Genomic DNA, 144179 nt, shown 5'->3' with positions numbered 1-144179 from the left:
TGCTAACAGGTAGTAACTACTCCCCTGGGTATAAAGCAGTGTATATGCTAACAGGTGGCACCTGCTCACCTGGGTATAAAGCAGTGTATATGCTAACAGGTGGTAACTACTCACCTGGGTATAAAGCAGTGTATATGCTAACAGGTGGTAACTACTCACCTGGGTATAAAGCATTGTATATGCTAACAGGTGGTACCTACTCACCTGGGTATAAAGCAGAAATAGGCAGGATTTGTTATATATGACTTTTACTGAATATCACAGGACCCTAATTTTACTTTTCAATGAACAGAGAATAACTTTACCTAAATGTTCGTATGAAATATCACTATAAAATATAAACCTATTAGTGAGATATTAGACGACTATGGCTAGCCTTAGTGCCAGGTGTTTATATTCTTCATAATGGACATGCCTTGGTACACCAATCATATATTTATATAGATGCTATAGCAAATATGAAGGATACAATATTTATGCATGCAATTATTTTGTTTGTGCTTAGTCTCACCTATTCCATTTGCTATATTGAGTTGATACAGGTATTGGAATTTCACGGTGAGTCCTTTAGTCACTATGCACCTTACAGACAAGAGCTTAACTACCAAGCTAGGAACATGAAGGACATCCTTTACTGGCACCACCATTTGTGTTGGAATACATAAGCAGGTCTGTTAGGAATCATACAACAGGAGTTCAGTAATTCTTAGTACCCTAACCTTGATATCGCCAATAATAACCTGCTTTCCCACAAACCTTTATACACTTACCAGTACTGGGATGTCAGCAGAACTTTAGTATGGATAGTAAGAACTTAACTAACACTATGGCCCTCATTCAGAGCAGCTCGTTAGCGGCAGTACGCTCGTTCCGAGTGATGTTCGCACATCTGCGCATGCGTACGGTTTTTAGTACGCTTGCGCGAACCAGTCAGTGCGGCCGAAAATCGTTTGTACGCTATATAGCGAGTGCCTGCTATTTTGAGTGACAGAATGAGGCGTATGTGGGTGGTAACAGGGGAAGGTGCTTGAAAACGGGGGAGTGGAATTCGAACGCAGGCGTGCTTAAAGGTCAAAACGGGCGTTTTAAGGGTGTGCATAATTAATCCAGCAGCGTCATTGACCACGTCACTTGGTTTTCTTAAACTCAGAACTGCTCGCAAAATAGCGGTTGAAAAAACCAACCACAAGAATAGCGAGCAGTTCATATGCTGTACGATGTACTCGATTAATCTAATAAATAGCGGACATGACGTATGGTGCGAGCGGCCAGGGGGCGTTTTTATCAAATAAACGAGCGTATGTTTTGCTCGCTCGTTCAGACTTAGAGGTGTGAACAGACTGCAATGTGCGAACGGATCATTTGAATAGCCACCGCTTGTTTTTGAACGAACGACCGCAAATAGCGAACGGCTCTGAATGAGGGCCAATGTATGCTATTAGATCGTAAGGTTTAAAAATACTCCTACAATTACTGCAAATATAATACACTGAAGTGCCAAAAGTCGTGTGATAGATGTCTAGTATCATGTAGGCCTCCCTTTAGCTCGGTGAAGTGCAGCAACTCAATGTGGCATCGATTCCAAAAGTGAATGGAAGACTTCTGGAGAGATGTTGACCCATGCCATCTGGATAGCTTCAAACAGCTCCCTGATATTTCTAGATGCAGGATCTTAGGTGCGAATAGACCTTTCCATCATGTCCCATAAATGCTCGATTGGGTTCATGTCAGGTGAACGTGGTGGCCATGCCATTTATTGGAACTCTCCAGAATGCTCCTTGAACCAACTGGGGCCCAAGCCTCCATGGCCTTCAAACTGTTGGGGTCCATGGTAGTCAAACTATTGATATAAAAGTCTAAAGGTCAGTGTAATAAATAACCTGATAATATTGACATAGTGTTTACAGTAGCAAAATACAACTGTATGCACATAAATATATTCCACAGACTAAAAACCTTACGGTTTCACATGTCCCATTATTCATGTTGGTTTAAACATATAAGATATATTCACATTTGTTTCTCATCAATATGATCCACGTATTTTGATTCATCATTAATTAATGCATCTCACATATAAACACATGTTGTACACTTTCACTTTTCATTACTCTTTACATCCATTCTGGATATGTCTTCACTTTTGTTTCACCTATTTCTAGGTGTGGAGCTTATAAGTTCTCCCCCAGTGATTCTAACGGGAGAGGGATCCAGTTTCATCTGATCCCCTCATTGTAGATCACTGTTATCACATTCCCCAGGTGTTTTCCACATTCCCTCTTTCTATATTCTACACAGCACCATGTTTTAAACATCATTGTTTTTTTGTTTGTGTAATCTGGCCTCCTGACCACAGTGGCACTGGACCTGACAGTCCAGCATGCTGCCTGGGGCGCTCGGCCGGACGCATGACGTCACCACGTTGGTGACGTCATCACGCGGCAATTGCCCTGTACCATGGACACGTGCTGATGACATCACTCCTCATACACTCGATGGTCAGCACACAGAGGTAGCACCAATCACCTATGACACTCTGTTATATAGGTATGTTGGTATGTTATTTTGTTTGTGTTCTTGATAAAAGTCTGCATTGACTGAAACGTCGGACAAGAAGTGACACAGTTGTCAGAGTGATTCTTTTCTTTCTACAAGACCCGTGAGTGCCATCATTTACATTTGACTATATATATATATATATATATATATATATATATATATATATAGTCTTAAATGCGGACGGCACACCTGGTGCAGACAGAGACTCCGAGGCAGCGTTATAGTACAGTCAACGTTTCAAAGCTTTAATATAGCTTTTTCATCAGGACTACAGAAAAGACAACAAAATCTTGCCTTATATCTACACCATTACCCAGTGGCAGCACACTGAGCCCGGTGCGAGACCACTCCCCCACCAGGCGGGGCTGTACATACACGTTATCATCCAGGCGGTCACATGCTCCGCCCTGACCGATGACGCCACTGACGCTTGCCTGGCTCAAACCTGCCTGTGTGGAACCTGCCTGGTTCGACACAGAGGCAGGGATCGGATAAAAGCCCTTACCAGGATTGAAGCATTTTGGATCTTCACTTTGGACACAGTTTCCCCAAGGGGTTTTTAATGAACGGATTTCTTGGAATGCTCTATTGTGATGACTGTTCTAATATATGAGTTATCTTTAATATATGAGTTCTCTTTAATATGGAATTTGATGCTTGATATTTTTGGGTTATTATATTATTATACATTATACTTTTTTATACATTGGCTTTGATATAATATGTCATTTAATTTTTTTCTGTTTTTCTCATCTATTTATTGTCTTTCTGACTTGTAATCATGCTTTCTCACTTTTTCCACACAGGCAGGTTTGAGCTCAGCAAGCGTCTCAGGTTACTATGACAACCGCCGGAGATTGCTGTCACCTGCGTCATCATGATGCGCGGCACACTCCCTCCGGTCTCGTGCACCCGGTTTCACCGCCTGATCTGCATTCACTTCAGTGGTGGGGCTATAAGGTAAGGTGATCTTTTCTTTACTTTTCTTTAGTATTCCTGACGACGGGGCTTGATTGCCCAGAAACGTTGAATAAAACCAACACTTCATTTTGAAAGTCCTGCAGTGCCATGCTGTGATTTGTCCCAGGGGCATCTCAGTGTCTGTATATACCAAAATATTTGCAAGGGCACGCAGGCTATTTATTCATGTATGAGTGAGTGCCGGACCTACAGTACCTATATATATAGATATATATATATATATATATATATAAAGGAGAAGGTGCGGCACTCAAGACACAATAATGGAGTCACAGACTGGAACTTAGGTCAACCTAAGTTCCAGTCTGTGACTCCATTATTGTGTCTTGAGTGCCGCACCTTCTCCTTTATATGCTATATTTGTGAGGGCACCGACCGCAGCTGCTATACACCTCTTTGGGAGTGCCGATCCAGTGGTAAATATATATATATATATACGATGGTGTCGGCTGCGTTCTTTCCCTAAAGAAAATGCCCACTGTGATCCTATTTATAAAAACCTGATAGTGAATCGCTATATTGCAAGAAAAAAAAATTATATATTGTTATAAATGTAAACATTTAAATTGATCACATATACTGTTGTCTACTTATATACAAGTTGTCTGATATAAGCGATTGTCATGAAGACATTTCAAACCACAGCAGTAAAAAAAAAAAATCAAATATAATTTGTGTCTAATAAGTTACTTATCATTCCATATAAAAGGTTGCTTATTTAAATTATTCAGTTCACCAAACACTTAATTTGAGCTATATTTATGTAAGACAATCTACATGTTGTTGGTTCATTATAAAAGCAGTACATAATAAGAATTAAGTAATGGCTAATGAATAGCTCAGGATCATTATTACAGACCACGAAAATGCTGACATTTTATTACTCATAAATATTTATTCTTCATTTATAGAAACAAAACACTAAATTGTCTTTTATTGTATAAAGTCAATGATATGCAAATGAAAGCACCAATGAATTGTGTGTCAGCATGTGTCAAGAAATGTTAGGAAGATTTTGCAAAAGATTATGTCAAATACAAATTTTGCTTTAATTAATTAAAATGAAAATGCCACATAGGAATTTATTTTATTCATGAACTATTTGTGAAAAAATATACCTTATTTCTTTACGCTATAAAGCAAAATAATGTGGCAGTATACTAAAAAAAAAGTAAATAGTTGCATAAAACTTGATATTGGACTCAAAATGTAACAGAATGGGGCAAACTCTGAAATAAGCAGCCAAAGTTTTGCTACATATAAAATTATGTAAAACTGCTTTGTAGAATTAAAAAATTATTTTTAAATTTAAGTAAAATTGCAAATTAAATTTACAGGAATTAAAAAGGAACAAAAACATACTTAAAATTAAATAGTTCAAGTTCAATTGAAACTAATTGTTTATACATGGACTGAGGAGGCAGAAGTTTTAGTGTAATTGTAAATGTGAGTAAATCAAGACTGCGGTATCCAATCAGCCCCAAACATTATTCGGGCACTAATGGATCTGGCAGGGATATCTAATTTGCCCCGAAAGCTGGCCCGACGCCAGCACTTACCATGAATTTTTTTTGGGGGGAACTGATGGTCGGTGAACAAATATGATCCCGGGATAAAAAAAAAATCGTCGAAATCTCCCTCAAATTACTAAAGAAGAAATAACTAAATGTTTAGAGAAAATAATACTACCTAAACTGACTCAAAAACAGATAGATGATTTAAACTCCCCGTGGTCTTTACAAAAAGTAATAGAGGTTATTAAAATTTAAATAAAATGCCAGGACCAGATGGATCTATCAATATTTTTGATAAAGATTTTCAAAATCAAATTGCTCCATAATTATTACAAGTATATGAGTCAGGTACGATTAATGGTAGATTCCCGTCTGAGATGATAGAAGCACCCACGTATAGTGACAATCCTTAAAGAAGGTAAAGACTCAACATCCCCTCAAAATTATAGGCCTATTGCCCTATTAAATATTGATATTAAAATCTATGCAAAAATGATTGTATATCGATTGAAGCCGATTCTTTCTGACCTTATTGGAAAAGATCAAGTAGGATTTGTAAGTTAGGCAAGGTCCAGATAATATTCAGAGGGCAATTAATATAATAGAAAACGCTTCTTATAAAGAAGAAATATTGTTAACAATATCATTAGATGCAAAAAAAGCCTTCAATAGGCTACATTGGGAATACATGAAAGCTGTGCTTGAAAAATATGGGTTCATAGGTGGTTTTTTTGTGGCAATGTTAGTGCTTTACTCAAATCTAGAAGCCCATGTTTATTGTAATGAAATTGTTTCTTCTAAATTTCAGATCAGTAACGGAACTAGACAAGGATGCACTTTATCCCTAATTATTTTTGTGTGTTATATATTGAACCTTTGGCACAAAGCATTTGTAAAAACCTGTTGATAAAAGTGAATATAATAAATACATTGCAACATAAAATTCCTTTATTTGCAGACGATGTCCTTTTATTCCTTACGGATCCCCAAGATTCTCTTCCTGTAGTTTTAGATCTATTGGATAACTATGCAAAAGTTTCATATTACAAGTTAAATAAAAGCAAAATGGAAGTTCTTCCTATAAATATTAAATCAATAGATTATCACTTAAATTCAAATATAGATTCAATTGGAAAAGCAATTCCTTAAAATACTTAAGCTGTATACATACACAACGATTTTGTTACCAACGAATTTCTGAACGATTTTCTGAACGATTTTCTGTTAGATTATCTGTCAGATTTTTGAAAGTGTAATGAACAATTTTTTGAACTACAAACGATTTTTGTAACTTCCCTTAATGAAAATTGTTCAGTTGGTCATTCAGAATGAACTACAAACTACAAATGGGAATGCGCATGAACGATGATCGTTCATCGTTATAACTCAGAAACTGAACGATTTTTTCAACGATTGAAAGATAGCGACGTCGTTATAGTTAAATCGTTAAAAAAATCGTTACGTGTGTATGCACCTTTTAGGATATTTCTTGTTGCTAAATAAGAACATTTTTTGGATTAGAATTATGGCCCACTTTTACAATAACTAAACCAAAGGGTGAAAGATTGGATGAGTTATGAAATTACATGGCTTGGAAGAATAGCTCCTGTCAAAATGTTCCGGTCTATACCAAGGTTTCTCCCTAAATATTGGTTATGTAGATTCAATGCGGTTCTAAACAGATATATTTGGAAAAATAAAAGACCTGGACTAGCAAGGAGATAACTAGTACTTCCAAAAAAGCTAGAAGGTCTCGAATTCCCCAATCTTGAATTATATCAAATAGCAACTTTAATAAACCAAATGTTACTAATTGGATAACAGAAGATAAGGTAAAATCTGGGAGGGATTGGTGGGTGATATGCCAATGAGATATTTGTTGTGGATGCCACCTGGAAGTAGAAACCTCCCTAAATTTACACCAAGAGCTATAAAAGCTACTTTTAAAGCTTGGGATATATTAATAGGGTATCAAGGTCAATATCTGGGTCCTATAATGTAACTTCCAATTCAGGAACTTAGAAAATACATTCCAGACTTGAACTTGGATATATGGGTTGCAAAAGTAATCTGTGTGTTGAAAGATCTATATTTGGATAATGTGATAATGTCTTTTGCACAGATCCAAACAAAGTCTGCATTACCAACAGTCAAATTTTATAAATTTCTTCAGATTAGACATTGGCTACAATACTGCCCTTCCCACCCAAATGTAGTCAGATATCTTCCAAATCATTTTAAAAGACGAATATCTTCCCAGATTAATAAAAAAGGGATTTGTTATTGGTATTCTATCTTGTAAAAAATAAATTTGACTGATAAATCTGATCCCCAACTTAAATGGGAACAACAGTTGAAATTCTCATTGGACAGGGAGGAATGGTTTCAGTTATTTCAATCAATATTCAAAATGTCAAAATCTATATTGCATATAGAAAATTCTATAAAGATATTTTATTTATGTACTTAAACCCAGATAAATTACATAAAATCTGTCCAGATCAGGAGAATACTTGCTGGAGATGTATGGAAGAGGTTGGACCTCTATAGGTAGAGATAGAAAAATTGATTTACAGATTGACTCTCCCATAATCATACATTCCGAAATATGAATATTCAGAAATAAAGATTTTTTTTTTTAGCATGCCTGAGATAGTGAAACTTTCTTTAAGGCATAAAATTATTAAAAATAAAGTATAAAATTACATGCAGGCTGTGTGTATAATGTATATATAAAACATAAGTGCATTCTGTGCCTGATTCAGAGCCGGACGCTATTTGCGCTCGCTCGTTCAGAAAAAGGGGCCAGCTATTTAAATTGAGCGCTCGCTCTTTGCGGTCTGTTGACGCCTCTATGTCTGAGCGAGCGAACGAAACATGCGCTCGCTATTTTGTAAAAACGCCCCCTGACCGCTCGCATCCTACGTCATCTCCGCTATTTATTTGATTAATCGAGTACATCGAAAGGCATCTGAACTGCTCGCAGTGCTTGTGGTAGGTTTATCCTACCGCAATCATGCGAACAGTTCAGGCTAAGAGACAACCAAGTGACGTGGTCGATGACACTGCTTTGTTAATTATGCACACCCTTAAAACACCCGTTTTGACCGTTTGGCATGCCTGCGTTCGGATCACCACTCCCCGTTTCAAGCACCTTCCCCTGTTACCACCCACAAACGCCTCATCCTGTCACTCAAATTAGCAGGCACTCGCTACTTTGCGAGCGCTCAATTTCCAACCGCAATGACTGGTTGGCGCATGTGTATTACGACCCATATGCATGCGCAGATGTGCGAACATCGCTCTGAGCGAACGAGCGGCCGCTTACGAGCGGCTCTGAATCAGGCCCTCTGTGTTTAGATTTGGGTCCCATTCCCAAGATATTTCATAATCAGGGGCGTATCTATAATGGGTGCAGGGTGTGCGGTGCACACGGGCCCCCAGGTCCAGGGGGCCGCACTGCACACCCTGCACCCATATTACTTAAAACTTACCTCTCCGAGGTCCCGAGCCGGGTGTCAGAGCTGTACAAAAAGCCAGAAAAATGGCCGCCGCACCCATTTTTCCAGCGTTTTGGGCATGCACAGTAGAATCCGAGCACTAAGATAATCATAGCACAATTTTGGAAACAGGATCAAATACCACATGTATCTTTGGTAATAAATAAGATAAATTATAGTTATAAGATGGAAACAATAAATATAAATGAGAACTGCAGTATATTAAGAAAGTGGTATAAATGGAGAATATATGAAGACCAACTAACAAATCTTAGTTGAGGAGTTAAAAAGGGGAGGGAAGAGGATGGGTAAAATAAATACAAAAGAATGAGAAGTCTAAATACCGGAGGATATAGAAATAAGGTTTAACCCAACTCTTAATTTACTCTTAAGTCAGAAAAGAGTGAACGCAGCTCGTGATTACACAATACTCTGGAGTTTGGAAGAAAAAAATCGGCCAAAAAAGGGGATTATCTGTGAAAAATCCCCATTTTTCACCTCTGAAAATATACCAGGCTAATTGGATACCCCCCTATGTTTTTATAAAACACAATTTTTAGAGAAAAAGGGACACTTCCTGACTTTATTTTTAATGCTCTTTAATCTGTATTTATCAAACATTTTAAATGTTGTCAAGTAATTGGTGTGTATGACAAAACAAAAATGTTTTTCTAAAAGTCCCTTGTGTTACAAGATGCTCACTACTCTTGGCAAAGAACAACTGCAGAGAAGTTAAACAGAAAATATTGCATGTGATTAAAAAAATTTTTGAGAAATCAATACAATAGCCCCTATAAAATGTATTCACTGCTGATCTCTGTCAAAAGCAGTGATCTGCTGTTAATGTATATCCCAACAGTCCTAATATTTGTAGGAATGTCCATATCCCCATTCACAGACCCCAAATAGTTTAAACAGATCTGGGCATGATTTGGATGTGGTCTTGGTGGATTTTGGCAAGGTCTTATATGTGTACCTTTTTTTTTATTGGATGGTATGGCTAATGCACAGTGACCGTACAACGATTTAATAGAGGAATTGATGTTAGCCTGGGTGTTGAGAGTTTGAGAATTTTATGCAGGAAGTATGGCAATGAAATACTGAAAGCACTGAATGAAGTTTTTAAAGAACTTTTCTCTGTGCTGCAGATGTAACATGGTTAATTATCCTCTTACCTGTAACAACTTTGCCAGTTAGGATTTTTTGATACACTGATTTAGATTCCTTTTACTTAACCCTCTCAGTGTTAACAACAGCTGCTGTCTGGTTGCTAGGAAGCTATACTGGAGTTACAGTAGATGTTGCTGTGTCTAATTTATCACTATGTAGTTTTTTGTGAAAGCGCACTCTCTCAAAACTTCTTCCTATTAATACTCCGTTATGTTATGAAGTTTACCTGAGCTGTCACATTGAAATGTATCCCACAATCATATCCTGCCTGTTGCTGCTTGTACAAAGTACATATTTTACAATAAGTTATGTGGTACAAATGTGCACTACAGAACACAATAATCCAGTGAAATCTATAAAGAGTATGTAAATAATTAAACACTGTATTTCAACGGGAGTATCGAAAGAAAAAAACAGATAATTGGAGCTCAGAGCTTAAACTAGTGATACTTAGTCTGAATAATGACAATTACAAGGTGTGGAAATTTAAGTTTGATATGCTGCTATCTATAGATGACTAGTGGAAAACTACAGACAGACCAGATGGTAATAACCAGTAATGGAATAAGAAAAATAGACAGCCATGAGCAACCATCAGTTTATTATTTAAAAATTACCATCTAATTCATCTACTATATAAAAGCGAAAATTTGCCCTTCTGTCTTTCTATACAAATCCACAGTTTGCAAGCCAAGATCGTGAAATTTTACATACGAGTGTATTAAAACATGGCTGAGGCAACTAAAAAAATATGAAATTGAAATTAATTACTGTTAATTTTTAATTAATTAAAAACACAATTTTTGCTGGATGCTCATTGTGGGGCCTTGCACTCAGTACTGCTGTCTGCTGCCTCCAGTGGTGATATTTAAGAACTTTCTTATCTATACTATTTATACTATTTCTGTCCTTCTATCCTGCTGTCTTTCTATACAAATCCACAGTTTACAAGCCAAGATCGTGAAATTTTACATACGAGTATATTAAAACACGGCCGAGGCAACAAAATTTTTTTTAAATTGAAATTAATTACTGTTCATTTTTAATTAAAAAACACAATTTTTGCTGTATGCTCATTGTGGGGTCTCATGGCATATAGATAGGGCCTCGGTGTGAGCGTTTTGTGTTGTCATGTTTTGTCATGATCTTAATGTTTATTATCGAAGAGAGCTTTAACAGGCTTTCCCAGCATTCTCAGTTGTCTGACTATATCAAATTACGCAACAACATTGACTTCTTTCTTCGAACTGTGTCAAAATGATGACTTTGCAAGGACCCTGCTGTACTGTGAGCTGCCAAAATATTACACATGGAATGCTTCTCGAAAAGTTTTTATGTACAGAAAAAAGGGAGTCGCTGTAGATGGTCATCCTGGTGACAACAGAAGCTCTTGGCCATGTTTACACTGTACATCTGACACATTTTGAAAGCTTCTATCTCTGAAGTTTGCTGTATACAGTTACAGGTCCTACTTCCTACGAAGACCTTAGGACTGATGATGGGGCAGTTTGTCACACTTTTCGTGAGGCCTACCTAAGGACAGGTTTGTTGGAGGATGATGTGTAAACAAACATTCTTAAAATCCCGGGCATCACCAGGTACTCCAGCTAGTATAATATATAAGTCTACCACAAAAGGAATGTGGGATGCATTACAGCAATGGCATAAAAGATCTAATTTAAACAGTAGCTGTTTCTACTATACCAAATGAGACTCAGCAAAGGAAAACATATACTAGAACATATAAATGTAATGTAACAAACTTCCATGCAGTCTACTTTATGCAGTGTAATGGGTAATACCCTGTAAACAAACCCTCAAGTGGAATTTACACTAGACAAGCAGAAGGTAAAACCCACACTGATGCATTCAAATTTCAGAACTTTAAAGCAACAGAAAGTCTTTACCATTGCTGGTGCATAGATTTAGGAGCAACAATTCACATGACAAGTGATAAAACTTGTTCACATAATTTGACCTGCATCATAGCGAGATAATCTATCTTGCAGATGGATTTGACCCCAATAGCCAACAGCATTTTTAGATGCTAAACTTTTGGTTGTCTTGTAAAGTCTGCTTGTATATATGTGGATTGACCATCCACACATGCGCAGTAGTTGTGCCAGGGTTCAGACCCAGAAGTAAAGTGATTGAATTAGTGATCAATTAATTTTTGACACATTGTAGAACTGAAGTCCATTTTTCTGCATTTGATTATTGGTACATTACAATAATACATAATTTTTGTATTGCTATGAAATGCAGTGATACTCTCCTCAAACCCAACTAAACATGGCCTATAAAGCAGTGCATTTGCAATTGGGAATGGGAACACTCTTCTAACACGACCATGAAACAACCCCTTTTTGCGATAACTTTAGGTCACCTCCCAGTCTCCACCCTGAAATGGCCAGAGATCGCAAACCCCTTCTCAAGTGTTAACAATGCCATACGCAATTGCGAACGGATAGGACAGATGGGTTCGCGTGTGTGCAGCAAGGGTTTCCCAGACTTTTCACTCATGTGAAATAATAGCGCAATGTACAATCAGAAACAGAGTGGAGTTCGGAAACAAAAAAGGAAAAAAAAAGGAGTACACTTAGGTGAGGCACTCTATTCACCATGAAATGGTTCATTTCTTATTTTAATATTTAAAGTAATAAAATGTAATTTTGAGTATCAATGGTAACTGGAAACATGTTGGTAAAGCAGTATGTTTACAATTATACTGCCTATACCATTAAAATGCTTTAAACTGCATTTTAACTTTGTCGATATACTGCCACCGGCATATTACCGCCAATCTTATACTTGTCGACATTATTGTATCCCCAGAAATATAGTTGATGCTGACAATTACATTAATTATACAGAACAAGTAAAATGGTTCTATATAGCTGCCCATGTACACAGACCATTTGAGCGATACCCCATACTTAGAATTGCATATACCATAAAGAACATAGGGGGTGATTCAGCAGAGGACGCATGAGCTATCGCAACTGCTAACATGTAAGCAGCTGCGATAGCTGTAATATGGGAATGCAGCAGGAGGCGTCACGCTTTCTGCGTGCATTACTTATTCGAGCTGTGTCCAAGGATGCAGCATCGGATAATCTGCAATCACATTGGCCGCCTGAGAGACCCACAAGGTCATGCAAGCCGGCCACCTCAGATACAACAAAGGGCTAGGAAATCTCCGGAAGTCAACAGAGATCCTGGTCTCTTCCCCCCCAACGACGGCGACATGCCTCCATTTTAAGAAACAGAGGCTGTAGCTGCCCTCTCCCTGCCCACAAACAGCAGCAGAGTGTCAATCACTAATATTCTGCCGCTGCTCTGTGCGTGATCACGCAGAACCCGTACTGTACAAGCACAGTACAGGTCTGGCACCTGCTCAGATTACCAACCATCGGGAATCTGCATTCAGGAGTGCATGGCTGAATCAGGGCTATAGTCATCCGAATCAGACCCACTGTGAAATTATAAGATACAGCTATATGATTAGAATGCTTCTAGATACCATGAATTAAAATAATTATATAGAGCAAGTGAACTGTTACTGTTATTTTTATGCCTTGACCACACATATAAACTAGATATTGGGACTTATCCACTGTCTTAGCAAGTTTCATTATGTGATGTCATCCAAATCCTTCCAGTGGAAGGTCCAAAACAGGCTCGGTGGGTCAAGTTCTGTCCGGCACACTTCGCCATGAGGTCCGACCAGGACCCCAACCACTCCATTAGGCATCCCAGACCAATTGCCACCCCTCTGTGAAGTTTTCATCCAAATCCATCCAGTGGAAGGCTCAGAACAGGTTCCCCGGGTCAAAGTTCTGCCCTGCGTACACCAACGGGAGGTTCGACTGGGACCTCAACCCCCGTAAAACCTGACCAAGATCCAACTGGACCACCTCACATTGCTTTCATTTCAATCATTGCAGGGGTTTCCGAATTCATAATCGCACAGACAAACAAACAGACCAATGAATTTTATATATAAGAGTAACAATGGTTTATATAGCGACACCATATTCTTTTGCATTTTACAATTAGTAACAAAATCAAAATAAAACAATGCTGGGTATCAACAGACAGACAGACAGACAATGAGTTAAGAGGGCTCTGCTTGCAAACTTACAATCTACAGGCTAATAACAGGCATTGAATACATGAGGTTAAGTGCTACGTATTGCATTTTGGTGCAGCCAGAACACAAGGTTAACAAGTGATTGTTGGCTATATGATTCAGTCACACAACAATGTTGTTCTAGGGACAGCAAGTTTCATGAGTGTAGAAAGAGAACATATGTAAGATTTGTTTGAACAGTGTATAGGGGTGGTAATTGAGTAGTGTACTGTAGCTTATGGATGGTTAAAGAATTTGATAAACTTGACTGAAGAGGTACATCTTTAAGGAACACTTGAAGATTTGGAAGCTAGAGCATGGTCTTGTTATGTGAGGGAGTGAATTCCACAGAGTGAGTGCAGCTTGAAAACAGTCCTATAACTGGAAATGGGAGCAAGTAATGAATATGGATGAGAGACATAGATCTTGCACAGAGTGTGGGAGACACTTTGGAACAGAGGTATTAATTATCAGGTTTTAGACCCGATAATTATAATTTCCTATTGCTGCTATTTGTGGCAATAATAAATTGTGTTCCATCCGCATATATTAAGAAATACATCCATCCCTGCGATGTGTAAAGTAAAAGCACCTACAGAATGCTAAGACCTCGACACACAAGAAAAGATCCGCCAATCAGTAGGAGGGTCAGGTTATCATTATACTCAGCACTATTTTCTTCAGACAACCAGCAATCACTTATGTGCACTCGCATGCTGAGATGATACAGTTGCTGCCAGCAGCCCCACCTGACAACCCAACTGACCTACAGGGAACGCTCTCAGTCTACCCTAGCATCCACGTTCGGCAGACAGACCTAGCTCATAGGGAAGACAAAGAGAGGAACATGCAGACAGTCTGCACTAGCTCCCATATGCATCAGACCGACTTGGCCTACACCACAGACACAACATAAAGAGGTGACACTAACCTGGACCACACTTGTCACACTTGTCACCTGAAAACACACAGACAGACCACCCACGTGGCTGCACTACACTGTATCACTACCAGGATATTATATCGCTCCCACACTAGCCTAACTTCACACGGGCCTATCGACTAAATCTATTACTGCCCAAAGGCCCAGTGCCTGAATCTAATTATGTCAACAGGCTTAATTTCCAAATCTATTGGTGCCTATGGGCCTAGTGCCCATATATAATTGTGCCAACGGGCCTCGTGGCCAAATGTATTTGTGCTCACAGGCCCAAATCTAATTATGTCCTGACTTACATGCAGCCACGGCCTAGCTCCAATTACCCTGGTGGTTGAAGTTATACTTGGGGCATGGGCCTAACACCCAGAATTAAAGGGGCAAATCCCTGGTAGTAGGTGATAATAATAATAAGATACCCCACTGAGGCCTTACCTGGTAAGTTGACCTTGGCAGACACTGAATGGGACCCGGATAAGCTATTTTGGGGGGGTGTCTCCTCAGGGGTCAGTATCATTCCACAACTGTGTCTTGGCAGCTTGTCAGGTGCAGTCTTTACCTGGGCAGACCTCAACTACCCCTGTCTTCTCACCAATGTCTCTTCTTTGGCCTTCTGCCGCTGACTCATCCTGGACAGCAGCACCTTTTCTTTATTGCAGGAAGTCTTCTCAGCTTGAGCCTGGCATCTCTTTTCTTTTAGCAACCAATCTGCGAGCCATGATTGGCTCACAGCCTGTAGCAAGTTTGAAATGCTGCAGTGCTTCCTTTGCCAGCGCTGGAATCTAATGCTTAGTGCCGGCCGCCAAAGTATCTCTTGTGGTTCACATCTATACACCACCATGCTACCTATTGGCATGTGCAGGAGACAGCACAAGGGGTGCTGAAACAGGACTCCCCCGTCTGCAACTCTCCCCACTCTCCTCAGGGACATAGAATACTCTCTTGGGTAGCCTGGGTGATGAGTAGTGTATATTCCAGATGAGGTAGTCCATGACCCAGCAGAGGAAGGTACCTTTGAGACACAACCTGTGCCAGGTTCTGCGCACGCCTATGATGCTACTGAATATCTCCTATCTAGGTACACACATAGATAGCTTAATTGGTGAATAGATTCTCTCTTTCTGACATTCACATTAATTCCAGTTATTTGCCCTTGGCAAATTAATTTGTGAATCGTCCATCTCGGCAAAAATCAATTCTTTTCTGTACATGCTACTAGCACCATAAGGTGTAGAAATACAAAGATGATTAATTGTGATGTGAACTGGTGTATTTTTCTAAATAAAGTGCTGCAAAATACAATTTCTTTCTGAAGTCATTCTTCTTTCATATAAACAAGCCTGTGTTACTACCAGAGTTTTTTCCTGAACTTCCACAGCTACAGTAACTGCAAAATCATAAATTTTCCAGTCTAGATATTGACTTCATAGTCATGACTGCAAATGAGTAATGAGCAAAACATAAGCGATTTATCAATTTCACATTAATCAAAATGAAAGTGCTGCTTGTGTTACTGACAGAATAGGAGTGCATAGTCAAGTTACAGAGTTCTGCTCAGTCAGTAAATGAAGCAGTTCCAGTAACTGGACATGTATTTGTTTGCACATTGCATTATACTGCAAAAAAGACACCTGAAAAACTGGATAGATAAAATGTTGTTAAAGATGTGTGCATTGAGAATTTATTTTCAAATTTTAATTTACAGAGAGGCGCTGTCTGCTTTATATATATTGCTATTTATTTAAAGAAAGAGTTGTGTGTTGTGTCAATATTAGTGATGGATGGACCACAAAGGTTCTAAGGCGCTCAAATTTAGGCAACAAATTTGTGACCTGAGGACCTGTCTCATTAGGGATCACTATTGCGATCACAGCTCCTTAATCGCACGCAGGTCTGCTGCGAAAATATGCTAATGATTGCTATCACAATGCCGTCGCACTGCCAGCATAGAGACGCCCACTGCCTCCCACTACCGCTATCTCACATCCACAATACCTTGCACACCTCCATAAACATTGATAACATAGAGTACCATCGGCCCTCATGCAGAATTACAGAAGCCCTGACCCTACTTAGAAATTGCTAGTCCATACTTGCCTACTCCCGGGATGGTCGGGAGCCTCCCGAAAGTTGGGAGGCAGTTGCAATGCCTGACCTTCCCAACACTGGATGGAAAGAGGTGGCTCCTTCCACCACTTGCACTCCCTCTGCAAGTGCTGGAAGGAGCACCCACAGTCCAGTTGCTGATATTCAAATTGAAGATGTCACTGTTGAAGTACAACAGGATGAGGATATTGGTGTAGCTGGCGCTGAGGAGGAAGTTGACAAGGAAGTTGCTGATAGTGTGGTTTGTTTAAATCAGTGTCACGGCTACAGACTCTTGAGACTCCTGAGGAGAAACAGGCTTAACAGGTGGTACAAACTGGGCGGGTTTAAGGAATGACCTTCTCATGAAATAGCAGCAGTACACAATGTTAAAAGTAAACAAGATTTATTCAAAGACAAGACTGTGCTGAAAAGTTCTAGATACTTAAGCATAAAGTCTCAATAAAGCAAGGTTCAGATTATCACGACAAGCAGGTGTCAGGAAAGCCATGCTATAGTTCATATAGCACAAAGTTCATATCATACCAACTAACAGGTGCGGAGTTGAACTGCCGAAGATCCGGTATGGGGCTGAGCCCCAAGACGTGACAAAGATCCGGTATGAAGATCCGGTGCGGGGTTGAGCCCCGAGATATAACTGAGATCTGATATGGAGTGGTGCGGGGTTGAGCCCCGGGACGTGACTAAAATCCGGTATGGAGTTGAGCCCCAAGGTGCAAAGGAGATCCGGTATGAGGAGGTGCTGGGGTTGAGCCCCAAAACGTGATGGAGGTCCGGTGTGGGAAGGTGCAGGGTTGAGCCCTGAAGTGCAGTGAAGATCCGGTATGTGGTTGAGCCCCAAGACATGACAGAGGTCCGGTGTGAAGAGGTGCAGGGTTGAGCCCTGAGATGAGGCAGAGGTCCGGAGTGAAGAAACTTTTATGATGCAGTTGACAACTGTTAGTTGATGGTAAACATGTAAACATGAAGTGACCATGAAACGGCAGCAAAGCTAGGCTAGAAGTACAGCGGAGACTACCAGGAGAGTTAGGTTTAGTATTGCAGCAGAGAGTTCAGTAGCAGCGCTGGGATCTGTAGTGCCGTCAAGCATCTGTAGCAGAACCGGGCAAAGAGAGTCCACAGCATATATCAAGTACAGCGAGGATCTGGCAGGAGTCCAAGGAATAACCTGAAGGTAACGTTGCACAGGCAACAATGCTCAGTTAGTAACAGACTTTTATACCAGATGCATGAAATCCATTGGAAGTGTTAACGCATGTGACCCAGACAGAACCAGGTATAGAAAACCAAGTAATCACAGACCCCAGCAAGCAGACGATGCCCAAGGAACAGAGGATCACTTTAACTCTCTGTATACTCCATGCGATACACGCCAGCAGCCCGGAAGGATACTCCAGCGACCACAACGGAACCTTGGCAAATATGAATGCAAACATTTAAATAGCACTGCTGATATTAGCAACTGCGGTGCATGCGTGTAAGCAGAATAGCGATCCATAGTGAATCAGGCCCTATATACCAAATATATGCTAAATGTGATTTTGTGATAAACATACAAAGTTTTCTAATGAAGGCTTTTTATAATAAGATTTTCAATAGATTATTTGAATTCTGTATGAAATACCGGCTGGCGCATGGCCAGCAGTTCGATTCCCGGCAGCGGCAGCCCGACAGATGCAGAGATCCCGGCAGCGGCAGCCCGACAGCGCTGTAAATCCCGATCAACCCTAGGTAAATACAAACTAACCTAACCTAACCCCCCTAACCCTAACCCTCCTTAGGGGTGTCTAACCCTAACCTCCCCCCCTGTGCCTAACCCTAATGATTATTTTTTTTCCGAAAAACCTGTTTTTTATTGTTAATAATAATTATTGAGTGTAACTTACACCCAATATAAATAGGAGAATGAAAACTGTTTTGTTTGTAATTTTTTCTGTTTGGTTCTGATTAAAGATTTTTGAGATATTTGAATTTCTGTATTTTTGTAACTACTAACCCTGCCTTCCCCTACAATAATATTACATTGTACAAAATAAAATAGAATCTGTAGGCTTGTGAAATTACTAAGCAAAGCAAATGTTTTAGGGGCATTTCTTTTGGTTGGATCTTTTACACCCAGTATAACTCCAAATACTAATGACGACATCTGCAGATGTAAGAACAGTGGGTTGGAAAGGCTTCCACATGCAGTCACATGGATTTTATAATAAAGGCAGATTTTCGCATGACCATAATGTAGTAAGCAGACAGTGGCAGCTATACAAAAAAACAGCAGCGGACATGCCTGACTCAGAATCAGCACCTATTTATTTTATACAAGGAAAATACTGGCTGCTTTTGCATGTAGCAAACAAATAACGGGTAGCTTTAATTTAACACTGAACTTTAGAATTAAGTTGGGACACGCCCCTCCCAACTGTAAATCTTTCTGCCTAGAACACGCCCCTCCCATCTGTAAATCTCTCTGCGCAGGACACGCCCCACCCAAATGTAAATCTCTCTGCCTAGGACACGCCCCTCCCAACTGTAAATCTCTCTGCGCAGGACACGCCCCTCCCAAATGTAAATCTCTCTGCCTAGGACACGCCCCTCCCAACTGGAAATCTCTCTGCCTAGGACACGCCCCTCCCAACTGGAAATCTCTCTGCCTAGGAAACGCCCCTCCCAACTGGAAATCGCTCTGCCTAGGACAGGCCCCTTCCAACTGATATGCTGGCCATACACTAGTATGAGCAGCATAAGATGCGATTCATCATACGATTTCCCTTGAACTCCCCAGCAGCTCCCTAGCAGTCCCGGCCGCATGATTTGGTGCTTTTTGACACACTATGGGCCTGATTCAGACCCGCTCACAAGCGCTATGCACTCGGAAGTGGGTCGATGGCCATGCAGTGTGCACGCGCGAGCCCCGGGGCTCGCAGCTAAATGGGACGGCTGTCGATGTTGATCGACAGCTCGCCCCGTTTTGTAGGCAGGGAGGGGGGGGTGGCTGGAATGCCTGCCGTTTCACCAGTGATGACAGTAGTGAGCTTCCTGCTCTATTAGAGCTGGAAGCTCACTGGGGCTTGCGGCAGACGAGACCCTACCACAAGGGTCTCGTTTCAAGCCTGATGGTCGCGACCATCGCGACCCTCACCAGGCCGCTCGCAAAAGCTGTGAGTGGTCACCCACAGTTTAGCGAGCGGCCAGGAGGCCGGTTTTGAAAAAAAAAGCGGACGCCCTGATTCAGAGCGAGCGCTCGCTTTTTGCGAGCGGCTCTGAATCAGGGCCTATGTACATACGATCTCAAGTACCATCCCCTATACAACAGGTCGTGATACGATCGATCGTGTGCCTCACTAAAAACATGAGATCATAAAAGATTTAAATAGAGGAAAAGGTCATTCAAATGACGCCCCTTGGACAGTCGGACACACGATGCACTGCAGGCACAAATACATGGCACAATCTGCATACGATTACGACGGATATTATGGGCTGCACGTCTGATCATAAGATACGATACAGGAGTGGCAAGAGCGCGCATCGGATCGTATTCCTACCTAAATACTACACGATTTAGACACAATGCGTCGTACGAGGCGTCTAAAATAGTGCAATTAGCTCGAAATCACTCTAGAGTATGGCCAGCATAAATCTCTCTGCGCAGGATACGCCCCTCCCAACTGTAAATCTCTCTGCACAGGACGTGCCCCTCCCAACTGTAAATCTCTCTGCCTAGGACACACCCCTCCCAACTGTAAATTTCTCTGCGCAGGATATGTCCTTCCCATCTGTAAATCTCTCTGCACAGGACACACCCCTCCCATCTGTAAATCTCTCTGCACAGGACACGCCCCTCCCAACTGTAAATCTCTCTGCACAGGACACATCCCGACCTAACTGTAAATCTCTCTGCACAGGACACGCCCCTCTCAACTGTAAATCTCTCTGCCTAGGACACACCCCTCCCAACTGTAAATCTCTCTGCCTAGGACACACCCCTCCCATCTGTAAATCTCTCTGCACAGGACATGCCCCTCCCAACTGTAAATCTCTCTGCACAGGACACATCCCGACCTAACTGTAAATCTCTCTGCACAGGACATGCCCCTCTCAACTCTAAATCTCTCTGCCTACGACACACCCCTCCCAACTGTAAATCTCTCTGCCTAGGATATACCCCTTCCAACTGCAAATCTCTCTGCCTAGGACAAACCCCTCCCAACTGTAAATCTCTCTGCGCAGGATACGTCCTTCCAGACTGTAAATCTCTCTGCACAGAACATGCCCCTCCCAACTGTAAATCTGTCTGCATAGGACACGTCCCGACCTAACTGCAAATCTCTCTGCACAGGACACGCCCCTCCCAACTGTAAATCTCTCTGCCTAGGACACACCCCTCCCATCTGTAAATCTCTCTGCAGAGGACATGCCCCTCCCAACTGTAAGTCTCTCTGCACAGGACACGCCCCTCCCAACAGTAAATCTCTCTGCACAGGACATTCCCCTCCCAAATTTAAATCTCTCTGCGCAGGACACATCCCGACCTAACTGTAAATCTCTCTGCGCAGGACATGCCCCTCCCAATTGTAAATCTCTCTGTGCAGGACACTCCCCTCCCAACTGTAAATCTCTGTGCAGGACATGCCTATCCCAACTGTAAATCTCTCTGCACAGGACACTCCCCTCCGAACTGTAAATCTCTCTGCGTAGGACACTCCCCTCCCAACTGTAAATCTCTCTGCGCAGGACACTCCCCTCCCAACTGTAAATCTCTGCGCAGGACATGCCTCTCCCAACTGTAAATCTCTCTGCGCAGGACATGCCTCTCCCAATTGTAAATCTCTCTGCACAGGACACTCCCCTCCCAACAGTAAATCTCTGCGCAGGACATGCCTCTCCCAACTGTAAATCTCTCTGCCTAGGACACTTCCCTCCCAACTGTAAATCTCTCTGCGCAGGACACTCCCCTCCCAACTGTAAATCTCTGCACAGGACACGCCCCTCCCAACTGTAAATCTCTGCACAGGACACGCCCCTCCCAACTGTAAATCTCTCTGCGCAGGACACGCCCCTCCCAACTGTAAATCTCTCTGCGCAGGACACTCCCCTCCCAACTGTAAATCTCTCTGCACAGGACACTCCCCTCCCAACTGTAAATCTCTCTGCACATGACACGCCCCTCCCAACTGTAGATCTCTCTGCGCAGAACACGCCGCTCCCAACTGTAAATCTCTCTGCGCAGGACATTCCCCTCTCAAATTTAAATCTCTCTGCGCAGGACACATCCCAACCTATCTGTAAATCTCTCTGCACAGGTCATGCCCCTCCCAACTGTAAATCTCTCTGCACATTACACACCTGTAGTGCAAGATGGTTTTGCCATAGTTCTTTGCTCCTTGTTTTTGCTTGCTCCTAACTCTGCATCAGGCCCTGTATGTTCACTTAGTTATGGTTGACAATGAAAGTTAGGCATTATATAACTCTGTGCCATGCAGGTTTTTTAAAGCTGTGAGCAAACTCACTATAAAAATTAAACACTAGGAGCTGATTCAGAGTCACACGCCATGCCGATATTTGCACAAATGGTCTATTTTTTCAATCTTGATTCAAATCACATTCACATCTCTACCCCTCCCAATTGTAAATCTCTCTGTGCAGGACACGCCCCTCCCAACTGTAAATCTTTCAGCCTAGAACACGGCCCTCCCAACTGTAAATCTCTATGCGCAGGACACGCCCCTCAAAATTATAAATCTTCCTGTCTAGGACACGCCCCTCCCAACTGTAAATCTCTATGTGCAGGACACGCCCCTCCCAACTGTAAATCTCTGCGCAGGACACGCCCCTCCCAACTGTAAATCTCTCTGTGCAGGACACTCCCCTCCCAACTGTAAATCTCTGTGCAGGACATGCCTATCCCAACTGTAAATCTCTCTGCACAGGACACTCCCCTCCGAACTGTAAATCTCTCTGCGCAGGACATGCCCCGACCTAACTGTAAATCTCTCTGCGTAGGACACTCTCCTCCCAACTGTAAATCTCTCTGCGCAGGACACTCCCCTCCCAACTGTAAATCTCTCTGCACAGGACATGCCCCTCCCAACTGTAAATCTCTCTGCACAGGACACATCCCGACCTAACTGTAAATCTCTCTGCACAGGACATGCCCCTCTCAACTCTAAATCTCTCTGCCTACGACACACTCCTCCCAACTGTAAATCTCTCTGCCTAGGATATACCCCTTCCAACTGCAAATCTCTCTGCCTAGGACAAACCCCTCCCAACTGTAAATCTCTCTGCGCAGGATACGTCCTTCCAGACTGTAAATCTCTCTGCACAGAACATGCCCCTCCCAACTGTAAATCTTTCTGCATAGGACACGTCCTGACCTAACTGCAAATCTCTCTGCACAGGACACGCCCCTCCCAACTGTAAATCTCTCTGCCTAGGACACACCCCTCCTATCTGTAAATCTCTCTGCAGAGGACATGCCCCTCCCAACTGTAAATCTCTCTGCACAGGACACGCCCCTCCCAACTATAAATCTCTCTGCACAGGACATTCCCCTCCCAAATTTAAATCTCTATGCGCAGGACACATCCCGACCTAACTGTAAATCTCTCTGCGCAGGACATGCCCCTCCCAATTGTAAATCTCTCTGTGCAGGACACGCCCCTCCCAACTGTAAATCTTTCAGCCTAGAACACGGCCCTCCCAACTGTAAATCTCTATGCGCAGGACACGCCCCTCAAAATTATAAATCTTCCTGTCTAGGACACGCCCCTCCCAACTGTAAATCTCTATGTGCAGGACACACCCCTCCCAACTGTAAATCTCTGCGCAGGACACTCCCCTCCCAACTGTAAATCTCTGTGCAGGACATGCCTATCCCAACTGTAAATCTCTCTGCACAGGACACTCCCCTCCGAACTGTAAATCTCTCTGCGCAGGACATGCCCCGACCTAACTGTAAATCTCTCTGCGTAGGACACTCCCCTCCCAACTGTAAATCTCTCTGCGCAGGACACTCCCCTCCCAACTGTAAATCTCTGCGCAGGACATGCCTCTCCCAACTGTAAATCTCTCTGCGCAGGACATGCCTCTCCCAACTGTAAATCTCTCTGCACAGGACACTCCCCTCCCAACTGTAAATCTCTGCGCAGGACATGCCTCTCCCAACTGTAAATCTCTCTGCCTAGGACACTTCCCTCCCAACTGTAAATCTCTCTGCGCAGGACACTCCCCTCCCAACTGTAAATCTCTGCACAGGACACGCCCCTCCCAACTGTAAATCTCTGCACAGGACACGCCCCTCCCAACTGTAAATCTCTGCGCAGGACACGCCCCTCCCAACTGTAAATCTCTCTGCGCAGGACACTCCCCTCCCAACTGTAAATCTCTCTGCACAGGACACTCCCCTCCCAACTGTAAATCTCTCTGCACATGACACGCCCCTCCCAACTGTAGATCTCTCTGCGCAGAACACGCCGCTCCCAACTGTAAATCTCTCTGCGCAGGACATTCCCCTCTCAAATTTAAATCTCTCTGCGCAGGACACATCCCAACCTATCTGTAAATCTCTCTGCACAGGTCATGCCCCTCCCAACTGTAAATCTCTCTGCACATTACACACCTGTAGTGCAAGATGGTTTTGCCATAGTTCTTTGCTCCTTGTTTTTGCTTGCTCCTAACTCTGCATCAGGCCCTGTATGTTCACTTAGTTATGGTTGACAATGAAAGTTAGGCATTATATAACTCTGTGCCATGCAGGTTTTTTAAAGCTGTGAGCAAACTCACTATAAAAATTAAACACTAGGAGCTGATTCAGAGTCACACGCCATGCCGATATTTGCACAAATGGTCTATTTTTTCAATCTTGATTCAAATCACATTCACATCTCTACCCCTCCCAATTGTAAATCTCTCTGTGCAGGACACGCCCCTCCCAACTGTAAATCTTTCAGCCTAGAACACGGCCCTCCCAACTGTAAATCTCTATGCGCAGGACACGCCCCTCAAAATTATAAATCTTCCTGTCTAGGACACGCCCCTCCCAACTGTAAATCTCTATGTGCAGGACACGCCCCTCCCAACTGTAAATCTCTGCGCAGGACATGCCCCGACCTAACTGTAAATCTCTCTGCGTAGGACACTCCCCTCCCAACTGTAAATCTCTATGTGCAGGACACGCCCCTCCCAACTGTAAATCTCTGCGCAGGACATGCCCCGACCTAACTGTAAATCTCTCTGCGTAGGACACTCCCCTCCCAACTGTAAATCTCTCTGCGCAGGACACTCCCCTCCCAACTGTAAATCTCTGCGCAGGACATGCCTCTCCCAACTGTAAATCTCTCTGCACAGGACACTCCCCTCCCAACTGTAAATCTCTCTGCGCAGGACACTCCCCTCCCAACTGTAAATCTCTGCGCAGGACATGCCTCTCCCAACTGTAAATCTCTCTGCCTAGGACACTTCCCTCCCAACTGTAAATCTCTCTGCGCAGGACACTCCCCTCCCAACTGTAAATCTCTGCACAGGACACGCCCCTCCCAACTGTAAATCTCTGCACAGGACACGCCCCTCCCAACTGTAAATCTCTCTGCGCAGGACACTCCCCTCCCAACTGTAAATCTCTGCGCAGGACATGCCTCTCCCAACTGTAAATCTCTCTGCACAGGACACTCCCCTCCCAACTGTAAATCTCTCTGCACATGACAGCATGCCCTTGTCTCCCCCATTCTTATAAAAATACACCCTTGATCCTGACACTGTAATTACTGCCCCATCTCTCTCCTCCCGTTTGCCTCCATGCTCCCTGAGCGGATTGTCTAAAACCGCCTCACTGCCCTTCTTTCCTCCCATTCCCTGCTTGATCCATTTCAATCTTTCTTCCATCCTTTCCTCTCAATGGAAACTGGCCTCACTAAAGTCAGCAATGACCTTCTTGCTGCCAATGTGGACCACTCTCTGACCGCTCCTCCTTTGTATTCTCTCATGATTCACTCCCCCCGCTTCCTCTACCAGTAAGTGGCCCCCAATGTTCTGTTCTTTAACCTCTTCTATTCTCCCTTTTTATGTCCTCTTAAGGTGAGCTCATCACCTCTTTTGGACTCCAATATCTACTTTATGCTTATGACACTCAGATCTATGTCTTCTTCCCTGACCTCTCTCCTCACTCTTATCTCCAGCTGTCTCTCTATTTCCTCCTGGATGTCCCAGCACTTTCTTAAATCTAACATGTCCAGGACTAAGCTGATAGTCTTCCTACCCTCGGGAATAGCCTCACCTCCCTCAATTTCATTATCTCTTGACAGCATCACCATCTCTTCTAGCCTGCAAGTGCATGGTCTTGGAGTTATCCTTGGCTCTTCCCTCTCCTTCAAACCACACATTTAGTACCTTTTACAGTTATACTGTTTCTACCCCAGAAATATCTTCTGGATCAGACCCTTTCTCATTCTGGAGGCAACTAATCCTTCATCCACTCACTGGTCAACTCTAGACTGAACTACTGTAACCTCCAATTATCTGGTCTCCCACCTCTCTCCACTCAAATATGTCCTCAATGCTGCTGCCCGTCTAATTTTCCTCTTCAAACATGCTGCATATTCCTCCCCTCTCCAAGAGGCCCTACACTGGCTTTTAGAAAGCCCTCACCCAATCCTCTCCTATTTAAATCTCTGACCTCATATTCCTTCACATTCCTAACCACCCAATCCTCTCCTATTTAAATCTCTGACCTCATATTCCTTCACATTCCTAACCACCCACTCCACTCCACAAACAAATACTGCCTCTTCTCCTAAGTGATTAAATCCTCCCACCTCCAAGATTTTGTCCATGCTGGTCCCCATCACTAGAACACTTACCCTATCAGACTCTCCACCAGTCATATTTTACCTATGGGCTGCAGGAGTGCAGCCCCCCATATAATCCTCCACTTCCAGTGAACCAGTTGCAGTCCTTCACTACACTGGCAGGAACTTACTATTGGAAGCGCTACCTGTCAATCACACATAGGACAGGCAGTCCCAGGGGAAAGTGTCAGTCCAGGCCGTGATTGATAGAGAGCGTGCTTTCAGTGGGAAGTCACTCTCCTGCCTTCTCGTCAGCCTTACGCAGCTCCTAGGGGATGCAGCTGATACAGTCCCTAGAAGCCAGGCTTGTGCGCATGCACCGGTCACTCAGCCTACCATTTATTGCAAATGCGCAATGGGTCTGGCAGGCAGTGAGACATGGGCACTGCAGTTTGCAGTGTACAGAGTACAGTCTGGGACTGGAAAGCACACGGCAGGCAGTCCCTCTCCTGAAGGAAGGTAAGAGCTGCCACTGCTCTCCACCTCTCACCAAAGCTTCAAATGGGCTCTCAAGACCCACTTCTTTATTAAAGGCTTCCAACTCTCATCTTAACCCACTGCCTCATGCTCCCCACTCGCTGTCTCTCCCCTTTGTGTCAGCCCTTTCTGTCTGCTCCTCCTTATTAGATTGTAAGCTCTCACAAGCAAGACCCTCTTTCCTCATATCGTCATCTTCTCTCCACTGCCAAAAATGACACCAATATTTGGTTTGGCTGGTGCAGCTGTTTTGGGTATTATAATGGGAGGAATTCAATTGTTTTTGCACACCCAATCATGCGTTATCCCCCATCTAATTTGACAGGGTGATATTCAATATATTTTTTATTGTGTATGTCAAACACAAATAGACCGGGTTTAGCCGCATAAAGCAGTTAAACCCATCTTAAGTCCTGGTTAGTCTGCTCGAACAGCAATTTGGGTGCCCAAAACCAGGATTTTGTGACGATTTCTGCTCACCACTTCAGAGGCAGTGAGCAGAAATCATGCTGAAACACCTGTCACAGGAAAAATGGAGTAGTTGTGGTGCGCAATACTGCTGCTGCAAACAATTGAAATCCTCCCAATGACTGCTACGGTAAGCCTCCTTATTTTTCTTTTATTGTTTTGTCACTGTGTTTATGTACTTTGAAAGGCGCTGCGAACCTCTAGTGTGCCATATAAATAAAGGTCAATAAATGGTCTCAGAAAAGTATTCCATTTCTGGGCCGTGACTTGGAGGTGGCAATTCAATGTCTTATGGGTCTGTTTTATATCAATGTCGTGGGCATGTCGCATAACTGGATGCAAACTCATATGCTTAATAGCTTATATTAGAGGCCATACACTGGATAGTGTATGCAGTACAGTATTAACTATAAATGGCCTGTAGAAGTGTTCCCAAAACTCAGTCCTCAGATACCCCTAACAGTGCATGTTTTCCATATCTCCTAGTTTGTACCTAAATGTATTCATTATGGCTGTGATACTGAGGAGATCTGTAAAACATGTTAGAGTTCTTGGAGACAGTAAGGAATAGTTTAAAAATGTAACTTTCTGTATCAAACATATTTATCTTATATAAATAAAATAAGTACAGAATAAGTGAACTCAATTTCAATCATCATGAGCTCTTATCCTGTTTGAATTTAAAAGTGGACACAATCAAATCAGTGGAAGTATAATTTTTATTACCAGTGACTGGGTAATTTTTTTAAACATTTATGCTTCATTATATGTGGATTGCAATCATTTTTGTATCCATTTTATGTCTAATATTATGCTTCATTTTTCCTTTTTAATAAATGTATGATTTATGATTTTACTAAGCGCACCCTTAAGTGATTGAAATTGAGTTCACTTATTCTGTACTGTTTACATTAATAGTTGGTTAGAGTTCTTTTGTGGGTGGCTGCTTTAGGTTTATCTGTTTATTCTATTGAGCCTAGATTTTCTTTGTTTCAACTAAATAAAATAAGTGGCCAGGAAAAGGTTAAACATCCCATAATAAATATATGTATACAGTATAACCAGTTGTAGACTAAGTTTTCTAAGCACACATTCTCCCACCTCATGTTAAGACAACTGTCTCCTCTTACTGGCAGCTGCTCTCTGGCCTCTCTGGCCCAATGCGCTGATTGAGCACTTGGTTCCACATACACCGCAAACTGCACACAGCTCAATTCCATCTCTTATATTGTGTGTTGTGAATGCAGCTCTAGTAAAAGTATTATATACTACTACTATTGTGGTCCTGATTTGAAACGCTGGCTGGGCTGAAGGGCAGAGGAGATACGGATGGTTTTGGGCAACTGGAACCGTACCCCTCACGCTAAAGCACAATTGACAGAGTATAATGCAGAACAAAATGTAGTTAGCAAGTGGAAAGGGACCTTATATTAATCAAAGCATACCTCCCAACTGTCCTGATTTTGTCTGGACAGTCCTCACAACCCACTCAGGGCTGTCATCAGAAATTGTGGGGCCCAGTACAGACAAAATAGGCAAAGAGAGGCGACTCTCTCCCTGGACCTGCCACTGCTTTAGGGCTCGGACTGTGGGCCTGATTCAGCATGGATCACAATTGAAACCGCATACGCAGATCGGCCGATGGAGTGACAGGACGTTAGCATTTGGGGGTGGTGGCAGGTGAGTGGTCGGAGAAATGCAGGCATGCCTGTCTGTTTGAACGCCGTTGTATGGGCAAGCATAAATTAGCCGCTGCAACGGCATACGCAGCTTAAGTACTAACTGCATTTGACGAGACTTGACATTTCTGAGACAGGTCAGAGCTGCTGTAATACTGCATGAGGCTCCGATGTTACTGATGTAAATGCAGGACTGCGAGGTAGTACGAATGTGAGAAAGCGGTAGTGGGCGTCTCCATGCTGGCTAAGTGGTTGCAAAGATTAGCGTATTTTCACAGCAGCTTTGCGTGCGTAATCGCAGCTGCGATCGCAATATCGATCCATACTGAATCAGGTCCTATGTGCACTCATTTATTTTACATACATTTTTTTCATATGAACTATTGATTTTTTCTTCTAATAATGTTCTAATGAAAGATGTGTCTTAAGTGGTAACATATTCACACACACACACTAAACCACAAGAATACGCAAGATGTTATTAATTACAGAAACACATTTTGCCACAATTTATGTGATGCGGTCTGTCCACCATGCACAAGCTGCCATGGCAAATTACTTCAGCTGTCAGTTTTATAACTTTTAATTAATCTTGAGTAAGAAAAAACATAACTTGTTCCACAATAAAACATCTGTGAACAGTATCAATTTTTAATAAAGCATGCGAAGAGTGTAACAAATCATGCAAGAAATTAGCATATTCTCATTAGCTATACATATTTTCATGTATGATTGCACTAACTATTGTTCCTGCATAGATGTTATAAGAAATCAATTTTAATAAACAAGCTATGCTTGAGAATCTTCACAAATGACTGAGAGTCTTTTAGTAATATAACAGGAAGAAGTAACTCAGCTGTAATAATCCGTTCTTGTCACTACCTTTTTATAGTATAAAATTAATAGATAGATATTACTAACCAGAATAGTGATACACTAGAGCAAATCTAGTTGAACAGGTAGAACAGTGGTTCAGTATGAGGCACCCTAATGCCGCGTATCCACTTGTCGACTGAGGAACATTTGATCGATTACAACATCGTAATCATTCAGTCGTTCCTCATCCTGTAGGTGCCCACACTGAACGATATGTCGCTCAATGCAGGCACCCTCCCTCATCCCCGAACATGCACAATCTGTCGTTATCGGCAGATTGACCGGCATGTTCAGGCAAAGATTGAAGCCAGAAACGACCAGCGGGAGCCTCGCACTCTTGAGCCCGGTGTACCGCTACATCTCTCCTTACTGGGGCCTCATTTATCAACAAGTTTTATCATTCACAACGAGTGATAAAACTCATTGGTGCGCCAGCCAATCAGCTCATAACTGTCAAGTGTTTGAAAAATGACAGTTAGAAGTTAATTGGCTTGAGCACCATTTATCATATGCAATGAGTTATATCATTCGTTGTGAATGATAAACTCAGTCTGTAATATGACAGTTAGGAGCTGAGTGGCTGGTAGTTTATCACTCCCATTTTATCACTTTCCAGGGGTTAGTACATCTCTACCAATATGTTTTCACAGAAAATTAAATTGCAATGTACTGTAATTAGCATAACAGCATTAGTTTCCATGCAGAAATATACTGTGAGGCAGTTTCAACTAGCTAATTGCCAGCCCTGAGCTATTCATGAAGGGTCCCTATCCTGTATGTTAAGCTCTGGAGTGTGCACCTAACATATTTTTCCTTACACCCTTTAGGGCTAAGCACAGGGTAACCCAAAGATTCTGGCACTTAACGCAGGATCTCTGGGTAAACGCGTGTTACCTGCTCCGGGTGTTAAAATCGTGAGTGATTGAATATTTTCCATTGTATTACTATTTTCAATAGCATGATTGGTCCTTAAACATACAGGTCCTGATTCTGAGTTGGAATGGTGAGTTTTTGCATACAGCACATGTGCATATGTGGATTTATGCATTTTTGAGTATGGCAGCCTATACTGAGATGGACGGAACTCAGCTGGGCGTGTACCTAATGCTCCATACGACTCATGTCATGTGTACGGGGAAGGGAAGACATTTTCTAATGGATTTCTTGAACTTAGCATGGGGCTGGTGCAAGTGGTTATACTAATGATGACGGGTGCGGCAGCTGGCGTAATACCAGTGGGTGTGCCTTTTCATATCTGTCTTAGGCGTCTATTTATAAAGCCCCTTTTTGCTTAAATTATGGGAAAAGTATTGGGGTTATTTAACAAAACCTAATGCAGAAGATAAAAGCGATATTTACTACAGAAAACTACTTATCGCTGCAGACTGCAGTCCTCATTATTTTCAATGAGGAATGCGTTCTGGCCCCATTTTGCAAGGAGCTTGGCCTCATTGGCTAATGCCACCTTCAGATGGCATAAGCTGCTTTGTGCCTATGGAGGCATTCACGCTGGGATTTTGTGGTCCCCCTCCTGCAGCCTACTTCCAATTCCATAAGCTTTTGCAAAATAACACAGCCACGCATATGTGGCGTAACTAGGGTATTTGGAGCCCAGGGCAAATTTGAAAATGAAGCCCCCCCCCTTAACACACCGATATCCGCGCGCGCGCGGGAAAAAATGGGTGTGGTCACTTAACAATTGGGCGTGTCAACATGACACACCCCTTTATTTTCACGCTGAACATTCCCATCCATATGCACCTTAACCCCAGTAGTACCCCTTATACAGTACCCCAGTATGCAGTTGTGGTCCCTCTTATGCAGGCCCATAGTAGTGCCCCTTATACAGTACCCCCAGTAGTGGCCCCCCAAATGTAGTGCCCCACGTAGTGTTCCCCTTATGCAGTGCCCCCAGTAGCAGTCCCCACAATGCAGTGCGCCCAGTAGCAGTATCCCCTTATGCAGTGCCCTTTATATGGTGCCCCCAGTAGTAGTCCCCCCCTTATGCAGTGCCCTTTATATAGTGCCCCCAGCAGTAGTCCCCCCCATGCAGTTTTCCCAGTAGTGGTCCCCTTATGCAGGCACCCTGTAGTGATCCCCCCTATCCAGTGCCCCCTGTAGTGGCCCTTCCTATTATTGCCCCCAGTAGTGGTCCACCGAGTGCTGTCTCTAGTAGGCCCCTTTCATAATGCCCCCAGTGGTAGTTCCCCCCCCAAGTAGTAGTCCCCAGTAGAGTAGGTGCTCCCAATGGTGCCCCCAGTAGTAGCCACCCCTCCCCCAGTAGAGGTCCCCCCAGTAGTAGCCACCGCTCCCCCAGTAGAGGTCCCCCCAGTAGTAGCCACCCCTCCCCCAGTAGAGGTCCCCCCAGTAGTAGCCAACCCTCCCCCAGTAGAGGTCACCCCAGTAGTAGTCACCCCTCCCCCAGTAGAGGTCCCCCCGGTAGTAGCCACCCCCCTCCCCCGTTGTGCAGATAGGTTACAAAAAAATATATATATATATCTATAAAAATATACTTACCTGAATCTCTGCTCCTGCTCCTGGTCCTGATCGCGACGTCAGTCCCATTACCCACTGCAGGAGCCGGACGGAAGTCCGGCTCTTGCAGTGGGTGCTGCAGCAGTCAATGAGAGTCTATCTGACTCTCATTGCCTGCTGTTTAACACACGCATCGCCGCCAGCGCTGGCGGCGATGCGTGTGTTATGCACAGCCTGAGCCTGCCTCCTGGGGGAGGGAACGGGCTCAGGCATGCAGCACAGGACCGGCGCTTGAAGCCTAGCTCCGGTCCTGTGTAAATGTGTAGCGCTGACCGCACTCATTGCGGTCGGCGCCACACTGGCTAACTAGGGCGGGCCGGTACCGTGGCCGGCGGCGCCCCCCCCCCCACGCCGCCGGTCCAACGGCGCACAGGACACGAACCCCGCCCACCCTGCCCTAGTTACGCCACTGACGCATACACAGTTTCGGAAAAGGCAGTGGAGCATTAGTGATAGCTATCCCTAATGAGATCTTCCCCGGGATATCCTCTTAACAGAGCTGCTATCCTGGAGGAAAATTTCATAAATAGCCCTGAAACCTGTTCCTATCTCGACACGATTTATAACATGTCTTAAATGATAAACAGACCCTATAATCTTTATAGGTTTTTTTAGATGAGCAAAAAAAGAATGCCGAACAAGTAAACAATAAAATAACTATGCATAGAAATGTAGATGATATGATGGATTGGACTGAGACCTTAGTGAATAAGGAATGCTTGGCTGATAAATTACATAATACATGGTTGCCCTGTATTTGTACTCTCTCACCCCAAGTTAAAGACTCTCTGTGATTTTGTTTCCATCTGACCTCCTGGTACAACCAAGAAGTTCTTACTCATAGAATCCCATTCTAGTAAATATTGTGTTATTCTCCTTTGCAGATTTGGCTTTTACAATTTTATACTCCCCTTTTTGTTTTATGTATTCTCTGGAACAGTGAATTGTATCTTTTCTACCCTTCTATGAGATCAGCTGAGAGCTAATAATTGTACTTCTCAAGTGGATCTTACTATACCTATTTATCTTAGCAATAACCAATACTCATTTGTTTAGGTCAGGGCCAGATTAAGGTTTGTGGGGGAACTGGGGCAACTAAGTTGTGGAGGCCCCATCAATAAAATTGCCATGGCCCTACGCATCGACTACTAGTGCTTGTCTGCCGCTCATGGTACGCTATCTAGTATAGATTTTATTTTTGTAGCAGATGCCCTATTTCCCAATGTTTTGGCGACAGAGATTGAACCAATGTGTCTCTCTGATCATTCATTGATTTGGGTGATGGTTACCATTGAGATAGATAGGGCCCAATTTAAACAGTGGAGGTTTCCCTCGTACCTTGAATCTTCCACAAGATCTTGGAGTAAAGTTGAGACATTCTGGGAGGAGTTCCGGGTTGATAATTTACAACATGTGCAAGATGATCCGTTATTGTTTTGGCAGTCTTCTAAAGCTGTAATTAGAAGTTGCATAATAGAATATATGTCTCAAAGACGTTGAGAATTTCTTTAGTTGTATAAACAATCTCAGACATCCCTAACGGAGTCCTATCAATTATTTAAAACCTCTCCTTCTCCTGCTACTAAACAAAAATATTCTGAAACCAAATTGCTCTTTGACAAACTATTCTCAAAGCTGGGGGAAAGATTTTTTTTTCAGGGTTCATTTCGGTTTTATAAATATGGAAATAAAGTAGGTTGTCTGCTCTCCAATCTGCTAAGAGGATCCCAATCCTCCTCTACAATTAAACACATTCGTAAAGCTGATCGTTCTTATACAACGAACAGTAAGGAGATTGCAGAGGTGTTTCGCCTTTTCTATACAGATTTATATACACAGACTCCGATAGATGCTCAGGTCAAATCATCATTTTGGTCCAATATAAACTTACCTCCATTAGATCCAGATACAGTTAAGGATATTTATGCTCCTGTCTCTTCTGATGATGTTCGTAGGACTATTCAAAAAATGAAACCTATGAAAGCCCCTGGACCTGACGGTTTTACAGGGGAGTATTATAAAATTCTGCTCCCCCGTATTTGTAATACTCTTACTGAAGTCATTAACGCTATTATTTCTAAACATTCCTTGCCAAATACTTTAATGATGCCATTATTAAGGTTCTTCCCAAACCTGGTAAGGATTTGGAAATTCCTAACTCATATACTGTAGACCTATTTCACTTCTCAATATTGATTATAAGATTATGACCAAAATATTAACGGACAGAATTAAACTAGTGCTCTCTAGTATTATCAGTATAGATCAAATGTGCTTTATTTGAGGCTGACATTCTGTCTGCAATATCCGAAAGGTGCTTAGAGCAATACAGTGGATTTCTTCTTCTGAGACCTCACAACCACAATATATTTTATCTTTAGATGCTGAAATGGATTTTGATCTCGTCTTGTGGGATCACTTGTATGAAACAATGCGATGGTTTGGTTTCCCGGGGGAGTTTCTCATATTGCTTCAAACACTTTATTCCTCTCCCTCCTCACGTGTAGCTTGTAACGGATATTTGTCCGATCCAATTTTATTACAAAGAGGTACCCATCAGGGATGTCCACTCTCACCTCTTCTCTTTGCAATTGCAATCGAACTGCTGGCTGTTACCCTTCAAAATTTGCCTGACTTTTATTGGATCCATATTGACCACATAGAATTGAAACTTGCTTTGTTTGCAGACGACACGTTACTCTTTGTTTTGGACCCCTGTATATCTATTCCTGCAATTTTCTGTGCCATAGCTGAAATTGGATAATTTTCTGGCTTCAAATTCAATAAGATAATATTTATATAGTGCGCCACCTCCTTCACCAGTATTGGAGTGGCTGCTCTAAAGGGTACTTACCAGTTCCCCAAACAGCAAAAATGCTAAAATGAATCTAATCCAGTGCCTGCACCCCAATACAGACAATATACAATCTGCAACTCTCCATTAGAATAATAATTATTAATGGTATATTAAATTTACTGTAAAAACAGGATTAATAATCCCACATAAAAATATAAGCAACAATATTGCACAGATATAATAATATTTAGGTGTTTCATATAAAATAATTTCCTGCAAAGTAACACATTTTAGCCAAATGTATCTCTTCTGTACACATAGAATCTTGTTGTATCTTTTCCTCCTTTCAATGTATCAAAAGCACTTTGCAATAGAGATTTTGCTCAGACAAATCCCTGAAGGTCTCACAGTCAATAGTAAAGGTATATCCAGTGTTTGCGTAATTGTAGTTGCGATCAGTAATGAATCAGATCCTATGTACTATCAATCCCGCTGGCTTATACATAAGAAAATGATTCTGACACCAAGTTATCATTATTTACCTTTGATTCATTACTCCCTCATGAAACTAGGTTTTTATATTGGGACTTGATTCCCTCTAATCTTGAAAAGCTTTGGAAGGCAACAGTATCTAAATGGTCTTCTGATTGCCCTGCTATTGCTCTACCCTCTGATATTTTGAATGGGGTTGAAGTTACTTTCGGCAATTACATTCTGATCAATTACAGGAAGTACATATTCGGACCCTTCATAGGGCATACATCTCACAAGGTCAACGTAAACATATGTTCAAAGAGGAATCAGGTTAGTATCCCAAGTGTTTTGCCCCCAATGCTTTATTCTTTCATAATTTTTAGAGTTGCCCAAAAACACAGATATCTAGGAATAAGGTGGTTGCTTTTCTGAATAGGATATTTACATTACTTCTTAGACCAGATCCAGTTGCATTACTATGTGCCAATATCTCATCGTGGGATGTAGAGTCTACCCATGAACATCTTATACCCCTGATCACTGTAATTGTAACTTTAGCTAAAAAAGCTATACTTAATAAGTGGATAGAACATTCTTCTCCTCGACTGGAACATGTCACTACAGCCCTTTCGCATACATTTTATTTGGAAAGGCAATCTACCTTGCCTGATATTGAATCAGGAGTTTTGCATTTTTATAGAAAATGGTGGCCTTATATTGAGACTCTAGAGTATATATATGTTATGATAGATATTTTCTTTATTCTATGTACTATTGGTATGCAGCTTGTTTGCAAATTAACAGGATTGTGAAGTCACACTGTACTTTCAATATTGTTTTATTGAGAAAACAAATAAAAATATCTTTAAAAAAAAGAAAAAGAAAGAAAGAGTTGTGAAATATCTAATATCCAGAAATTTACAAAATGATGCATGACCTACATCACAAAAGACTAAAGACTTAAAGTTCTTAATATGCATAGTTTGGATAAAAGAGGGAAAAGGGGGACATGATAAAACCTTTGATATATATTTGAAAGTTTCTAACAACGTGCAGGAGGGAAACTTTCTTCAAATGAAGATAAGTACTAGAACACGAGGCCATGCACTGAAACTGGGGGGGGAGATAGGTTCAAAGAAAATTTGAGGAAAAATGACTTCACAGAAAGGGTAGTAGATAAGTGGAATAGCCTTCCATCAGAGGTGGTAGAGGCTAAGACAGTAGAGAAATTTTAACATGCTTGGGATAGGCATAATAATATCCTTACAAAGAACAAAGGATAAAATAGGGTTGAGGTTGCCAAAAGGTTAAAAAAAAAAGGGCAGACTAGATGGGCCAAGAGGTTCTTGTGTGTAGTCAAATTCTATGTTTATATGTTGGCATTTCTGGCATAAATAGCGGTAACAGTGTTTTGGATATCTGTCATTTTTCTGAGCTTCCGATACAAAACTTAAAGTAACAATGACACTTAATTAAATCATTGTAACAATACCGTTATTGTCTGGGCAATCGAACACAGGTTTCCCAGTTCACAGTTATACATCTTGTTACATTGTTGTATGATTCATATGCATTTATTCAACCCAAATCACCATAATATGTCTAACTAAATTAAGATTTATTCTTCTCATCTGTAAACACACTTCCAGAGTTTTACAGCAGTGGTTGCGAGAGCAAACAAACCCATGCGGCTCCAGTAAACTAATTATATGAAAGTTGATAATCTATACATACTGTATATAAAATCAGATGTCCTGACTGACTGACTCAACAACACCCAAGCCAAACCCCTCGACCTAGAACCATGAAACTTGGGGAGTATATTCCTTCCATGAAGTAGGTGCCCACTAAGAAGGAAATTTAAAAAATGTTACTCCTAAGGGGGTAAAAAGGGGTAAAATATTTTCTCCCCCTGTACAATAGCCTGACTGACTGTCTCATTGTGGCTGCAGCACAATTCAATATTCAAACACCAACTGTCATCCCAAATGCTGCCACACATCACTGGCAGTTGGTGTGGCTCCCCTATTGGAAAGTTAGGGAAGGGAATGTGTTACTACAGAGGTGAGGGAGGGGAATAAGTTACTACAGGTGAGAGTGAGGATAATGTGTTACTACAGGTGTGAGGGAGGGGTTGTATTTCTACACAGATGAGGGTGGAAAATGTCGAATGTGTTACAACCCTGGCAAGGGAGGGAAATGTGTATTATGAAGTGAGCCAGGAAAATGTTTTACTGCAGAGGTCAGGGAGTGGAATGTGTTAGTACACAGGTGAGGGAAGGTAATTTCTTACTATAGCAATGATACATTACTATGGAGGTGAAGGATTAAAGTGTTACCGGAGTGGTAAGATGGAAATGGAAACAGTAAATATCTAAGGTCTACCCAGGTGAAACGAGGTACATCAGCTAGTGTGCTATATGGCTATAGTGCATTAAGTGGAAAATATCTGTATAAAGAAGATGCACATGTACTTTTATTCCACACATTTTATTCTCAACTAAAACAAATTGGGTGTTCCAATTGATGAGATAAAAGGTCTATAACATAATGCTGCCATTTCAATAATTTACAGCTGACTGACATGGTGATGCACTGTGCTGAGTAAGCACACAACAAAGTGCTATACATTTAGAAAAAAGATTTCCAGCTATGTCTGACCACATATTTGCAATAACACTTTAAATTTCCCAGGGGCATTGATTATCTTATCTTTTGAATATCTCATTACAAATACACAATGCAGCTATATGACAGGCCGTGAAAGACTTTTAGATAGTAGTAGTTCATCTCTTGAAATAACATTGTTAATCTGTATTAGCTTTGAAGGCAAACGTGAATGACAGATTTTTGTATATTCTGTCGCTTAGCCCATACTAGCCTACTCTCCTGGAACCTGCGGGAGGCCCTCTATTTTATGGGTACCCCTCGGCACCCCCGGAAAAGTAGGCACTTCTCTGGAATCCCGCCCACTTCCTAGCGAAATGGGCAGAATGGGGTAGGGATGGCCATCAACCATTGATGATTCATAATCAGTGACGCTCCAGAGGTGGGGCTGCATCAGTCCAAAATTCAAATAGGGGAGCCACACCAACTGCCAGTGAGCCAAGGCCGGTGATGTTTGGCAGCGTTTGGGGTGGCAGATGGTGTGGCACCCCTATTTGAATTTTGAACAGCCCCACCTCTGGAGCCACCACTATTCATAATCATGAATGCTTTATGGCCCATGTCGAATGCTTTTACCATCGATGGGGGAGAACCGGATGGTTTCCCTCCATCGATGCAACAGCATAACCGAAGGTTTTATTTTAACAAGGTGTCAGGACACCGAGCATAGATTTGCCCGAACACCCGTGAAGCCCTGTCCGCAGGTTCTGATTGGCCAATCTTGCAATGACCCCCCCCCCACTAGGGGGCACTTCTCAGGGGGATATCAAAAAGGGATCCAACCTTACACATCACATGGAGACACTCTCACACATGTGTGTCTATTCACAAGAAGTTGCTCACTGGTTTTCCAGTATGGCACCAGGGTTTCTCCTCTGGTCTGCTGCAGGGGTCACATGGTAAAATAGCTCAGTTCACTGCACACTTTCTCCTCACTGCAGGCACACCACAGCCAAATAGCACTCCCTCTCTTATCTTCTGCAGGGGGATCTTTCTCATTGCAGACCACATAGCTGCTGCTCCCAGTACTCTTGTGGGACTTTTACTAGGCTTCCGTTTCTTTTATATGTGGAGGTGACTACAAGGGGCCTCCTTTCTTAGTGGGGTGGCTCCCCTCTACTCTATATAACTTGCAGCTGTGGCTTACAGCCATGCATCCTCCTGGATGCCAGGGTACAGCTGGACATCCCTCCCCCAGTCCCAGTGGAAGTAATGGCCAACCACCCCAAGATGCAGGAAAACAGGAGTCTTTATACACAAGTCATAGGCAAGAGCAGATAGGATGCGATCACACCCACCATGAGGCCACACCCCCTTGCAGTGATGCGGCTAGTCTGCGTCACTGCACTACCTGTACAGCCCGCTCCTCACTGCCCTCCAGCTACACTTCTTTACATTATTATGAAGGCTCCTTAGGAAGCTAATAAGGGTAGCTGTTTATAGCAAAGTCCTATTACTGAATATACTTTATTTGTGCCATTTATTTGCAATACTGGTGCCAGCAAAGCTTCAGTAAACAAGCGAAAGACTTTTGCCACCAAAACCACTTGATAAATAAGCATCTGCAAGCCAGCGCAAAAAGGAAATCCTGGAATTAGCCACAGCAAATAAGTCTAATAGATTTATCAAGACACTTTACTTTAATCACAGAACTGTAACATATTTTGATAAACCTCTGGAATCCAGGATTAACCTCTATATTCTGTGAATCAGAAAGTCTCCAATAGTCTAAACAGGCATTAACTCCCCATTTTGCCTGAACAAGATATGCACCAATGGTTATTGTGGCCATAACGATGTGGATAGATTGGCTGAAATTTCAGTGGTATACAGTAGTTACATACATACAGTATATCAATTTACGAGTAGATATACTGTGTTTGCCCTTTTCTGTATAGTGCGGTAGATGTATGTGGGGTATATATAGACTTTTCTAAATTATATAGAAAAAAGTGTAATAATAACTGGGAAACATACAAGAATAATCTAGGCTACTGGCTAGGGGAGGTAGGAGATAATTTCACTTGTAACCTGTTGTGATATTGTGGGGTAATTTAGCTTGGTAGAGAGGTCAGCGGTGCAATGTCTAGGTGCACAATGAGGGTCCACATGCAGCTTTGCAGTTTAAACAAACAAAATGGAGCTTTACTGTCAGTATACAGGAACAAAATAATAAAAAACCAACACCTATGCAGGGCACTACCTCACTTCTTGAACTCTGACTAACAGGGCAGCTAGTCTGCAAACATAAAACAGCCTCTTATAGTCCTGTATCTCACATGGCTTGGCTTCCACAAAGTCACAAAACCACTGCAAAACCACAGTCAAAACACATTTTAGAATAGAATAAAACAGGGCTAGGGCTAAAATTACTAGTCAACAGTTTTGGTGTCATTTAGAAACCGCCGTCACACCGCCACTAAAACTCTGGGGTTTAGAACCCGCCACTTACTAAATTTTGCCCAAAGTCTCTTTTGGTCCTCTCTGCCCCATTCGGTATGGACAATGGTCTCCTGGCCTGCAGCTTGGCTGCTATAGCTTCACACAAACAGTCTCAGAGATTTGTGGTCCTCCCTGCCTTGCAGGTCTGGACATTGGCCTCCAGGCACACTGGGCTCTATACCTGCCACAGTCCCACTTATGGTGGGTACACACATAGCGATTTAAATGAGCGATTTGAACAATAACAACATTGTTATTGTTATCATTCAAATCGGTCATTTAAATGGACCCTACCAACTCACCATCGACGAGCGATGCGTGGGCACATATGGACGATAGCGATATCGTCCATCGGCCGTGCATGCCTGTCAACTTGCTCGATATCGAGCAGGTTACTATAGGGACCCGCGGTCGTTGATCGCGGGTCGCTATAGTCGTTGGTGAGTTGGTGGTGTGCTGGATGTTTGATATCGAACATCCAGCACACCAGGGAAGGTGCAGGACGATCAGCCAGCGATATATATCGTATCGCTGGCTGATTGCTACGTGTGTATGCACCATTAGACTGTCTCCTCTGTCACAAACACAAAACAAGACCAGTTGGCGCTGATTAGCACTAGCTAAAATAGTAGTAATTCTAATGATTCATTAAGACTGATTGAGCAGCTGTTCATAAAAAGAAACTCTGCAGTTTCAAATATAAAGACCAAAGAAAAATATATCACATGAACTATGCTATACCAGCAATTGATTGCAGCAATCGTGCAATTGCAATCGATTGTGTATAAAAATCTTTCCCTTTTTCAATCGATTGAGGCAAATTTGCAATCTGCAATCGATTGAAAAAGGGAAAGATATTTCTACACAATCGATTGCAAATTGCACGATTGCTGCAATCAATTGCTGATGTATGGGGGCCTTTAGGTGTGCTCAGACTTCCTTTTTCTTCCCTGTGTTGGCGGATCCCTCCAGCCCCACACAGAATCCATGGATCACTATCACCATCTATCATCATATTGCAACACATCCTCCTCTCCAGCTCACAACACCTGGGTTGAGCGATTTTGGACAAGGCAGTTTTATGGTGAAGTCCCTCTTCATTTTTATTATCAGGGCCTTTCACCACTTTAAGAATATTACATACTCTTTTGTTATCCGGTGGTCTCATCATCCAAGTTCCTGTGTCTCTTTTTTTTCTGACCTTATGAAACTTTGGGCCTGATTCAGAGCTACTCGTAAGCGGCAGCTCGTTCGCTCTGAGCGATGTTTGCCCAACTGCGCATGCGTACGGATCGTTATACGCATGCGCGAACCAGTCAGTGCGGCCGAAATTCATGTGCTCGCAAAATAGCGAATGCCTGCTAATTTGAGTGACAGAAAGAGGCGTATGTGGGTGGTAACAGGGGAAGGTGCTTGAAAACGGGGAGTGGAGATCCGATCGCAGGCGTGCTTAAAGGTCAAAACGGGCGTTTTATGGGTGTGCATATTTAAAACAGCAGCGTCATTGACCACGTCACTGGGTTATTTTATAGCCAGAACTGCTCGCAAAATTGTGGTAGCAAAAACCAACCACAAGAATAGCGAGCAGTTCATACGCTGGTCGATGTACTCGATTAATCTAATAAATAGCGGACATGACGTAGGATGCGAGCGGCCAGGGGGCGTAGTTTCCCAAAAAACGACCGCAAGTTTTGTACGCTCGTTCAGACCTAGAGGCGTGAACAGACCGCAAACAACGAACGGTTCATTTGAATAGCCACCCCTATTTTCTGGACGAGCGAGCGCTAATTGCGTCCGGCTCTGAATCAGGCCCTTTATATGCTTCTGTAAATTGTCCAGCAGTTGTGCGACAATACTTTAAACTTTTGCAACAATTTACTCCACTTTAACACATTTCAAATAAAGCCTTTTATGCCTCTTTAGCCATATCAATACTTTTCTTTGAACAACTATCCTGACTTTCTCTATAGCCACTTTCATCTCTTTTTGGCTGACTTTAAGAATGTCATGAGTTTTCCTCACATCAGATGGCAGGAGGCCAGGACCTTCATCCTGTACACTTCTGTTGTCAGAAGCAGACCTTTCCTAAGACGCTTCTGATTCAGACAAAGAATGGCTTTTTATTGTTTTTTTCTTAACAGAATTAAGGTTTCTCTTGTTTAAACCTCTTACAGGCACACCAATTCACCAACTTCTGCTATGCTTCACTAGTAACTCATTCTCTTTCAAAGAGCCACTAGCATTATAATCCCCAGACCTTGGCTTCATGTAATCAAAGGATGTATTGGTCAGTCTCAGATTCTGGACTCTCATGTCTATGTAACATACTGAAATGTTTATTCTATTGACCCACAAATTTCATCTCATGGGTTTGATGGCTATCAGTCACTTTAATAATTTTCCTATCTCATGGATCTTCTTGGGCATCCGCTTGTTGGGCACTGAAAATATGGTGAACAACTTCAACATGTTCCATTAGCACAGATTTAGATTCACCCTCCACAAAGGTCTTTAATAATTAGATTCCGTTTAGCTGGTTTACTTGCTTCATGCATTGTAGTGCAAGACAAATTCGCTTACTCGTAAACATATTAAGCTGCATTGCAAGTTCCATCCTGGTTGCATAAATGCACTGATTCATGTACAGGAGTACTGCTCTTCACCAGACTGTCAATATTAACTTTCTGTAAGGTTTTGCTTTCCACTGCAAAAGTATATGAACTGACTACACTCATATCACTTTGATCACACAGCACTATTAGAGTATCATCCTGGGAAGCCATAAATATATTTGTAGACTTCTGTGTGCCATGTACCTTTGTCTCATGGGACAAATGATCACCATTTGTATTTGTCAGTTCCATATCACCAACTTTAGACTTTACAGTTCTAGCAGAACTGTAACCCTTCGGGGTGACTGCACACCGTCAGCTATAGAGGGGAGCTGAAAACCACAGCAAGGCATTTCTTCTTCTGCAACAAGTTCCTTTGGGGAGTTTCCCAACTTTAATACATCAGTCCCTTTTGCACACAGGGACATTTAAAGAGGACATCTCCATTGTCCGATTTATTTTCCTTTTCTGCTTTTCCCACTATTAACAGTTTCCCTGTTGCATCAATTTCATATGCCTTTTCTTTGCAAACAATTTTTCTTCCTCTCCAAAGGTAAAAGTGCTCATTCAACACTTGTGATTTTGCACACTTGCTTTCTACCAAATTTTGATTCACCTTTATTGCACTTCATATACAGTATGCAGACCATTTTCTGTTTAAACCAACACTTCATTACAGGCCTTCATCTCTCATCCCCTCCTTGGGTTTCATGCAGGTGAGTCTTGTCTTGTGGTTTCCATTATGTTGTGAATCCATTATTTTTGCATAGATCTCCTATGCCTGTATTTCCCCATCATGTGTGATATACTGGGGTAATTTACCTCGGTAGAGGGGTCATTGGTACAGTGTCTAGGTGCACATTAAGGGTCCACATGCAGCTTTGTGGTTTAAACAAACAAAATGGAGCTTTACTGTCAGAATACAGGAACAAAACAATAAACATCCTAGCCCCCATGCAGGGCACTACCTCACTTCTTGGGCAGCAAGTCAGCAAACACAACAGTCTCTTATAGTCTTCCCATTCACAGGTATAGACAGGGCCTCCTGCCCTGGCTTACACAAAGTCTCTTTTAGTCCACCCTGTCCCATACGGTATGGGCACTGGCCTCCTGACTTGCAGCTTGGTTGCTAGAGCTTCACACAAACAGTCTCAGAGATTTGTGGTCCTACCTGCCTTGCAGATCTGCATAGGACTTGTGGGTAATGGCGCTGGAGGTAGCAGTGATCAAATCACAGATAACCTTCATTCAGTGCAGTCTCTTTGCAATGTTGAAAACAGATTCTGGACTGAAGTGGGCTCAATAAGCTGAACGAGGAGACTGAGCAGGTTGCTGGCATGGAGAATTATACTATTATATGGTTCCTGGGGACCTCGTGTGTCGAGGTAAAAGTGGTGGGAAAGACATGGTAAGTGGGGGGAGTTCAGAGTGCATCTTGTGATGGTTGTGCCCTAAGGGCTGCATGCCATATGACAGGGTGTGCACATGCTAGCTGGTGCCAGGAGGGCACAGTTGCATGCCTACAAGGCTGGTTCGAGGATGCCCCATGTGGTAAAAATAGATTGGGGCATAGTTGCATACCTACAAGGTTCAGATGAACACCCTCCCCCTGCATGTGCATGGTCAACTATGGATCGAGGGTGTAGTGAGTGCCTACAAGGTTGAGTAGAGCACACCCAACATGCTCAACTATGGATCAGCGGTGTAGTTGAGTCCCTACAAGGTAAGGCAAAGCATGCCCCCTTGTGGTAACACAAAGTTTAGGAATTTCCTGCCGCTTCCTTTCTTGCGCTGTTATCTTTTGTAATGATGTATAGAACTGTGTCCATTTTAGCTGGTCTGTGAACTAGGGAGCAGGTTTGAAGTGAGAGAGGCGAAAAGAGATTTAAATGACAGAAACGGTTGGGGTTAGAAGCTTGAGCGTGTAAAAAGGTGGTCATTGCAGTTAGTATTACGGAAATCAGCCAGGTATTTTGCTGGAGGTAGAACCGGTCTTCTGTTTTGTGAAAGGGCAGGACATGGTCAGACGTTAAAAGTGTACTGCCAGAGGCAGAAGGAATAACAGGGCAGTCTGGAGTGTTAGTATTACACCAGGAGGTACCGATCTGGGTAAACAAAGTCTCATGGCAGCGAGGAACATTCAGAAGAACTTGGAGGTCTATGTAGCAATAATCATGGCAGTGTAATGATTCATAGCAGAGTTGTATCACAGCCTGCATCCAACTATATATTAAAAGATTCTGTAGGAGAACTGTTGGGACAACAGGGACTGCCCAAGACATCTTGCCAAAAGGAACAAGTTGACCCTCGGTTTTTGAGAGACACCACCACAGTTACTGACATGACATGTGCACCGTGTCAGCTCCCAAAAATTAAGGCTGCAGGAGGGGAATAACAAGATCCATCTTCTCTGAGAATGCCTCCATAGCTAGAAAGTAGCTCCTGCCATCTGATGATGGCAGACTCCTTCAGGACCTACCTAAAAAGGGTTACGTTTTTGGAGCTTGGAGCTTAGGGTCAAACTATAGTTCCTATTGAGAGTAATTGAGACTGCAATCTGAAGCACCAAGTAGCTTCTCCTGTGGAATTTTCTGCCTTAGGCTATTTGCCACATAGCCTCAATACTCAGGATCTAGCCATGTCCACTAGGCCATATGAGCTCCACTTGGGTTTGCTGCAGAAGGCAGGGTCAGTTTCCTGCTTTGGTAGCAGAGGTATCTTGTGGGGCCATGCAAGGAAAGCTTTGCTTTGGGCAGAAAAGGTAAAAGGTTAGGCTCCAGATGTGGATGTGTTGCACCTAGGTGGCAACGACCTGGGTAAGCTAAAATCTCTGGACCAACTCAGATACATACATAAGGATATAGATAGGATAAAAAGGGTCTTGCCCACCAATTCTTTCCTTGCCCTGCGATCTCTGGTGTTTTGTATTGGTATTAGGGCTGGTTCGATGCCCTCAGCCGACCTTGCGCTGCAGGGAGGCACCAGGCTGTAGAGGTGCTGCCGCTGCCTTCTCAATTTGCTGAGATTTTGTTAGCGATGACTCCCTGCAGCCGGAAGCTGGAGCACACTCCTGAGCTCCGCCGTCCGGCTTCCACAATGGTTGCAGGGAGAGGCATCATGATGTGAGGAGCTGTAGGATGGCAGCGGGCACAGGAGTGGGGCTTCAGGTAAGTAAAGTGTTGTGTCTGTATGTTATTATGTGTAAGGGGCAATACTAGTGTGTGCATTGTATAAGGGGCACTACTAGTGTGGGCATTGCATAAGGGACACTACTACAGTGGCCACTGCATTAGGGGCACTACTATAGTGGGCATTGCATGAGGGGCACTACTGCTGTGGGCATTGTGTAAGGGCACTACTTATGAACATTATGTGTAAGGGTCACTACTGTGGGCATTGTATAAAGGGTACTACTACTGTGGGCACTTATGTGTATGAGGGGCACTACTACTGTGGGCATTGTGTATAAGGGGCACTACTAGTATGGACATTGCACAAGGGCCACTACTGTGTGTCGTAACGTGAATAAGGGACACTATCATGTAGTGTAATGTGAATTAGGGGCACTGTGTGGTGTAATGTAAATAAAATTGTGCTACTGTATGGCATAATTTGAATTAGTGATACTATTGTGAGTCCACGCCCCTTTCTTGTGAGACCACACTCCTTTTTGCACATGCTCTACCTTTATAGAAAAATGAGAAGGAGGCGCAAATTTATAGTTTGTAGGGGGCGAAACACACCCTAGCACTGGCCCTGATTGGTATTGTATGTACATAAATAAAGCTGTGACCGTTTTTTGCCCGACACATGTTTTGACTCAGTTAGTGGGTAGCGCTAGGTAAAAGGGGGGAACCAAATAATCAACCTCACCCCCTTATGGCAAATAATAAATGACAGATATCAAGGGATCATGTTAAATTGGGTAGAAAAATCGTTTACATCTTCTGGTGCCACCAAGATATGCTATCTGAGCTGGGAGAGGAGGAGCAACACAGAGATTCATGGGAGGGATGAAAAAAGATCCGCCCGTATATTTTCATGAAAGTCTACCTAACTCGCCATAAAAATTTTAATTGAGAATATTTGCGATAAAGTGTTCCTAGAGAGGTGGTGGAACTCACCTAGATCCCCCCCCCCCGCCCCCCACACCCATTAGGCGGAGATACTCAGAGAGACCAGAGCAAAGTTAAGACTGATCTTTACACGCACACTATTGTGTATAGGAGACTTTAAAGTGAATGGCTGGGGGCTGCCTAGGTCCCCAGAAGCTTTGGGGGCTATGACAGTGTGAAATACATTTTAGAGGCTTTTTTAGCACTCCTGCCAACAGCTGAGTCTACAATGTTAGGTCGTTAAAAAAGAAAAAAAAAGTTCTCTATCCCCTTGTCTCTTCAGCACCATCTTCCTGTGCTTCACAAGCATTAGCCCCCCCAGCATCTCACCCCGTTCCCGTGTCTTCACTCCAACACACCCGTGTCTCTCCAGCTTACCCCCTTGTGTCCTTTCATCAGCTCCCTGCCCCTGTGTCCCTCACCATCAGCTCCCTGCCCCCGTGTCCCTCACCATCAGCTCCCTGCCCGTGCCCCTCACCATCAGCACTCTGCCCGTGTCCCTCACGATCAGTTCCCTGCCCCTGTGTCCCTCACCAGCAGCTCCCTGCCCCTGTGTCTCCTCTCCCACCAGCAGCTTATCCCTCCCATGTCCCTCTAGCAGCAGCTCCCTGCCCCTGTCTCCTCTCCCACCAGCAGCTTATCCCTCCCATGTCCCTGTAGCAGCAGCTCCCTGCCCCTGTGTCTCCTCTCCCGCCAGCAGCTTATCCCTCCCATGTCCCTCTAGCAGCAGATCCCTGCCCCTGTGTCTCCTCTCCCACCAGCAGCTTATCCCTCCCATGTCCCTGTAGCAGCAGCTCCCTGCCCTGTGTCTCCTTTCCCACCAGCAGCTTATCCCTCCCATGTCCCTGTAGCAGCAGGTCCCTGCCCCTGTGTCTCCCCTCCCACCAGCAGCTTATCCCTCCCATGTCCCTGTAGCAGCAGGTCCCTGCCCCTGTGTTTCCTCTCCCGCCAGCAGCTTATCCCACCCATGTCCCTGTAGCAGCAGGTCCCTGCCCCTGTGTCTTCTCTCCCGCCAGCAGCTTATCCCCCCATATCCCTGTAGCAGCAGGTCCTTGCCCCTGTGTCTCCTCTCCCGCCAGCAGCTTATCCCTCCCATGTCCCTCTAGCAGCAGGTCCCTGCCCCTGTGTCTCCTCTCCCGCCAGCAGCTTATCCCTCCCATGTCCCTGTAGCAGCAGCTCCCTGCCCCTGTGTCTCCTCTCCCGCCAGCAGCTTATCCCTCCCATGTCCCTGTAGCAGCAGGTCCCTGTCCCTGTGTCTCCTCTCCCGCCAGCAGCTTATCCCTCCCATGTCCCTGTAGCAGCAGCTCCCTGCCCCTGTGTCTCCTCTCCCACCAGCAGCTTATCCCTCCCATATGCCTCTAGCAGCAGCTCCCTGCCCCTGTTTCTCCTCTCCCACCAGCATCTTATACCCCCTGGTCCCTCTAGCAGCAGGTCCCTGCCCCTGTGTCTCCTCTCCCACCAGCAGCTTATCCCTCCCATGTCCCTGTAGCAGCAGCTCCCTGCCCCTGTGTCTCCTCTCCCGCCAGCAGCTTATCCCTCCCATGTCCCTCTAGCAGCAGGTCCCTGCCCCTGTGTCTCCTCTCCCACCAGCAGCTTATCCCTCCCATGTCCCTCTAGCAGCAGCTCCCTGCCCCTGTGTCTCCTCTCCCACCAGCAGCTTATCCCTCCCATGTCCCTCTAGCAGCAGGTCCCTGCCCCTGTGTCTCCTCTCCCACCAGCAGCTTATCCCTCCCATGTCCCTGTAGCAGTAGCTCCCTGCCCCTGTATCTCCTCTCCCGCCAGCAGCTTATCCCTCCCATGTCCCTCTAGCAGCAGCTCCCTGCCCCTGTGTCTCCTCTCCCGCCAGCAGCTTATCCCTCCCATGTCCCTCTAGCAGCAGCTCCCTGCCCCTGTGTCTCCTCTCCCACCAGCAGCTTATACCCCCTGGTCCCTCTAGCAGCAGCTCCCTGCCCCTGTGTCTCCTCTCCCACCAGCAGCTTATCCCTCCCATGTCCCTCTAGCAGCAGCTTACCTTCGTGCACTATGCAGCAGTAGTGAAGGCATGACATCACATACGCTGTGCTCGCTGGGACACAGGGCCACAAAGTGAGTGACAGGGAGGGGCAGGCCGTGGAGGAGGAGGAGGAGGAGGAGGAACATGTAGCCGGAAACCAAGGATGGGGAAGCGGCCGCCAGCAGAAAGTGGTACTCTGTCTGTAGGACTTCTATTCAGGGACATGGCAGAGGGGGAACTAGTTCCACCTACCATTAGAGGTGACGGAACTCAGGCCCTCATTCAGAGCCACTCGCTAGCGGCAGTACGCTCGTTCCGAGCGATGTTCGCACATCTGCACATGCGTACGGATCGTTATACGCATGCGCGAACCAGTCAGTGTGGCCGAAATTCATGTGCTCGCAATATAGCGAATACCTGCTATTTTGAGTGACAGAATGAGGCGTATGTGGGTGGTAACAGGGGAAGGTGCTTGAAAACGGGGAGTGGAGATCAGAACGCAGGCGTGCTTAAAGGTCAAAACGGGCGTTTTATGGGTGTGCATAATTAATACAGCAGCGTCATTGACCACGTCACTGGGTTATTTTATAGCCAGAACTGCTCGCAAGATTGTGGTAGCAAAAACCAACCACAAGAATAGTGAGCAGTTCATACGCTGGTCGATGTACTCGATTAATCTAATAAATAGCGGACATGACGTATGGTGCGAGCGGCCAGGGGGCGTTTTTAACAAATAAACGAGCGTATGTTTTGCTCGCTCGTTCAGACTTAGAGGTGTGAACAGACTGCAATTTGCGAACGGATCATTTGAATAGCCACCCCTTGTTTTTGAACGAACGACCGCAAATAGCGAACGGCTCTGAATCAGGCCCTCAGTTCCACCCCGTTCCTGTACTTTTAGCTAGTTTCACCATGGGCAATTATCGCACATATGCGTTTTTGCATGTTTTGTAATTGGATAGGGCGAAAAATGGAAGCGCGCATTGCGAAAAGACATGAAAATATTGCACCAAAACTGGTGAATGGTGCAAAAACTTCTCCGCCAATAAGTTTTCCTTTTATCGTGCCTAATTGAATTCGTCCCATAGACACCAGAAGGTAGATAGGCAATAGGTCGACAGGGACGAAAAGTCAACAGGGTTAAAAGGTTGTTTTGTTATTTTAACCCTAAAGCTGGGTACACACTGACAGATATATTGGTCGATCAAGTAATTGGCCAATATATCTGGTGCCCGCCAGCCAGTGTGTACCAGCGATATGTCTGTGAACGACATTGTTCACAGACATATCGCATCGGCTGTGCTCCACAGCCAATGGCAGATATATCTGTCCATAGGGCAGTGTGTACGTACACATGCAGCTGAGGCCAAAGGGAGGGGGGAGAGGGACACGCTCCCCGGCTAGCGGGGACCTGCGGCCAGAAGCAGATGATGGTCGTTCAGTTTGTATAAACAACCATCATCTGCAAATATATCTGTGCAGTGTGTACCCACCATAACCCTCCCCCAAAGCCTAACCCACCCCCTAGTGCAATACCCTAATCACCCCCTTCTATAGCCTAATCCTCACCCTAAAAATCATGAAAAACCATATGTCAACCTTTTTTTGCGTCAACCATTTGTATATTGACCGTTTAACTCTGTCCACCTTCTGGTGTTTAATATTGACTGTCTTTCTAACTGTACTAAGCTCTGGAAAGTGATACATTGGAGAGTGATAAACTACAAGCCACTCAGCTCCTGTCAAGTTACAGGCTGTGCTTGAAAAATGACAGTTAGGAGCTGATTGGTTGGTAGTTTCTCGCTCCAATGAGAGTTTAGTACATCTCCCCACCTATCTAAGATCCGGATCCCTACTAAGCCGACTGTGACAACTACATTATATTTATTAAATTACTAAATCAAATAAATTAAATAATGTGCACACGCATACTATAGATTACATACTACAATTCTACTGTACCTTAATATGTATCTATATATCATTTATGTCAATAATATGCTAAAATCAATTAATGTATATTTTTAAGACCATTCTTTTCGGTCACTTTTAGCTAACTAATGGATTATCTACATTTTTGTTTCTTTCCTATAACGTGATAATTCTTATTTTTATCCTATTCTTTACTAATAAATCTTCTCCTCAGTTTTGAACGTGTTCCCCCTCCCTGCCTGCCGCTGTCCCTGTCTGTCTCCCCTCCTCCTCCCCCCGCCGCCGTGTGTCAGTCTCCAGTAGTCAGAGTCTACTGCGGGCGGGCGCTGTTGGGAAGGGGAGTGTGCGCGGCTCAGGGCTGAGTGCAGCAGCCTCACCTCTGGATGCCCATTTTAGTAACATCTCCCCGCCGGCCGCTCAGCAGCTCCTCTCGGGGAAACTTTCCACGGACGCCCGCTCTGCACAGCCAGGTAAGGAGACGGGAGAGGGTGAGCTGGGGCACCGCTCAAACTAAACTTAGCAGCAGCAGAGTCACCCCACAGTCACTGCCGGCTATCTGCCTGCTCAGCGCTGCACGGTTACTATGACCCTGACAAGAGAGACAGCCTGGCTGCGGGGAGCTATATCAGATCATATGCATGCGGTTCCTTTCCCTCAGACAGGTGTAATAGCAGCGGCAGGAAATGAATAGTGCGGATCAGATTCATGCTGTGTATGGGGAGTGACAGATATACTGTCAGGGTGTCCCTAGAGTATATTCCAGGATTGTTACTTCAAGTAATCCCCTAGTCCCGGGTGACTCGCTGTATGACATACAGTACACGGATCTGACTCTCTGGAGCAATGACTGCCTATACTGCATGCATGTATTGTGCATCATATAATTACTATGCATGTGTTTGGACATTTGTGTATCTGAAAGAGATACAGTTTAGAGAGCTGCAATTGTTATTTATTTCAAGCTGATACAGTGGTCTGTTATTACACCTATTGCAGTCAGATGTCTGCATCTAGCAGACTTGTGGTTACAATTGATTTCATTGTAACAGTGAAGTAATTTAGTTTTACTGATACACAATGTACAGTTTACTCATATACGGTGTACAGTTTACTCATACAATGTAGTTTACTCATATACAATGTACAGTTTTTTTGTATTTCATAACTGTGATCTTATGTAAATGATCAATAGGCATAGCTCTTTTATCCATACACTGTGCACAAGAGTCAGTGCACATTATGTGGTATTACTTATATATTTGTAGGTAGTATTTCCCAATACTACAAACTGTATAAATGCTCTTTCTTTACAAATAATATGTGAGGCAGTATCTTATCACACTAGTTGTACCATGTAAATTGATATAGTATATGTAAAAGTGGAGGTGATCATTCCTTTGCTGGCTGAAAAATCACACATGAACACCAGACATAATTGCATCTTGCTAGGAAAAAGTAACTGAAATGTGCAATTCATGTACTGTACTGTACTGTAACACCTTTTGATTTAAACCAGCTGCAGAGCAAGCAGGAAACCACTACATTTTCTGACATGTCGTCTGCCTTAGGGATTTGCTGTTCCTAAGAAGCCCAGTGAGTAGTATCACCAAGAAAGATTGTAATAAACACACTGCAGTAAGAATTCTATGTGTTATTAGGGGCCTATGTATCAAGTTGTTTTTTGCATAAAATTATGTAGAAACAGCAGTTTCTGCATAATGTTATGTTCCGTACCTAAGTACTAATGGCACAATGCATTAGATTTCATAGAAATCTCAGGCAAAGTGCTAATTAGCACTTCAGATCGCAGTCACCATTATTATCAATTGGGACTACTATCTGACCCCTATGTACTAAACTCCAAAAAGCAAAGCTTTTCAGAGTTTGGCCTCAGGTGGTGTAAACTGCTTTAATCCTATTGAGGAGTTGTTTCAAAAGCATCCATTAATGACAAACAATGCATGCTAGTTCCAAATAGCCATGTTGTGCAATTACAGGTAAAAACAAACCACACCCCCCCATCTCAGATGGCTGCACCTTATAAACACTTGCATAGCACCACTAGGTGGCACTATGAAATTAACAGGGGGGGCCAGCTTCGGTGGGATGCGGTTAAGATGCCTGCGGACAGGATGCCGGACGTCAGTATACCGACGCCAAAATTCCGACGCCCGTTAGGAAACCGATGCCGCAATCCCGAAGGGATCAAGATACCGACGTTGGCATCCCAAAGGTAAGTATACTAGCATTCACCCAGGGATGGGGGGGTTAGGTATAGGGACCCCCTGGGGTGGGTTAGGGAAGGGTTAGGCACCACCCGGGGGGTTAGGTTTAGGGTGCAGGAAGGGGGGGGGGGTTAGGCACCACAGAAGGAGAGTTAGGGGGGGGAGGGCTAGGGTACTTACAGGCCTCTGTTGGGATCTTGAAGATCGGGATGCTGCTGTCTGTCTTCTGACCACCCGCATCCCGTCCAGCGGTGTCTCATACCGATTCTAGATCCGGTGGCTGACACTGTGCTCATGTGCAATGTCAAAATTCACAGGAGAATTCTTTCACAATGTGAAAGACTTCTACTAAATCCTGGGGATATTACTTACAAGGACAACGGTTACCGCAAGCGATGTCCCTGCGAGTTTCCCTTTGTACATAGCGGGAATATTTTAATTTAAAAAGAAAATATCCCCTGTGATATAAAACCTTAATAATCACGCCAGTTCCACGATAATTAGTACATGGGCCCCTTAGTCACCATACAAAGTGAATAGAAGCTGTTAATGTATTTAGGACTTTTCAAGAAACTTTTAATTCATCGAACAAACATATGAGCTATACTACACGGATTTTACCTCTAATGTAATAACAGCTCTTTTTGCTCAAAATATACACATTGTATAGTATAGAAACAGTTATGTGCATTTTAAAAAGCATGGTCATTGAAGGAGATCTATATAAATTAACTTTGTATTTTATTATTAGATTATATATTGGGGTCAATTCAATTAGCCACAAGGGGGGAGAGTTGCCATTGAAACAGCATTTCCACCCTGCCAACGGCACCACAACTAACCCGTCCTCACCTCAGACTTGTGGATTATTGTACACAGCCCTAAGGGGCTGAAAACTAAAATCCCCCCTTGAGTCCGAAGGTAATGTAAGTGTGGCATTTAGCCGCACTTACACCGTGAGGGGGCTTTCAGGTAATTGAATTGACCCCTTAAGCGGCCCATACACGGTGCAATTTTTTGCACGATGTGGACGATTTTGATCAATCGTAACGATCAATCGTGCACATCGTGTGTTGATTCTGTATGTTTACGATGCTGATGTGCGTCCCCGCCGTCGTATAGCCGGATCGTAGATCTTATGGCAAAACCGTATGATTGCGATCTATTGTGTAAAATGTGATACACATTAGCATCAGTATCATATGATCATAATGATCAATCGTACACCTTTTGAACACATCATATGCAAAATATCAAGGGAAATTGTTCAACACATCGTGACGTTTCAATATCGCACAGTGTATGGCTGGCATTAGACTATTATTAGAGAGTCTTTACTCTATCCCCTCATGGTGTACATTGGTTTATATAGGAAATTGTATGAATTTGGGGGAAATTTGGGTTACAAACACCCTAAGCAGAAAGCCATTAATGCTGGGTGTTTGAAACTCCCTTGTTTCCAAAAAATAATGTGACTTTGAAGACTATCTGTATACCAAGCTTTGATTAAGTAGAATTAATTTCCAAGGGAAACCAAAGTAAATAACGGCAAGATATGAGCTGTACAATCTATACACAAGTGAATATATCTAAGCAATGACCTGTGCCAGGTGGGTCATTCTGTTATATAATTGACCATTGGAGTGGATATATATTTCCGCCTTCTTAGCAGCAATGTTTCCATAGTAGATTAAGATATATCCTGTGTCATGGGATTTTGTTTGCTCACGGCATATAGGAGTACAGTACTACCCATATTTACAGAGATATTCATCAAAATACTGATCAAGTTAGCAAAGTCTAAGACTGTAGCTGTAACCTCCTTTTGTATTTTACATTTCTGTACATATAAATGTATTTTGCAGAAAATAAACATGACATGACAGTCAAGTGATGTGTACTGCGCAGATAAAACACATTACTCCATGAAGCATAACTCAGATATATGTTATAGCACAATGACATACAGCATATGATGTAGAACCTTACACTATACATCACTGTTCAATTATTGCTAAGAACAACAATATTTTCAGGTAGTGTGATGGGGAGAAGGAGATGGGGCGCACAGGCATGAAGCTTTTTTGAAGACTGCCACATAAAGGAGGATGGAGTGGTCTTTATGCAGGAAGAGAATTGGCCTACAATTATCCTGAAACTATAGATTCCCAATTTATTATATCCCCTTGCTTGTTTTTCTTTTATTTTTCCTTCAGTTTAATCAGTGTTTTTATGTTTGCCTTTACCTGTTTAATGCTGGATACACACTGGCCAATATATCGTGCCCCCGTTGGCCAGTGTGTACAGACGATATGTCTGTGAACGACATCGTTCACAGACATATCGCATTGGCTGTGCTGCACAGCCGATGAACAGATATGCCTGCAGACAGAGTGCACTCTGAACCAATAAATATTAAACTTATACTTTTATTATTATCTGTTTAAAATAATATGTTAACAAAATATTGGTTACTCATATTCATATGAATAAAATAAGCAACATAGCACGTATATGATAGAAGGTGAACAGGACCATAAAATTGAGACAGCAGCTGTCATAGTTTAATAATCATTTTAATACACTGTTTCTTGATCTTTACACTTCTATGTTATAATATTTCACCAATATTTTGTTACCGTATTATTTTAAACAGATAATAATAAAAGTATAAGTTTAATATTTGTTGGTTCAGAGTGCACTCTATTAGATTCTTTCCTTTTCTCTTCTTTGATATCATTTGGTCACAGACTTAAAGCATTAGAGTAGCACCATATATCCATATCTACACTATTGTGACAAATAAGTCCAAGAGTATGCAATATATGATATAAGGATATAGAACCCGTTATTATTGGATAATTAAAGTTACAAGATCTTTGAACACTGGTGCTGGTATGCTTTCGATATAAATTGTCCATGCAGATGATGGTCGTTCAGTGTGTATGAATGACCATCATCTGCAGATATATCTGCAGATCACTCGTTCTGCAGATATATTGCTGTAGTGTGTACCCACCTTAACTTAGGGTAAAGTAACCATAAAAGCATAACTTCTAATGCGGGTCATACATCTATGGCCCCAATTTCCCAGTGGGCCGATCTGCAATCTGATCCATGAATTGATGGCTATCAATGCTCAGTGATTCGTTGGTGGATTGGGCAAATTCAACATTTTGTGTTGATAATGTGTTACTACAGAGGTGAGGGAGTGGAATGTGTTAGTACACAGATGAGGGAGAGTAATGTCTTACTATAGCAGTGATGCGTTATTAAAGAGGTGAAGAATTAATGTGTTACTGGAGAGATGGAAACGGTAAATATCTAAGGTCTACACGGGTGAAATGGGGTATATCAGCTAGTATAATATGTCCTGGCACTATCCTATTGTCAAAATGTATTCCTCATCCACTGTAGCGCTAGGGCCTATTACCATTATATGTACTATTTCTCACTCACCTTTGAGTTTTTTGGGTAACCCTGTGTAATCTGCTGAAGGCTGCTTTATCTGCTGCTCTGTTTGGTTTTGCATATCTGATCAACCCACACACACACACACACACACATACATACGTACGTACGTATACTGTGTGTGTGTGTAATATATATATATATATATATTAAACATTACATATCACTGGAATTGAGCTTACAATAATTTATACTGCTTTTCACTGGATATTGCAAGTTGGATTGTTTTTGCTATTAATATCTGATATTCTCAGATGTTTTAAATATGATTGTACAGTGAAAATAAGTGAACACAATACTTGAAATGTAACTTTTTGACTTTAGCCCCAGGTTTGCAGCCAGAAAGGGTCATTAATAAATCTGAAAAGTTTAAATAAAAAAAGTGGACCTGCATAAATTGCACTTTAAAATGCCATTATCCTATTGCAAACTTTAAAACCGATAACTGTATAATTTGGCATGTCAAAATGGCTTCATCTGCAGGACTGCAAAATATTCTTCTAAAGGAAGGTGCTGGTTATATTGTGATGTTCCTTTCTGAATGCCGGTTATGTGCATTAAACCCAGATGTAAAAAAAATATTTTGGGACGAGCGATTTCAATGATTTTCAAGGTAGAATAGCATGTGTTCTTGGATTTGTGGTGTTTGCAGAGTGATCCCTACATATTTTGCACAGTGGTGATGTGATGATAGAGCAATATCTAATATTGCTACTAAAGTGGGATTTGGAAGACTGTACTGTGGATCTGTAGCCTCTGTTGTGCACTTAATGTATCAAATTCAGTAGAGGTCTGAATTGAATTATGATTTTACATGTTACTGTAGTGTTCTTATCCTGTTTTCATTTACTACAAATTCAGTGGTCTGTTAAAAAATATTCTCATGAAAGTTGAAAATTAACATTAAAAGTATGGGATAATTAGATCCGGATACACGTCTTTGGCACTCTAATATGTTGCACGAATTATAGGGAATTCAGATCCGTAAGGTTTGGAGTGAGTGGTTTCACTGGGTCAACTATACTCCTCAAGGGGATTTAAAGCATTCTCCTAGTTACGAGAGTTTGGCATTCCTACTGCTTATTTTTTTTCGATTTCTTTAGTTAAGGCATGCATTGTCTGCTTAGTTTTTGGGAGCTCCCCCAGATATAATTGACTCCTCAATAAAATTTGAATAAAGATCTGCGTGAGTCAGTAGGCATTATATTCTTTTTTATAATTTTCTGCTGGATGCTTATCATTCAGAGGAGGTATTGGATCTTGGAATTAAATGGGAGAATGATTTGGGGGCCCTATGCGAGGATGAGTGGAAAATGGCATTGAAATGCCCACAGGTATCTATGGTTTCCATTAATTTTCAACAAATACAACTATTTATATTGCATAGGATATATATTACTCCAATATGATTACATAAATATGGCAGTAGGACACACTCTAAGTTCCCTAAATGTGGGGCCGATGACTGTACTTTCTTAAATTGGGTATGGTATTGTTTACAGGTTCTACAATTCTGGACTCAAGTATTAGGGGCTAGATCAGATACTGGGGTTCCGAGGGCTGTTTTTTTTTTTTTTTAGCAAATGTGCGTCTACTGTGCATAGCTGATGAAAATAGGCTGGATAGATACACTAAACAATATATTGTGAATTTATGCTGCCAATGTATAGCCCGTAATTGGATGGCCCAGGAAGGTCCAGTGGTTAAACAATGGATATTGTTAGGAATACTTCTCATGGGCCAAGGTAGTATTAACTATTTGATCAGACAAGTGGAATCCAAGTTTGATAAAGTTTGGTATAAGTGGCTCAGGGCCTGATTCAGAGCCGGACGCTATTTGCGCTCGCTCGTTCAGAAAAAGGGGCTGGATATTTTAATAGAGCGCTCGCTCTTTGCGGTCTGTTGACGCCTCTATGTCTGAGCGAACGAACGAAATATGCGCTCGCTGTTTTGTAAAGACGCCCCCTGGCCGTTCGCATCATACGTCATCTCCGCTATTTATTAGATTAATCGAGTACATCGAAAGGCGTCTGAACTGCTCTCAGTGCTTGTGGTTGGATTTTCCTACCGCAATCATGCGAACAGTTCAGGCTAAGAGACAACCAAGTGACGTGGCCGATGACGCTGCTTTGTTAATTATAATTAGTTATGCACACCCTTAAAACGCCCGTTTTGACCGTTTGGCACGCCTACGTTCGGATCTCCACTCCCCGTTTTCAAGCACCTTCCCCTGTTACCACCCACAAACGCCTCATCCTGTCACTCAAATTAGCAGGCACTCGCTATTTTGCGAACACACGATTTCCGACCACACTGACTGGTTGGCGCATGCGCATTACGACCCATATGCATGAGCAGATGTGCGAACATCGCTCGGAGCGAACGAGCAGCCGCTTACAAGCGGCTCTGAATCAGGCCCTCAATTCGAAATACTTTACAAATTTCTTAAAGTTAGATTCATTTAATGTGTCCATTTAGTAGTTTGGTTTAGGCAGGGGATGCGGGGGTAAGGGAGAGGAGAGAAAATATTATTTAAATATACAAATTATATATATATTTTTCTTTGATTTGTTTTTTTTTTTTTTGTGATGTGTAATGTATATGTATTGTATATGTTGTCTGAGTTAATTGTATTTTTACTTTTTTGATATGGGAAAATTAATAAAGGAATATTGAATTAAAAAAAAGGTATGGGATAATGTTAACAGTTGGTCTTGAATTTTAAAACCTAATACTTAGTCAGTGTATATATTGCTTGTTAATTGTCAAATTTTATCTTTATATAATTTATACAATGTTTTTAATATGTGCAGAGTATGCACAAATACTTTTTGGCAGCTGTATATTGGATGTAGATACCCTGCCTACAATCGGCAGCTGTAAATATCGCAGAGCTACCTTGCCTACAATCGGCAGCCGTATATATCACAGAGCTACCCTGCCTACAGTCGGCAGCCGTATATATCACAGAGCTACCCTGCCTACTATCGGCAGCCGTGCATGACACAGAGCTACCCTGCCTACAATCGGCAGCCGTACATGTCACAGAGCTACCCTGCCTACAATCGGCAGCCGTATATCGCACAGAGATACCTGCCTCTTATAGGCAGCCGTATATTGCATAGTGACTTTCCAACTCATTGGCAGGTCCTTCAATCATCTAAAGGAACAGTCTATCCCACTGGAACCTATCAACTGTCTGCAGTTTCCAAAATCATTCAGACCATGGGGGTTATATAATAGGTTCTGAGATTAAGGATAGGTTGCTGTTAAATTTAAAGCAATTGGTTATAAAGCACTTTAAATTTAGTGGCAAACTCCCCAAAATCATGCCAGTTCCTTTCTCTCGGAACCTATTACATAACCCCTATGCGTGCTAAGCTTAAACTGTCAAGGAATATTGTGCAAAATGGAATAAAAGTAAAATCATAAAATTGATTTATTTTTTAATAAAAGATTGCAATAATTTCTTTTCCATGATCATTCCTATAAAATATTTGAAAATAATTCATAATGCACCAGTCATTTAATTATATTGTAGATAAAGACCATAAATATCAAAGATAAACTTAGAGAAAATGAATAGTTTATATTCTAAGTTCTAGAATTGCATCATAATTATACAAGAATACAATGAATCACCACAAAATACATACAGTATATGCTAGGAGAGAGGTTAATTGAAGACAAACTGTTAACGTTTTAAACGTCTTGCACTGTTTTGCTTGCAGAGTTGACTAGTTAAAAAAACTTTTAGGTGTCTAAATAACTAGCGGTAATAGGTGCTATGTTGCTGATCACTGGGGTAGTGTATAATATAATGGTTGTTCTGTCCTCACTATATGCGTCTATGCTTCGCTTTGGTTTATATAATTAGACAGACAGCATAACTATTCCTACTTTTCAATATAATCTAGTCTAGATGTGAATATCTAAAGAATGGTATGTTCACTGTAGTGATAGGAGAAATTAAATTTAATGGTAAAACTGTAGTACAAACATAACAGAATACAATTACAGCGTGAACTGATGCAAGGCAAACATACTGCATAACTGAGGTCTATGGCTGACAACAGATCTATGATAACAGATATAGGGCCTGATTCCTCAGTGAACACAATGGCAATTACGGATGAAGAATGAGCGGTTGTTTGCCATCACTGTCACAGACCTCCGGCCAATCTCTCCAGATACGCCAATATGAGAATTGCCGCCCGTGACTTATACAAGTTAATTCAGCGCTTGTGGTTATTAACTCCGGTAACTGCCACCAGCAGAAGACCAATTTAACGCTAAAGCGTAAGGCAAGCTTCTGCTCTTACCTGTACACACAATTTATCAATATTTAAACATAGGTAACATGCCAAACATGAGGCGTGTTGGTCATAAAAACACAGATTCCAAGAACTAATATTAGTTTAGTTTAATTCAAGAAATATCTTCAAAGCTTATGTACAAAAATTACAAAGGCTATAAGAATATTACAAAAAGTCACAAACACAGTTAATCACAATTTCTAGTAAATCAAAGAAAATAATAAAATGGGAGAAAACAAACCATTCAGATCGCGATGGATAGAACAACTTTGAGGTGAGGCCTCCCCAATGAGTTCAGGTGCCCTCTGCCTTGTTGACAGCCTCAAGCAGAGAATCACCCCCTCTTACCAGTGAGCCTGTATTTTATCCATGTCTGTCCAGCTCCTTCCCCCCCTCACCACCCCCCCCCCTGGGGTGTTTTAACCCTTCTCAGTCCAGAGAGTATTGTCCCTCTAGCTGGAATACAGGGTTTCTCTATCATCTAGGCAGGGGTTATTAATTATCTTTCAGCCCTTTCTGAAGTTTGAGAAGTGGGTTTACAGATTAAGTAATTAAACATACCCCTATGGAACCTGACTGTAACACAGGGTTTCTTAGTCACCAGAGCAGGGGTTAGGTCACTGCTAACTCCCTAGCTTGTTTGAAGCTCATAGGTTAGGCGAGAGATTCGACACCTTGCTGGTCAATCTGTCTCTCATTGGCCTGTAAGCCTGACCCCCTGTGGGGTTATAACCAGCCCCCGTCTTTGATCTCTGACCATACACAGAACACAGACCTCTTACAGTCTGACTATCAAGGATCTGGCCAGCTGTCAGGTAATTTTCCTGGACATTCTTCTTATGGGCTATATACAAGTTGACATAATTATGGCTAGCAGGGACTTCCTATAACCTCTGGTTAAACCTTTCTGTCCATCTTCAAAGGTTTGTCATTTCCTTTACACAAATAACATTACATATACATTTACAAGGGAAAGTTACCCATGTGGACGCAAAATCCGCTTTTTCGCTACAATGTATACATACAAGCCACATTGCGCGTGCACAGCGATCACATTGTGATTGCGGACACACGGAGGAATCCGTCACAAACTGAGTGACAAGATTTCAGCGTTTGGAGATGGTGTAGGGGGATGGTTGGAAAAGGGCAGCTGTGTCTGTCGGGGGTTTGTTTGGGATGCACGGGGGGTCCCAGGGGTCAGCCTGGAGATTTACCTACTTTTCCAGGGGGGTTGGTGTGCCACCCAATTTTCGGGAGGCTCCTGGCCAAATCGGGAGACTAGGTAAGTATGTTTTATACAGTAAAATCACATAATATTACCCCATACATAAATACAGCCAGGTAGAATTAATACTACAGTTGATACCCATACACCATACATGAACAATAGACAACCTAACAAGATAGTTGATTATATTAACTGGACTTTGGCAGGATCTGTGACCAGTGCTGTGTGGGCGTGGCCTGAGCCACGTGCGTGTGTACACAATACACGATCAGCTCCAATGTCTCCCTAGATACATACAAGTAGAAAAATTGCATAATTTTGTGAGAAAACTATAAATACAAATTAGTACTTATGATTTATGGCCGTCCATGTGGTCAGCTAGGCAGCTGGTTACCCTCATAGTGTCATGTTGATAAGTCTATTTTTATGTGGAGTCTTGGAGCTGTAGCACCAACCGTCCCATTGTTAATCTGGCCCTGCATAAATGTAAGGAATCAACCTAAACATAGGAAATCATGATGGTAATGTCTCAAGAGATGTAAATATGGGTTTCTCTAAATAAGATGCTTTTTACACATCATGCAACTTGAGATTTGTGCTGGAAAAACACCTGTCCAATTTTATTTGTATTTTTGACTTTTGGTTCTCTCTCCGTCTCAAAGATGAGTGTGCGTTTGTGTGTGTATATATCATACGTACTTACTCTCCCAGAAGTTGCGGAAAGCTCCCGTATTTCCGGGTAGCCCACTGTACCCCCGGAAGAGTATCTGGATCGCCTACATCCTGCCCACTTCCTAGTGAAGTGGGCAGGATGGGGAGATAATTACCGTAAATTGCGTCATAAATGCTATGCATCGAGCCTCTGTATGGAGGGGGCGGGGCTAAACTGTGCATAACCACAAAATTTAGCCCCACCCCCTACTCGCACTCCTGCAATTTGTGGCCGAGGCCTAATGACAAAGGAACCCAGCACCGCCCCCCAAAGTGGCCAGCTGTCTGCTCTCTGGGGGCATCTCCTGGGGAGCAGATTACAAAAGTTGGTAAGTATGGTTTGTGTGTGTGTGTGTATATATATATATATATATATATATATATATATATATTTATATTTCATCCCTGCAAAATCGGGATGGTTGGGAGGTATGCTTCTTAGGGCTCTGTGCCAATGAATTGTAAACTAACAAAACATATATTTAAACATTATTAAAGGGTGTTATGTAGCTTAATAATGTACTTAATATCCCCAGATAATCCACACCACCTCTTTATTCACATCACCACTGCACATCAACCTATCACTCACATGTCAGACCTGTATATGCCCCCCTGTCCACTAGTTTTCCCCTCCAATGCCACCTCCTGTTCATCAGTGTGCCTCACACTAAATTATTTACACTTGCCTGAATAGCTGCTCAGGATTTGATGTGGCAGTTCCTGGGTCTGGCCATGGGGCCTTCTGAGAGAGGGGGGCCCCGTGCCTCCCTTTAATCCACCTCTGGCGCACCAGTACAATGGAAGCTGTTACATGTGACAGCCTCAGCCAATAAGAATCAGCCTGATTCCTATTGGCTATTGCTGTCACATGTGACAGCCGACTGAGACATGACAGTCGTGACTTCAACCAGCAGTGGCTTTGGAGCATCTAATCAATAAGAAGCAGCCTGATTCTTATTGGCTGCTGCTGGACATCCACTTAGAATAACTGGTCGAGTGTCTGCTGTCGACTGGCCGATCAAAATCAATGTTTTGGCCTCCCCTGGGCTATAGGTTTGGGGTGGCAATTCCATAAGTTATGGGTGTAAGACACGCCATGTCTGAACATTGTTGCATGAGAATTCCCTGTTACAGCCCATATACGCTCTTCAGTAGCAATGGGAAATGTATTCCACTTACACACAAATCTGTATCACCTGTAGCTGCATAGGATTGGTTTCATAGCATGCGCAAAACAGAGCCGTAACTAGACTTTTTGGTGCCCTGTGCTAGAGAGAGCATTTGCGCCCCCCCCCCTTATTTTTTAAATTGGGAAATAGGGCCATGGCTGCATGGGAAAGGGCCAAGGAAGAGATAGGGGTAGTCCTGGGGCAGCCAGGAGATGCTGGGAATTAAATAATAGGAAGCTACAAGTGAGAATGATAAGAAACCGGAACATTGACAGGCCCACACAGCGCCCCCTGCCCTGCAGTGCCCTGTGCCATGGCACTGGTCGCACTACCCTAGCTACGGCCCTGGTGCAAAAGTTTATGCTCCACAAATTATTATTATTATTACCAGTTATTTATATAGCGCACACATATTCCGCAGCGCTTTTACAGAGAATATTCGGCCATTCACATCAGTCCCTGCCCCAGTGGAGCTTACAATCTATATTCCCTATCACATGTGCACACATACACACACTAGGGGTAATTTTTGTTAGGAGCCAACTAACCTACCAGTATATTTTTGGAGTGTGGGAGGAAACCGGAGTACCCGGAGGAAACCCACGCAAGCACAGGGAGAATATACAAACTCCACACAGTTAGGTCCGTAGTGGGTATTGAACCAACGACCTCAGTGCTGTGAGGTAGTAATGCTACCATTACACCATCTGTGCTGCCCAAATGTACCGGGAATTCAACGCTGTCAGCCCTGCCCTATGTATACAAACAATAAGTAAATAAACTTGTAACCTTTTTATTGTTTTTTACAGCTGTACAGCCTGTCCGTTTTCTCCTGCACATGTTTGCATGAAATATAGAGAAAAGAGCTATGCTAATAGAAAATATATGAATATCCCATGCATTGGAAGACCGTCTCACTGTGTTCTTGAGAAACAGTCTGTGAAGTTTGCCAGTTTAGGGCAGTACCTCCTGTTTGGCTCTGATTAGTAAATTGAAATTACATGCGCTCATATTAGAGCCCCAGCAATCGCTTACACCACTTATTAATAATAAAGAAAGAAAAGCAAAAAGTACAAGGCAGAGTGGGAGGTATATAGTTTTGCTAATTACACTACTCAACAAAATGTAAAAAATTCTCTGCATTTGGCACGTGAATAGGTGTTTTAGCATAATTTAGGGATGCTGAACTCTCTATCACGTCACATTTATTAGATACACACAAATAAAAGCGGTAATAGCTTTATCTGAAAAAAATAAGATAAGTGAAGTTTAAATATTCTCATCATATTTATTTATAAAATACTAATAAAACTACAGAAATGCATAAAAGCTGCAGTAACTAAACTTCAGAAACTTGTAACAATCCAAATTAGCCATAATGTAATTGTTAATAAAAAAATAAAATGTAACGGTCACTTTGCTTTAAGGGAAATAGGATGTTAATGCTTTCAGTTTGTATAGTGTCTCATTGGTCTCTCTAAAATGGAACTAGTAGTAGTCCCTCACCATTGCAGGGCCCCAGCATCCTTGGTAGCAATGGTCTATTGTCAGAATATCTTGCTGATAACGTTCTCCCTGGTTGTCAGGGAAAAAGTCTAGATGGGAATGTAAAAAGTGGATTTTAAGTAGGGGTGTGCACCGGCCACTTTTCGTGTTTTGTGTTTTGGTTTTGGATCTGGATTGGTTTTGCCAAAACCACCCTTCCGTGTTTTGGGTTCTGGGTTTTGTGTTTTGGATCTGTATTTTTTTTTTAAAAAGCATAAAAACAGCTAAAATCACAGAATTTGTTGGTTTCTCTGCTCCTATGCTATTATTAACCTCAATAACCTTAATTTCCACTCATTTCCAGTCTATTCTGAACACCTCACACCTCACAATAGTGTTTTCATGTCCAAAAGGTTGCACCGAGGTAGCTGGATGACTATGCTAAGCGACACGAGTGGGCGGCACAAACACGTGACCCATCTAGGAGTGACACTGCAGTGGCAGACAGGATGGCAGTTAGAAAAACTAGGCCCCAAACTGTACATAATGCAAAGAAAAAAAAGAAGTGCAAGATGGAATTGTCCTTGGGCCCTCCCACCCACCCTTATGTTGTATAAACAGGACATGCACACTTTAACAAATCAATCATTTCAGCGCCAGGGTCTGCCACACAACTGTGGCTGAAATGATTGGTTCGTTTGGGCCCCCACAAAACAAGCTGGCAATTAATGTGTCCCTGCACAAACTGGCTCTAGGGAGGCAAGATGTCATCCTCATCCTCCTCATCCACCGATTCCTCACCCTCTTCAGTGTGTACATCCTCATCCTCACAAAGTATTAACTCGTCCCCACTTGAATCCACCACCACAGGTCCCTCTGTACCTTCTGGAGGCTGGTCTCCCTGGAAGAGCTGATAATTCATTTTGATGAACATCATCTTCTCCACATTCTGTGGAAGCAACCTCCTACGCCTTTCGCTGACAAGGTTCCCGGCTGCACTAAACACTCTTTCGGAGTACACACTGGAGGGGGGGCAACTCAGGTAAAATAGAGCCAGCTTGTACAGGGGCCTCCAAATTGCCTCTTTTTCCTGCCAGTACAGGTATGGACTGTCTGACATGCCTACTTGGATGCTGTCACCGATGTAATCCTCCACCATTCTGTCAATGGTGACAGTATCACATGCAGTGACAGTAGACATGTCAGAAATTGTTGCCAGGTCCTTCAGTCCGGACCAGATGTCCAAACTTGGTCCTGCCTGCCCTGCATCACCGCCAGCGGGTTGCTTAGGATACCTAAGTTTTTTCCTGGCAGCCCCAGTTGCTGGAGAAAATGAAGAAGGAGCCGTTGACGTGTCACGTTCCGCTTCAGCTGACAGTGTGTTCACCAGCAGGTCTTTGCACCTCTGCAGGCTTGTGTCGGCCGGAAAGAGAGACACCACATAGGCTTTAAACCTAGGATCAAGCACGGTGGCCAAAATGTAGTGGTCTGATTTCAACAGATTGACCACCCTGGAATCCTGGCAAAGCGAATGAAGGGCTTCATCCACAAGTCCCACATGCCGAGCGGAATCGCTCCGTCTTAGCTCCTCCTTCACTTTCTCCAGCTGCTTCTGCAAAAGCCTGATGAGGGGAATGACCTGACTCAAGCTGGCTGTGTCTGAACTGACTTCACGTGTGGCAAGTTCGAAGGGCTGGAGAACCTTGCACAACACGGAAATCATTCTCCACTGCGCTTGAGTCAGGTGCATACCCCCTCCTTTGCCTATGTCATAGGTGGATGTATAGGCTTGTATGGCCTTTTGCTGCTCCTCCATCCTCTGAAGCATATAGAGGGTTGAGTTCCACCGCGTCACAACCTCTTGCTTCAGGTGATGGCGGGGCAGGTTCAAGAGTGTTTGCTGGCGCTCCAGTCTTCGGCACGCAGTCGCTGAATGGCGAAAGTGGCCAGAAATTTTTCGGGCCACCCAAAGCGTCTCCTGCACGCCCCTGTCGCTTTTCAGAAAATTCTGCACCACCAAGTTTATTGTGTGAGCAAAACATGGGACGTGCTGGAATTTGCCCAGATGTAATGCCCGCACAATATTGGTGGCGTTGTCAGATATCACAAATCCCCAGGAGAGTCTAAGTGGGGTAAGCCACTGGGCGATGATTTCCCTCAGTTTCTCTAAGAGGTTGTCGGCGGTGTGCCTCTTACTGAAACCGGTGATACACAGCGTAGCCTGCCTTGTAACGAGCTGGCGTTTCTGAGATGCTGCTACTGGTGACGCTGCTGCTGTTGCTGCGTAAGGTGATACATCTACCCAGTGGGCTGTCACAGTCATATAGTCCTTAGTCTGCCCTGTTCCACTTGTCCACATGTCCGTGGTTAAGTGGACATTGTGTACAACGGCATTTTTCAGGACACTGAGGACACTTTTTCTGACGTTTCTGTACAGTCTCGGTATCGCCTGCCTAGTGAAGTGGAATCTAGACGGGATTTGGAACCGGGGACACACTACCTCCATCAATTGTCTAAATCCCACTGCACTAATGGCGGATACCGGACGCACGTCTAACACCAACATAGCAGTCAAGGCCTCAGTTATACGTTTTGCTTCAGGATGACTGCTGTCGTACTTCATCCTCCTCGCTAAGGACTGTTGGAGGGTCAATTGTTTAGTAAAAGTAGTGGTGTTCCTACTTCCTCTCTGGGATGATGAACGACTCCCAGCAGCAGCAACAGCAGCAGCGGCAGCAGTAGGCGTAGCAATGCAGGATCCTCCAGAGGAATCCCGGATAGGAGAGTCAGTCATGCCAGTGACATGGCCTGCAGGACTACTTCCGATCCTGACTAAGTAGGAAATTGACGAGGAGGGAGTTGACGGTGTGGTTTGCAGGCGCTTGGATACAACAGGACAACGGGATTTAGGTGTCCCTGGACTGCTTACGGTCTTAGCCAAAGTTTCTGAACTTGACAGTAACTTTTTATGAACGCGCTGTAGGTGCCGTATAAGGGAGGATGTTCCTAGGTGGTTGACGTCCCTACCCCTACTTATTTCACCTTTACATATGGTACATATGGCAAGACAGTTGTTGTCCGGATTTGGATAGAAATATTGCCAGACCAAAGAGGTGGAATGTTTGGTCTTCTGCCCAGGCATGACCGTGATGGGCTTTTTCATCCCACGGACAACAACTGTCTCCCCCGGAGCCTGATTTAAACAAACCACATCACCATCAGAATCCTCCTCGCCAACTTCCTCCTCAGCGCCAGCTACACCAGTATCCTCATCCTGTTGTACTTCAACAGTGACATCTTCAATTTGCATATCAGCAAGTGGACTGTGGGTGCTCCTTTCAGCACTTGCAGGGGGCGTGCAAATGGTGGAAAGAGCCACCTCTTCCCGTCCAGTGCTGGGAAGGTCAGGCATCGCAACCACCACCACAGTTGGACTCTCCTTGGGGATTTGTGATATCTTCTTAGAAAGCACAGTTCTTCGCTGTGCTTTTGCCAGCTTAACTCTTTTGATTTTTTTAGTGGGAGGAGGGCTTCCATCGTCATGTGAAGCTGAACCACTAGTCATGAACATACTAGGGATCGACCTTAGCCGTTCCTTGCCACTCCGTGTCGTAAATGGCATATTGGCAAGTTTACGTTTCTCTTCAGCTGATTTAAATGTCTTTTTCAAGGTCATTTTCCTGAACTTTGCCATTTGGGATTGTATGTGCCCTCTACTATGACATTGGGCATCGGCCTTGGCAGACGACGTTGATGGCATGTTATCGTCTATGTCATGACTAGTGGCAGCAGTTTCAGCACTAGGAGGAAGTGGTTCTTGATCTTTCTCTATTTTATTTTTATCGGAGAAAGTTTGGTCCTCCATTTATGTTATATCGATTTGATATATACGTGCGGCTAAACACAGAAAATAATTTTTTTTTTGGTTTGGACTGGAGTGTACTTTGGGGGTTACAGCACCCTTTAACGGTCAAGCCAGCCGGCCCTTATGACACAGGCGCACTCTTGGCACTACTTTGTTGATGCACGTGCGGCTACTGCGCATACAATTCACAAACACAGAAAATAATTTTTTTTTTGGTTTGGACTGGAGTGTACTTTGGGGGTTACAGCACCCTTTAATTGTCAAGCCAGCCGGCCCTTTACTTATGACACAGGCGCACGCTTGGCACTACTTTGTTGATGCACGTGCGGCTACTGCGCACACAATTCACAAACACAGAAAATAATTTTTTTTTTGGTTTGGACTGGAGTGTACTTTCGGGGGTTACAGCACCCTTAACGGTCAAGCCAGCCGGCCCTTTACTTATGACACAGGCGCACGCTTGGCACTACTTTGTTGATGCACGTGCGGCTACTGCGCACACAATTCACAAACACAGAAAATAATTTTTTTTTTGGTTTGGACTGGAGTGTACTTTCGGGGGTTACAGCACCCTTAACGGTCAAGCCAGCCGGCCCTTTACTTATGACACAGGCGCACGCTTGGCACTACTTTGTTGATGCACGTGCGGCTACTGCGCACACAATTCACAAACACAGAAAATAATTTTTTTTTGGGTTTGGACTGGAGTGTACTTTCGGGGGTTACAGCACCCTTAACGGTCAAGCCAGCCGGCCCTTTACTTATGACACAGGCGCACGTTTGGCACTACTTTGTTGATGCACGTGCGGCTACTGCGCACACAATTCACAAACACAGAAAATAATTTTTTTTTTGGTTTGGACTGGAGTGTACTTTCGGGGGTTACAGCACCCTTAACGGTCAAGCCAGCCGGCCCTTTACTTATGACACAGGCGCACGTTTGGCACTACTTTGTTGATGCACGTGCGGCTACTGCGCACACAATTCACAAACACAGAAAATAATTTTTTTTTTGGTTTGGACTGGAGTGTACTTTCGGGGGTTACAGCACCCTTAACGATCAAGCCAGCCGGCCCTTTACTTATGACACAGGCGCACGCTTGGCACTACTTTGTTGATGCACGTGCGGCTACTGCGCACACAATTCACAAACACAGAAAATAATATTTTTTTTGGTTTGGACTGGAGTGTACTTTCGGGGGTTACAGCACCCTTAACGGTCAAGCCAGCCGGCCCTTTACTTATGACACAGGCGCACGCTTGGCACTACTTTGTTGATGCACGTGCGGCTACTGCGCACACAATTCACAAACACAGAAAATAATTTTTTTTTGGTTTGGACTGGAGTGTACTTTCGGGGGTTACAGCACCCTTTAACGGTCAAGCCAGCCGGCCCTTTACTTATGACACAGGCGCACGCTTGGCACTACTTTGTTGATGCACGTGCGGCTACTGCGCACACAATTCACAAACACAGAAAATATATTATTTTTTTAGCACTTGGGGGGAGCACCCCTGATGGACAGAGCACCCCCTGGACAACACTACAGCACCCCTTTAGGACTGGGACACTGCACAGGACTTTGGAGTGGACACAGCCCCTATGGAGAACTGACTGCACAACACAGTCCAGCCAGCCCCTATGGACTTTGAAGTAGTGGACACAGCCCCTATTAACAACAGCAGCACAGCACAACACAGCCAGCCCCTATGGACTTTGAAGTAGTGGACAACAGCAGCACTACACTACACTACACTACACAGCACTAACTCCCACCCTCCCTCTTCACTGTCCACAGCCGAGTGAGAAAATGGCGCCGACGCGGGTACCTTATATAGGATCCAAAACCCGCGAGACTCGGAAGGCGGGATGATGACGTTTTGCCTCGATGTCAGATCCGAGTCAGGCGGGAAAAGTCGAGCCTGACTCGGATCGGACTCGGATCGGGGGGGCTCGGGGGGGTTCGGATTTCAGAAATCCGAACCCGCTCACCCCTAATTTTAAGGCATTCTACAGCCCATATTCTTGTAGCTGTCCAATTGTTTTATCATGATGGGCACCTAGTTGGCTTCTTTTCTGTTTCCTAAGAATACATGCACAGCAACCTTGAAGGAGGAACCAAAATAATGTCATAAAATAAGGCGCTGTCAGGAGCAGTTTTTCCAAGCAGCTGCTCAAAGGGAGATAGTTAGTCTCCTGTATAGAATTAATGAAACACAACTAAAGCAGCGCTAAGATTCAAAAGTAAAAAACACATTTAATAGTACAAGTCAAGTTAAGCTAAAAAAAAAAAAAAAAAGCTGCCAATCCGGCAGGGAAACGCATTGGTGTGACAACCTGATTAAGGCGCCACCACCTTATTTATCGCAGCACCGCTGACATTGTGCGACAACTGAGATTGAAACTATCCAGTTGTGGATACCGATTACAGCTTGAGACCAAAAATGATCTCTCTAAGTCTGGGACCAGTGGATTCACTCAGTGGGACTTGGTCCATTATTGAAAGTACCCATCAGTGTTACTGGGAACAGCGCCACCAAGGACCGCCTTGAGACGTGGAGTTACTGTGTGGGACTTGGTCTACCTTTGGAATTGCCCAGCTGTGGTTATTGGCAACAGCGCAACTAGAGACCACCTCTGGATGTTTGGTGCATCCTAAACCATCATAAACAAAACCTTACGCTGGAGAATCCGACGAACCGGTAACATATATTTAAATTTTCGCACTGGATTTCCTATACATTGGATTTGGTCTGGTGCACAACAGACTGTGCCTATAAAGGGTGTTTTCTCTGTTTTAAGAGCTTTTATTTGAGACATGCATGTCTATTACTGAACATTATCTGTGCCTATAGTCAATTATTTATATTGTTTAGGGGATAATGTAATGAGCTTAACTTGACTTGTAGTATTAAATGTGTTTTTTACTTTTTATTTTTATAAACAGGGTTGCATACAATTGGATTTTTTTTTAAAAATCAAAAACGGATATATTTGATTTAAATCAGATTTTTTGGATTTAAATAGGATTTTTTTATTACATTTTTTTTTTTAAGTAAACGTTTTACATTTTTAAACGTTTATTTTAAAAATCCTATTTAAATCAAATAAATCCGGGTTTGATTTTTTTTTAAATCCAATTTTATGCAACCCTGCTTTAATCTTAGCGCTGCTTTAGTTGCTTTTCATTGAAGGAGGACCAAGCAGCTGACTTCATTTCCGTCAATGTAGCGTTAAATATTTCATCCATAAGCAGTTTCCTTATTTGGGGACCAACAAATATGCCTTCTTTTTGCTTTGCTTTGTTTAACTTCAGAAACTATTCTTTCAGATAACTGAAAGCCAGCCCTTCTTTAACTTAATGTGAAGCAGAGGTAAAATGATTTTATGCAGCTCAACCAAATGAGTGTACTTGACTTTTTTCTTGCGCCAAAACACTGGGTCAGTGAACAGCATCATACAGCAATTTCCTTTCAACCATTCTGACAGATTAGTTGCGCAGGTTATGCAAGAAATATGGGGTGCCCAGATTTTATCCTGGTCGTCAAGAGCACAGTCAAAGTACATTTTGTAAGCTTTCTTTATTAAGGCGCTAATGGGCTTTCTTTGACATTTTGGTGTAAACTTGCCGTATACATAACAAACATTGGGGCCTATTCATTAAACCTAAAAATTCTCTGGAGATAATTAGCTTTAGAACTCGCATGGAGTTCTAGCTAATTATAGGTGGAATTCATCATTCCACCTCTCCATAAGTATCTATTCCGAAAAGCTGTCATTTTTGCGATGACAGCTTTTCGGGAAATAGATACTTTTCCCTGCCTACACTACCTTATCGCATCTGGAAACAGTGCTGCGCATGCTCTGTTACATCTGTAAAACCAGCGCATGCGCAGCACTGCCTACAGATGCGTTGTTTGTGTACCCCCCCTCCCCCCTCCGCTCACCTCCCCCCTCCCCCCCACTTACCTGTCCGCGCAGCAGCCTCCGGCTCCGTCCTGCTGGTCTGTCATGTGGTTTCCCAGCAGACCACATGACAGATTAGAAAAAAAAAACTTTTTTTTTTTTTTGTCTAAACTTTCTTGTGCTCTGCTGGGGAGCACACATGTCCGACCAGCCTCCGGAGCCTGAGGACGGAGCAGAGCGCCGGAGGGACTCGTCGGGGGACCTGCACACGCGGATACAGGTAAGTTTCACCTGCTATTCGCCACCTCACAGTGGCGAATAGTAACTGCATCAAATTCCGAAAATTGATAATTTTCGGAATTCGATGAATACCACAATTTCCACATCCCCATACTAATGTATGGGGAGTGTGGACATTAACGCAGGGGAACTTAGCAAGGAGATATCTGTGATATCTCCTGTGCTAAGTGGCTACATGAATACCAAAATAACGTTATTTAAGGAAAATGTCCTTAAAAACATTATTGTAGTGTTGATGAATAGGCCCCCATTATCAGGATGGTTTACACACCCACAAATTTTAGCTGCTGCCATTAATGTACTTACAAATAGTGTAAAAAAATGTACTCATGAAGATTTGAAATAAACACAAAAAACTAATACCACTGCTTTTAAAATGGAGAAATGAAATCAAAGGTAAAATCGCCACTTGCACTTGTTACTACCAGTGGTGTGAGGGTCACATATCTCCTTATGGTGATTAACCAGAGTGCTGGGGCACAGAGACAAAGGCTCCATCACGAAGGAGCCCACTGTGAGAACGGTTATTGATGGTCATGGTACAGTCCGGTCGGGAGCTGGGACAGCAGCCAATAAACAACATGGCATCCAGCACTAAGAGGAGGGTTCTGCCCCAGGACCAGTACATGGAGGGTGATGATTCTGATGACAGAGGATGAGGAATGAATATGAACAGAATAACTTCTAGAATGTTGTTTCTATACAAGCACCATTAAATGATTATAAATAGAATAGCTTCTAATCCACAGTGGTTTCACTAGAAACCGCTGCCCTATAGAAGACACCATGGTGGCTTGTCATTTCTAATCTGATGGGGATCAACGGCAGATTATGTTTAGATATCAAAACCAACCTTTAGTTGTAGGAAATGTGTATGCAATTGTTGATATTGCAGAGTTATATAGGCACACACCAGCGGATTACTCAAACTATGAACAGCCCAGTTACTTAACCAGTGCTATTGGTTTATTGAAAGATAGCAGGTACAGATGTACTCACTGTTAACATGCACACTATTAATGCAATGGAACTTGAAGGGAGCGGGGTATCATAAAGCTTACTAGCTGGTGAGAGTATGCTGCAAACATGTAGCTGTGCAGGGTTCTGGAACAGCGTTATATACAGGGATTAACTGGGTCTCTTATAGGAGCTAAGCAGGAGATTTCTGTCTCCCACCATGTCATTCTGCTCAGTAAAGGCTAAAAAAAATTATTTTAGAGTTGTCAGTTCTTGTGGCTCTGTTTTCTACTGAATTGTCCATGCCTTCTAGCATCTCTTAGGCAGCAGATTACGTGACTTTGCTATGACTGTTTGTGTTTTATTGAAAACATGGAGAAAACTGTTTGCATATATATTTTTGTTAATGTTATCACTGTTTATGTTCCATAAATATTATGAAATGTTTCTCATATTAAGCTAATTTCTACTTCAGGGTCCATAGGGTATCCACAGGATACCTTGGGGTATAGGTGTGACGTCAGTCGCTGGGCACCATAGAGTTAAGCTTTTCAGCCTCCCAGGATGCACTAGGGTCCCCCTCCTATACCCCGCCCCCGAGCCAAGGCACCTCAGTTTAGTTTGGTGCCTGGCCGGAGTCGGGTGCACCTGTCGGAGTGGGGGCTAGAAGAGCCCCTGAAGCTTTCTTCAGTGCAGCTGTGGCTGCACATCTGGTTGTACAGCATGGACAGTCAGTCCTGACGTCCATGCTGTCTTCCCTACACCCCCGCCGGTACCAGAACGCCGGTACCGATCCGGGGATGCTGGTGAGCATCTGGGGTCACAGCTAGCGGTGACCCCAGATGTTCCGGACCATGGCCGGATCCAAGGGGGACAAAGGTAAGCAGCGGGGTCCCGCGGTGGGTCCCCGCTGGTCACATGGTCCTAAGTCCCCAGGCATGGGGCTCCCTGGGGACTGGCTGCAGCGTGAAGCCAGGCGACCAACCTGCGCTTTCCACTACCCCCTGGGACAGCGGACCGCAGCAGAGCGGTAGCGCTGCGGCGTCCCAGGGGTTAAATGCATGCCAGGGGAGCGCGCCTTCCCTGTCTCACAGCCGGCGCCTCCCCCGCTGCACACAGCCCTCTCTGCACGCTGCCGACTGGTCCTGTGGCAGCGCTCCTCCCCCAGGCCAGCCTCCTCTCTGCTCCTCGGCGGCCATCTTCTCTAGAACGCATGGTGAACGCTGCTGGAAGCGCTGGACGGAAGCATCGTGGTCTGGGTCCCCCCGCATACCTCTCCTCCGCTGTGGTCAGGTCTGTGTATGCAGCGCTGTGTCCTACCAGGTCCTGTGTCTGTGTAGTTGAGTGATCAGCGCTGTTTAGTGCAGGAATTGATTTTCTTTGCATTGTATGTGACTGTGCTAGCGCTGCTGCCTGTAACTTTTCTCTAAACTGTCAGCTTTATTACTGTCCCTGTTCTTTCTGCTCAGCCCTTGCGGTGCGGTGCTGCAGGGTGGTCTCTCGCCTATTTAAGTTATAATTGGTGAGAGAGGTCACATACGTGGTGCCATCATGTCGGAAAGTGATTTTCCCCTCCGGCTACAGTGTACTACGTGTAAAGTACCGTTAGCGGAGGGGGAGGGTAGCGCGGAGGGCCTTTGCCGGCAGTGTTTGTCCATGGCGAGGCCTCTTACGGTTACAGCACCGGTACAGGAGCCGCCCTGGGCTTGTTTCGCTCAGTAGCTTACAGCCTTAGTGGGCCAGTTAGCTCCGCAGCCCGCGTTTACACTGATGGGTTTATCCCAGCAGTCAGTGGTGTCGTCACCCATGCAGGGTTTCCCACGACAATTGGTGGTACCCCACAGTCTCCCTATTTCCCTGCTCCCGGTTTCTCAGGAGCCAGCGTGGGTTAACTCCCTGACGAGTTCTGTACAGCACTTGTCGGATGTGTTGCAAGGGGAGTCTGTGATGCGGCCGCATAAACGGCCGGTGGCGTCTCTGTCGGCTCCTTATGAGGATGACGAGGGGACGTCTGATGATGGGGAGATTCTGGATCCTTACGATCAGGAACCTCTCCATACTAAGGACGCTGATGCTAAGTCCAAAGTATATATTCCTGGACTTATTTGGGCGGTCCGCACAGCCTTGGTGATTGAGGACGAAGTTCCCCCAGCGGCTAAATCTAAGTATGCCTTTTTCAAAGATGTGAAGGGCGATGCCACAGTCTTTCCTCTTTCGGGTCAGTTGGTGGACCATTTAGAGGAGGCGTGGAAACAGCCTGGCAAAAGATACCAGCCGCAGAGACGTCTGGCGGTGGCTTATCCGTTCGCGGATAATTATTTTGCAAAGTGGGAATCCCCTCCACAGGTGGATTCTCACGTGACCCGTCTTGTCCGTAGTGCCACATTGCCGATGCCATCTATGTCCTCCCTTAAGGATGCTACGGACCGCAAGGTGGAGATCTGCCTGAAGTCCGCTTATTCCCTTGCGGGGGGGGCAGCGCGGCCGGCTATGGCCATTTGCTGGGTTGCCAGAGCGATGGAGCGCTGGGCGGATTCATTAGAGGCTTCTTTTGATTCCGACTGTCCGGCCGAACAGGCGGAGTTGATTGGTAATCTCCGTGATTCGGCCACTTATATCAACGAGGCGGCTCTAGACATTAGTACTCTGGTGTCTAGAATTTCTTCAGCAGCGGTGGCTGCTCGTCGCACCTTGTGGCTGCGATCCTGGAAGGCGGACGCAGATTCCAAAAAGGGTCTGGAGGCGTTGCCGTTTACCGGAGAAGTTCTCTTCGGTCCGGATCTGGATAAGATTGTGGCCACGCTGGCGGCAGCCAAATCGGCTTGTCTCCCGTCGGCCGCTGCTCCTTCTGGTTCTGGACCATCGTCCTTTCGGTCATCTAGGGCCCAGGGCAGGCCCAAACCACAGTCGTTTCCTCGACAGGCTGGCCCTAAGAAATCGGCCAAGCCCCGGAAGCAGGCATGGAGTACGAGACGTCCGGCCCCTAAGCCAGATGACAAGCCTGCGGCCTGACGGTCCGGGCCTCCCCAGGGTGGGAGGCCGCCTGCTGCAGTTCGCCCAGTGTTGGTCAGCCACTACGACAGACACTTGGGTTCTGGAGGTGGTTTCCCACGGATACGCCCTCTCCTTCCAGCACAGACCCCCGGCTCGATTCTTCACCACGGGTCTACCATCAGACCGGAACAAGGCTACGGAGCTGCGGAAGGTATTGCACACTATGCTCCAGGCTGGAGTTATAGGGCCTGTTCCATTCTCCCAGAGGGGCCAGGGTTTCTATTCAAATCTTTTTTTGGTACAGAAACCCAATGGGTCGTATCGTCCGATTCTCAACCTCAAAGCACTCAACAAGTCTTTGCGGGTTCTGAAGTTTCAGATGGAGACCCTACGGTCCATCATTCTGGCGCTGGAACCTGGGGACTACATGGTGTCATTGGACATACAGGACGCTTACCTGCATGTCCCTATTCTTTTGCGCCATCAACAGTTCCTCAGGTTTGCAATCCGCAGCGACCACTTCCAGTTTCGGGCGTTACCTTTTGGCCTGGCGACAGCACCACGTGTTTTCACCAAGGTGATGGCGGTCATGGCGGCTTCTCTGCGGCAGCAGGGAGTCCGCATGTTGCCGTACTTGGACGACCTGTTATTGGTGGCAGGATCTCCAGAGCTCCTGTTACGCCACTTGGACCTGACCATTGCACTGCTGCAACGGCACGGCTGGCTTATCAACTGGCAGAAGTCCACTCTAATCCCGTCTCGGAGGATTCTGCATCTTGGAGCCTTATTGGACTCGGGACAGCAAAGGATCTTCGTGACGGAGGACAAGATCTCTCCCTTACAGTCAAGGGTGCGCAGTTGTCTGCACAGCCGCCGGGTGTCCCTACACTCGGCGATGAGGTTACTGGGCTCCATGGTGTCGGTGTTCGACATGGTGGAATACGCCCAGTTTCACTCCAGACCTCTGCAGCACCTGATTCTGTCCAAGTGGAACGGGCTGCCTCAGTCTCTGAAGTCCCAGATGATTGTGATCACCCCGGAGGTTCGCCTGTCCCTTGCATGGTGGTTACAGACGACCCACCTCAACAAGGGACGTCCGTTCTGGGTTCCAAATTGGGTCCTGTTGACAACGGACGCCAGTCTTCGGGGCTGGGGAGCAGTTTCGGGTCCACACTTGTTCCAGGGCAGGTGGACGCCGATAGAAGCGGAGCTTCCAATAAATATCTTGGAACTCCGTGCGGTCTTCAATGCTCTCCAGCAGGCACATCGGTTTCTCCAGGGTCACCCGGTGCAGGTCCAGTCGGACAACACTACCACCATGGCCTACATAAACAGGCAAGGAGGAACTCTCAGTCGGGCGGCTCTCGTAGAGGTCTCTCGGATCCTGGTTTGGGGCGGAGCGCAATCTTCCGGCCATATCAGCGGTCTTCATCCCGGGAGTGCTAAATTGGGAGGCGGACTTTCTAAGTCGCCAGGACGTTCATCCGGGGGAATGGTCCCTGCACCCGGACGTTTTTCAACTACTGGTGGACAGGTGGGGTCTTCCAGAGATCGACCTCATGGCGTCCCGGCACAACAACAAGTTGCCGGTGTACGGGTCTCGCACAAGAGACGAAGGGGCGTCTCTGGTGGATGCTCTGTCCGTCCGGTGGACGTTCCGGTTCGCATACCTGTTCCCTTCGGTCTCCCTTCTTCCACGGGTAATCCGGAAATTCAAACAGGAAGGAGGGACGCTCCTGTTGGTAGCTCCCGCGTGGCCCAGACGGCACTGGTTCTCAAACCTTCAGGGTCTGTCCGTGGACAGTCCTCTGCGGTTGCCGCTACGACCGGACCTTCTGTCTCAGGGTCCTTTTCTTCACCCGGACCTGACTCGGCTGTCTTTGACGGCGTGGCTGTTGAGACGGCCATGCTGAGGTCCCGGGGGTTTTCCAGCTCTGTGGTGCGTACCATGTTGCGAGCTCGGAAACCGTCTTCCGCGAGGATATACCATCGTGTGTGGCATACGTTCTTCCAGTGGTGTCGACTGAGAGGTTATGCACCGCGGGAGTTTCGTCTGTCTCGGATTCTCGCCTTCCTGCAAGCGGGACTAGATCATGGGCTTCGCCTTGCTTCTTTGAAGGTACAGGTTTCGGCCCTATCTGTCTGGTTTCACTGTAGGATTGCTACAATCCCGGATGTGCGCACCTTTATGCAAGGTGTTCTCCGCATTCAGCCGCCCTTTGTTCCACCTGTGGCGCCTTGGGATTTGGCTGTGGTCCTGAGGGCTCTCCAAGGACCGCCGTTTGAACCACTGGGCTCAGTGGATCTTAAATGGCTAACAGCTAAGACTGTTTTCCTTCTGCCCATTGCTTCGGCCAGACGTGTTTCTGAGTTAGGGGCTCTTTCTTGTAGACCCCCTTTCTTGGTTTTTCATGGGAACAGGGCAGTGCTCCGCACTCGGCCCGAGTTTCTTCCCAAGTTGTTTCCCAGTTTCATGTTAACGAGGAAATCGTTGTTCCGGCCTTTAACTCACCGGGTCTTTCCGTGGGTGAGGCCTCTTTGGATGTTGTGCGGGCCTTAAGGACTTATGTTGACCGCACTTCTTCGTTTAGGAAGTCGGACGCTTTGTTTGTCCTCTATGACTTCCGTAAAAAGGGTTGGCCTGCTTCAAAGCAAACTTTGGCAGCCTGGATCCGTATGGCTATTTCTGAAGCTTATTTTCATGAAGGCCTACCGGTTCCTCCTTCTCTGAAGGCTCATTCCACTAGGTCTGTGGGTCCTTCGTGGGCAGCTCGACGTGGTGCCTCGGCAGTTCAGATCTGCAAGGCTGCTACGTGGTCCTCTGTCCATACCTTCGTGAGGTATTACAGGTTTGACACCTTCGCCTCTCAGGATGCTTCCTTCGGGCGGCGGATTCTCCTTTCTGCACAGGAGCGTCCCCACCCTTAAAGGATACTGCTTTGGGACATCCCCAAGGTATCCCGTGGATACCCTATGGACCCTGAAGTAGAAAATATGAGATATGGTAAGAACTTACCCTTGTTATCTCTATTTCTACGAAGTCCATAGGGTTCCACAGGACTCCCGCCCTGTCGCACCTGTGCTGCAGATGGGCTTTGCTCTGGTCACCGGTTTTCCGTCTCCCTCTGGTGAGAATGTGATTCTTGTATGTGTCCCAATCTTTTTTCTCTCTCTTCCTTCTCCTCCTCCGGCCTATGGCTTGATAACTAACTGAGGTGCCTTGGCTCGGGGGCGGGGTATAGGAGGGGGACCCTAGTGCATCCTGGGAGGCTGAAAAGCTTAACTCTATGGTGCCCAGCGACTGACGTCACACCTATACCCCAAGGTATCCTGTGGAACCCTATGGACTTCGTAGAAATAGAGATAACAAGGGTAAGTTCTTACCATATCTCATATTTTTAAAGACATTCTGCCTGTGTTTTTGTGCTTGGTTTACATTGGCTCTGCTGTGGGGCCCGGCCCACCACCAGGTCCCATCCCTCCCCCTGCACCTAGGGTGCCAGGCCAGCCATGATAGCGTCCTCCAGCAGTATGCTGCGTAAGGCAGGCACATCTGCCCTTCCAGTGGCCGCCTTCTTCCAACATCAGTCAGTGAGAAGAGATGGAGCCGACCAGGAAATTAGGTGTGCCTGCCCTGTACAGCACACACTGAAGCAGGAGGACGCGACCACCAGAGGTAAGTCGGGGGAGTGCGGGTAGCCAGGGACCGAGGAGGGAGGGGGACGGGGACCTAGGGGAGGGCCCATGAAAATTTTGCTATGGGGCCCCCCTAGGTCTAGTTACGCCCCTGGCTCTGCATAAATCATACTGTTGACTTCATGGCTGGGGTCTGCTCAGCAGCGGGCCATATCGCCTAAAGGTGGGCGATTACCGGCATTGTGAAGTGGTTGTGGGGCCGCGATGATGCAATTCAGCATGAAACATGTCGTCAACTTCCCTTTCTGCCCACTTGTGTTCAGCTGTGGGTGGTTGGGCAGCTGTGTTGGCAGCTTGTTCCGGGGGACTTTCCCACACTTCTGGGTGGCCACCTGATTTTTGTGAACGTCCTGCCCATTCCGGGAGAGTAGCTAAGTATGTATTAAATTAGATTGTGATTCCACAATATAGGAGACTTACTACAAGTGTCTGTTGAGCTAATCCTTAGAAGTGCCGGAGCTTTGGGTTTAATAGTGATATTTTGGAACTTCAGTAGAGAAGTCTTGAAAAACAGCAATTCACTGCCCCTAGGTTCATTTTGACGGTGAGCTGCTCCACTGTAGCATGTCTGTTGGCCCTCATGCGCCTTCGTAGCCGACGTTCACCTCTCACATCAATGGCATGTGGTGCTCCGCAGTTTCTATGTCAATTATTCGCAATGGTGCTATTTGTCCACGATACACCATCACAGCAGTACGCGAACAGTTCACAAGCTGCGCTGTTTCAGAAATACTGTCACCCGTGGCACAAAAGTCAATAATATTCCCTTTTTGCAACTCAGATAAATTGCTCCTTTTACCTATGACAGCAACGAGTGATATGTGTGCAGACGGCCTATTGCGCACCTTATATACCCACCAAGCCAGCGCATGGCATATGACGTACTTCATTGGCTACGCGCTGCCAACATCAAATTTAGGAAGTGGTCATAATAATAAGACTCGATTGTGTATGATTCCTCATTTTCTTGCATATCCTGATGCATCAAGGACAAATCAGTACAGTCTGCTGGTGCGTCCTAGTCACATCACTTAGATGTATTTTTGGCACAAAAGCCACCTGGCACTAGCAGTCTCACAGGACTTGGTGCGCCGAGAGGGGTTTTTTAGCACGGCTGCATCTACACATCTGTACCTTAGTTTTTTTTTACTTCAGTTTATTGCTTACCTTTATATATAATTCTACATTATTCCCTGACTTAAATTGCTTACATTTCCATAAAAACTGGTAAAATGGTGGTGTTCCAAAACTTTTGACCAGCAGTGTATTACTAAACTATAAAGAAGAATATATAACTAATTTTCAGAATTGCCGCAAACATGCCAGCAGTTGATTAAAATTTTAATTTTTTTATTTCCCATGAGATGTTGCATAAATATGGTATTTCCCATAGTAACTTGAACAAATACTTAAAATCAGGTTCACTCCCTGGAAATTTAAGACCGTTGTCAACTATGTAAGAGATATTTAAATTGACCTGACTGTAGCCATTTGATATGTAGAGGATAAGGTGACCCAGAAATTTTAACTTCTTGTTTTTTCTTGCTGAGTTACCTAATGTTGGTATTCACATGTTGAAAGGTTTATTTTAAGCATCATTACTTGCTATACCAGAGGTTCCCAAACTCCGCCATGACAGTGCAGGGGGAGTTGTCTTGCATCACACACCACTTTTCATCACTGTAGGGGACGTGCTCAACATTCACGGAAATGCATTCATGGAGTTTCATTTGAAATTCAATTTCAAACTCGCATTAATTTTTCAGAGGAGTTTTGTGGGTTCTTCTGTGTGCAGCCCCCTGCACAAGTGAAAAGGCAGAGAGAATATTTATGTTAAAGTACAAATGTCATTACTCAGTGCAGAACCTCTGGTACACCCCTCCTAATGAATAATCATGCACTTAAAGAATACTTGCTTACCCTCCCAGAACGGCCAGGAGGCTCCCAAATATCGGCGCTGCTCCCGGTCACCCAGAATGACATACAAGTAACCCGCAGTGCCCCCCGTCTGCCACACTTCAGCGAGTAAAGTGGACAATGACGTGATTCGTGCTGAATCGCATCGTAGCCATGCCCCCGTTAATATCGGCATTGTGTAGCAAGGGGTGTGGCCATAATGCGATTATGCCGGCACGCCCCCGCTCTGCCCAACCATGGTGCGCCACAACCCCTTATTCCCTTATTCTGCCATGTCTACTTGTTTCATGAAACAAACTCTCTTTCACATACTCACATACTCACTCCTAATTGGATTGACCACATTGAGTGCATGAATTATAGTTTTTGCAGTGTAAAATAAGGGCATATTCTGGCTATGGTGTCATACACTACGATATTCAAGCATCTTAAATGACCCCCTCTGACTCTCTCTTCACCCCCAGATTCATGCAATTCATAACACTGGACACCTGCTTTAATTTTCGTACTAGCATACTTTCTACTTCTCCCCGGCGTTTTCTCCATGGTATGCAGAGTGTTGATGTCATCAATGTGTTGTGCCTAGCCTCTAGGACAGGGGTAGCCAACCTCAGTACTCGAGAGCTACTAACTGTTCACATTTTCCAGACCACCTAGCTGGTGCACAGGTCTAGTCATTACTCACTCTGGGCTCTATTTCTTAACGTTATTTTTACTAAAATAAAGTGAAAAGGGGTGTTTTCAGACCCTTTTCACATTATTTTAGTATCACCTATAGTTATTACAGGGCAATTGGAGTAGAATTCGTAAAATTCTACTTCAACCCCTAAGTATCACTTATTTTTAGTAAGCAGATCGCATTTCCCATAATTGTAATGGGAAATGTGATCCCACCAAAGTTACTAAAAATAAATTGTAAAAAAATACCGGGGAAAGCCCTGTGATAATAACGCTACCTGGAGGTGGCATTATCAAGGGTCTCCCCTGGTTACTGGACTCCTACCCTGATCTAAAAGGCAAAGCAGAGCCCGGAGCCGGTCCCAGTGATCAGCTGTGTGGTCTAAACAGACCACACGCTAATACACTGCAAAAAAAATAGTAAAAAAAAAAAATTAACTTACCTGACTCCAGGGACCGGTGGTCGGGGCTCCGGTGATGACTACCCTCCGGTTTCTGGTCTCCCATGCTGCACTGTGGCCCGGTCATCAGGTGATCGGGTCCCAGTGCAGTATGGGATATCAGCTGACTGGAGGCATGGAAGACATCACCAGAGCACCGATGACTGCAGGTAAGTGATATTAAGGGAGGGGGGGTCGCGGGGGGGTCCCCGATCGTGGGGGGTGGGGCTTAGTGCAAGGGGGTAGCGCGGGGCACTAGTCACGGTATTTTTTGTGAAAATATCATGAGTAGAGTGCGGAGGGGATTCGCAGGGACAGAACTTTCTAGCAAGCTCTGTCCCTGCAAGGGATTTGTAGTAAATCCCTGTGATATTGCCTGAATTCACAATGCGAATTCAGTCGATAATATCACACTACAATCTGCATTACAAATGCGGATTGTAGTAAATAGAGCCCTAAAACATTTGAAAAGATCCACAGGTGGAGCTAATTATTTCACTGGTGATTCTGTGAGGAAACCTGGGAAACATGCACTGTTGGTAGCTCTCGAGGACCAGGGTTGGCTCCCCTGGTCTAGGAGATCATCCCTATTTTATCCTGACATTCAGGGAGAGTCAGCAAGTTTTGCATTGTAGCCAATCTCCAAAAATGTACAATTGGGCAATAGGCAACTTCGGACCATAAATCACATTGATTTTCAGAATTGGAGTGGGGGTGATATTGGGGTTACTAGACACTTTGTAATGCCAGACACACTGCAATCCCCTGTAAACCTCTCCATGCACAGTCATTGAGGTTGGAAGCTGAAATGCTGATGTTGTAAGAAGTGATCATGACACCAAGATATCTCTTTCCTTTGGAATCCATAGAGGGCAGCTTATTATTGATGAGCTCTGACACTTTTTAGCAAAGCTACCATTCCTTTAACAGTAGGTGAACGGTACACAGTCTCCCGTCTCTCATTATCATACAAAGATGATATTAGTGATAGGTGTATTAAATAGCAATCAGCCATGCTTTCCAGGTAGAGACGTTCCATATATTTTTACGTTTTTATTTCAATGTGGCTCTGCTTCCTTAGTCACATTATTGGAAGAAAAGAAATCTAGAAAGGTTTAATGTTCTTCCATTACTGTTGCCTTGCAGAAAGTGTTAGTTTTTTTTTACAAAGCCTTGTACTGTTGTTTTACTCTCCATGCCATTCGCAATCAGTCAGCAAAAACTGGCAGCTAAAAAAAAACAGTGGCACGTCATTACTGACTGCAGTGTCAATGTGCCTGTTGGAGTGATTATCTGCTGGGGGAGAGGCAGTATTGTAAGGCAATTCTGTCCATGCAGCTGTCTTGTTCTTACTGTAAGAGGGCAATAACACAAAACAACAAAAGAGAACAGTGCAATGGATACCCATTACCCCTGGGCTGGAGATCATTACTTATTAATACTACCTTTCTGATCTCAAAATAGCCTTCATTCCCATGTAAATAGCAGTCTATCTCCTGCTTGAACTTTCTTGAATACACTATGGGTTATGAATTCACAGGATATTTCTCTAAAGAAGCCAGCAGTGCTAATAGGATTTATAATTTCATCTTGCGAGGAGGCATTTATTGTCAGCTGAATATGTGGTAGACCTCTCTAATGAGATAAACACAGATTTATAGTTTGGAGGGGGGAAGAGGCTGATCTTTTTTATATGGAGAATATTATGTGAACTCGAGAGGCAACTGAATTAGTTGGTTTCTCAAAAATAATGCTTTAAAGCACCCAAAATCATGATTTAAATAAATACAGCAGTTAAACCTCCTAAACTGTATTTCCATAAACTAAGAAAATAAGTAAATTGTATTCATGATTTAACCAGTATTGTGGGTAAGTGCGTTCCTAGTAATCAAAAGTTGCAGAAATTAAAGTGAGAATAGTATAAAATTCCTCCATTTAAAATAATTCAGATGTTAAATTAGGTGTTTGTAAATTCAGAAGTTTGTTAGTTAACAAATATTTTGTGTAGGTTTATCAAATAAAAATATTAGCATAAATAGATGTACTTTGCAAATGATAGCGCACAAGGTTTTATATCCAGAGCTCTTTCGTTTAGTCCTCTTTGGTTGAAGTTTGTTCTATGGCTGTACACTGACCTTCAAAATATTTCTAAATCAGTTGATGTGAGTGATTGCTAGCTCAATCCACACAGACCGAAATGTGGCACAGACAGGAATTTAAGAAAATGGTGCAGACATAACTCTCTCACTGTATATTTCCTACTGTGTTTTTATTTGTATCCAATCAAGGGCAATTTGACCTTCCTAATCATGCTATTCTCTAAGGTATTATTGCAGGAAAAGTGTGTAGGATTAAAGAGAACACAAATCTAGAAGCCAATAAAAAAATCAGAAGACCTAATAGTGTTTTTTATGTTTGTAATTTTTGTTCACAAAAACATAATAAACTAAGATATATATATATATATATATATATATATATATATTATATATATATCTTGGTGTGTATATATATATATATATATATATATATATATATATATACACACACACACACACACACACACACACACACAGTCAGGTGCATAAATATTGGGACATTGACGGAATTTTCATATTTTGGCCTCTATTCACCACCACACTGGCTTTGAAATGAAACAAACAAGATGTGCTTTAACTGCAGACTTTCAGATTTAATTTGAGGGTAATTACGTCCAAATCAGGTGAACGGTGTAGGAATTACAACGGTTTCTATATGTGCCTCCCACTTTTTAAGGGGCCAAAAGTAATGGGACAAACTAAACAATCCTAAATCTAACTTTCACTTTTTAATACTTTGTTGCAAATCGTTTGCAGGCAATTACAAGCTGAAGTCTGGAACGCATAGACATCACCAGACGCTGGGTTTCATCCCTGGTGATGCTCTGCCAGGCCTCTACTGCAAATGTCTTCAGTTCCTGCTTGTTCTTGGGGCATTTTCCCTTCAGTTTTGTCTTCATCAAGTGAAATGCATGCTCATTCGGATTCAGGTCAGGGGATTGACTTGGCCATTGCATAACATTCACTTTTTAGCCTTAAAAAACTCTTTGGTTGCTTTTGCAGTATGCTTCGGGTCACTGTCCATCTGCACTGTGAAGCGCCGCCCAATGAGTTCTGAAGCATTTGACTGAATATGAGCATATAATATTGCCCGAAACACTTCAGAATTAATTCTGCTGCTTTTGTCAGCAGTCACATCATCAATAAATACAAGGGAACCAGTTCCATTGGCAGCCATACATGCCCACGCCATGACACTACCACCACCATGCTTCAATGATGAGGTGGCATGTTTTGGATCATGAACAGTTCCTTTCCTTCTCCATACTCTTCTCTTCCCATCACTCTGAGTCTGATACAAGTTGATCTTTGTCTTATCTGTCCATAGGATGTTGTTCCAGAACTGTAATGGCTTTTTTAGATGTTGTTTGGCAAACTCTAATCTGGTCTTCCTGTTTTCACCAATGGTTTACATCTTGTGGTGAACCCTCTATATTCACTCTTGTGAAGTCTTCTCTTGATTGTTGATTTTGACACATATACACCTACCTCCTGGAGAGTGTTCTTGATTTGGCCAACTGTTGTGAAGGGGTTTTTCTTCACCAGGGAAATAATTCTTCTGTCATCCACCACAGTTGTTTTCCGTTGTTTTCCGTGGTCTTCCGGGTCTTTTGGTGTTGCTGAGCTCTCCGGTACGTTCTTTCTTTTTAAGAATGTTCCAAACAGTTGATTTGGCCACACCTAATGTATTTGCTATCTCTGATAGGTTTGTTTAGATTTTTCAGCCTAATGATGGCTTGCTTCACTGACAGCTCTTTGGATCTCATATTGAGAGTCGACAGCAACTGATTCCAAATGCAAATGTCACACCTAGAATCAACTCCAGACCTTATACCTGCTTAATTGATAATGAAATAACGAGGGAATAGCCCACACCTGTCCATGAAATAGCTTTTGGGTTGATAGTCCCATTACTTTTGGCCCCTTAAAAAGTGGGAGGCACATATAGAAACCGTTGTAATTCCTACACCGTTCACCTGATTTGGATGTAATTACCCTCAAATTAAATCTGAAAGTCTGCAGTTAAGCACATCTTGCTTGTTTCATTTCAAAGCCATTGTGGTGGTGAATAGAGGCCAAAATATGAAAATTATGTCAATGTCCCAATATTTATGCACCTGACTGTATGTATATATATATAATACACTTATCTGTGCATAAGATATCGCTTGAGAAGGGGGCCTGATACTCTTAAACATCACTGCTGAGCCTACTTCAGATGGATTTATTTATATATATATATATATATATATATATATATATATTATACACACTGAAGCTTTATATTGTGGCATCAATATACTGTGACATCTTGGAAATGTCCAGACCTGCATCAGTTGTAATCTGACATTTTGTGAGTCAGTTTGAACACCGGCTAGGCTGCTCATGGCAAGGCGACGTGAATTATCATAATTCGAATGGGGCTTGATAGTGGGTGCCTGACAGAGGGGACATTCCATAATGGTGTGCTGTGTTCACATGGCATGGGTTTGGTTCGTTGGTCCGCCTGAACACATCATTGACTGGTAATTGCTATGCTGCTTTACTTGATGACCATTTGCAGCCCTTCATGGTTTTCATGGACCCCCCACAATGATGGAATATTCCAGCAGAATAATGCACTATTTCATAGGTCCCAAGTTGTCCAGAATTGATTCGGGGAGCATTCTGGAGAGTTCAGACGAATGGTGTAGCCACCACATTCGCCCAACATGAACCCAATTAAGCATTTATGGGACGTGGTGGAGAGGTCCATTTGTACCCAAGATCCTGCACCTACTAATATTGGGGAGCTTGTTGGTCAACATCTCTCCAAATGTCTTCCATCCACTTGTGGAATTGATGTGTTGTTGAGTTGCTGCACTTCGCCAGTCTGGAGGGGGTCCTATGTGACACTAGGCATCTATCCCATGACTTCTGGCTCTTCAATGTACAGTGGCATTATAACTTCTTTCTACCTGCTGCTAATTCAGTCAAGCATCTGACTTGCTTTTCTCATTGCTTTGTTACATTGCTTACTAATCTTCAATTTCATCTGAAATAGTGACTCCTAAATCCCTGTCCTCTTCTGTAGTTTCCATTACAGTACCCTTGATACTCTATTTAGCCTTTGAATTTTTGAAACCCAAGTGCATAATTTTCCATTTTTTGACATTAATGTAGTTGCCACGTTCTTGCCCATTCCTCTAATCTACCTAGATCCTTGAGCATTTGTTTTACCCCTCCTGGTGTATCTACTCTGTTGCATACCTTTTGTGTCATCTGCAAAAGGGCACACTTTCCCTTCAACACCAATTGCAATATAGGTTGAGTCTCCCATATCCAAATATTCCGAAATACGGAATCATTTTGGCATGACTGAGATAGTGTTTCACCAAAAAAAATATTAAAAAGTACTGGACAAAGTACAGATGCCTGTGGTACTCCACTGGTAACCTTTCCCTCCTGTGAATGCACTCTATTTAGTACAACTCTGTTTTGTATTCTGCAAGCAAGTTCTTATCCCTTTAACCATCTAAGGCCGGTATCGAATTAGCCGTGGTAAATACCACTGCTTATTACCTCGGCCGGGGCTATCCAATTAGTCCCGATGCCGGCACTTATTGGTGATTTTATTCAGCCTGCCTTAGGCAGGCGAAACCAAATCCATGATAAGGGGCTGTTTTTTTCCCGGTCGTGGCAGTGAAAATACATAGGTCCACGACTTTTCATGGATCTTATGTGTTTTCGTGAGAAAAACAAAGTTATCTGACACAAAATTTGAATTGATTTAATTGGATAGCACGAAAAAGACCCAAAAATCTGCCAAAAAAAAAGTTTTTTTGCGTCTGAAAATTTTTCGCGGCTAATTGGATACCGGCCTTAGAATCCAATTCCACACTTTTGAATTTATTTAGCACTCTGCGATGTGGGACCGAGTCAAAAGCCTTACTAAAGTCTTTATAAGCTACATCTATGGCCCTCCTAATCTATTTCTTTAGTCACCCAGTGGAAAAAGTCAATAAGATTTGTCTGGCATGGTCTCCCCCCTAGTAAGCCCATGCTGTTTGGGATCCTGCAAGCTGCTGGATTTGAGATGTTCCACAACTCTTTCTTTTAGTAGTGTTTCCATTATTTTTCCTACAACTGATGTAAGGCTCACTGGCCGTTAGTTACTTGCCTCTTCCTTGCTACCACTTTTGTGCTATGGGATTACTTTTGCTGTTTTCAAAACCTCTGGAATTACTCCTGTAGCTAATGACTGGTTAAATACTTAATGGATTATAAGATTCAGTGGGGTAGGGGCTGATAAGTGATTACTGTAAAATAGGAACTGAGTGCGCCCAAGATAGTTGTCTCACCCTCTGTAGTAATGTAAAGTGCTTTACGTCCATTAGGTGATAAGTGCTATAGAAATCATTATTATTATTACTATTGCTACTATATTAATTTTCCGCTATTATAGTAGTGTTGGCGTGGCAGAGATTCCGAGTACTAAAATGCAATAAGTACCACTGGTCACATCATTGATGCTTTCTGCATGTCGACAGGGTGCCATTGTTACACTTGGGATATTTGTAAGATTGCTTTCCCCATGTATAGGTGTAGAGATTAAGCGTCACCTGATGGTTATTTATATGTGAGCCCAGTGGCGTATCTATAATGGGTTCAGGGGGGCCCCGCACCGCACACACTGCACCCATAGTTGTTTTAAACTTACCTGTCCGAGGTCCTGCGTCGGGTGTCACTGCTGCTCAGAACACCGGAAAAATGGTCACCGTGGCCATTTTCCGGTGTTCTGCGCAAGCGCAGTATACTCCGGGCACTAGAGTGTGCACGGAGTCTACTGCGCATGCACAGAACGCCGGAAAATGGCCGCCACAGACATTTTTTCGGCTGTCAGCGCATGTGCAGTAGACTCCGGGCACACTCTAGTGCCCAGAGTCTACTAATGCTCCGGTGGCTGGCCAGCCGCGTCCGTCGGCTGCCAGCCACCAGGGAGAGAGGAGGGGGCCCCGCACGAGGAATGCACACGGGCCTCCTCTTCTCTTAAAACGCCCCTCTCTCCCTGGTGAGGGGAGGGGAGCGTGTCAGACATAGAGTTTTCTGTTGTGTGGTAATTCTATGGCGATGTCACTTAATAATCAGTTAGTGTTTTTTGTGTATTGATCATGATGTTCTGCTCCTAATGGGCATTATGGGCATTTTTCATATTACACATGCACAAAAAATACTTAAGGGGCCTATCCATTAGCAGATGAATTGAACGACAGAACGATATATCGTTCAGTCGTTCAATTCATCTGCTGTGGATAGGCCCTGAACGATGACAGATGCGCACTCCCGCGGCCGATTAAATTTAATCTTTCATCTCTCCAACATGTTGGTCAATTACCGCATATCGCTGCCAGATATTAGAAATATCTGGCAGTTTATATGCGGTGAACGATGAAAGATAGCAGCAGCAGCTACAGAGCGCTGCAGAGAAAAAAATCCACTCCCTGAATGATGTCATGTGATATCGTTCATCGTTTGCCAAAGTCTGTCATGTACATGACAGATATTGTGCAGCACAGCCACCGGAATTTTCAATAGATATCTTTTGTCTTTCATCGCTCAGAAAAACATCTGCTAATGGATAGGTCCCTTTATTCTTCCATCCATGTGTAGATTTGGTCACATATAATTACTAATACTTATGGAAGAAGAATTGGGGGGGCGGGGGGGTGTTACATTCAGGACTCTTTCAAGCAACAAAGATGCATATGTGCTTCATCTCGATCTCCTACCACTGCCAATAACTCTGCACTCAGTTGAGTCTGCGTGAGTGTGATATAGAGTAATAAAAAAAAAAAAAACCCATCCAACTGCAGGGGCAAACACAGGATTTTTACTGGGGGATTTACGGGTTTACACACAAACACACACACATACATATGTCACATACCTTACACACACACATACATACTGTGTGTCACACATACCTTACACACACCTACTGTATGTCACACATGCATTACACACACTTACCTTGCAGCAGCTGCGGGTTTAGACCTGTGATGAGGATGGGACCTGGCAGGCTGGCACCATGTCATTAGGCCCTTCCCCTAGCGACAAAATACCACAATTCGCAGGTCAATCAGGAGGGTCGGAGCCAAATGATGCAATTCTAATGGAATCACATTATGTTGACTCAGTCTCCTCCCGAATGACCCATTTTGCATCGAGGGGGCGGGGCTTAAGAAGATGGTGCCTGAGCTCCAGTCTGTCAGGGGGGGTTTCTGGGTTCTCACAAACCCCCCCTGCATGTACTAGGGAACTGGTCTGTCTAAAAATGATTATACTACCTGTTATCTCACACACTTATTAATTCTTACGTTCTACCACCACTAAGGTTATTTGAGGAACTATTCACTCCAAAAAGGAAGCCTTAAGTTCTCCTTACACAACTACAATTAGACCTTAAGTCAGTCCCAGTTATCCTTATCCAAATAACATGTTATGGTAGTACAGATATGTAGCATGGATTACCTGAATTTACAGGCAAAATTTATATATTAGGAATCACAGAGACCAGTCTTATTAAATTAAGTTTAATGTGAGAAAATACTCGCAATGCTTAAAAGATATATATAAAAAAAATAGAAAGGACATACAAAGATAGACTTAGGCAAATCATTTTCTTATAAAGTAAAAGGAAATAAATGAACCTGTTGCTGGGAGAAACCAGAAGATGGAGCAATTCCCAATGTCAGATTGGCTCCCAAGAACTGTACAAAGTTAGTATGTGGGATATGGTATCTTTCACTGTCTGGGTGTCAGATGGACCTCCTCTGCTTGTGTGCATTTGCAAATTTGCCAGGTTTCTGCTTGAAAACATAATCATTTCTGAGGTAAGGCGTAAGTATGCTGTCACTAAAATGGGGAGATTTGACACTTTCCAGGCCAGCATCAGTTTGGGGAGAAGGGCAAGCCCAGAATGTATAAGACCCCATTATCTGTCTGTTAGATCAATTGCTGGCAGTCCGAATGGACTATACATTAATCTGCCAGTCTTCCCTTCACATGGTGTCTTCTTAGACACATATTTACCCCAGCAGCTGTACATACACATAAAGGTTCATTTACAGGTCACCATGCTGGTTATTAAAAAAAAATCTATGTATTATACAGTTAATAAACTTACAGGGTTCCATGTTGCACAATATCTTGTGATTCATAACATAATCGCAAAATTTTTTCTTTTTGCTTGCTTTCGTGAATGAAAACACATACATCTTCTGGTATTATATCACCCACTGTAGCCTATACAATGCATCCAAGACATATGCCTCACCCAGGTACTTTGTGGGTAGCATGAATGCTCTATGGGCTATTTCACATTCGCTGGATATGGCTGGGCGGCAAAAAGCCGCCCGGTCTTTAGCCGACTGTGAAATATAGTAGCTGGGTCCTTTCACACGGCACAGCCACGGCACGGTCGCCATGTTACAGCCGGAAATATCTACTGTGCAGGACGGCTGCCGTGCCGTGTCCGTGCCGTCACTGCACGCCAGTGTTGTAAAGGAAGCAATGTTTCCTTTTCACACACACTGGCTTCTCCCGGCCGGGCTTGTGTAGCAGCAGCTGCTGCTGCGCATTCCCAATTGGTTTAAAAAAAAAAAAAAACACATACAAAGCGTCTCACAGCTGCTTGTGAAAGGCACACAGTGCCTGAAAAAAGCCGTCCGGCTGCCGCCAGGTTCTTCCCTGGCCGCCCAAAACCGGCAAATGTGAAATTGGCCTATGGAATTAATGATTCTGGAGGTATCTTGTTTTTCATATATTGTGTTTGAATCTCTCTAAAGTATATTCATATCTCCACTCATTGCTTATCATAAGATGGCTATCTCACCTGATACTATTGTATGTGGGATGAACAATAAGTGGAAATGATGATTCTGTGGGTATCTTGTATTTGAATTTAATATTTTATATTCAGCCACTATTACCATTGTAGTCTCGCCAAGATGGCTGCCTCATTTGCAATACATTCTGTTTACTGCAGATGTAGTCATTGAGTCCTTTTGAAGGAAGGTGCTATATAAATAAAGTAGTAGCAGTAGATGTAGTTGTAGTAGTAGAAGATGTAGTAGATAATGAGGGAAACGCTGTTTTTATTGGATCCAGGATTGATTAGGTCAATGGCTGATTTATCACATGTGTAAAAACAGTTTTTATATCAAAACTCTGGAGTATGACAGGGTAGGCTCTGCCTACCCTGACCGCACATCCCTAATGAGATCTAGTAATCAGAACCCTCATTTTGCGGCATATGGGAAAGATTTCTGGACTACACAACCTGACTATATATATAATGGGAGGTGCTACCTGATGAGACTAAATGCAGGCACAGAAACAGACAAATCTCAGGTGCACAACTCCAAATTATTAATAATCTATATAAATGCAATAAAATGTTGCAATCAATAGAGGTTTTTAGCATAATCATGGCCAAGGTTATGGGCCCACCCACCATATCCAGGTAACCTCTTTCGGGTAGGTCCCTAACATACTAGGGTTCAAATCCAGAGAGCAGGACCCCCCAAAAACTGGCCAAGCCGCCCCAGGGCACCACCATAGTAAGAAAAGTGCAGTGTAAAGAGATGGTTAGGAGCAGCTGCATATAAAGAATGAAAATAAAAAAGTGAAGTACATATATATTAAACACACACAGTGAAGGGTTAAAATGTGTTATAAAGGAAAATGTGTTATAATGTGTCATTTTTGGAAATCTAAAATTTGAAAGAAGGGACTTCTCTCTTTCAAATATGTGTGCCCCTCTATTAATGGAAGCCAGGATGAGGTATAACCTTTATTTTTCTGCATGTAGGGCGATATTGTCTGGTGATAACACTGATCATCAGATCAGATAAACTAATCAGTGAACTAATTAAATAAATACAGAGGTACAATAGTTATGTCACAACACATTATAAATAACAAATTGTGTGCATTTACATTTGGTAAACGATTTTAGTACATTTTGGATGCTCTCTCATATAGGTATGTTATTTCAACTGTACTCTGTATATAAAACCGTTCACCATGCATTGCAATTTGAAATAAAAAACTGCAGACGCCCACATTTCCTAGACTATAAAATCCCCTCCTATTTCCGTGTTGTGTAGTATGTTGTGATGAGGGAGCTGCGTGGGGTCTCTGTTGGTGCAGCAGGGGTGTATCTAGGGGTCCAAGTGCCCCCGGCAAACTAAGGGACTGGTTCCCCCCTCCAATGACTGCTTCTACTAAAAAAAAAGAAAAAACCACACACACTGGGCGTAGTTTAATTCACACACGTGAAGAAATAGGGAGAGTGTAATTTTTATTTCTCTCTTTAATATATATATATCTTTTATAGAACTTACTCTAGTGCAAACCACTATATATAAATTTTTTTATGCAAAAAAAACACTGGAAAAGCTTAAAAACAGTGAATCAAAAGCAAACAAAATGCATTATGGGTAATATAATTTACATATATTCAAATTGGGCTATCTATACAGCATTATGCTTTTTAACAACTGATACCTTCACTCCACCATTAATTTACTGGGATGATAACTCACATGAATCTTTTATATTATCCCACATAAGAATGAAGACAGGGCCTGATTCAGAGCCGAACGCTCTGACCAGAGCGCTCGCTCTGAATCAGTGCCCTCCTCCATGAAAATGGAGCGGCCTCCTGGCCGCTCGCATAGCTGTGGGTGACCACCCACAGCATTTGCGAGCGTCCATGATGATGGTCGCGATGGTCTTGACCATCGCGACCATCGGGCTTGCGACGGAGACCCTGCGGTAGGGTCTCGCTGACGCAAGCCCTGGAGTGATATTGGCTCTATCAGAGCCAAAATCACTCCCACTGACATCACTAGTGATGTCAGTGGGGCCGGCTTCAGACTGGCAGGCACGCCCCCGGCACGCCCACCAAAGGGGTGCTTGCGCTCTTTTCCTGCACAGTTGACATATTGGAATTAGCGAGTGGTGATTGATATGTGTTAGGTATTGTGGGGGAAGAGATGTATAAGGAATAAAAAAAATTTACTCTCCCTAATTTTAAATGTTTCTGATATAAAGGGACATATAAGAAGGCTAATACATACTAGCAATTAATGGAGAACACTGGCAAGAGCAGAGGAGACAGCAGGAGACCAGGGATCTTTGCTGCAGCTGACTGTGGGACACTGCTAAGAGCAGAGGAGAGACAGGAGATCATGTGCTAGTGATGTCGGGCTGAAACAGCGCCCCCCCTCGGCCGGCGCCCCTGGCAAGGGCCATCGAGGCCAATAGGAAGATGCACCCCTGTGGTGCAGTAATTTTCTTTGTAGACAAGGGGATCTCAGCAGCTGCCAGTACATTTTGGTGTGGTATGGAAACTTTCAGGCTTTTGTGCTGCCACAAATCCTATTGGCACTTTAAAAGAACGCTGCTGGCTAGGAATCAGTGGGCAGCATTGCACATATTTTTTATTAATCTGGTCATCAGATTTTAGAAATGGCCAAAGGAATCTGGCCCTCATTCAGAGTCGGTCGCAAGAAACGATCGCTCTCTCTGAATGAGGGCAGCCGCTTCTTTTTTTTTTAGTGCGGCCTCCTGGTCGCTAGCTAAGCTGTGGGTTACCACCCACAGCTTAGCGACCGACCAGGGTGATGGTCACGATGGTCAAGACCATCGCGACCATTGTGGCTTGAGACGAGACCCTAAGGTTGGGTCTCTGCAACTGCAAGCCCCAGGGATCTTCCTGCTCTGATCGAGCAGGAAGCTCCCCAATGACATGATGTCAGTGGGACCGCCTCCAAACGGCAAGCGTTCCGTCAGGAACACCTCCGTTTGTGTAGCCACCCCCCCAGCCCCGCGTACAAACGGGCCGAGCTGTCGATCAACATCGACAGAAGGCCCTTTTGTAGTGACTTCAACCCGGTTGCGAGCGCGCAGCGCTTGCGACTGGGTCGGAATGAGGTCCTCTGTTTCTTGGAAACAATTGGACTAGAACACGTTCTATTACACATGCAAACTGGCTACAATTGTTGCATGTCTTGTGCGTTAGGGCCAGTGGAACACTGTAAGCATGTAGGCATGTAGAGGGGTATGGTGGGAGCAGTGCATTAAGGTGCGTACACACGGTATGATATCTATGAACAATAACTATATAGTTCAACAATATATCGTTAATATCGTTCATTTTTATGCAGTGAATGACCAACGATGCGCGTTCCCACATGAACGATAGCGATATCTATGATCGTCCATACTAGCAGGCCAACTTGCACGATATTGTCAACTTTGCCTGTTCAGAGATGTGACAGGATGATTCACTGAAAGATATCTTTCAAAAGGTGCATACACACGGGACGATCGACAACAATATCGTTGTACGATCTCCCGGGTGTATTGGACAATCTATATCGATCATCCAGCACACCACCAATTCACCATCGACTATAGCGACCTGGTCGATATCGACCAGGTTGGCCTGCATACACGGTCAATGGACGATCTCGATATCATCCATACGTGCCCGTGCTTCGCAGGTCATTGGGCACCGAAAAATGCATGATATGAACGATAACGATATGATCGATATCATTATCATTCATATTCCTATACACACCTAAAGATCTCTTTGAAAGATATCTTTCAAGTCGTTGTTGATACAGATCGTACCGTGTGTATGCAGATTTACAGTGAAGTACAGTGTCTTCCGTGCAAGCCCATTGAATTGCTGAATGGAGCTTCACAGTACATGAGCCGACTCCAGGCAGGTGGTGCAAGAGAGCCCAGCATCAGCCTTGGATGAATGTTATATAATGTTTCTTTCCTGAGTTTTAGATTGACTGTAATAAGTCGTGCTATCAGCATAGACATTTGCATATCCCAGCTGCTACATTCAACAAATGGTGGATGTGCAGAGTTTATTTAAAAGAAAAAAGATTATACTACCTTTGGTCCTTTTCAGTATGTATGTATTATACAGGTAATGAGAATATATTTTATTCATGCTAGTAGTTTCTTCTATAACTAGCTGACAGTCATTTCTCTTTCTACTGCAATTTTCCTTTTAACATCATTTGGGAAATTGTCCTATAACTGATGTAAATTACTTTATTTGAGAGTTCAGAGAAATCATCTATTCAGATTTTTCAGCTGAAAATACTACTACTTGTTCACAGTACAGCATTAAGGAGAACTTAACGAGTAATCCCAATAACAATCTGTACCCCTACTAGTTTTTAATTTCTGCTGCTTTTAAAATGTGACCTCCTTGTATACAGTACCTGTTCCCGGAGCCTGTGCCTGTACTAGGGCAGCAACATTTCAGTTGCTATGCATGGAGACCTGGATTTGAAATAGTTTACATCACATGACTCCATGTTTGCTCATGCGGTTGCTACACATACTAGTGGCAAAAACAAGGCAAATGCTCAACCTGCTTTCCTAAATACAGACTGCTTTCACCAACATATTGGAACACTTCTCACATGGCAATACATCACTCAGCTACAAGCATAGGGGCTGGGCACAAATATATATATATATATATATATATATATATATATATATATATATATAAAGATAGTCAATAGATAAAAATCAATTACCAAGCACCAGAGTAGTAGTCTGGAACCATGGGGCCCGGAGAAAGTGCATGTCATATCTCCCTCCCCTGTACTGAACCGTGCCAGTGCAGTGGGGTATGGCCGGTCTGTAGGAGAATACTGTAGTGAAGAGAAAAAACGCAAACAGTGGCAGTATCGCGCCTGGGTGTAGAGGTCCAATTGGGGGAATAGAATGCTTCGGTGATCTGACAGTAAGGGGTAGCTATTTTTGGCACTGCTTTATTTGTGTTAATATGACTTTTATCTCCTTTGTATCATTGTTATTAGTCAATAGAGGAGATTGTATTATATATTCTGATAATGTAATTTAAATTGACCGAATAAATGTGCTAGAGTGAAATTCCACAGGGTGCACAGCTTATGGCTGCAATTACTGCCCCAAGCAGCTTTCACTGGAGTGGAGACACCTATGGGAAGCTCCCCTATCAGCTATGCTCCTACTTTGCTAATTTACATTGTACCTATATTAATGTGAGTACTACTAATGATCTGTCTACCACCATTATAATTATTATTTCAGGTCTCCTAATATCTATTAAAAGACCTTTCAACTAACACTGTGTGGTCATGCCAGGGAACACCTAATTTCTTTAAATAGTAAAGTAGTGACTCTTTTTAAACTCATAACTTATAATTGAAGTTTAGGATTTTACCTCAGAAGTGTAATTATTAAGTCCATTGAAACACAATGAATGAATGAGGAGGGAAGGAGGCAGGGGATCAAAGAGTAGAGGGGAGAGGAAAGTGCTGATCAGAGAGGGGAGGTGACAGAGGCCAATATGAAAGGAGAGGAGATGGAATTAAAGAGGTGAATAATCAATCTAACAGGAAAGGGGAGGTGACAGAAGATGATCAAAGTGGAGGGAGGGCTGGAGTGGAGGCATATGGGCATCTTGAGGAAGCATGAAATGTAGAAACGGATCTCAGATCCGTAACTTATTTAGGATTTAGAGCAAACTAACAGGTGGCCGACACACTCTGCAGCGCCCCATGAATTCCGGAACCTTGGATGGTGCCCTCAGTCCATTTTGGTACCCGGAGCTCATGCTCCACTGGAACCACCCTCTCTACAACCCTGCCAAGCACTATTGTATATCAGGAGCTGAAAATGCCAGGGCAATAGCCCCACTCTTTTATGCAGATCATTCTTTATTGGTCCATTTCCAGTGTAATATAGTAACAATAGTTTTTGGTGTGTCTTTACTTCATATAACCTTAAAACACACATGCTGCATACACACTGTACAACCTGCACAACCAACGATATCGCTGATAGATTTCCCTCCAACTTTCTGTAGTGCAGGGCAAACAATTTTGGCTGTACACACTGATAGATATCTATGATAGGTATTTCAGTGAAGTCATCTCTTAACATGCAAATCGTGTTGAAATCGTCCAAGTTGGCCTGCATGTACGGAAGACCATAGATATCGTTATCATTCATGCAGGAACGCACATCGTTGGTTGATCGTTCACTGCATAAAAATGAACGATATGAACGATATATCGTTGAACGATATCGTCCTGTGTGTATGCAGCATAATTTCTCATTAATTCAGGTCCATTTCTTTGCTAATAAAATCTATATAGTTTTAGCATATGCTTTATGCTGGGAAAGTGTCATATCTCCGCATTTTTCCTTTATGCAGAGGCCTACTGTATTTAATGCGCAAGCTAGCCCTTTAGAGGCCCTGTGTTACATATTCATAAGGCTTTCAATCTGTTTCAACAACTTGCCACCCACCTGTCATTGCCGGTGGAGTGGATTCTGTTATCGTGAGTGCAATTGGAGTGTTGGGGCATTGCTGACCAAATCACCATAACACCACTAATCTCTTCCCCCACCCCTGTTTAATCATAAGCACTTGCCCTAGTGATGCCAATGGAAAACTCAGTTGTGAGCACTGCAGTCACTGGTAATTGTATAAAGATCTGCCAGACACTCTTACATAAAACATAGGTGGTCCAGAGTAAACCGTGATATCCAGCACAATATTTCATAGAAAAGCCTACAATCTCCATAATATGGTACAGTGCTCCATGTTGACTAGAAAACGTATCGAGCGCCTCAGTCCACTTGGTTTGAGGAGGGGAAATAGGGTGTTTTTCAGGCCTCTAGCTCTAAGTGACCTCCAGTTGGACTTTAAGGGCTCTATCCACCCTCCTCTCCAGCTCATCATCTGTAATAGCGCCCTCTGGCTGGTCCAGATCTATGTCTAACATGATTCATCCTCAAAGTATACCAACAGTACATTACTTTTGAGCATCTCCTAATAGTGGCAACCATATAATTAAGTACCTAAACAAGACATTAATAAAAAAAATTAAACAAAAAATATATCCTAGAAACAAAATAACACAATATTAAAACAAAAGATTAATAAAATATAAGACCTAAATATAGTGTCCGTATTAATGGCAATACAGATCGGTTACATTATGATCTTATGCGTCTGCATGAAGTTATCATTTTGCAGCATGTCTAACTATAATTTGATTGTATATTAACCTGGTACTTGTCTTGCTTATCATGAAATAGAGGATCATACATGGTAAAATAAGCTTCTTTTCATACTTAACTGAAAGTCCAATTATACATGTACAAAGAATTAACTAGTTGTTTTCTTTTTAGCCTATCATTGCTTTCCACATTGGGATATTATGGATCGTTGCCAATATTAGCACTACAGAGGATGAGAATGCTACAAAGGAGGACTGCTATATTGCCAAACTCATCCCATTTCTAATGACAACACATTGCCTAATATGGATGTGTGGAAACATTATGCTGATCTATCATGGCCATCAGGATTTTGTTGAAGTGGGTGTGAAATATATGTAGAACTAAAGAAGATATGGGATAACATCATAAGTGGTTGATATGAGTACGGAACATTGCAGTGCTCATGTGAAAGTCCTCTCAAGAACTGTAGCCATGGGCGATAATGTGAGTTTTTGGGAAAGTCTGGTGACAGGACATCCTGTGTGCATCAACTGGAACCAAGAGGCCGAAGGATCCATTTACCACCTGGCTAGTGTTCTGTTTGTATTGGGCTGTATGGGAGGAAGTGGGTTTTTTGGCCTTCTCTATGTATACATTTTCTTTGCTTTGAGCTTCCTCTGTACGTGTATATGGGCCTGGATGGATGTCTGTGCTGCTGATGTGTTCTCCTGGAACTTCATCCTTCTTGTGATATGTATTGTGCAGATAATTCACCTCGCCTATCAGCTAAGGAGTGTCACCTTTGAAGCAGAATTCCAAGACGTGTACAATGCAGTCTTTCAACCACTGGGGATCTCACTAACTGCGTTTCGAAAGATTATTTCACATTGTAATGCAGAGGTGATGACACTGGAAAGGGAGCATTGTTACGCAATTCAAGGAAAAACTCCCATCGATAAACTTTCTTTACTTGTATCTGGAAGGTTGGTATTGTTTATATTATATATAGCATATGTACAGAAATGACAGCGACACGTAGACAGTAATGAGTAAGTGCTATCATTATATACATGTATATCTGTATCAACAGCCATAAAAACATTGTTTGATACTATGTTGGAAAGCTAGTAAGTGCTACCTACAGATGTGCCCACACATCTTGTACACAGATGCTGCAATCGCGCCATACAGCCTCATTTGGCGCACATTGGACTTTGCTGCACAGACATTCTGCCAGAGACTTTTTCACAAAGTGTTTATTTTTCACTTCACTATTAGCACAAAAGTACAATGCAGGGTACACTGACTACTGACACTGGCATCTCATGTAGCTTCTGTGCACAACTCAGTCGCTAATGTGGGTAAAAAGGCAAAAGACATAGATCCCATTGAAGTGACTTGTGCCATGTATCGTTCTGCTTAATCTGCAACTTTATACCAATTTCTTTGCGACAAATGTACTAATCTATTGCTTCTAGTACACTGTCTTACTACAATGCAAATAAAATTCAGGAGAAAGTACATATGTATGGGCATTGCTACCCGTAGTGGAGCTCTAAGTCATGCGATGGAGCTCTAAGTATGTTATTACAATGCAAATAAAATTCAGGAAAAAGTACATATGTATGGGCATTGCTACCCGTAGTGGAGCTCTAAGTCATGCGATGGAGCTTTAAGTATGTTATTACAATGCAAATAAAATTCAGGAAAAAGTACAGATGTATGGGCATTGCTACCCGTAGTGGAGCATCTTACGTCACATGGCACAAAAACGCTAGGTGAATAAGGACACATCTGTATAGGGCAAACTTAATTAATTTTCATCTTCTGACATCTTTAATGGTTTAATTAGTCTAGTTTAGTAGCTTTAGCTAAATAGATTGCTGTATCTGATTTGGCATACTTCAGTGTTTTTTTTTACCTCATTAGCTGTTTCCACTCTATTAAAGTACTTGATTATGGTACCAGAACAGAGCTGGTGATATTGAGCCACATCCTATAATGAGACCCATTTTGCTCTTCCGTGGAAGTCTGGGAGAAGAGGTCCAAGGGACGTGTTGGGGCATGATGAAGCGATTTGTGTATTTGTGCAGGGGTGATAGGGCCATGATGAGACAAAATTTGCATCATCAGGCCCACATGCGCTGCACAGTGATGCAAATAGCAGCCTGTCACTGCAGAGACTGTGGTTGGTGACACAAATCATGTCACTGGGCGGGATGCATGACGTATCGCATTCGGGATGTGATGTATCCCTCCGCTCTTTGCATGTAGGCCGGTGTTAATTATGCCGGTATTCATGAAGGAAAGCTCAAAGGACCACTCTCTCAGTGAGAGTGGCCCTTTGCGAATGAGGGACTTCTGGATCTATGACTCAGAGGTCCCTCTGGTGTCATTCTGCGCATGTGCAGAATGACACACGCACCGCGAGGGGTGCTGGGAGGAATCAGTTTGGATCTCCCTCTCTGCACTCTCCGAAGAGAAGCCCATAGACCTCTATAGCGTAATACCATCAGAAGATGGCGTTACCCACCGCATCCAAGCCTCGGACTGCATCGCATTCTGAGGCTTGGCGCATATGAGAAATGCGGGCAAACTCGCACTTTTGGGGTTTCACTGAATTTTTCCCTTTCCTGCATTCCGTCCATTGAGTTTCTGCCACACCATTAAGAAAAGCACTTTCGGTGAGGTTCCCCTACTCTCCTAGGAATCTGATTGGTCTTCCCAAAAATCAAGAGTTTCTTGGAAATTCTTGGAGAGTAGACAAGTATGATCCAGACCACCACAATCTGTGCACTAAGGGAATAGAGGGCAGTCTGACGCAAAGGGAAGTGAAGCCTTAGACAGAGGGGGAAAGTACAGGTGCTTTTCATTATAAGCTCAGTAAAAACGCTATATAAATGTACTGTAACTGTGCTTTGTATTGCTTTTGCTATATTTTATGGACGGCCACCTACTGCACTAACAACCAAATAAATTGTGTACTAATCTTAAATAATCCATATAAAATAATACATTAAGGTGTAATATGATTGCATTTACATTATTTTTAGATAGAGCTAGTGATGTGGGTATTTTAAACGAATGGTGTACTGTAAGAGATAAAAGATGGAAGAGCTACTTGCTTATCATAAATCGGAGCAGCTGGACAACGGCTATCCATTGAAATGTTTTATATACTCTCAAAATATAAACTGTACAAATGCTTCACTGGCTTTAACGAGTAAATAAATCTCACAAGTGGAACTTTTGTATATAAATAATGAAAGTAAATAGCTCTGTTCAGTGTACCTTTATACACTAAATCTATTTAAAAATGAAAAAGGTGGTTCAGAAATTCTTTTCCATGTCATTAGAGACAACTAAACTGTATCCCACACATTTATGACACTGTTGTAAGTAAATATATACAGGAAATAATGGTTAGTTTGCTTTGATTTCATGATCTGTAGACCAGTGCTCATTTTTGCATTTTCCATGTCAATGATAAAAATGTATACTTTTGCAGAATATGTCCTGCTTTAAAACCAAAAATTGTACCAAACTATATATAGTCTTGGACGACATCTTTGAAATGCCCAGACCTGCAGCAGTTGTAATCTGACATCTCGTGGGTCAGTTTGAACACCGACTAGACTGCTCATGGCAAGGTGCCATGAATTATCAGAGTTCAACCGGGGCATGATAGTGGGTGCCCGATGGATGAGACATTTCATATTCAAAGTTTTGTGGGCATTCAACATTCCTTGAGCTATAGTGTCACGTGTGTATCAGGAATACCTCATGGAAGGCATTACCACCCACCGTGGATAGCACATTGGCTTACCATGGGTGCTTAACAGTGTCTGGCCAGAGTAGTCTGTGACAAGCGACACTGGCTCAAATCACATCCTCATTTAATGCAGGAGGTCAGTGCAGTGTTTTTTAACTTCCATTGGATATGAGAGCAGAAGACCCACTAAGAGCGCCCTGTTAACCGCTACGTTGCATTGCTTGATGACCATTTGCAGACCTTCATTGACTTCATTTTACCTCCACAACAATGGACTATTCCAGCAGTATAATGCACAGTATCATCAGTCTCAAATTCTCCAAAAGGGTTTGAGGAGCATTCTGCAGAGTTTCGACAAATGATGTGGCCAACACGTTCGTCCGACATGAACCCAAGAGATGTTAATTTGCACTCAATATCCTGCACCTACAAATATCAAGGAGCTGTGGGAAGCTGTCCAGACTACATAGGTCAACATCTCTCGAGAGATCTTCTGTCCACTTGTACAATCGATGCCATGTCGAGATGCTGCACATTGGCGATCTAGAGGGAGTCCTACTGTAAATAATACTAGGCATCTATCTCATGACTTTTGGCACTTAGTTTATATCATACTTACCTACCCTTCCGATTCGGCCGGGAGCCTCCCAAAAATCAGGTGCCGTTCTTGGCTCCCCGGACAGGCAGTCAAGCCTTCCAGCGGCCACCGACCCCTCTGCCCCCCTCGGTTACAATAGAAACCCCTGCAGTGGGGGTGGGAGATGACGCGATTCACGCTGAATCGCATTATCATGACCACGCCCCCTACTTCACAATGCCGTTAGTCTGGGCATTGTGTAGCGGTGGGTGGGGCCAAACTGATGTGCCTGTGTGACCACGCCCCCTGCTCCGTCCACAAATGCATGGTAATGTGTCCTGTCACGCCCCCTATGCTGGCCACGCCCCTTGCCATGCCGACCTGCTGCTCCTTCCCGGAGGGGTCATCCAGAATGTTGGCAAGCATGGTGTGTGTGTGTTTTTATTATTTAGTTCTCACCAGTAGTTGAAATGGAAATGTCGGTATCAAAAATGTAAGTGAATGGAATTTAGTAGTTTTATAACCAATGCAGTAGGAAAACTGACCTGTATATAATACTACCATATCCCTATACCACCCAAGTCCACCACTGATGATCAGTTAATAGTGCATTTTGTTAGAGAACTTTTGTCAATATTGTTTTTCTGGGATTTATTTTTCAGCTTGCTTGTCTCAGTAGATAGGAATACAATTCCATATTTATTATATGTACAGTTTCTTTTACCTAAGAGTGACTTTATTAGTAGCTGGTTGCTGCGTGTCAGCACAATCTGGAATCACAAGGTCAGCTAGAGACTTTTAAGTAACTTGTGCATGGCTGTAGTGACCTTATTTGGTAACTGCAATGTTTCCAGTGAGTCCTGTGACATTTACAAGTCATTTATTCATGTCTATTGTGCAGCCTCTCATTCCACCATGCCTTAGATATGAAGCTAAACCTGTAGAAAAGATTTGACAGCTGAAATAGATTTGCCACCAAGCTATCAAACCTTATCACTTTTCTCACGCTTGTAACAACAAAAGGTTGTCCTTTGTGTAGCTTCATCATTATTATTATTATTATTATTATTATTATAATTATTATTATTATATATCTTGGTCTAAAATTGGATGATTGTAAATCTCCAGCATAATATCTGCAGGAATATAGAACTGATGTGTAGTCACAGAAGTCGCAGACAACAAAGGTACTATTTTTTTCCCCAATATGTGTGTGTTTGTGTATGTGTGTGTATATATATATATATATATATATATATATATATATATATATATATATATGATGTAGTCAGGAAGCCGACTGTCTAAATGCCAACCGCCAGCTTCCCGACTGTCAAATCCCGGGAAGGTACTAATGACAGGTGTCGAAAACCCGATGCCTGTCATTAGACCTATGCTTGGAGACTGACGCCCTACATCCCGAACGGAAGTAAACCGGGCGGGAGCGGAGGGTTAGGTGTCAGGGCTCCCGGGGAGGGGACTTGGGGTTAGGCACACCCCGGGCAGGTTAGGTTTAGGCTAGGGGAAGGGGGTGGTTAGGGTTAGGCACCCCTGGGGGGAGGTTAGGGTTAGGCACCCCCCCAGGTTTAGGCTGCGGCAAGGGGAGGGGGGGGGCTAGGGTTAGGCACTAGGGGGAGAGGTTAGGGTTAGGCTCGATTTTGGGACAAAGCAAAAGAAGAAAAACTTGCCACCATAAGCTACAGATATTTTTCTATAGTCCAAACATGTTACCTAAATAGCAAGTATGGTGCGTCACAGAGTTACTTATAGATAAACAAACATACGAAAAATACTATTTAAATATTAAGAATAGCTATTTTTGTGTTTATTTCTGGTCTGAGTCTCCAATAGTGCATTTAAATGGTCATTAAAATCACTTTGACTCCCTGGTTTTCTCTTTTCTCCTCCAAGCCTTCTATATTCTACCCATCACTCTTTTCTAGTCCCAGATGCTTCTACAAGTCAAACTCCCTCTTTACTCTCATTGCTCATTTTTGAAAATAATGAGACTCATTAAGATTTGGACGCATTTACTTCAATAGTGCAGTCGTAAAATATGCTGTATAAAGCAAAGTGCACATATAGAAACCGTTGTAATTCCTACACCGTTCACCTGATTTGGATGTAATTACCCTCAAATTAAATCTGAAAGTCTGCAGTTAAAGCACATCTTGTTTGTTTCATTTCAAAGCCATTGTGGTGGTGAATAGAGGCCAAAATATGAAAATTCTGTCAATGTCCCAATATTTATGGACCTGACTGTGTGTATGTGTGTGTATATAACATATGCACTCTCCCCTCAATATAGAAATATCTATATTTATTACCTTCATCAATATTTCGGTCACCATTTTCAAATCCAACAACATGTAGCTCCTGCTGCTGTCATTCCCAACAAAACATGTAGGATCTACAGTATATGCATACTTGGCTACCTTTCATTTTTCCTCCCCAGAAGGCCAGGGAGGAGAAGCAGGTGGGCGGTGATGGGGGTGGGGCCTGATGTTTTGTGTCATTAAGCCCCACCTCTCATGGTAAATTACCATGAATAGTGCATATTTAAATAGGGGGTGGGGTCAAATTAAGCTCCACGCCTACTCGGGGATCCCCCGATCTCCTTTAAAATGCTCCCCATTTTACCCACTTCATTAGGAAGTAGGCAGGAATGCAGGGGACGTGCCTACTCTACCGCTGGTGCGGTGGGTTACCCGAAAAATCGCAAGCCTCCAGCGACAGTAGGCATGTATGAGTATTTGGTCAGATGGGTGACTGAAATATTAGTGACAATGATGTGATTGTTGAATTGCAATGCTGTATAAGGATTTGTTCCGCAATTGGGAACACTGGACATGTGAATTTGGTGGTAATAAAATTGAGAGTGCACATTACTATTATACAGTATTTTGTTTGATTCCCAGGAAACATTTCTCTGTGGTCTCTTATGATGTACTCCTAAGGCGGAATTATTTGTTACGTGAGTGCATGCTGCTTTTGGATTTGCTTATTTGTACCCTGAAGACGATACATTAAACTATCAAAACTTGAACCTTTAATAACTGCTGCCATTGGTGTAAGTGTTGTGGGCTCTAACTTTGGAGATATAAAAGTTGTATATTATAAGGGCACAGTCGTGCCCTTTATATTAAGGCTGAATCGAAAAAAACGGAAATCTCTATAGAAAATTTTGGCGGGGGGGCATGGTGTTTAAGGGGCTACACCTCAAAAGTTATAGGAAGTCCCGAACTGAAATTTGCAATGGATAGGTAGAACTGTATCTCAGTACTGCATGCCAAATTTCACGGCAAAAAAATTAAAAATGAGGATTTGGGAACAACCTAAAATTCCAGCTGTTATTTTTTTCTGACACTCTCAGGACCACTTTTCTGCTGTTCCCTATGGGGGATTTTTGGGAAGGCTTAACTCAGGGTAGGGGGTAATTTAGACTTGGGGTTTGTTTTATTTGGTATCTCCAGGGTAGGGTATTTGGGGGTTCAGGTAAATGAGAAAGTTACAGTTTTTAAACTATTACCTCACAATTGTGCCATTATAGAGATAGGAAGCCTCAATTTGTTGCTCAGCCTCAGTAGGTGCCTTCAGCAGATGTACTCACTGTGGCTTCACTTGGGCGCACAAAGATGGCTGGTCAGTGCGGATGGTAGCGGCGGTGGGACCCAGGGGAAAGAAGCAGCCATTAGCTGCAGCCGGCGGGGACGGTGGCATGGTAGCAGCAGATTAGCGGCGTGTGGTCACCGGTGAGGGCTGCGGACCTGGCGGCAGCGGCAGACAGATGCAGCATGCACAGATCTGGGAGATTCGTGATGCCTGCATCTGTGTGAGATAACTGTAAACACAGATGCACGGACAGGCTCAATGAGTTAAATTGAAAAAAAAATAAGGGGTGCCCCCTTCCCAAACTGAACAACCAGCAAATGGGCTTTGCAGACCCAGTCCTGGTGGTGTTAAATACAGGGGACAAATGATGTAGAGGCTACTCAGAACCAGTTCTGGTTGCCAGAATACAGGAGACAAATGACGTAGGGGTCCCCCGTATTCAGCGCAACCAGCACTGGGCTTTGAGCAGGTTCTGGAAATACAGGGGAAAAAAATGGCACTGGGACCCTTTCTAGCAGGGGGGGGGTAATACCACAGCCAGGGGAGCTCTAACACCGGGCACCCCAGCCAAAGCATCACTCCTGACCGCTAGTCAGGCCAGGCTGGGGATCCCTGGGGAGCTGGGGACCCCCAATAAAGGAATCCCCCTCTCCAGGGCACCCCAGGCCCAGGCTGATAGCCCCGGTGCTATCCTCGACACCCCTGGCTGGTGGGTGCCGGGTTGATTGTGAATAGCGTGGTGCAAGTAAAGAGTTACAAATATTGTCTTTTGGTGTGGAACTACAGTTCCCAGCAAGCCTCCCCCACATGCTGGTACTTGGAGAACCACAAGTACCAACATGCGGGGCATTACGGGTCCGTTGGTACCTGTAGTGCCACAGCAAGAGAAATATTAAAATAAACACAAGACACACACACCGTTGAAAGTAAAACGTATACATGCATACACACATGTACACACACATGCACACACTATCTCACATACTCAACTATGTATCCCTGAAGCCAATCAACCTGTAATAAAAAAATCCATACTCTCCTCCTCCTATGCGTGGAATAGGTCCTCGTCACTCTATGTAGGCACCCCCGAACTGGCAAAAAAAAAAACAATACGCGGAACCATGGACATTAGTACTGTCCTCTAAGGACAGTACTACCCGAATGACTGCTTCGCAGTGGGACTTACCTATAGAACTACCGGTGCGGAGCGCTCATTGGCTGAGAGAGGCGAACCTTTCACCTCTCAGCTAATGAGCGGTTCTCCACATTGACTTCAATGGTGAGAACCACAATGCCCATTTCAGAAATGGTCACCGCGAGCTGTGTCATCGGCCCGCCCCCTCAACTGGCATATATACTGTAAGCCAGTAGGACACGGCACGGCAGTCCATCGGCCCGGGAGGCAGCAGAGAAGAGCTCCCGAAGAAAGAAGACACTGGGGAAGTCCTGGTTGGGCGGCGGTCATGCAAGAACTTAAAGGCTGCTGCCCTTCAGGTGAAGACGCCATGGAAGTCCTACGGGAGGCGGCAGCCGTGCAAAAGAGCTTAAAGACTGCCGCCCCCCCCTGGCGAAGGTGCAGAAAAATAAAATCTTAAAACATTCTGTTTTTTTTTTATATTTCTTTTACAGGGGTCATATAGGTACCAGCGGGCCCTTAATCACCCACTTGCTGGTACTTGTGGTTCTCCAAGTACAAGCATGCGGGGGAGGACTGCCTGGACCTGTAGTTCTACTGCATAAGGGGGAGTGCACGCAGTTTTTTTTTTTTCCTAAATATATTTTAATTAATTTTTTTTCTAACACAGATGCATGGACGGATCTCACTGATCCATCCATGCATCTGTGTCTTATTGATTTTTTTTTTTTTCAGATGCAAGCCACACGGATCGCACTGATCCGTGCGTGCATCTCTGAATCATTCATTTTACACAGATGCCTGCATCACAAATCTCACTGATCAGTGTATGCAGTCAGCTAGCTTTAGATCTTGCACGATATTCCCAAGTCAAAATGTGCTGTTTAAGCACCATATCGTGTCCTGGAGTGCCGGGGAATGTTCAAGGGAAATCGTTCATGATATCGCATCGTGAGCACATCGTTCCGTGTATAGGGGTTTTAAGAAGCAGTTCAGGGCTGGAACTATCAGCGCTACTGAGCCTTTCTCTCCCCTGCTGCTGCCCCACTGCTGCCACTGCCCCGCACGACTGCAGCCTGCCCCCTCAGCCGTCTCTCCCTCTGCACCCCCAAAACACCTCCTGTGTGCTGTCCCCTCCACCACCAGCACTAGTGTACCATTTTGTTTCCCTTCTCCCCTGCAGGTGGCCCGGTTTGCTGCTCCCATCCCTGATGGTTAATAAATTATAAAAAAAGCAATTATGTTTCATAGACAAAAAAAGTTGAGGCTTCTTAGACAATGTTCACACTATTTTTTTTTATCTATTAATCGGTCAACTTCTAACCTTATGATATGGTGTGACAAAACAACTAGGAGTATAGGTCGAGGTAGAGAGATGGTTTAGTAAGCTAATGGTCATAGGTTCTAGTCCCTAATGAGATATAAAAGTTATGGTTGTACTTTATTTCAGTTTACTTCATTTTTTTCTTTGATTTCTTGCAAGAATTAAAATGTGTTAAATAGAGAATTTACCATAATAATAGATATAAAGATTTATATTTATGTTTTTAATTGGTTATGGATAGTAACCCAGAACATCTTGGGCAACTTTTTGACAATCCTCGTCTGTATGGTATAGAGATTAAAACTAATGGTTAACGGTTCAGTCTCTAAGGAGAAATTAAATCTTGTGAAAATAATGTGTTCAGAATTATTTCATTTTATTAATTAGCCCACTTATAGCTCTGTGATATATAGTGGTAATAACTATCAGGAGTATGGGGTAGTGTTAGACTGTTTAGGAAGCTAATGGTCATAGGTTCAAAGGACATACATAATATGGCTATATATAACTATTTTTGAAAGGATTAAAATGTATTGAATAGAGATTTACTATTATAGTAGAAATGAAGATTTTATACTTCTCAATTGGCTATGTATAGTAACATCTTAGGCTACTGTGACATTGCAATTATAAATATATAACATATTTGAATGCTGAACAAATTACAAAATACTATTCACCTGGATAAGAATGAATACACCTGTGTAAAATCAATTGGACCAATAGAGACACAGAAACAGTCTACAAGGCAAGTATAAGAGGTCTATCCAGACCCAGCAAAAACACTCTCTGATAAAGTTCCCAGGTTGAAATGAAACTAGTTAAGAGAACTTACCTGCTTTGCCACCAAGTGGACTTGGTATCGCTTGGGGTATATACCCATATTGGAATACCCTCTTTGCAAAATGGGGATATCAGCTGCCCTGTAGAGACCATTGAGACAGGGGTCAGCTGCTGGATGCGTACAGGCCTACGTGTGCATTAATCAAGTGCTCTGGGAGCTGAAGCCAGGCACTGGTCTTTGAGGCCTAACCAGAAACGGTCGGACGCGATTTATGTGCGGAGTGAACTTGCCGTACGGCAGGCGAGAGCAAAGTCACAGCTTCATTGTTGTGCACAAACATTTACAAACTCCATATATTTGTGGACTTTTGGGGAGATCCGTGCATCATGTTATGCGAACACGGCTCCCTCTTAATCACCATCTTTAAGCATCCGGACATTCATTCCGTGCCACTTATCAGGGATCTAGCACCCCATATAATTGGAGAATTTTATATTATAACGGAAGATCATTATATGTCATTCATTGAAAGCAGCCATTTATCCTGTCCACACATTACATCTTTTATCTTCAGTGGAATGACAGGTGAAAATTAACATCTAATTGATACAAAGATACAATATCTTTTATAAAGCTACAAAAAGGAATTTGGCTACTAATGCTGGCCATACACGCTACAATTATCGGGACGATCCGCCCGATATCGGCGGATCGCCGCGATATTTGTAGCGTGGGGGGGGGGGCGACCGAGGGTTAAATATTGCTCGGTCGGGCATGCTGGATTGTCCAGCATGCCCGTCCGATGCGATATTTCCCGGTAAACTGTCGGCCGCATTGGGCAGTGTATGCCCAGCGCAGCCGACAGACAGACATTTCCTGTGTTCCTTCCTACGGAAGGAACAGGGAAATGTCTCCTCCCCTGGGGGCGGAGCGCGGATGTCGGGCTATACACTGTGAGATTTCTCTCACAGTGTATGCCGCAGACATCTGCGGCTGGCAGGCTGCCAGATAAAATGTCTGTCGGTCTGACAGACATTTTATCTGGCAGTGTATGCCCAGCATGAGAGTGATTTTATTTATTACAACCAGCCCACATTTATATAGCTTTTTAGGAGTACCATAATTGTGTGTATAGATATTACCATGGTTTTATGAATACAACCGGTTGTTTCTATTTTTTAGATTGTATTGAATGTGAATTTATATACTCTTATGTGTTAGAAAATAAAGTATTCTTTATTTCACATATCAGACTTCATGATACTAATACTTATAGCGCAAATTATCCTACATTAGCATGATCTGAAATTTCACAAAACCTATAGAATTTCTGCCAATCAAACTTCAAAAAAGCAATGACATTCTGATCATTAAGACTGACTCCTTAATGGACGTGGTCCTTGCGCAATACAGATATGGTATGCCATCACAACCTGTGGTCAACTGCAGATTCAGCACTCTCACAGTGTGAGATTCCTGTCACTAACAAAATGGTGGAGCTGCTTATTCACAGAATTGTGTGCTCATTGGAATACACACATGCAGTCTATGCAACTGAGGTCTAAGCAGAAGATAGAGCTGCGCAGATGGGATAAAAGTGGTGTGGATGTATTGCACAAGGACCATGTCTATTAAGGCGTCAGCCTTAATGATCGGAATTTCATTGCTTTTTTAAGTTTGGCAGCCTTAATGGAACATGTGAAACCATAAGTTTTTTTTTTTTTTGTCTAAGGAATATATAACAGACAGATACGGACGGCACTCCTTTTTCAAGGAAATCAAGGAAAAAGGGTCAATAAAGACCCGAAACGTCGGAAATACTTTTGGTTGGGCGTTTATGGGATGGCCGGTAAATAAATCCATTTTGAGGGATTATAGCAGCAAATGGCTGCATCTTTGTATGCAGCATTACTGACCCCGGTGGCTTACTTCAGACTAACATTCTAAGAAGCCATAGGGTTGCTTTGAAGTTTGATGTGTGACCGATGGTGCGTATTTGTATTAAACCGGCGGAATAGAGATGCAGCCAGAGGAAGTCTCTGTACATATTACAGCTGCTACGGTATTAGAATAACTTCTACATACCACTGCATACAAAGACACAGCAGCGATGGGATAAGCGTCCACCTCTGAATCAAGACCATAGTTTTTAAATCCCCAAGGTGTAGGTTTTAGCAATGAAGTTACCATTATAAATGCATTTCATGAGAGCACTAGACTGAAGTTTAGAGACTCATAACAGGTTAGTTTGATTGGCTGGTTATACTTATGAGAATGCATAAACAGTCAATGGTAGATTGTAGATGCACAGACTATGCAAATGCATCATGGTCATTCAGTGATATCACAAGAACTCAAAGGATATGGCAGTAATCATAATTTCTCTACAGAACGATTGAGCATCGCACCCAAAATCCCTGTATCTCACTTCTGGTTATTTTCTAAAATGCAATTTAGCAGAAAACATTATAATCTAGTGATAGTTTCTGAGGAAAATATACTAATGTATTTTGGAGTATAAAACTTGGTGCTATATAAAATTATATAGGGGCAGATTAAATTACCTGTGGTGTTTATCACGAGGGTAAATCTCCGGGTTTAATGCCCAAAGCTATTTAATTATAGGTCAATTTCCCTGTATGGTAGACCAACAGGTAATGAATGTTAATCCATAGATTCCGCATTAGGTGTCAAAGTCTATGGCTTATCGCGTGTGTTAAGCCCCAGAGGGTGCATTCAACGCATATTTTTACTCGTCGCTCCTGAGGCTGTACATGTAATGCATGAGGTAGTAGTAGGTACATGAAAAAAAAAAAAAAAAAACTAAGTGTTTCTGGTTAACCTATCCACTACTGAAATAACTAGTATGCCAGGGTTTCCCATCTCCAGTGCTCGGGGACCCCTAACCATGCATGTTTTACAGATCTCCACAGTATGACAGGTGAAATAATTAGCTCCACCTGTGGATCTTTTTAAATGTCAGCCAGCAATGTGCACCAATTAGGATCTGAAAACATGCACTGTTATGGGGGTCCCTGGGGTCTGGAGTTGAGTAACACTGTAGTAAACCATTAAAAAGACTGTGGGGGTCAGTAAATGGTGAGGTGCTTGTAGCCATATTAAGCTGAGACACTTTAATGAAAATGAGCATCTATTATGTGGTATATTTTTTTGATAATGTATATCTTATAAATTTGGCAGGATACGCGTGAATGTGGATGGAGAATTTCTTCATTACATTTTTCCACTTCAGTTTTTGGATTCACCTGAGTGGGACTCACTCAGACCCTCTGAAGAGGGTTTTTTTCAGGTAATAAGTAAACGCATGTTTCTAAAAATAAACTTTATTAACTTTTCATACAAATTATTCTAGGGGAGTAGGGATAGCTATTGATCTCTAGCTAGGTAATATTTGATTTAATTGCATCAACAAATAGAGTAGCGTCCACTATAATACATCAATCTCTTATGTTCTCTGAAGAGGAATGATAGCCTTATGTAGCTAGCAGGTGTAGAGACAGCAAATGTGATTTCCCAACAGCTTGCAGCCAGGAAATGATAGGCTACATCTGAAAGGGTTGAGTACAGGATGCCGGCTGCCAGCATCCTGACAGGGTTAGGATACCAACACCACCCGGTGCCTAAACCTAACCTCCACACACCTTTTTTATTTATTTATTACCAGTTATTTATATAGCGCACACATTACGCAGCACTTTACAGAGAATAATTGTCCATTCACATCAGTCTCTGCCCCAGTGGAGCTTACAATCTATATTCCCTACCACATGCTCACACACACACTAGGGTTCATTTTTGTTGGGACCCAGTTAACCTACCAGTATATTTTTGGAGTGTGGGAGGAAACTGGAGCACCCAGAGGAATCCCACGCAAGCACAGGGACAATATACAAACTCCACCCAGTTAGGGCCGTAGTGGGAATCAAACCCACAACCTCAGTGCTGTGTGGCAGTAATGCTAACCATTACACAGTCTGTGCTGCCCCTAGTTCGAATTAATTCATAAACAGACAACAAACAAAGAAGAACCTAAAGTGGTATTGTGTGGTTAATGTAACAACATCCAGTGTCCGCTATGATTTTAAACATCATTTGATATCTAAAATTACAATTTGTGTTTGAAAATGACATTCACTAGGAAGCAGGTGTTTTTATACATTGCATTGATCATTGTTTCCAAATATGACCAAATATCCTTATAACCTTGGGCCTGATTCAGACCCGGTCGCTATGAGCGTACGCTCGCTCAATGCGTATGCAAATATTTTAAAGTGACGCGGCGGGGAGCGATCGCTCCCCAAGGCATAAGCACCCCCATCTTACCTGTACGAGTGTTCGCTTTGTGTATGCAGACTCCCCTTAGCGTATGCAGAGATGCCCACTGCACCACGTCTTCTCCTTGAAGTTTGTGAAAACATTGGTACATCGACCACTAACGGATGTGAATGCAGTGCTTGTGGTAGCTTTTTTTCTACCGCAAGCATTGCGAGGAAAACAGAGTAAAAAAATGGCTGGCCACGTGTACTATGACGCTGCCTGTTAATTATGCACGCCTCTAAAATGGCGTTGAAGCACTCAGGCATGCCTGCGTTCGTACCTCCACTCCCCCATTTTTACTGGACTGCCCCTGTTACCACCCACAAATGGCCACTCCTGTCACTCACTCTGCTGGGCTGGCTTTGCTGTGCGAGCGAGGGATCTGCGAACACACTGTGTAGTTTGCGCACTGCGACATATATGCATGCGCAGATTAGCAACCATCGGCAATAGCGAGCGCAATGCGGATAGCGTCGGGGTCTGAATCAGGCCCCTTGTTCGGTGAATGAGTCTTAACCCTGCAGTGCACTATGGGGCTGATTCTGAGTCTGACCCAGTGGAGCGATTGTTATTGTTCTGTGCAAGCGTCTAAATTGCAATGTTCATGCATCCAGAGTACGTGCGCACAGAGTCACAGTTGCGTGTGAAGCAGCTAAGCTGATGCAGAGACGGTGCTTCTTATGGGAGTGTCGCGGATGTTTGTTGCGTTCAGATATGCAGGGTCATTCACATTTGGAGGCCATATTCAGAAGGGAAATCTGCACCTGCCATAGGAGCAGTGCAAGTGGCGTATGAAGATGCACCAATCGGTATATGAGCATCTAAGCACGCTGAAAGTACGTGAATCAGTCCATGCACTTTCGGGGACACGTACGTACTCCAGAGAAGGGCTTTGTAAATGGCATTGGCATAAAATTGCAGACGCGACTGGGGCAAAAGACGCAGACACTGATGCAGCTCGTGTCCGACTCAGATTCAGGACGTATGCATCTCTCAGTTTCAGACTAGTCATACTTACTATGTCAGATTCACTTAAGAAACAATAACACATCTCATACTGTTTAGTAAACAGTGTCCATATTGATATTTGCAAATCGAGTTCTGATTTGTAATGTTGCCTTTTCTGCTGTCTTACAGGTAACACTTACTGCAGAAACAAAGTGCCGATACATAACTTGGAGGAGGAAAAAGCTGTATTTATTATTTGCCAAGCACCGCTTCATCTCAAGACTCTTTTCAGTGTTGATTAGGGGAGACATTGCAGATAAACTCTATGCATTAAATGACAAGGTGTTTGTGGACAGTGGATTTCGATTTGACATAAGGCTTCCCAACTATTATCACAAGGCTTTACCAGAGCAATCGCATTTGACTACACCCGCCATTTGTGTTCAGGACTTCTCTACAAGGAGAAAAGCAGCCAAACGACTATAACCAACTTTTCTCCAACTTTTTTATTGTGTGCTGGGAATACTAGCTTGATAACAGACGAGACTCATCAGCCATGCAATGCAAAGTGCCGCTCGCTGCATTAATAGTGGCCAGTACTTGCTCGTATTCACTGTTTTCTAATTATGAAAGTCTACTAGTTTAATTCCCATTCATGTCAATAGTTACTATTTTTAATAAAGGGAAAAAACACATAGGCCATGCAAAAACCACTGGTGTTCAACTAAAGATAAAACAGGCATTTCATAAAATCAATCTACTTTAAAAACCATATGTAGTGTAAATACGTAGCACTTTTCCTAGGTAAAGAGATGTGAGGCATCTTTGTGGTTTGAAATAGTCTAGAATAAAGTTCTCAGCTGAGTCAACTTCAGCCAATTAAACTTAATTCCGATAAGACTATTGGTATTCCTCTTATGCATCCTAAATGTGCCCATACATCTGACCGGTATTTCCGCGATCCTGCGACACGATCGGGTGGAAATGCTGGCCAACATCAATGGTCAGCGATCCGTCACAGGATTGCTGAAATATTACATGTTAAATGTCCCCGATTTGACGATCGCGATAATATTTTGTTCGCGATTGTCAAATTGGGAAAATCCAACATGTTGGATTTCTGCAATGCCGGGTTGCAGCATCGCGGGATCGCGGCAATCCATCGCTGATGGATGGGCCCCATAAGTTATTGGTTCATTATCTTAATTGGAACCTTGAAATATTTTCTTATTTTATGATCTATAGTAGTGACAATCCAGAATTCAAGATGAATACTTTAACATCCAAAGATTTATTCTGAATTTAAAAAAACCGTAATGCATAGAAATACTGTATGTATTAATAGTAAACTTTTTTTCTCATTTCTTTGTAGTGTCTTTATTTTTTATAGTTATCATGGGTCACTCACTCAAAATTGTATGTTATAGATACAAATAACTTCAGTGCCTTTTTGTTTTTCTATTTTGAAATCATACTGATATGTAAATAAAAAAAAGTTAATATAGTTTTAATCAAGTAATGTATAAAAGGGTAAAAATTAAAGAGTATCTTGTCACTTAGACTCCATGCAGTATTCATGAGAATGATGCCAATCAATTAATTAGCAGCCAGGGATGTAATAATTTCACTTGATGTAATACAGACTAGTAATAAGTATTCATGAAGTCAGGGCCAGTAGCAAGGTCAATGCAACCAGTAGCACAACCCATGGCACAACACCAAGGTGGCAGTACACTTGCTACTCCACTGGCATCTGTCATTAATTGTCCTTCTCCCAGTCTTCTCTCTCGTGACTTCACGAGCAGAAGTGCCCTGGAATGGCACTGCTTTACGTAATGGGTCCTAGTGAATACGGTTTTTGAATATTGATTCAGCTAACTAATTTTAATGTAATTGCAGAATTGAAGCATGCTTTTCTTAATCTCAGTATTATTGGAATGATTACAGACTACAAAACTTTTCTGAATTTTTTGGGGGGAGGATTTAATTTGATCAGGGTCAGGAGTTGAGTGTCATGACCTTTGTTCTTTGGAACGCCCATATACTTTGTAAGCCGTCATTATTGATGTGTACAGAGATCTGCTGTACCAGTTTGTAGAGACCTGCTTGGCTTGCTCACAATCTCTGGAATACTGGAAACCTTTAAACTTGTCTCACACATACCTGGTAACAATCTTCTTGCTAAAGTGGAACAATATTCCTTTGAGTAGACTTCTCTGGAGGGTCACAATACCTAAGGATTATAAATAGATCCTGCTATAAAACCATACCTATTGATTACTAGCCTTTTCCTATATCAAATCAGTGCAACACTTCAATGCTTACTATTACTGCCACTTTATCTGGAACGTTTATAAATTATGTACTTCAAGGCTCACTCTATCAACTTGTCTGCAAAGCTTTAACATGCCATTACCACTTTAAAGAAAGCCTTAACTAGATCACTGGTTCTCTCTCATCTCGATCCTGCTTTATCATTTGTTGTAGAGGTAGATGCCTCAGACAATCCCATAGAAGCCATTCTGTCATCAAGGAGAAATGTTTATCCATCCTTGTGCCTACTTCTCCCAAAAATTTCCAGCTGACCAAACATTTTTGGGGATTTAGGGGCATATGTATCAAAGTTTAATGTGAGATAAAATTGTGAGATATATAGCACCAACCAATCAACTTCTAACTTTAACATTTTACAGACTGCGTTTAAGAAATGATAGTTTGGAGCTGAATGGTTGGCGATATATATATCACAATTTTATCTCACATCAAGCTTTGATACATATGCCACTTAGAATTTCTTGCTATAAAAGCTGCTTTTAACACTTGTTGGAAGGAGATTCAGTTCCCTTTACTGTGTCACCAACCACAAATGTCCCTTAATGATTTCTAAGGGTCAGATGTACTAAGCTTTGGAAAGTGATCAGTTGGGGAATGATAAATGACCAACCAATCTGCTCCTGTCATTTTTCAAACACAGCCTGTAACATGACAGTTAGGAGCTGAGTGGCTGGTAGTTTATCACTTTCAAATTTATCACTTTCCAGAGCTTAGTACATCTCCACCTAAGAGACCTTATCCTTAGGCATTGTGATCCTTGTTCTTTGCCCAATTTCAGTTTTATGTTCCTTATTGGCCAGGTTCTCTAAATTCAAAAACATGCCCTGTAGCACCAGTTTGAAACTTTAGAAGCATTGCCACAACACACATAGCTGAGTATCCCTAAAGGAGCTATTCTTGTCAGTGTGGGTTTAGGTCCTTTCTGCAGACGTTACAAAGATATTTGAATGACTGCATCTCTGGTTGTTAGCTCCAGGCTCCACAATGACTTCCTCCTGGGCTCTGGATCACTTCTATTACGGGATTTCACTATACCCCCAAGCTCATCCACTGTATTTAAAGCTACAGTGCAATTTAGCTTTTAGAATCCACCAGACAGCATAAATCTTGGCCCAATCTATAAGAAAATAAAAACATGAAAAGCTCACTAAAAATGTCTAAAAAACAAATTAATCCTCCTATATGCCAAAAGACTGGAACAGTGTTAATCAAGCTAGATTTCTATCCTTAATTTATTTCAGAGTACAGAATATCTGAAGATGTGTGGCTCATCAGCGTTGTACAAATATAATCAGTGCTAAGAATGTGTGGTTTCTACACATTATTAATTATTAATACTCAATTCCTGAGAAGGCTGAGTGCTCGGACTATGAAATGGTAATGCAGGGATTTGCTAGGAGCAGTGGTACACAGTATACATATGTTATCTTAAGCAAGTCATTGTGGTGACTCTTATTTGTTGTTTTTAGTAAGTGGCTTGGAAAGAGGGTGTGACCCACTATGGGGCCTGATTCAGAGGTGAACGCAGTTGCAGCAGTGACAGCATTTTTTGATGCAGCCGCAACTGCACCTTTATGCTAATGCCGCGAACGATAGTCTTCCTAATGAGACGCCCACTGGCTGTATTGCTAAGTTGTTGCTGTGTGTATTAAGACGCACCATCACAGATTGTACCAACCCTATGGAGGCGCAGAGTCTCTGTCTGAACTTGGCCGCTGGTGTATGTGCAACTGCATCTTTTGACCCAAACGCTGTCCACGTCAGGCTAGCCATCTATTACCTCCCAGACACACCTATTGAAAGCATTGGCTCTTGCATTAAATTCGTTCTGCATCTTGACGCATGCGCACACAGAAAATATCAGCCACCTAGGTGTGTTATCGACACTTTGCACACCACTGAATCATGCCTTATGACCATGCAAGAAAGTATCGCTTGTAACAAAATATGGCATATGAAAAGTTCATGGTCTAGGTTGGTGAACATGCCAGTACGTTACAGTAGTATAAATGTTGTTCAATTGCCAGCAGCTCAAATTTATTATCTTTTTTCTGTGCTCACACTTTTAGAATGGTGCCACTTTATCTCACCTATGTCAATACTTACAGGTCAATAGCACAGTCACAATTAAACAAAGTGAAGAGTGATATAAACTACCAGCCACTCAGCTCCTAATTGTCATGTTACAGGCTGTGTTGAAAAATGACAAGAGCTGAAAATATGTTTGACAAGTGTGAGAGTTCCGATGTTGATGGTCCACTGGTGATATAGATTAAGGCTAAAGGCTCCTCTCTGATGTACAGTAGTGGTAGGATTATGACAGCAGGGAGACAGCATGATGTAGGATAGATTATCAGTTTAGCCAGTGAATTATTTTGAGTGTAGAATTAAGGGAAGGGCAAGGAAAACACAGTTGAGTGTAGCTTAAGTATCGCAAGGGGCTGTCGGTGTAAAGTTTTGGGAGGGCAAAGGTTGTGCTGGAGTGGAAAAGGTAATGGATAGCAGAGGATACTGATAAGCACAGGAGCTAACTTTCAATAACTGGAGTGATGACATTACCCTACAAATCTTCCTATATGACTGAAAAATAGCATGCAAAGACATTGATGGTTGCGGCAGCATACTTGCCTACTGTTGAAAAAGCATTTCCAGGAGATTGTGAAAGCAACACCTATGAGCATATGTTAAAGTGGGTATGTACTGTTACATCTGAGAGGTGTGTCATAAAATGATTTACACCCAAATGTAAATGAGTCCCAAAGCAGTTAGTAAAATCTATTTGTTGATGAAAACACATGGAGACTTTTCAGAAAATGCCTGTAGCCAGAGGGATCATTGTGCCTTATAACCAATGCAAGGAAATTATACTAATGATCCTATTTGATTGTATGTATCTCTTGTTTTGTTTTTTTAATATATAACGGCCAGATAATGGGGGTAATGTGCAATCAGGGAGATTGTTAGACTCTTCAGGGAGTCAGGGAGATTTCTACTATTTCAGGGAGGTTCCCTGACAATCAAAGAGAGTTGGCAAGTATGTGCAGATGCACAAATAACGGAATTGGTATGAATTACGAATTACCGCTGGACCCCTGGCCAGTGGTTCAAATCCCGACAGCGGCTGGCTGACAGAGGAGGAAATCCCGATCGTCCCAAAGGTAAGTACTAACCTATTCTACCCCCTAACCCTCCTTTAGGGTGCCTAACCCTAACCTCCCCCCTGTGCCTAACCCTAATCCCCCCTCTAAGTGCCTAAACCTAACCCCCCCCTTCCCCGCCGCCTAAACCTAGGTCCTCCGGGGGGTGTCTAACCCTAACCTCCCCCCGAGAGTGCCTAACCCTAACCCTCCCTCCTTCTAGCCTAACCCTATCCTCCCAGGGGGGTGCCTAACCCTGTCCCCCCCGGGAGCCCCAAACCTAACAATCCCCCCCCCTCGCGGCTGTCCGCTGCGGCGACCGGCGTCCGCACGATCGGGATGCCGGACGCCGGTAAAATGACAGCCGTCTAGATTTAGACGCCTGTCATTCGTCCCTTGTCGGGATTAAATTGTCTGGAAGCCGGCAGTTGGCATTCCGTCCGCTGGCTTCCTAAACGTATACCGTTTAATCAACCAGACAGCTGCCTTCTATGTCGAGTACTGGATAATGTAAACATCTGTCTCAAGTGTGCGTTAGGGCACCTAACACTGGACTGCCAACTCTATTGCAGCAATGTATATAAGTTGTGTCCTTGTCCTGCACTGTGATGTGCTGTAAGTCACTTGTTTCTTGTTCAAAAAATAGTTCTATGTACTATGTAAGGCGCTGCGGAACACTTGTGGCGCCATATAAATAAAGGATAATAATAATAATAGGGGATAGTCTGTGTATGCAGGAGTTGCATTCTATGTCCTGGACTTGCAGTGTTTTTTTTAATATTGTGATGCAGTAATGGCAGCTAATTAATTTTTTGCCTTAATCAGCTGGTAAATTAGTCCATAGCATGCAGTACACTTTGCTGCCTGACAGCATTAGCGCCATGGGTTGATTCTGATGAGGGCCCTATCTGTGTGGACTTTATATGTACAGTTAGGTTATTTGGCATTTGACTAAAAAGGACCCTAGTAGTTGTGTGTGTTTCTGAGATTGTAATGCTGGCCATACACAGGACGATTGATCACACGATTTGGGCAGTTTCTACAGGTTGGACAGACCAATCATTTGAAAATAGTTGTATTTTGAGTCTTCTGTGACCCCGATGCGCATCCCCACCGTCGTCTAGTTGGATCGCAGATCAGATGGTTTTGCAGAGAGATCTCAACTGATCGTGTAGGTATTGACACACATTATGTGATGTGATTGATCAAATCTTATGGTCTTATGTGAAATAGTTGCATTTTAAATACATATCATCTTGTATCTGAAGGGAAGAATTTTCAAGGGAAATCGTGCAACTGATCTGACCAACTTTTGTATCTCACCATGTATGGCCACCTTACGCCCCAATGGTGCAGGGACTGAAGTTTATGACTCAATACTCTCTATCCAATATGGTGGGAATATAGAAATAAATGATGAATAAAACTTGTTTTAGAATGTCCAGGGGATCAGAATGTTAGATCTGTTAACAATACATGCACAATAATTATTCCATGTGGCTATGTCCAAATATAACCAATGTATTTGCTATGTCTGTGCTGAGTTTATCTGATGCAAAATTAGTGAGAGTCTTGTACTGAAAAGTATAATACATTTTGTAATTTTTCTACTAGATCTTCTTAGATTAATAGGTCTATCTCCTGCAACCTGTATACAGTACACGACACATCTCTTAAAAACTGTGCAGTGCAGAAATGTGAATAGGTTAGCTTTGTATGCTATAGAAAAGAATGTGAACAGTCATTAAGGAGTTAATTTACAAGAACTTTAGCTGAACAGCAACTACCATTAGAGTGACATCAATCCAGCGATGATTTACTGGAAATTTAACTTCAATTCAATTAAGAATTTTTTGCCATTAGATCGTCGTCTTTTCCTACTGAAACAATACTCCCATATGTCAAGCCAAGTGATAACTAAGAACAATTTATTTGTTAAACAATGTTCTCACTGCCTCACAGATGTCTTCAAAGAATTTAAGTAAATTAGTTGGAAGGATTAACATATTGAATGTTATCTTTTGTAATATTTTTTTTAAATTTCCCTAAGGACTCCAGCTCATCACAATACCGGTATCACCCGGACAAATAGATTCTATGAGGCATCTGACATCAGCAGCTGCTACAGTAATTGCTGACATGATGTTATAAATGATTAGTGCTACAAAGCTCTGCTAGAAATAGTGACATTTACCTGACAATAATAAAACATACATTTTACTCAATAGTGCTGCAAGTCATACATTGATTTTATTTGTGTTCTACAATGTTAGTATATAATTACATAAACCCAAAGTCAGTTTGCTGGAAAAACAAAATGTCTGAATATCCTATCTACTTTTACACAAGTTTTTTTTTTAAGGTTATTTTGTGTACTTGCTGGATTAAAAATATATTTTTGCAGACATATTATACTAAAATATTGTTTATACTTTGAAAAAAAATGTGTTTTTGATAGATCTGGTTGTTACTCTCATGCATATAATTCTTACTGTACTTGTTGTATTACAGACTTCAGGTAGCTAGCTGTGGTGTCCAGCGTAATTTTTGTTCTGTCTCTATGTAGTACCAATGTCTATGTCAGGTGCCCTGTGGTTTGCCACTACATCAGCCTTGAGTAGTGATGGGAAGTTCATGAATGATCAGTTCAAAATGAACTAATCTTCAAAGTGAACTAGTTCACAGCTCTGTCAAAGATTAGTTAATCAGGAATGAAAACAAGTGGGAGGAGTTAGACACAGTGAGAGAGAGCACAGCAGCTCCAGTAGGCATGAGTCAGTACTGCTAAACTACCGCAGGTGGCACTGCTGTGCTCAGACATTGTGAGGACTCTGTGGAGCTGATTGAACTAGATTGTCATAATAACTCATGAGCCATTCTCCTGGCATTTAGTTCAGTAGTTCATTTAGGCCAGTGGATCATGTAGTTCAATAGTCACATGGTACATTCTCCATCAGCTCAAGGCACAGTGCTGAGTGCTGCATGTTATATTCTGTAGTTCTGTTTATTCCACAAGACATAGGGGTCTATTTACTAAGCAGTGTTAAGAGACAAAGTGAAATGAGATAAGGTGCCAGCCAATCAGCTCCCAACTGTCATTTTTCAAACACAGCCTGTGACATTGCAGTTAGGAGCTGATTGGCTGGTAGCTTATCTCATTTCACTTTGTCTCCTAACACTGCTTAGTAAATAGACCCCATAGGGTGATATGTCAAAAAGTCTGTGGTTTATTCGTACATGCACAAATCCATCAATCTTCTCCCTATAAGATGTCCTGAAGTCTTTCAATTCCTCAGAAAGGGATGAGAAGAAATGGAAGTGTGCCAATCGTGTAGTACGTTATAGATGAGGGAACATCACAAACCATACTACACCACTGGTTTTACCCGTCTTTTCTTGTCCCTTTTTTTGGAGTACCATTTGAAACTTTAACTGGGGCAGAAGATTGGGGACACACAAGGACACTGTCCACATTCGTCAAAGATACCTTTATGAGAGTACACCTCTGGTTCACAGAGTGAGTATGGTATGATCATCTTATCTGACATATTTTAAAATTCTGCATGAGATGAATCCCTCATCTATAACGTACTACACTATTGGCACACTTCCATTTCTTCTCATCCCCTTCTGAGGAATTGAAAGACTTCAGGACATCTTATAGGGAGAAGATTGATGGATTTGTGCATGTACGAATAAACCACAGACTTTTTGAATAATTGGGACTATCTACATTGATTACTTCAAGGATTTTGTTCAGGAAATTTGCCTAACTTGTATTCAGGTTGATAGCGGTGATCGTGGAAAGAGGTTTTCTTCTCTATTTGTAGCCAGTGTTGAATATTTTGGTGGTTGGTGACCCACCTTTTGACTACCTCTACTGCAGCCCCCGGAGCGCGCAGGAGCCCTCTATATATTTTTTAATCCTATAGGGTGATATGTATCAAACCTTCAAGAGAGATCAAATGGAAAAGTTGCTCATAGCAACCAATCAGCTTCTGTCATTTTATAGACTGGGCTAGATAAATGACAGAAGCTGGCATATACAACCCCTACACTATCAGACCCATTATCTCTATAAGTCAATAGAAAAATAGTATATTTTTGAGAGGAAAACAGAAATGCAATTATAATACTTATGATTTATGGCAGACTGTGTTCCGGCGAGGTAGCTGGGCATCATAATGCTGTAATGTTAATGGGCCTACTTTTATGTGAAGGCCTGGAGCTGTGTAGTCCCATCCACCCAATTTTTAATCTAGCCCTGGTGTGCATTCAATTAAATTAATGGGTGCAAATAAAAAAAACAAGATTGGGGTAAAAGTAAGTTTGTTTGTTTGTTTTTTCTTTCCAATTACTGTGTTTTAAAAGCAAAAAAAAGTGACACATGTTTTTGGGTCTTTCTCAATAATAATTAACATTGCAAAGCTAAACATGTCACTACCAGTTTGTTGTATAAGTAATTGCTTTTTTAAAAATATTAAAAGATCAGACATCTTAAACATATCTGATCATTTGAACAAGACTCATCTCATCCAATAAGCTAGTAGTTGAAATGCCTACTGTACGTGTAATAACCTAGTTCTGTTTCCAATCACTTCTCTAGCAGTGTTTCAGAGCCAGTGATGTAATGACCTAAATGAACTACATAAACTTATCTTTTGAGTTAATCTTTTGAGTGAACTAGATCATAATGAACTAATCACCAAAATAAACTAGATTTCCCATCACTAACCTTGAGGTGCCTGGGTGGAGGTGTGGCCATGCTGAGCCTGCTGGGACATCCTTGGACCACGGCCACGCCTCCTCCCAGCATCAGTGAGGAGCAGGGGTTAAAGTGGGCCAGAATGGGGTGGAACTGCATTCCATCAGCTCTATTTGGAGATGGAATCAGTTCTGCCATCATGACGTCTCTCCCATAGTTCAGACTGCGAAGCAGCCAGGCAGACCAGACGTCAGCGGACACAGGAGTGGGGCTTAAGGTAAGTATTAGTTTTTGGGGGGTTTTGTGTAAGTGGCTTCACAATAGGGGACATTACTACAGGGGGCATTACTCAGGGGCACTACTAGAGTGGACATTACTATTGGGGGCATTACTCAGGCAGCACTACTACTGGTGGCATTACTAAAGAGGGGCACTACTATTGGGAGCACTATTACAGAGGGATTACTAATGGGGGCACTGCATTAGGGGTACCACTCCTGGGGGCTCTACCACTGCTGGGGGCACTGCATAAGGGGCACAACCACTACTTGGGGCACTGCATAAGGGGCACCACTACTGTGGGCATTGTATGTAAGGGGCACTACTGCTGTGGGCATTGTATAAGGGGCACTACTACTGTGGGCATTGTATAAGGGGCACAAATGTGGGCATTCTGTAAAAGGGCCACTGCTGTGTGTCATACATGAATAAGAGACTCTACTAAAGTATAATGTGGATCAAGAATGTGCTACTGTGTGGCGTCATTTGTATCAGGAATACTATTCTTTTAGGCGCGCGCTGTCCCTTTATTGACATTGCACGAGGGTGGGCGGTGAGTTCCACCACTTCTCTAGGACCACTTTAAGCACTGGTGAAGAGAGACAGAGGCAGCTGGGACTGCAGATATGCTGCCCTGCAACAGCACACTGCTAGGAAATGAAAAGCTGCTTACCCCTCTCTGAGTGTTGCACAGGAAGGGGGGTTAGATTGCGTTACCTGTGGCAATTTTGTTAGCTACATCCCTGTGCATAACATTTGCCATTCTTTTTTAAATTGATATTGGCTGATATGAACAGAAAGGGATGTGATCACAATGTTACCAGTTATGATGTTGACATTGTTGAAATATCAACGGCTAACATCAACATGCAAAGACATTTTTTTCACAATGCTGTCATTTTGCAAAATGGCGACATTAGGTTTAGGGATAGGGAAATACTTACCGCTGCAAATGCAGTTCTGCTATATTAGCCGCAACCACCAGGTTAGAGTTTGAATTTGGGATAGGTTACTTACCGCTGGAAAGCTGGATCCACGATTGCCAACAATGCCGACATTCTAACCGTTGACAAAATATTTGTTGTTACTTATGAAGCTAAAAGGGAGTGTTTATATACAGTACATTGATATCGTACCTGTAATATCATTGATACACTCCATTACTAATATTCCACTGTAGCTTTGCCACTAGGTAAAATGTGATAGAGAATTTGTTTACCCATTATGACTAAAAGGATAAGTTTAATACTTATGATTTATGGCTGTTATTGACAGCTAGGCATCTGGTCATCATGATGTTGGGCCTATTTTTATGTGGGGACTTGGGGCTGTAGCTCCATCCGCCCCATTGTTATTTTGTCCCTGCATATGCAGTATTATTATTTATATGTCCCCCCCAGTAAGTCATAATACACCTTGTAATGTTTATAACAACTGACTATCATCGCAGTGTGTGGTACCCCCTAAGAAATAGTAAAAGTGTGATGTTGAACTGTCTATTCTTACTAAGTCAAAACAGGTTCTTTGTTGTTTTTCAGTTGATCAGAGAGGTAAGGAGGTTGCAGCTGACATAGGAAGCTACCACTTTGAGTTTCATGTTAAAGTTACTCTTTATTACAGAAGACTAATGCAGATTTGACAACATCATAACTTTGTGTAATACAAATGGATTACACATCCAACAAAATGTATATTTTATTGCACTAGATCACTAAATGTCCCTATCATCTAAGCATGAGGCAAACTCGGAAGTCTTTGGAAATGAAATGGTTATTTCAATAAGCATACCTATTTAAGCAGGATGATAAACAATGGTTCACATTAAGTATAATTTTACCCATCAAACTTTCAATATACTGTAAACGTTATAAAAGCAACAATATAACAGAAATTCACAATACAATTTACACTTTAAGTAAATCCTTTACTCAGTTCCCCATTTATCTAAATATAATTACTGTATACATGTGAATTAATGTCCTAAATAAAGTTCAGCACTTACTTTACTGATGGTGCACTTTTCGTTGCCCGGGTTGTTTTAAATTGAGAAAACTGTTCCACAAATTTAGTTACTAAGGGGTCTATTTACTAAGTCTTGGATGGAGATATCGGGCGGCCGTTACACACTAGACAATCCAGTGCCTGACTGCCTGATACGTCGGTCCCTGCCGCATCCCACTTCATGGGGTCATCAGCCGCATCATCAGATTGAGCAGCATGTAGGGCCGACACCACGGGAGCATGCATCGCCTGACATATTGGGTACATACTGCACAATTTGAACTATTTATCGTTCCGATCCATCGGAAATCGTCCAAAATATCTCAAAATGTGTAGCCAGCTTTAGTTTAGTGTGTGGGAACAGGATTCACTATGAAAATGTGTGTGGTGATAATTTAGTATTTAAAGACTTCAATATTAGAGGAAAATATTAGTATTAGTGGACCTTTGTATAATTAAATGTGTTCCCCAAGTATACTACACAGGGGGTACCCACCCCCAGTTCATGGAAGCTGAGAGCCGGATTGTACTGAGTAGAGCACTATTGAAGCACCGTGGATGGATTAAGCTACACAGCTATAAGATCTGCAGTGTTCACCAACTCTGCTTACTCGGTGGACCAACTTTTATTAGTTATATTAAGTAGCAGTGGTGGCTCCAGAGCTGGGGCGGCAACGTAGTTCAAATTTCAAATAAGGAAGCCACAACAACTGCCACCCCAACTGCTGCAAAATATTACAGGTCAGGACTCACTCGCAGTTGCCGGGATCTATAATGTCACCCACCAGCAGCTTCGCAGATCCAAGCGACTGCGTACAAAGACACAGCTTGGCAGCAGATCAGTAAATTATTGAACTTCTGAGTAACCCTATGGTTGCACAAAATGGCAACCGGAACTGAGACTCTGGAGCCATTTTGATCTTGTACGGGATTGCAGTTGCAGGCAGAGACATAGAGAAAAAAAGAAAAAAAGATTCCCTCCAGCACACTGCAGCAATATCAACAAAAATACTTGAATCCTACATGATAATAGAAATTCAGAGGTATTAGTTACATACATTTGCAAATATATTAATAAGCGCCAGGCCAGCGTCAAGGCTCCTCTATACTGGCATCCCTAGCATTAAGGGGTTCACGTCCGAGGCGCAAGGTACCCCCAAAAAATTCCAACCATGGACCATCCCCAGGGCATCACAGGAAAAGGGGAAAGAAGGTGATAGTGAAGTGTAAGGTATAGATATGTAAAGATAATCAATAAGTGTTAATAAAATAAGGAAGAATTAAAATGACATAAATAATAAACAAATAGGTGATAAAAAAGTTTCTATTTGAATTAAGTGGTTATGCCCTGAAAAAGGCCCAGCCAGAGCAACTCCAGGGGCCCCACACCCAAACGCTCACCCCAAAATAATTATTGCTACCTAATAGTAGCACCCACTCTGGGTCATATAATTAAAATTAATGTACTATATAATAACATCACATGTATAGGCTGAGAGCAGACTCACCTAGGAGGTACCCCAGAAACCTCCACATGAAACTATACGGACCAGCACATCCTCCCAATGCTGGCTCCCTTCATGCCTCTCAAAACTGCAAACAAAAAGTATGGCGGTCGCTCACATCAGCTTAATGACATTGCACATGTGCTTGTAAAGGGCGGGGCAGAGAAAAAAAGATTCCCTCCAGCACATTGCAGCAATATCGACAAAAATACTTGAATCCTACATGAGAATAGAAATTCAGAGGTATTTTACATACATTTGCAAATATATGAATAAGCGCCAGGCCAGTATCAAGGCTCCTCTATACTGGCGTCCCTAACATTAAGGGGTTCACGTCCGAGGCGCAAGGTACCCAAAATAAAATTCCAGCCATGGACCATCCCCAGGGCATCACACAAAAAGGGGAAAGAACCTGTGCAATGTCATTAAGCTGATGTGATCGACCACCATACTTTTTGTTTGCAGGCAGAGACATGCCCAGAAAATGGTCATGACACGTCTGCATTAAGTCACCACCTACCAGTTACCATCCACAGATGGTCCTTGTCTGTCAACCACTTTGCGAGTAAATCCTCACTGAGAGCAAAATTGATAATGAGACTTGACACATGCGGAGACCACTGATAAGCACATTGCGTCCATCTCTGCATTAGCAGTGGTGTCCCTCCCCACTGCCACACCTGGTGCGGGGAGGATAATAGTGCACGCGTCAAAGCTGGAAAAAGGGGGCATGGCCTCGCAGCCCATACCACTTTATTAGTTACTCAGGGGGTCCCAGAGGTGCGGACTACCCCCCGAGGACCACTCTGTGTGCAGTGCCGACTCCCTCACAGTGTCAGGAGCCGAGTGCTGCACGTAATGCTACAGTGCAGCACCCGGCTCCTGTCACTGAGGAGGAGTGGGCAATTTGGTGTCACCCCTCAGCGGGTGACACCCAGGTGCGGCCCGCAACCACAGCAGCACCCTTGTGACGCCACTGTGCATTAAGCCCACTGTTCTATATTAAATTATATTGTCCGATATCTCTAGAAAAGCAGGTTTCACATACCAGTGATTTTAATGATGCTTTCCATGATCAGTATACCAGTGTAGCCAGGGAAAAAGCTAGGCTTTCTTTCACGGGGCAAAGCTGCTGCTTAACTCCACAAGTCCTGCACAAGCCCTATGTTTATTGTAGTCAATGATGAATCTGCCGTATACCAGGTTTATACAAAAATTACCATTTTGACTGACCTGATGTCCAAATTACGCATTTTGAAGGGTTTCCATTAGGAAGTCATATGTACGTGCATACATTTCTTACTGGCATCTCCATATGGCTCTCATTGCCCCTCCATATCGCTCATTGTCCCTTCATACATCTCTCACTGCCCCCTCCAAAACTGTCACTGCTCCCTCACAACTCTCTCTGCCCTCCCCCCATATCTCTCTCATTGCCTCCTCCCTGCATATTTCCCTGCCCCTTCATAGTTCTGTTCCTAACAGCTCTTTCTGCTGCTCATTGTCCTTTTATCGATTTACTCAGCAAGACAAGTTTCTGCTGCTTGCTTCGGACGTGCCATTTTTACCTCTACTAGAATTGCTTACATATCGATTTGAGGAGTCCGATTTATTAGCATAATGCCTTGCCTCCTTTCAAAGCCTCTGCTAGCATCCAATTCGTAGCCAGGTATTGAGGAAACAAACATGGAAAAATAGGCGCCCCAGGCCCAGTGTTTCACAATTCAAATATCAAAATGTACTTGCATCAATTTCTATTACGTATTATCATTTTTAATTCTTTTGTACTCTTAACCTTTTGTTATTTTGTACTGTTTTTAGGCAGCAAACTTGACTTTCTGTTTATTACTTGCCAATTCCCAAGCGTGACTAACCCATGCTGCAGTGCTTCACCAGGGCAGCAGTGTGCACCGTGCTGATGTCATGCCTAGGTATGGGGCTATTGGCTCTGGGAAGCAGTGCACTGCACAGTGCGTCCCAGGCAAGGTGAATGCACGGAGTGTCCCTTGGAGTAGTGACACTGGTAGGTGCCGTAGAGCAGCGACGGTGTCACTCCCAGGGCCCCTACATATCATTAAATACGGGATACCCATAAACGTTTTTCCCCTATATATATTTTGAACCAGGGCTAGCTCAAAGAGCCCGGTGCTGGTTAATGACTTTTTTACACACAGAAGCATGCACAGATCACTCTCATCTGTGCATGGTTTTGCTAAACACGCTGCTCACATTCAGCTCTATTGGGTTCAGTCCAGATACGACTGAACACTCACACTTGCAAACACGATTGCGTACACCATCGATAGACATGATTTAGTCAAACGTGATTTTTAGTAAATTGGCGAGTTTCTTTGAAACAAACTCAATCATGTCTATGCGATGTCAAGTGTTATTAATACTCGGACAGACACGATTCTTAGTAAATTTACCCCTTCCTGTCTGATTTATTGTATACAAATTCCTTTTCCAGTCCTGTGTAGTTACATATAGCAAGTAATATACCATTTTCTGGCATAGTATAAATATTTTTATGTGAAATAATGGCTTACCTGGCAAGAGTCGTGCTTAAATGAAGTATATATTATAGAATTAATATATCTCAAGGTTTACATATAGTTTCTGGTCCCACTTAAACTGCAAGATATGGAGACATGACCCAGTTGTGTCACTCTCCCAGTAGCATCAGGGTTCCTTACACCCAGCACAGACAGCTCCTGTCCCTGGGCATTTGTAACTCCCTTTAACATCATGAAAATAGCAGCGAGGGGCTTCTACCTGTTCTATGGTTTATTCTATAGAAACAGAGAGGAATAAAAAGCTCTTACATTCTTTTATTAGAGGACATATTTAACCAATGAGATATAACAAGCAATTATATTGTATGAATAACCCTTAGGGCAGTGGTTACCAAACTGGGTGCCGTGGCACCCTGGGGTGCCTCAGGAAACTTGCAAGGGTGCCTCAGGATGGTGGTCCAGTACCAAATAAAATCATTTTTTGTCAGTGTGATATAAACCAGTGCTACTGGCTGCTATTCAATAAATACGTGGACAAAGAAGCGCAGCCCTGTCAACCACCACATAATAACTGAACCTAAGGGTGACATCAGCACAATTTACTTCATTTAAATTTAGCAGAATATCTCAATAAGATACTTTTGGCTCAGGGGTGCCATGGAAAAAATGCTGATACTCTAGGGTGCCGTGATTCGAAAAAGTTTGGGAACCACTGCCGTAGGGTATAAGCTTTTGTCAAATACATTTTTTAGTTAGTAAAGTAAGCCTGGGGCAAATGTCAGCTGGGTTTTGCCTTTTGAGCTGCTTCTTTATTGCATTTGAAAGTTATAATATTGTAGTTACCATTGTAACAATGAACTTCAAACAGTTTTATTATAGCAATAGGCAGGACCCGATAACTCATGGAATTTACCGAGGGGTGCGGAGAAGAGCCTGGGGTTTCGGGAGAGGGTGGACCCCTCTTTTGGGAGGTCCCCACCTCCCCTGAGATCCCCGGTTTGGCCTCACCGGTTTGGTTTGCGAATGCTTTGGCCATGGAGACCCGGAGATAGGGTCTCCTGGCTGTGGTATTACACCCTGGTCGATTTGGTCCGGTGCTGGTTTTAAATATAGGGGGGCCCCTATGCAATTTTTTTTCCCCCTACATTTAAAACCAGTACTGTCCCTGCAGCCAGGTGCTGGTTCCTAAATTACTGTGGAACCCTACTCATTTTGTTCCCCGTAATTTTAGGAAGCAGGACTGGCTGACCATTCCGGGGCTGGTTATGCTTTTGGACGAAGGGACCCTAAGTAATTTTTTTTTAAAGATTTAACCCGTCTTTAACAGGTACAATACACAAGCAGTCTTCACATATCTCACTGATATGTGCAGGCTGCTTGCTCAGGAGAGTTTTGCAGAGAGTAAACACTGTAATCTCGGGTAAGTAATCTCATCTAAACTTGCTACTCGGGGGAGATATCCCGATCTGCTTCACCATCGGAAAACTCACTTTCACCTAAACGCACTTCTTAGTAAATTTGCGAGTTTAAAAAAACAGGAAAATCACCCGAGTTTCGGCGATGCAAATTGAGTTAAAAAACAACAAACTCAATCAGACTCGAAACTTTGTAATTTACCCCCTAGAATTACGTTTGCAATTCAGGGCCTGATTCAGACCTGCTCGCAAGCGCATTGCACTTGCAAGTGGGTCAATGGTGGCCCAGTGCGCACGTGCGGCGCGTGCGCGAACCCCGGGAGCGAGTGCAAAAAGCACTCGCTCCGGGACTCAATACAAAAGGGGCGGCTGTCGATGTTGATCGACAGCTCGCCCCATTTTGTAGGCGTGGCGGGGGGGTGGCTTCACAAACGGAGGCGTTCCCATGCGAACGCCTGCCATTTGTGGGCAGCCCACTGACATCACCAGTGATGTCAGTGGGAGAGTTTCCGGCTCTATCTGAGCCAGAAGCTCTCTGGGGCTTGCAGCCACGAGACCCTACCACAAGGGTCTCGGCGGAAGCGCGATGGTCTTGACCATCACGACCATCATCATGGCCGGTCGCTATAGCTGTGGGTGGTCACCCACAGCTATGCGAGCGGCCAGGAGACGGCTCCTAAAAAAAACAGCGCCCGCCCTGATTCAGAGCGAGCGCTCGCTTTTTGCGAGCGCCTCTGAATCACGCCCTCAGTTCCAAACATGCATTACTTTTTCAGAAGAAATTAGCATTTTTTGTGCACACTCTGAGCAGGTGAAAATGTAGGGAAAATCTTTATTTTAAGGTAAAAATGTTGGGACACTGGGGGAGATTCAGACCTGGACGCAAAGCAGCGCACTTTCGCAGCTGTCAGGGGCAGGGTATGCAAATTCTGCGATCGCATGGAAAAGCTTAAGGATGCCCTCTATGTCTTAGAGAGTGACGGTAGAGCGAACGCACGCTGGTTTAAAGATGCCCCTTTTTCCTTCGCAGCACACATCAAGTGTATGTAATATCAGTAACATCGAGAGCTATCGGAGTTGCTCTTACCCCTTGAGGTAGACCCTTCCCTGCCACAAGCACTGAGATCACTGCAGGCTGTAATACAACCAGGTGACGTGTACAATGACGTCTCCATGCTAATTATGCATGCCCATAAAACGCTGTTAGAACACACAGGCATGCCTGCGTTCACACATCCACACTGCCGTTTTCATAGACCTTCCCCAGACACCACCCACAAACAGCACTATCTGTGACTCAAATAGCGCTCAGTCTGTGTACTACGAGCGCACAATTCCCGATCGCAGTGGCTGGCACGCGCACTGTGACGCATACGCAGATGGGTGACAATCACCCATAGCAAGGGATGGCGGCTTAGCATCAGGGCCGCGCTAGGCTGTGCTGTGCTGTGCCCAGCGCCGTCTGGTGTTGCCGCACCTTCCCTCCTCCGCTCCCTCCCCCTGAGCTTAAATATATCCCATAGCGTTGAGAGGGAGGTGGGCATTTCCTGCGCCCTCTGGAAACAGTAGCGCTCCGGGCGACAGACCGGCTTGCCCGTACCTGGAGCCGCTACTGCTTAGCATCCGGGTCTGAATCAGGCCCACAGTGCAGAACCTCTGGTACACCCCTCCCAATGTATAATCACGTACTTGGGGGAGTTTAAATTTTTATGCGTTTCTCCCAGGTCGCATTTTGTACAAAAGTTGTGCTACTTCGCTGCGATTTCCACAAATTGGCATGTCTGATTCTCGCATTTCTCAGGTGCACATATCCGTGCGATGTATGCGAGTTTCGTGACACAACCTCACTTTTGCAAACTCGCAACTGAATTGATCCCAAAGTTTGATTACTTGCTTCAGCAAAGTTTCCTTCAGCATCCTTCAGGATTGAACAGTTGCATTGATTTCATGCCTAATGTTCCAATTAAATAGATGAATTCGACCAATCATAGTAATAAAATAATTGTTGGGACTGTCAAATGTATCTCTTATGCATGGACAGAACAGTACAATGATGAGACCCATAACATAAGATGGGCAGGGATAGGAAATAACGTCCTTGGCTCCTGGGCCTCCCCCTCTACTTTCAGTAAATTAGCATGGGGTCCCCTTATGAGCAGCACCAATCCAGCGCATTTACACTGGGCAAATTTGCCTGATTGGCACTGCTCTGTAAAAGAAAGAGCAGAGCAAGGACCTCAGGGCTAAACAGGGGCTTCAGAAGAGCTAGCAACCAAGTATTGGTGGGCTGCTGAACCCCCTGCTCCTATGTTTAATAAAGATACCCAAATATTATAAGCAGGGTTGTAGAGAAGGGGGCGGGTACAAAGGTGTGATTGTTTTTTTCCGGAAAAAATACAGTGACAAGCCATGTAGGCTCTAGAGATGAAAGTGTTCTCTAGTATTTGAAAGACACCTCAGATATACATTTAAGAGGAACTGGAGTAATTTACAAAGACTATTCCGTTTGTAGAACCTCTACACAATTAGTGCCACTAACTGGTCTTGATGGCATTTAGTAGGTCAAACAGAAAAAATAGCAAAAAGCTATTCCTGCTAATGCAAGTGTACTGGATCTAAGATTCTAAATATAAAGCAGGGAATACTTGACGTGTTATTATCAAGGGATGTGTTACTGTTAATGTCACAGACTCGCCTGTTACTGCTAATTATTTTGATAACATATGAAGACACTTGTTTTCATATTTCTAAGGAGAAGGCATGGATTTTAGTTTAATTGGAGTAATTGTAAAAAAATTAACTATTTATTACTATCAGAAGAATTATCATCTGCATGGAAACAAGGTAATATAAACAGCTGCTGAATATAAATGCAAAGGAATGCTGAACTGAAATAATCATGTAGACAGAAAATGCACCATTATCTGCACACTATTAGTAAATGTAATAGCATGTACAATGCAGGCATCGGCGATTTCCCAGTATGTCTGGCTGATGTTTTAAAGTAGCAATCAGTTAAAAAGCAAAACAGCCTATATTTTAATGTAGCAATCATTTCAAAGGCAAAATCAGGTTGGTTTTGCCATTTAAATGATTGCTACTTTAAAACATCGGCCACACTCGCCAGGAAGACGCTGATGCCTACAAGTCTCACAGGCTAGTGAATTTACCCCTAAAGGCTTCATTTAGAGTTGAAGGTAATTACATTTAGTCAATATAATGCCATGATGTAAAATTTATGCTCTGTGTATCATGCAAATTGCATCTGTCCTTAAAGTGGGTACACACTGGGCGATACTATCAGCCGTTCAATGGAACGGCTGATATATATAGCGAGCGCATCATAGTTGTGTACCCCCAATATGTCTGTGAGTGACGTTTGCAGACATACAAACCTCCCGATCACCTGTACACATGCTCCAAGGACCTGACATTGAATGACAGCTCAACTGGGCATGCAAACTTAAATGCACGCCCAGTCGTGACATCAGGCCTGACACATCGAGCGGACAAGTAGTAAGTGTATTATATGCACTTACCAATCATCAGACAGGTCGATCTAGTGTGTACCCAGCATTAGAGTAGCATGTCCCTTGTGCTTGTGGCCCTATTGCAGTTAGAGAAATGGATGAAGGTGAACGTGCAATATGGGCATGAAGAAATCATATTTCTAGATACACAGGATTTGAAATAGAACACTCTGGCTACTAGATGTAAATTTTACACATACAGAATCTATGGGATCTATTTACTAAGCCTTGGATGGAGATAAAGTGAACAGAGATAAGGTATCAGCCAATCAGCTCCTAACTGTCATGTCACAGACTGTGTTTGAAAAATGACAGTTAGGAGCTGGTTGGTTGGCACCTTTTCTCCATCAACTTTATTTCCATCCAAGGCTTAGTATATAGACCCCTATATCTCTCACCATTCACGACAAGGGGACATGACAACAGAATGCTGGGGGTGTTATTACATCATAGTGGGCATAAGAATAAAATGTCCCTAAATTATTAACACCAATCCCAATAACTCTATTTGTGTTAGTACTGTTTTAGTCACAATGAAGCAGGTTGATGTACCTGTGAAACATTGGTGTTTTAATATTACTATATACAGTCAGGTCCATAAATATTGGGACATATAGAAACCATTGTAATTCCTACACCGTTCACCTGATTTGGATGTAATTACCCTCAAATTAAATCTGAAAGTCTGCAGTTAAAGCACATCTTGTTTGTTTCATTTCAAAGCCATTGTGGTGGTGAATAGAGGCCAAAATATGAAAATTCTGTCAATGTCCCAATATTTATGGACCTGACTGAATGTTATCCTATGGTTTCTATTTCTGTTTTAAAAAAAAGTAATTTGTTAACAGCGCAGTTACAGTCTGAACTGTGTAGTTACACCCTATCTGCATCTCCAAAGACCCAGGTGATTAGAGGGAGGGATTTACCATAATAGACAGATGTGCTACTACAGTAATAATCCACCTTTAGCTGTTAATATCTGCTGTTCTTTATAAACTCACTAGCATGTATTATCGTGTTATCATATAACAACCTTCTTAAATACAATGTAACTTAACTTCTAAAATAAAGACACCGACAACAGTGTTGGCATTTATATTTTGTAAAATACATTTTTGACAAGTCATTAAATTTTAGACTATAAGTTAATACTAATGGTGACGGCACAAAAGGAACGCACAGGACAATAACAACCAAACATCTCAAACAAACAAACACACACAAGCCAAGCATTGGTGATCAACTCTCCTGTTAACTTCAACCACCTGTCCAGGTAGTATAGCCATTTCCCGTCCAGGACAATTGGCTGTCGCTTTACTCCACTTCAATGAGAGCGCACCCACTAAGCTTAACTATTAACAGAAACTAACTACAAGTGTCATTGTTTTTCGCAACCACCAACCAACCATCAAACATTCAACAAATGAAAACAAGAAGAGGGAAGGAGGGTGGGAAAACTGGAACAAAGACACAGATTTCCATGGACCACTCCCCTTGAACATTCATTGGCTGCAATAAGACCAGCTAAACTTAAAGGGGCAATAGCCAACACGTTATTAAACTGGCAACACTCAAAACACTTGTGGTTTAATGTCCCTCATGCTTAAATGTCAGCCATCGGGCTTACCTCTCTGCTACACCGTTCGACAGTTGTGCAGTGACACTCTTAGGGGAAGATATATAAAATCTTGTAGAGAGATAAAGTGGAGAGTGAAAAAGTACCAATCAATCAGCTCCTAGCTGTAATTTTTCAACACAGTCATAGCCGCCGGAACGGGAGTGGGGGTCAAGGGGGCGACTTACCCCCCAAACACATGAGAATTGCCAGTCAATGTACTGGGTCACAGCCCTTCTCTGGCCACCTACTCCATCTCGGTCCGTCCCCAACAGTGTGTGTGGCTAGTAACTGTGGGCTGGCCAGAGTAGAAAGAGAAGTGGGAGGCCCCGGTGCACAACTGTGCAAGAAGACAAGTACATTAGAGTCTCTAGTTTGAGAAATAGATGCCTCACAAGTCCTCAACTGGCAGCTTCATTAAATAGTACCGCAAAACGCCAGTATCAACATCCACAGTGAAGAGGTGACTCCGGGATGCTGGCCTTCTAGGCAGAGTGTCAAAGAAAAAGCCATATCTGAGACTGGCCAGTAAAAGGAAAAGATTAATATGGGCAAAAGAACACAGACATTGGACAGAGGAAGATTGGAAAAAAGTGTTATGGACAGACGAATCGAAGTTTGAGGTGTTTGGATCACACACAAGAACATTTGTGAGATGCAGACCAATTGAAAAGATGCTGGAAGAGTGCCTGATGCCATCTGTCAAGCTTGGTGGAGGTAATGTGATGGGCTTGGGCTGCTTTGGTGCTGGTAAAGTGGGAGATTTGTACAAGGTAAAAGGGATTTTGAATAAGGAAGGCTATCACTCCATTTTGCAATGCCATGCCATACCCTGTGGACAGCGCTTGATTGGAGCCAATTTCCACCTCCAACAGGACAATGACCCAAAGCACACCTCCAAATGATACAAGAACTATTTAGGGAAGAAGCAGGAAACTGGTATTCTATCTGTAATGGAATGACCAGCGCAGTAACCAGATCTCAACCCCATTGAGCTGTTGTGGGAGCAGCTTGACCGTATGGTACGCAAGAAGTGCCCATCAAGCCATTTCAACTTGTGGAGGTGCTTCAGGAAGTGTGGGGTGAAATTTCTTCAGATTACCTCAACAAATGAACAGCTAGAATGCCAAAGGTCTGCAATGCTGTAATTGCTGCAAAAGGAGCATTCTTTGACGAAAGCAAAGTTTGAAGGACAAAATTATTATTTCAAATAAAAATCATTATTTCTAACCTTACCAATGTCTTGACTATATGTTCTATTCATTTTTCAGCTCATTTGATAAATAAAAGTCAGTTTTCATGTAAAACACAAAATTGTCTGGGTGACCCCAAACTTTTGAACGGTAGTGTAAGTATCCCCTGAATGTACAGTATTTCCCTGTTTCTGATCACAATAGCTATGGCATTAGCCATTGTAGCCTATGGGCTACATATTGCACAATTTACCAGACGAGGGATGCTATGGGTGCCTCCTGGGTAACAGCCACTCATGCATGAGCTGTCTAATGACCGCACACGCACAGTAGGCCCGCAGCATAAAGTAAAGCAATCACTGAAGTGATCACTTTACTCTACACATCGCATGGTCGGGCTCCTATCTGAGCGCCTGTCCCTGGATATGATTTTGAATACATCTGGAAGGACTTTAATTTCTTACTGCCGAGCATAGTGGCAATAAGAAATTCTATTTATCGGGTCTAAACCCCAATAAATAATAAATGAGCCTTTTTGTTGTAATTTTATGCTAATACCCTATTATCTGCATATGATGTATAGGGAGCTTTGTCCATCTCCATAGTGTCCTCTATGTTTCTCTAACATAAATGTGTGCGTATGTATGTATATAGATAATATATATATATATATATATATATATATATATATATATATATATATATTAGGGATGTGTGCCGACTCCCGTGTTTTGGTTTCGGATCTGTAACTCCTTTGCGGATTTGGTTTTGCAAAACCACCCTTGCGTGTTTTGGATCGGATTTTTTGTTTCTACGGTATTATTAACCTCAATAACATTAATTTCCAGTCAGTTCCAGACAATTTTGACCATTTCACAGAACACAATATTGTTCACCAACATAGGCCAAAGGCTGGCTGGCTAAACTAAGCAACCAACAGAGGAGAGGCACAAACACACAGCAGTTATTTCTGTTTACAAATGTTTTGCAAATTAGTAATGTATTAGCAATAACCAATCAAACTAACTCGCAAGTACGTTCAATGGAAAACAATATAACACAGAAATTTACTAAAAATCATGCGTGGAATATTCTTGCTGAAAACAAGT

General features: G+C 43.2%; 1 protein-coding gene across 4 annotated transcripts; it reads left to right on the top strand.

The window, feature by feature from the left end:
* The first annotated feature begins 52064 nt into the window (after positions 1-52064).
* On the top strand, positions 52065-120201 carry POPDC3 (popeye domain cAMP effector 3). 4 transcript variants are annotated; one of them, XM_088460509.1, is made up of 5 exons: positions 52065-52278; positions 102540-102854; positions 103116-103333; positions 116756-116864; positions 119030-120201. In XM_088460509.1, the coding sequence occupies exons 2-5, from the start codon at positions 102789-102791 to the stop codon at positions 119324-119326; spliced, it is 690 nt and encodes a 229-aa protein (XP_088316635.1). In that variant the 5' UTR covers positions 52065-52278; positions 102540-102788; the 3' UTR covers positions 119327-120201. The 4 variants fall into 4 exon arrangements, with proteins under 4 accessions (XP_088316635.1, XP_088316633.1, XP_088316634.1 ...); XM_088460507.1 differs by adding an exon at positions 53325-53401 and having other exon boundaries at positions 102540-103333; XM_088460508.1 differs by lacking the exon at positions 102540-102854.
* The last annotated feature ends 23978 nt before the right edge of the window (positions 120202-144179 follow it).

Source organism: Taudactylus pleione, unplaced genomic scaffold, assembly GCF_031769625.1.
Source record: "Taudactylus pleione unplaced genomic scaffold, aTauple2 ptg000046l, whole genome shotgun sequence".
Lineage (NCBI taxonomy): Eukaryota > Metazoa > Chordata > Amphibia > Anura > Myobatrachidae > Taudactylus > Taudactylus pleione.
Note: the sequence above shows the minus strand (reverse complement) of the source record. Positions and strands in the feature narration are given on the sequence as shown.

Coding starts and splice junctions, on each gene's coding strand:
- POPDC3 (XM_088460506.1), top strand. CDS start 102,789: ATGAGTACGGAACATTGCAGTGCTCATGTGAAAGTCCTCTCAAGAACT. Junction 103,334..116,755: donor TCTTTACTTGTATCTGGAAG/GTTGGTATTGTT, acceptor TAAATTTGGCAG/GATACGCGTGAATGTGGATG. Junction 116,865..119,029: donor CTGAAGAGGGTTTTTTTCAG/GTAATAAGTAAA, acceptor GCTGTCTTACAG/GTAACACTTACTGCAGAAAC.